Source organism: Phaseolus vulgaris, unplaced genomic scaffold (genome assembly GCF_000499845.2).
Source record: "Phaseolus vulgaris cultivar G19833 unplaced genomic scaffold, P. vulgaris v2.0 scaffold_63, whole genome shotgun sequence".
NCBI lineage: Eukaryota > Viridiplantae > Streptophyta > Magnoliopsida > Fabales > Fabaceae > Phaseolus > Phaseolus vulgaris.
Genome location: NW_027174115.1, coordinates 2066 through 145775, shown reverse-complemented (window position 1 = coordinate 145775; position 143710 = coordinate 2066). Strand labels below are relative to the sequence as shown.

At 49.9% G+C, this 143710-nt stretch overlaps 1 protein-coding gene across 1 annotated transcript; it reads right to left on the bottom strand.

The window, feature by feature from the left end:
* Nucleotides 1-135362: 135362 nt before the first annotated feature.
* On the bottom strand, nt 135363-135740 carry LOC137817440 (uncharacterized). Its single transcript, XM_068620728.1, has one exon. The coding sequence runs from the start codon at nt 135738-135740 to the stop codon at nt 135363-135365; it is 378 nt and encodes a 125-aa protein (XP_068476829.1).
* Nucleotides 135741-143710: the final 7970 nt, after the last annotated feature.

Sequence of the window (143710 nt, the reverse complement as noted above, 5' to 3'; positions counted from 1 at the left end):
CTGGAATCATTGCATCACACCCATAGACCAAGCTGAACGGGGTCTCATGGGTTCCTGACTGTTCGGTGGTGTGGTACGCCCAGACTATACGGGGTACCTCCTCAGCCCAGCTTCCTTTGGCTTTCTCTAGCCTCCTCTTCAAACCTCTCAGCAACACCCGATTAGCTGACTCTACTTGACCATTCGTCTGAGGGTGCTCGACGGATGCAAACACTTGTTGAATTCCCACCCCTTCGCACAGCTTCTTCAACAGGTGACTTGCAAACTGAGTCCCGTTGTCCGACACCAGGCGCTTGGGCACCCCAAACCGGCACACAATGTTCTTCCACACGAAACCTTCGATCTGGGCCACTGGTTCTGCTTCGATCCACTTGGTGAAATACTCAATCGCCACCACCAAGTACTTCATCTGCCTGATCGCCAGCGGGAAAGGTCCCAGGATGTCGATTCCCCATGTATGAAACGGCCAAGGGCTGTAAATCGACTTCAAATCCTCGGGAGGCGCCTTGTGCCAATCGGGTGCTGTTGGCATTGTCTGCAACACTGCGCATACCTCTTGCAATCTCTCTCATCGTTGGCCAGTAGTAACCTGCACGGAGAGTCCTTGCGGCCAGAGCTCTACCCCGACGTGGCTTCCGCATATCCCTTCATGGAGCTCTGCCATAATCCTCGTGCATTTCTCGCCATGCACACATTCCAGGAGTGGGTGAGTGAACCCAAACCTGTACAACTCGCCATCGATCATTGTGTACTTGCTGGAATTTTTCTTTATCTTCCTAGCCTCTGTCGAATCCAGCGGGAGAAGGCCATCTGCCAGGCACCGCTTGTACTGTGTTATCCAGGTGTCTGGCTCATGGGTGCGCAGACTTGCGTCATGTTCACCTTCCTCTCGACATGCTCTAATTCTCGGCGATCGCAACGTTTCTTGCGTCAAAGACCTGTGACTTCTTTCCGCTTTTTCCGTCGACCTGCTTATCTGAAGAACCAAGTGATCTGCTACAAATGCTCTCGGCGTCTTCAGAGTTTCTTGAATCACCGTCCTCTGCCTACCCCCCTTGCCTGAACTGGCGAGCTTAGCCAGCAAGTCATCTCGGGCATTCTGCTATCTGGGCACATTGCACCACTTCAAAGGAGGCAAAGGAACTCTTCAATTCCTGCACATACTCCAGGTAAGCCGCCATTTGTGGATCTTTAGCTTGGAACTCGCCTGTTACTTGCCCCGTGACTAGCAGCGAGTCACTCTTAGCCATCAACACCCTCGCTCCCATCTCTTTTGCCAGCAAGATCCCGGCGATCAGCGCCTCATATTCTGCTTGATTGTTGCTGGCTTTGAAGGCAAACCTCAAAGATTGTTCGTTCAGCACGCCGTTGGGTCCCTCCAAGATGACTCCAGCACCGCTACCCTGCTGGTTCGACAATCCATCCACTGAAAGCACCCAACGGAAACCGTCCCCTTCAACTCGTGTCGCCTCAGATGAGAGCTCGACCACGAAATCTGCGAAGATTTGCCCCTTAATCGGGCCTCGGGGTTCATACTTAATGTCAAACTCTGACAGCTCTACTGCCCACTTCACCATCCTTCCGCAACGTCGGGATTCTTCAAGACCTTCTGGATGGGCAGGTCAGTCATTACCAGTATGTGAAGCTATGGAAATAGTGGCGCAACCTCCTCGCCGAAAATACCACAGCCAGCGCAGCCTTCTCCAGGGCTTGATACCTCGTTTCGGGGCCCTACAACACCTTACTAACAAAATATAGAGGCTTCTGAGCCTGATCTTGGTCCTGGGCGAGCACCGCACTTACCGCCCTTTCAGTTACAGCAAAATACAACCTGAGAGGGGTTCCCACCAGCGGTTTGCACAAAACCGGCGGGCTCGCCAGATACTCCTTCAGCTTGACGAAGGCTTCCTCGCACTCCTTCGTCCAAGCAAACTTGTTATTGCGCCTTAAGCACTGGAAGTAGGGATGTCCCTTCTCTCCGCTAGCTTGCACGAAACGAGACAGGGCGGCCATCCGACCTGTTAGTTGTTGTACTTCCTTCACGGTAGCTGGGCTCCTCATCGCCAAGATGGCGGCACACTTATCCGGGTTGGCTTCTATCCCTCTTTCAGTTAAGAGAAAACCCAAAACTTCCAGCCTCCACGCCAAAAATGCATTTTTCTGGATTCAGCTCAACCTGAACTTGGCGATCGTCGTGAATAATTCCTCCAAGTCTGCAACATGCTTGCTTTTTTCTGGCGAGGTCACGACCATGTCATCTACGTACGCTTGCACATTCCTTCCCAGCATCGGCGCAAGTACTCGATCCATCAACCTTTGGTACGTGGCCCCCACGTTCTTCAGCCCAAACGGCATTACCTTATAGCAGTAGCACGATCTCTCGGTCATGAAGGCAGTCTTCTCTTCGTCCATGGGATGCATCTTGATCTGGTTATACCCCGAGAAGGCATCCAGGAAGCTCAACAACTTACACCCTGCAGCACTATCCACCAGGGCGTCTATGCTTGGTAAAGGATATGAATCCTTTGGCAGGCCTTATTCAGATCAGTGAAATCGACGCACATGCGCCATTTCCCATTACTCTTCTTCACCAGCACGACATTTGCCAGCCATTCAGGGTACTGGACTTCCCTGATGTGGCCTGCAGCGAGGAGTTTCTGTGTTTCGTCCCTAATCGCCTGCCTCCTTTCCTCGTTGAACTTTCTTCTCCTTTGTCGCACTGGTCTCACCAAGTTGTCCATCGCCAGATGATGGCACAAGAAGTCGGGATCGATCCCGGGCATGTCCGAAGCGGACCACGCAAATGCATCCAGATGCCGTTCTATCACCTTGGCGATCTGGTCCTGGAGCTCAACCTCCAGAGATCTTCCCAGCTTGAAGATCTTTCCCCCGATCTCTCTCTCGAGCCACTGCTCGACAGGTTTTGGCCTGGTCTCTCTGGCGATTCCCTGTTCCCTCGCTTCCTCAGGGCGATTCCTTGCCTCTTCTTCCTCTAGACCAGCGTTCCCCTCCCCCAGCTCAGCATCCACCATCTCCACGTCTCTTCCGGCGGTCTCTTCTATTACCGTCGATCTGGGCTTCACACCCGGAGGCGGGGTGGTCGTCACGTAACTCACTGATCTCCTGTTTTTCAGGCTATTCTCATAGCACTTTTTCGCTTCTTTCTGATCGGATTTGATGGTGATCACCACCCCCTCCATAGACGGCAACTTCACCTTCATGTGCCGGGTCGACGGTATAGCGCCTATCTTGTTGAGCGTGGGTCTTCCCAACAGGATGTTGTATGCTGAAGGAGCGTTTCCAACAAGGTATTTGATTTTCTCCGTTCTCGAACCCGCCTCATCTGTAAACGTAGTCCTCAATTCTATGTACCCCCTGACCTCTACCTGGTCACCAGCAAAACCATACAAACACCCTCCATAGGGCCTCAGCTGGTCAAGGGGCAGCTCCAACTGCGTGAAGGTCGGCCAGAACATCACGTCTGCCGAGCTTCCTTGGTCCACCAGAACCCTGAGGACTTTTCTCCCTGCTGTGATCAGCGAGATTACTATGGGGTCGTTGTCATGAGGCACAACGTCCCGAAGATCTTGCTTGGTGAGCGTAATGTCCACATCCGGCGAGTGGTCTTCAAACATATCCACCATCATCACAGACCTCGCGTACCTCTTCCTCTGTGATGCGGTGCATCCACCCCCTGAGAAACCCCCTGCAATGGTATGGATTTCCCCGTGCATAGGCAGCTCGTGCTGCTGAGCCTCAGCACCTGCAGGCTGGGAGCTCGACGCTCCCCCCGTCCTCCTATCCAGCAGATAGTCATTTAGGACCCCGCTCTTAACCAGATCATCGAGCTGGTATCCTAAAGCCAAACACGAATCCACGGTGTGGCCAAAGCCCTGGTGGAACTCACACCAGGCGTCTGGCTTTGGTCCCAGCACCTTGTCGCCTACCTTTCGGGCGCTTTCAACCTAGCTGATATGTTGGGAATGGCGATCAGGTCCGCCAATCCCATGACAAACTTGTGCTTAGGCGGGCGATTGTATTCCCGACGTGCTGGTTGCGGGCGTCCTTGGCCCCTGCCCTTGTTCTTCCTTGGATCATAAGGATGGCGAGTCCTCTGATCCCTCCTGGCCGCCGCTGTCCCCAGAACCCTCTGTGGCTGGATCCTGGTCTGGGCGCGCGGCCTAACGGGAGCCACGCTTCCTCTTTTCTCGGCGACTTCACTCTCGTCGGCGATGTGGGCCACCGCAAGTCGCCTAACCTCAGCGAACGTGGCGGGGTGAGCCCTGATCAATGCCTCGCAGAATGGTCCCGGCAGCACGCCCTTCTTAAATGCGTAGACCAGCATTTCCTCATCTTTGGCCGGCGATCCGACCATCTGCGCCCCAAAGCGATTCAGGTAGTCCCTGAGGGACTCTCCCTGATACTGCCTTATATCAAACAAATCATAAGACACCCTAGGCGGTGCCTTATTCACAATGTACTGCTCGACGAAAATCTTCGAGAACTGTTGGAAGTTGGTAATGTGACTGGTAGGCAGGCTCACAAACCATTCCAGCGCCGTTCCCTGGAGTGTGCTCACGAACATCTTGCAGTACACGGCGTCTGATCCTCCTGACAGCATCATCTACGTATGGAACATGGTAAGATGAGCCTCAGGATCCTCCACGCCTTAACAGGTACCACACTCGCAGGAATAGGCGTGTCAGTAATCGCTTGAGCGAAAGGCATGGGGAAAACACGAGGCGGTGTTGATGGCGCGACCTCTTCAGCAATAGGACACCCTTGCTGCTCCTGAAGAGCTTGACGCAGCTCTTCAGTCACTTTGCTAAGCTCCTCATTCCTGGCCCGAGAGGCGGCCAGGTCCTCGTGCATTCTCGCCTGTTCTATGCGCGAGGCTTCCACAGTTGCCTGCAACGAGCGCATAATCTCTACCATCTGCGCCATGGTCATGGCGGCGGCGCCTTCAGCAGCAACGGGCGCAACTGGACTTGAAGGGGTGGTAATCACGATAAAGTCTGATCAGAAGGAAGCGAAAAAGTGCTATGAGAATAGCCTGAAAAATAAAAGATCAGTGAGTTATGTCACAACCACCCCACCGCCCGGTGTGAAGCCCAGACCGCCGATAATGGAGGAGGCCGCCGGAAGGGACGTAGAGATGGTAGATGCTGAGCTGGGGGAGAGGAATGCTGGCCTGGAGGAAGAAGAGGCGCGGAATCGCCCGGAGGAAGCAAGGGAGCTGGGAATCGCCAAGGCGGTGGCCGCCAGAGAGTCTAGGCCCAAACCCGTCGAGCAGTGGCTCGAGAAGGAGATCGGGGGGAAGGTTTTCAAGCTCGGAAGATCTCTGGAGGTCGATCTCCAGGACCAGATCGCCAAGGTGATTGAACGGCATCTGGACGCGTTTGCCTGGTCCGCTTCGGACATGCCCGGAATCGATCCCGACTTCTTGTGCCATCATCTGGCGATGGACAACATGGTGAGACCGGTGCGGCAAAGAAGGAGGAAATTTAATGAAGAGAGGAGGCAGGCGATCAAGGATGAGACCCAGAAACTCCTCGCTGCAGGCCACATCAGGGAAGTCCAGTACCCTGAGTGGCTGGCAAATGTCGTGCTGGTAAAAAAGAGCAACGGGAAATGGCGCATGTGCGTCGATTTCACCGATCTGAATAAGGCTTGCCCAAAGGATTCGTATCCTTTACCAAGCATTGATGCCCTGGTTGATAGTGCTGCAGGGTGCAAGCTGCTAAGTTTCCTGGATGCCTTCTCGGGCTACAATCAGATCAAGATGCATCCCATGGATGAAGAAAAAACAGCCTTCATGACGGAGAGGTCGTGCTACTGCTATAAGGTGATGCCGTTCGGGCTGAAGAACGCGGGGGCCACGTACCAGAGGCTGATGGATCGAGTACTTGCACCGATGCTGGGAAGGAACGTGCAAGCCTACGTTGATGACATGGTCGTGACCTCGCAGGAGAAGAGCAGGCACGTAGCAGACTTGGAAGAATTGTTCACGACGATCGCCAAATTTAAGTTGAAGCTCAACCCGGAGAAGTGCATTTTCGGCGTGGAGGCTGGGAAGTTCTTGGGTTTTCTTTTAACTGAAAGAGGAATAGAGGCCAACCCGGACAAGTGTGCCGCCATCTTGGTAATGAGAAGCCCGACTACAGTGAAAGAAGTCCAGCAGCTGACGGGTCGGATGGCGGCCCTATCCCGCTTCGTGTCAGCAAGCGGAGAAAAGGGACATCCCTATTTCCAGTGTCTGCAGCGCAATAACAAGTTCGCTTGGACGAAAGAGTGCGAGGAAGCTTTCGTCAAGCTGAAGGAATATTTGGCGAGCCCGCCGGTTCTGTGCAAACCACTGGCGGGAATCCCTCTCAGGTTGTATTTCGCTGTGACTGAGAGGGCGGTGAGTGCGGTGCTCGCCCAGGACCAGGATCAGGCTCAGAAGCCTATTTATTTCGTGAGTAAAGTGTTGCAGAGCCCAGAAACGAGATATCAGGCCCTGGAGAAGGCTGCATTGGCTGTGGTGTTTTCGGCGAGGAGGTTGCGCCACTACTTCCACAGTTTCACGATACTGGTGATGACTGACCTGCCCATCCAGAAGGTCTTGAAGAAACCGGACGTTGCAGGAAGAATGGTGAAGTGGGCAGTCGAATTGTCAGAATTTGACATTAAATATGAGCCCCGAGGCCCGATCAAGGGGCAAGTCTTCGCTGATTTCATAGTTGAGCTCTCTTCAGAGGCGACGCGGGTTGAAGGAGACGATTTCCGTTGGGTGCTCTCGGTGGATGGATCGTCAAACCAGCAGGGTAGCGGTGCTGGAGCCATATTGGAAGGACCCAACGGCGTGCTGATCGAACAATCGTTGAGATTCGCCTTCAAAGCCAGCAACAATCAAGCAGAGTATGAGGCGCTGATCGCCGGGATTCTGCTGGCTAAGGAAATGGGAGCCAGAGTGCTGATGGCTAAGAGTGACTCGCTGCTAGTCACAGGGCAAGTAACAGGCGAGTTCCAGGCTAAAGATCCACAAATGGCGGCTTACTTGGCGTTTGTGGAGGAATTGAAGAGTTCCTTTGCCTCTTTTGAAGTGGTGCATGTGCCCCGAGAACAGAATGCCCGAGCTGACTTGCTTGCTAAGCTCGCCAGCTCAGGCAAGGGGGGTAGGCAGAGGACAGTGATTCAAGAAACTTTGAAGACGCCGACGGCATTTGTAGCAGATCACCTGGTCCTTCAGATAAGCAGGTCGACGGAGAGAGCAGCGAGAAGCCATAAGTCTTTGACGCAAGAAACTCTGAGATCGCCGAGAATTAGAGCATGTCGAGGAGAGAAAGTGGACGTGATGCATGTCTGTGCCACCCACGAGCCAGACACTTGGATAACACAGTACAAGCGGTGCCTGGCGGATGGCCTCCTCCCGCTAGATCCAACAGAAGCTAGGAAGGTAAAGAAAAATTCCAGCAAGTATACATTGATTGATGGCGATCTGTACAGGTTTGGATTCACTCACCCACTCCTGGAATGTATACACGGCGAGAAGTGCACGAGGATTATGGCAGAGCTCCACGAAGGAATATGTGGAAGTCACGTCGGGGGTCGAGCTCTGGCCGCGAGGACTCTCCATGTAGGCTACTATTGGCCATCCATGAGAGAAGATTGCAAGAAGTATGCCCAGTGCTGCAAACAATGCCAGCAGCACGCCGATTGGCACAAGGCACCTCCCGAGGAGTTGAAGTCGATCTATAGCCCTTGGCCGTTTCATACTTGGGGAATCGACATCCTGGGACCTTTTCCACTGCCGATCAGGCAGATGAAGTACTTGGTGGTGGCGATTGAGTATTTCACCAAGTGGATTGAAGCAGAACCAATGGCCCAGATCACCGCGCACAAGATCGAAGGCTTTGTATGGAAGAATATTGTGTGCCGGTTTGGAGTGCCTAAGCGCCTGGTATCAGATAATGGGACTCAGTTTGCGAGCCACCTGTTGAAGAAGCTTTGCGAAGGGGTTGGAATTCAGCAAGTGTTTGCATCCGTCGAGCACCCTCAGACTAATGGCCAGGTGGAATCAGCTAACCGGGTGTTGCTGAGAGGTTTGAAGAGAAGGCTCGAGAAAGCCAAGGGAAGTTGGGCTGAGGAGGTACCCCGTATAGTTTGGGCGTACCACACCACCGAGCAGTCAGGAACCCATGAGACCCCGTTTAGCTTGGTCTATGGGTGTGATGCCATGATTCCAGTCAAGATTCAGGAGAGCTCGCCGAGATTCCAGAACTTTGTAGAGGAAAACTCGAATGAAGAGAGAAGACTGAACCTGGATCTGCTGGACGAAGTCAGGGAGGAGGCAAGGCTGAAGGCTGAGGCGGTGAAGAGAAGGGTCGAGCGAAGGTACAACTCAAAGGTGATGCCAAGGCAGTTTAGAGAAGGCAATCTGGTGATGAGAAAGGCCCACCAGTACGAGATGGAGAATAAGCTATCACCCAAGTGGACTGGACCGTTCAGAATAACCGAGGCACTCGGGAACGGAGCCTATCGCTTGGAGACGTTGGAAGGGGGGGCGATCCCTCGTACCTGGAACGCCACACACCTGAAGTTGTACTATAGCTAAGAGCTTTGTAAGTAAAGACAAACACAAATGTTACATTGCAATGTCTCTGTTAAAACAGTTTCAAGGGGGCACTCTTTTTTCCCTAAGGAGGGTTTTTAATGAGGCCACCCAATAAAAGAAGAGTTTTCGAAGTATAAGGTGTTTTCAGGTTGCATATGTGTTATTTCCAAAAGTTTCGAAGAAAGACCTTGTCATTCGTACATGATTTAAGGCACGAAAAGATATGTCGCGTGTTTTCTAAAGTTTTAAAGTCCTCATCGATTTTCGGCGATTAGAGGCACCAGTTAAGTTGTTAAGTCCTCATCGTTTATCGGCGATCGGAGGCACCAGATGAAAGACCTCCTCGCCGTCGAGCGAGTGCAGGCGAGAAAGAGGAAAGGTCCTCCGTGTTTCTGGGAGCGAGAAGACGTAACTCCCGGGGCAACGTAGAGGCAAGTTAAAGACCTCCTCGCCGTTGTGCGGGCGTAGGCGAGAAAGGTCCTCAGTGCATCCAGGGGGAGGAGATGTACGCCCTGGGCAAGTTGAGGCACCGGATAAAGTCCTTATCGCCGTTGTGCGAACTAAGGCCCATCAAAGACCTCCTCGTCGTCGAGCGAGTGCAGGCGTGAGAAAGAAAAGGTCCTCAGTGCATCCAGGGGGGAGGAGATGTACACCCTGGGCAAGTTGAGGCACCAGACAAAGTCCTTCTCGCCGTCGAGCGAGTTAAGGCCATTTAAAGTCCTTCTCGCCGATGAGCGAGTTCAGGCGAGTAAAAGTCCTTCTCGCCGATGAGCGAGTTCAGGCGAGTTAAAAGACCTTCTCGCTTGTGCGCGAGTATAGGCAAGATAAAATCCTTCTCGTCTTGAACGAGTTCAGGTATGGCGAAGAGGGTGGAAGAAGCTTGAAAGGTGGCTAAGGTAGGTTCGAAGAGAACGCCTAGCCAGCCAGTCTCTAGCTCTGGGGTTCAGGGAGGTAAAGGAAGATCCCAAAGGGCATTTCTGCCTCAGATAAAGAAATGGCTGCCAAAGCCTGAGGCTAAGGAAAGTTGGTGTTACCAAGAGGTCTAGGTGATCGCGAAAAGTTCAAACACGGCGAGAAGGTTGAAAGACTTGTTTGATAAAGCGGGTCGAGTGGGACGTTGTTTGAACCGATGTTTGGATCACAGTTCGTTGCTTGGAACTTTTCTTACGATCAGGTTAGTGCCTCAGGGGTACAAGTTGTTTAAAGCGATTATTGCTTAAGTTTGAATCGGCTCGAAGCAGTTACGCCAAAGGTCATGTTTGCAAAATCGCTAAGTTAAACGCAGCAGAGTTAAACATACAAAGAAAGTAAAGCGCTCAAAAGGAGTCAGAAGAAATATCCAAGTCTCGCCATTGAAATAAGAAGCTGTTCAAAATACGTGTGCAAGAGTTTTTTACAAGGCAAATACAGGTGAATTTATAAAGAAGCAGATGGGGTGGAATTGGTTTAGCCTTCGGCGGGAACGACCTTTCCATCTACTACTTCATTGTTTAATGACACCATGCTGAGGTCGAGATCAGGGAATAGGCATGCGAACTGTTCTCGAGCGGCATCAAACCCGGCAACCAGAATCTGAGCGGAGCTTAGCTTAAGTTCTTCAATTTGCTTTTGAAATCCTTCAACCTGCTGCTTAAGCTCCTTGTTCTGCTGCTCCAGCTCTTCGACCTGTTTTCGGAGTTGTTTGTTGGTCTCTTGAGCTTGAAGAAGGTCGTCAGCCACCTTCTTGGATTCTGTTTGAGCTTGGGCCAACTCGGCAGCCATCTTCACCTTCTCTTTGTTTGCCTCGGAGAGATCAGCCATGGCGTCGTCTCTTGCTTTTTCTACTTGCCCAAGTAGCTTCTCGCGGTCGATCGACCTTTGCTCCAGCTTCTGTACCTTATCGGCGTTGGCTTGAATTTGAGCCTCCAGGTCGCTCGCCTTGGTACGTAGAGGCACGGTTCTGCTTTCAAGTTCGACTTTTTCTTGGGCAAGTTCATGGACTTTGCGGCGAAGGTCAACAGCTTCCTTGCGCGCAAGCCTAAGCTCGGTGTTTAGGGCATCTTCCACTCGAGAATGTTCCATTTCCGCGAGCGTTAGGCTGAATGACACCTTCTCCACCTCGACCTTCATTGTGCTGTTCTCGGTCTTGAGGTTGTAGATATCATCCTGTAGCCGCCTGGTGGAGCTCTCCACAGCTCTCGTTATGATTGATGGGATATCCTCTGCAATGGTTTTGAGTTTAGCAGTCAGAGGTTCCCACATCCTCGTGACCTCGAGGGAAAGATTTGCAGCTTGGAGAGGCGCCAGGGGGGCTTGTTGAGGGTTCTCGTCGCCGCCTTCCTTAACAATATTTTCGGTGGTTGCTTCTTGGCGTGGCGACGCAATCGGGGACTCGGTGATTAGGATTGGAGAGGTATGAGCGACCTCATCCCCGATTGGAACGATTCCTGCAGCTGAAGTGTTGGAAGGAGGGCCCCCTCCTGCTGATATATGTGGTGTAGAGGCGCTCGGGGGGTCCTCTAAGAAGTTTGGCTCTTGGGCCCCAGTTGCAGGTGGCGCAGTGGCCAATGGAACTGCTTGGACTGGTGGTGAAGGGGCTTGTGGTGCTGGTGGTGAAGGAGGAGGAGCGGGTGTTGATGGTGGTGTTGAAGCTGGAAGAGGGGGCGGGGCAGGTGGAGAAGATGGTGCCACCCTCTTCCTTTTCGTGACAAGGCCATCCTCTGTGACCTCGTCGTCCTCTTCCTCATCCTCTTGGACAACTTGGGGGGCCTTCCGCTTTGGCCTCTTAAGGACCAGTTTCTTTCGTTGGGTGGGCGCCTTAGGCGGTGATCGCCCCTGGATGATGGCCTTCTCGACCGCTGAGTTGGGAACCGTCTGGGAGCCGGTTACCAACCCGTGGTTGCGGGCGAGCGCCTTTAAATCGGCGAGCATGTTCTTACCCAACATGGTGTCTACATGAAATGAAAGTGCATAAGTTAGCTCAAAGGAGAAAGGGGTAAGTGTACAAGACAATAAGACAGCAAAAGCAGGCATATGCAGAAAAGATAAAACCAAAGTCTTGTGTGTATCGCACAAGACGCCCAGAAACGATATCAGAAGCAATGTCAAGACAAAGATGTAGCGTCCTAACCTATTTGAAATTCCAACTGGTCCTCAAAGAACTCGAAGGAAATCAGGGTGGGGGTCAAGAATGTTATGTGGGCATCTGCCACCCTCTTCCAGAAGAGACAAAGGTCTTTGTCCAAAGCTCCCATGCTATCAGGACTTCTGGGCCTCCTGAAGCAGCTCTTGGACTCCTTTTTCCCCTTGTCCACCCAGTACAAGGGGAAACCGTCGAGAAGGGAAGGGTCTTTGTCGTTTGCGCGAACTTGGACGAACTTCCCCTTCCAATCCTTGTACGACTGCTGGAAGATGGTGAAAATGGATCTCCCAGCAATGGCGTTCAGGCTGACCCACAGGCGATCTCCTGGGTGCTTGGCCTCAAACAGGAATAAAAACACGTCCACTGACGCGGGAAACCCCAGGTGGGCGCACGTTACCTCAAAAGCTCGGACAAACGCCCAGCTGTTGGGGTGAAGCTGGGCGGCGATGTTGAGCTCGGTTAAGAGTTCCCTCTCAAATCGAGTGAGAGGGAACCTGAGTTTAACCTTCTTGAAGAGAGTGGTGTAGACGAAGCAGAAGGGCCCGTCGGCGCTCACTTTATCATCGGCGCACACTGGCAGAGTGGCTGGGCAAGGCAGCACCATCATTCTCTCATCGTGCTCCTTGTGGAATGATTGGTGGGCCTCGTCCCCATTGGTCAATCGCAGAACCGCTCCCGCGGTGTTCACCGACGACGTTTCCTTTAAGAGGGTTGAGTTAGCCCATGAGTATAACGTCTTGAAGTCTGGCAGTGGGGTGGGGGCTCCTCCAGCGTTTGGTGGAGTCGCCTGGGCCAGAGTGGTTTGAGAAGACGCGGGCCTCACAGCCTGCGAAGAGGGAGCACCACGAACTTGCGTAGAGTCGTGTGCTTGTGAAGGAGGGTTTCGCGCTGACGGAGGGGGGTTCGGGGTGATCTTCGTGCGAGTCATGGTAGCAACTGCAAACGAAGGAGGAAGGAAAAATAATCAGGAGGGTTACAAAGGCTGACTCGATCATGAAAGGAAGGTGAAAGACGAACGAATGTGAGTTCGTTGCGACAATCGGCAAAGCCCTAAGTCACGCAGAAGGAGAAATGGAAAAACAGCCCACAGCGTATGCACCAGACAGTTACAGGATGATGCAAATCGGTGAAAATGCAAGAAAACCCAGCAAATGAAGGAAAGTAGTTACCTTTCGATGATCGGGAGAATGTTAAAGGGAGGTGGTGATCTAGAGCGTCGAGGAACGTCGAGAGCTTTCACAGAAAGAAATGAGAGCGTATGCAAGTGTGAAGAAAGTGATGGAACAGTAGGAGCGTAAGGGGTTTAAGGGTCTTCGAACGGTTTTGGGAAGCGCTAACGGCAGAGGAAGATGGCCGTTGATGAGAGCCACGTGTCGAACGATGCGCGAAGAGTTTGGTGGAGCGTCAGAGCAGCAGAAAGTACTATCGCTTGGAATTCTGCGCCCATGCCACGTAGACCGGTGTTAACAAAGGGTTTTTCAGTCTTTTCGCTAGACAAGTCTTCGCTTAAGACTGGGGGGCTTGTGTACCGCCCTGGTGGTCGGATGCGATGACGTGGCATCCTGTTACAGTATAGGCGTGTTGACAAGGCGCCAGGTTGACAGTTGAGAAGGAAGTCAGGAGGCACGTGTAGTCGCCGATAGTTAAGTTGGCGTGTTCCGATCTCCAGCTTACCAGAATAGGCGATCGCCAGGTTGAGGACGAAGTCGCCAGATGCAGACTCAGGCGACCAGGCAGTCGGAGATCGCCAGAACAAGCACATCGCCGAAGTTAAAGGAGAAGCAGATTATGAAGGCGGCCGGCGAGACCACAGGGAAGGTGTATGAAGGCCCTACCTCGCCAGTTTCAGTAGAGATCGCACTCCTGAGTTAGCTATGCACTGGGCAGCACCATGCATAAGTAACTTAGCCAAAATGAGAGTAGAAGTAGCGCCAAGTCAGGGAGCCTCCAGATGATGGCACGTGTACAGTTGGATACGAGCCACGTGTCCAAGTCTGTAACTGCCAGGGGAGAGAAAACCACCAGGTATATAAGAGTTCCTAACAGATTTTCTAAGGTACGCACGTTCAGTTCATACACTTTACGCTTGCGAGTGACAGAGCTGTTTGAGAGAGAGATTTGCACGGTTCCAGTTCTTAGTATTTGGTGATACCGTCACTGACTTGAGCGTCGGAGTGCGATCGGCCGCAGCGGCGCCGTATCGTTTCTTTGCAGGTTCTTGAGATAGATCCAAAGGAGGAACGGAGGTGGGAAGCGGCGCGCACGTCGATCCTTTGACGAGGCATTCTCCAGCGCTCCGGTCAACAGGCAGGATCAGTTCTTATGCATAGCTTCGTACTAGATGACTGACTAGGCATAGTCTGACTGCTTCGGCCTGTTGTGTAAGAACTTGTTTGGAAAAGCTTCCTCCGACAAGGCACTACGCACTAGCATATCCACCGACAACTCATCAGTCATCGTTCTTCGGTCTTCACCTTGCTTCTCTGTCGCTCTAGCGCTAAGTGCATAGAGGACTTTGACATCGATCGTCAGAGGTGATGCCTTGTTTTGGGGGAAGAAGAGTGTTTCTCGATGGCCCATCTTATCTTCCCCAAGGTCATCAACCTTGAGCGGGTCGGGTCGTTCTTTCCCTTTCTCACTCCTGGGGTGAGAAGGGTTTAAACTAAGGGCTTTACTGGGCCAATATTGGTATATGCCAAGTGGGTAAGGACGTTTGTCGAAATCCTTCCTTTCCCTCTCTTGGTCTTACTAGCACCCCTGGCTTTTCGAACCCTAGTCGCCTGCACTCACGCCTGGGGTGAGGAGGACTTAGATTACTGCCCATATTCGCACCTAGGGCGAATAAGGCCTAACCGATCACCTGCACTCGCGCCTGGGGCGAGGAGGATTTTAACTTGAAAACTCTCGCACACTTGATATGCTGATAATCTTTTCATTTGGTGGCCTCGTTAAAAACCCTCCTTAGGGAAAAGAGTGCCCCCTTATCTGTTCAACTCTTTTCAGTATATACACTGAGTGTGTCTTTAGCGCGAGAACGCAGCTACTTTACAACTTAACTGAAATAAAATTTCAAGTGGGTGGCGTTCCACGTTCTGGGGATTGCTCCTCCCTCCAGTGTTTCCAGCCGATAAGCTCCACTCTCCAATGCCTCAACCACTCTCTATGGACCTGTCCACTTTGGAGACAACTTGTTTTCCATCTCATTCTGATGCGCCTTTCTCCTCACCAGATCACCTTCCTGGAAACGCCTAAGCCTCACCTTGGAGTTGTGCCTCCTTTCTACTCTTCTCTTGACGGTTTCAGCACTAACTCTGGCTTCTTCTCGCACTTCGTCCAGTAGGTCGAGATTCACCTTTCGCTCTTCATTGGATTCTTCGGCAATGAAATTCAAAAACCTGGGGGAGCTCTCCTGTATCTCCACGGGAATCATGGCATCTGTCCCGTAGACAAGGCTAAAGGGTGTCTCATGGGTGCTAGACTGTGGAGTGGTATGTGATCCTGCCTGTTGACCGGAGCGCTGGAGAATGCCTCGTCAAAGGATCGACGTGCGCACCGCTTCTCACCTCCGTTCCTCCTCGGGATCTATCTCAAGAACCTGCAAAGAAACGATACGGCGCCGCTGCGGCCGATCGCACTCCGACGCCCAAGTCAGTGACGGTATCACCAAATACTAAGAACGAGAACCGTGCAAATCCTCTCTCACTCGCAAGCGTAAAGTGTATGAACTGAACGTGCGTACCTCAGAAAGTTTGTTAAGAGCTCTTATATACCTGGTGACTTTCTCTCTCCTGGCAGTTGCAGACTTGGACACGTGGCCCGCATCCAACCGTACACGTGCCATCATCTGGAGGCTCCCTGACATGGCGCTGCTTCTACTCTCATTTTGGCTAAGTTACTTATGCATGGTACTGCCCAGTGCATAGCAAACTCAGGAGTGCGATCTCTACTGGAACTGGCGAGTTAGGGCCTTCATACACCTTCCCTGTGGTCTCGCCGGCCGCCTTCATAATCTGTTTCTCCTTCATCTTCGGCGATGTGCTTGCTCTGGTGATCTCCGACTGCTTGGTCGCCTGAGTCTACATCTGGCGACTTCATCTTCAATCTGGCGATCGCCTATTCTGGTAAACTGGAAATCGGAACACGCCAACTTAACAACTGGCGACTACATGTGCCTCCCGACTTCCTTCCTATCTGCCAACCTGGCGCCTTGTCAACACGCCTACACTGTAGCAGGGTGCCACGTCATCACACCCGACCACCAGGGCGGTAGACAAGCCCCCCAGTCTTAAGCGAAGACTTGTCTAGCGAAAAGACTGAAAGAGCCTTCGTTAACGCCGATCTACGTGGCACTGACGCAGAATTCCAAGCGATTGTACTTTCTGCTGCTCTGACGCTCCACCAAACCCTTCACCCATCGTTCGACATGTGGCTTCATCAACGACTCTCTTCATCTGCCGTTAGCGCTTCCTAACTTATTTCGAAAACCCTTAAACCCATTACGCTCCACTGTTCCATCACCTTCTTCGTGCTTGCAAACGCTCTCACTTCCCTCTGCGAAAACTCTCGACGCTCTTCAACGCCCTAGATCACCACCTTCCTTCACCGTTTTCCTGATCATCGAAAGGTAACTACTTTCCTTCATCTGCTGGGTTTCCTTGCATTTTCACCGATTTGCATCATTCTGTAATTGCCTGGTGCATACGCTGTGGGTTGTTTTTCCATTTCTCCTTCTGCGTAACTTAGGGCTTTGTCGATCGTCGCAACGAACTCACATTCGTTCGTCTTTCACCTTCCTTCTATGATCGAGTCAGCCTTTGTAACCCTCCTGATTATTTTTTTCTTTCTTCTTCCTTTGCAGTTGCTATCATGACTCGCACCAAGATTACCCCGAACCCCCCTCCATCAGCGCGAAACCCTCCTTCACAAGCACACGACTCAACACAAGTTCGTGGTGCTTCCTCTTCGCAGGCTGAGAGGCCTGCATCTTCCCAAACTGCACTGGCTCAGGCGACTCCATCTAACGCTGGAGGAGCCCCCGTCCCTCTGCCAGACTTCAAAACTCTATACCCCTGGGCTAACCCAACCCTTCTAAAGGAGACCTCGTCGGTGAACACTGCGGGAGCAGTTCTGCGGTTGACTAAGGGGGACGAGGCCTATCAATCGTTTCACAAGGAGCACGACGAGAGGATGATGGTGCTGCCTTGCCCCGCCGCTCTGCCAGTGTGTGCCGATGACAAAGTAAGCGCCGACGGGCCCTTTTGCTTTGTCTACACCACTTTCTTCAAGAAGGTCAAACTCAGGTTCCCTCTCACCCGATTCGAGAGGGAACTCTTGACCGAGCTCAACATCGCTGCCGCCCAGCTTCACCCCAACAGCTGGGCGTTTGTTCGAGCCTTTGAAATAACGTGCGCCCACCTGGGGTTGCCCACGTCGGTGGACGTGTTTTTGTTCCTGTTTGAGGCCAAACACCCAGGAGACCGCCTGTGGGCCAGCCTGAATGCCATTGCTGGGAGATCCATTTTTACCATCTTCCAGCAATCGTACAAAGACTGGAAGGGGAAGTTCATCCAAGTACGCGCAAACGATAAAGACACTTCCCTTCTCGACGGCTTCCCCTTGTACTGGGTGGACAAGGGGAAAAAGGAGTCCAAGAGCTGCTTCAGGAGGCCCAGAAGTCCTGATAGCATGGGAGCTTTGGACCGAGACCTCTGTCTATTCTGGAAGAGGGTGGCAGATGCCAACATAACATTCCTGAACCCCACCCTAATCTCCTTCGAATTCTTTGAGGACCAGTTAGAATTCCAAATAGGTTAGGACGCTACACTCTTGTTTTGATATTGCTTCCGAGCGTCTTGTGCGATACGCACAAGACTTTGGTTTTACCTTTTTCTGCATATACCTGTTTTGCTGTTTCATTACCTCATACACTTATCCCTTTCTTCTCTGAGCTAACTCATGCACTTTCGTTTCATGCAGACACCATGTTGGGTAAAAACATGCTCGCCGACTTAAAGGCGCTCGCCTGAAACCACGGGTTAGCGACCGGTTCCTAGATGGTGCCCAACTCGGCGGTCGAGAAGGCTATCGTTCATGGGCGATCACCGCCCAAGGAACCCACCCAGCGCAGGAAACTGGTCCTTAAGAGGCCTAAGCGAAAAGCCCCCCAAATCATCCAAGAGGAGGAAGAAGAGGACGACGAGGTCACAGAGGATGGCCTTGTCACGAAAAGGAAGAGGGTGGCACCACCTTCTCCACCTGCTCAACCCCCTCTTCCAACCTCACCACCACCATCAACGCCTACTCCTCCTCCCTCATCGCCAACACCACAAGCCCCTTCATCACCAGTCCAAGCAGTTCCATTGGCCACTGCGCCACCTGCAGCTGAGGCCCAAGAGCCAAATTTCTTGGAGGACCCCCCGAGCGCCTCTACGCCACATATGTCAGCAGGAGGGGGCCCCCCTTCCAACACTTCAGCTGCAGGAATCGTTCCAATCGGGGATGAGGTCGCTCATACCTCTCCAATCCTAATTACCGAATCCCCGATTGCGTCGCCACGCCAGGAAGCAACCACTTAAAATATTGCTAAGGAAGGTGGCGGCGAGAACCCTCAACAAGCCCCCTGGCGCCTCTCCAAGCCGCAAACCTTTCCCTCGAGGTCACAAGGATGTGGGAACCTCTAACTGCTAAACTGAAAAACATAGCAGAGGATATCCCATCGATCATAACGAGGGCTGTGGAGAGCTCCACCAGGAGGCTTCAAGATGAACTCTTCAACCTCAAGACCGACAATAGCACTATGAGGCTCGAGGTGGAGAAGTTGTCTGCCAATCTGACGCTCGCGGAGATGGAACACTCCCGAGTAGAAGACGCGATGAGCACCGAGCTCAGATTGGCGCGCCAGGAGGCCACTAACCTCCGCCGCAGAATTCATGATCTTGTCCAAGAGAAAGTTGAGCTAGAAAGCAAAATCGTGCCTCTCCGCACCAAGGCGAGCGACCTGGAGGCTCACATTCAAGCTAGTGCCGATAAGGTACAAAAACTGGAGCAAAGGTCAATCGATCGCGAGAAGCTACTTGGGCAAGTAGAAAAAGCGAGGGACGACGCCATGGCTGATCTCGCCGAGGCAAACAAGGAAAAAGGGAAGATGGCTGCCGAGTTGACCCAAGCTCAAACGGAATCCAAGAAGGTTGCTGACGACCTTCTTCATGCTCAAGAGAGCAACGAACAACTCCGAAAACAGGTCGAAGAGCTGGAGCAGCAGAACAAGGAGCTCAAGAAACAGGTTGAAGAACTTCAAGGGCAAATTGAAGAACTTAAGTTAAGCTCTGCTCAGATTCTGGTTGCTGGATTCGAAGCCGCTCGGGAACAATTCGCATGCCTATTCCCTGATCTCGACCTCAGCATGGTGTCGTTAAACAACGAAGTGGTAGATGGAAAGGTCGTTCCCGCCGAAGACTCAACCAATTCCACCTCATCTGCTACTTTATAATTTTGCTTGTATATACCTTGTAACAAAAACTCGTGCATATGTGTTTTGAACGGATACTTATTTCAATCGCAAAACTTGGATATTCTCTCCCCTGACTCCTTTTGAGCGCTTTAGCCTTCTTCGTATGTTTAACTTTGTCGATTTTAACTTAGCGATTTTGCAAACGCGACCTCTTGACTGTAACTGCTTCGAACCACTTCAAATTTAAGCAATAATCGCTTTAAACAACTTGTACTGTCGAGGCACTAACCTGATCATAAGAATAGCTTCCAAGCAACGAACTGTAACTCAATCATTGGCTCAAACAACGTCCCACTCGACCTGCTTTGTAAAACAAGTCTTTCAATCTTCTCGCCGTGTTTGAACTTTTCCCGATCGCCAAGACCTCTTGGCAACACCAGCTTTTCCTAGCCTCATGCTTTGGCAATCGTTTCTTTATCTGGGGTAGAAACGCCCTTTGGGATCTTCCTTTGCCCCCCTGATCTTCAAAGCAAAAGACCGGCTGACTAGGCGTTCTCTTCGAACCTACCTTAGCCACCTTTCAAGCTTCTTCCACCCTCTTCGCCATACCTGAACCCGTTCAAGACGAGAAGGATTTTATCTTGCCTATGCTCGCACATAAGCGAGAAGGTCTTTAACTCGCCTGAACTCGCTCAACGGCGAGAAGGTCTTTTGACTCGCCTGAACTCGCTCAACGGCGAGAAGGACTTTATTTGGTGCCTCAACTTGCCCAGGGTGTACATCTCCTCCCCCCTGGATGCACTGAGGACCTTTTCTTTCTCTCGCCTGCACTCGCTCGACGGCGAGGAGGTCTTTAACTGGCCTTAGCTCGCACAACGGCGATAAGGACTCTATCCGGTGCCTCAACTTGCCCAGGGTGTACATCTCCTCCCCCCTGGATGCACTGAGGACCTTTCTCGCCTGCACCCGCTCGACGGCGAGGAGGTCTTTAACTTGCCTTTACGTTGCCCCAGGAGTTACATCTTCTCGCTCCCATAAACACGGAGGACTTTTTCTCTTTCTCGCCTGCACTCGCTCAACGGCGAGGAGGTCTTTTACTTGCCTCAGGACGCGCGAGGGCGTTGAGGTCTTTCGTCTGGTGCCTCCGATCGCCGAAAGACGATGAGGACTTTAAAACTTAACTGGTGCCTCCAATCGCCGAAAAACGGTGAGGACTTAAAACTTAACTGGTGCCTCTAATCGCCGAAAAACGATGAGGACTTAAAACTTAACTGGTGCCTCTAATCGCCGAAAAACGATGAGGACTTAAAACCTTTTAGAAAGCACGCGACATATCTTTTCTTGCCTTAAATCATGTACAAATGACAAGGTCTTTCGTCAAAACCTTTGAAAATAGCACACATGCAATCTGTAAACACCTTATACTTCGAAAACTCTTCTTTTATTGGGTAGCCTCATTAAAAACCCTCCTTAGGGAAAAAAGAGTGCCCCCTTCAAACTGTTTTAACAGAGACATTGTAATATAACATTGTGTTTGTCTTTACTTACAAAGCTCTTAACTATAGTACAACTTCAGGTGTGTGGCGTTCCAGGTGCGAGGAATCGCCCCTCCTTCCAGCGTCTCTAAGCGGTAGGCCCCGTTCCCGAGCGCCTCGGTTATTCTGAACGGTCCAGTCCACTTGGGTGATAGTTTATTCTCCATCTCGTACTGGTGGGCCTTCCTCATCACCAGATCGCCTTCTCTAAACTGCCTTGGCATCACCTTTGAGTTGTATCTTCGCTCGATCCTCCTTTTCACCGCCTCAGCCTTCAGCCTCGCCTCTTCCCTGACTTCATCCAGCAGATCCAGGTTCAGCCTTCTTTCTTCATTCGAGTCTTCCTCTACAAAGTTCTGGAATCTCGGCGAGCTCTCCTGGATCTCCACCGGAATCATGGCGTCACACCCATAGACCAAGCTAAACGGGGTCTCATGGGTTCCTGACTGCTCGGTGGTGTGGTACGCCCAAACTATACGGGGCACCTCCTCAGCCCAACTTCCCTTGGCTTTCTCAAGCCTTCTCTTCAAACCTCTCAACAACACCCGATTAGCTGATTCCACCTGGCCATTTGTTTGAGGGTGCTCGACGGATGCAAACACTTGTTGAATTCCCACCCCTTCGCAAAGCTTCTTCAACAGGTGGCTTGCAAACTGCGTCCCATTATCTGACACCAGGCGCTTAGGCACTCCAAACCGGCACACGATGTTCTTCCATACAAAACCTTCGATCTTGTGTGCGGTGATCTGGGCCACTGGTTCTGCTTCAATCCACTTGGTGAAGTACTCAATCGCCACCACCAAGTACTTCATTTGCCTGATCGCCAGCGGGAAAGGTCCCAGGATGTCGATTCCCCAAGTATGAAACGGCCAAGGGCTATAGATCGACTTCAACTCCTCGGGAGGTGCCTTATGCCAATCGGCGTGCTGCTGGCATTGTTTGCAGCACTGGGCATACTTCTTGCAATCTTCTCTCATAGATGGCCAGTAGTAGCCTGCACGGAGAGTCCTCGCGGCCAGAGCTCGACCCCCGACGTGGCTTCCACATATACCTTCGTGGAGCTCTGCCATAATTCTCGTGCACTTCTCGCCGTGTATACATTCCAGGAGTGGGTGAGTGAACCCAAACCTGTACAGATCGCCATCAATCAATGTATACTTGCTGGAATTTTTCTTTACCTTCCTAGCTTCTGTTGGATCTAGCGGGAGGAGGCCATCTGCCAAGCACCGCTTGTACTGTGTTATCCAAGTGTCTGGCTCATGGGCGGCGCAGACCTGCATCACGTCCACCTTCTCTCCTCGACATGCTCTAACTCTCGGCGATCTCAGGGTTTCTTGCGTCAAAGACTTATGGCTTCTCGCTGCTCTCTCCGTCGACCTGCTTATTTGAAGGACCAGGTGATCTGCTACAAATGCCCTCGACGTCTTCGGAGTTTCTTGAATCACCGTCCTCTGCCTACCCCCCTTGCCTGAGCTGGCGAGCTTAGCAAGTAAGTCAGCTCGGGCATTCTGCTCTCGGGGCACATGCACTACTTCAAAAGAGGCAAAGGAACTCTTCAATTCCTGCACATACGCCAAGTAAGCCGCCATTTGTGGATCCTTAGCCTGGAACTCGCCTGTTACTTGCCCTGTGACTAGCAGCGAGTCACTCTTAGCCATCAGCACCCTAGCTCCCATTTCCTTGGCCAGCAAAATCCCGGCGATCAGCGCCTCATACTCTGCTTGATTGTTGCTGGCTTTAAAGGCAAACCTCAAGGATTGCTCAATCAGCACGCCGTTGGGCCCTTCCAATATGACTCCAGCACCGCTACCCTGCTGGTTCGACGATCCATCCACCGAGAGTACCCAACGGAAACCGTCTCCTTCCACCCGCGTCGCCTCTGATGAGAGCTCGACCACAAAATCCGCAAAGATTTGCCCCTTGATCGGGCCTCGGGGCTCATATTTAATGTCAAACTCTGACAACTCGACTGCCCACTTCACCATTCTTCCCGCAACGTCAGGTTTCTTGAAGACCTTCTGGATGGGCAGGTCAGTCATCACCAGTATTGTGAAACTGTGGAAGTAGTGGCGCAACCTCCTCGCCGAAAACACCACAGCCAGCGCAGCCTTCTCCAGGGCCTGATATCTCGTTTCTGGGCCCTGCAACACTTTGCTCACAAAATAAATAGGCTTCTGAGCCTGATCTTGATCCTGGGCGAGCACCGCACTCACCGCCCTCTCAGTCACAGCGAAATACAACCTGAGAGGGATTCCCGCCAGCGGTTTGCACAGAACCGGCGGGCTCGCCAGATACTCTTTTAGCTTGACGAAAGCTTCCTCGCATTCTTTCGTCCAAGCGAACTTGTTATTGCGCCGCAGACATTGGAAATAGGGATGCCCCTTTTCTCCGCTAGCTGACACGAAGCGAGATAGGGCTGCCATCCGACCTGTCAGCTGCTGGACTTCTTTCACTGTAGCCGGGCTTCTCATCGCCAAGATGGCGGCGCACTTGTCTGGGTTGGCTTCTATCCCCCTTTCAGTCAAGAGAAAACCCAAGAACTTTCCAGCCTCCACGCCGAAAATGCATTTCTCCGGGTTGAGTTTTAACTTGAACTTGGCGATCGTCGTGAACAATTCTTCCAAGTCTGCAACGTGCTTGCTTTTCTCCCGCGAGGTCACGACCATGTCATCGACGTAGGCTTGCACGTTCCTTCCCAGCATCGGTGCAAGTACTCGATCCATCAACCTCTGGTACGTGGCCCCCGCGTTCTTCAGCCCAAACGGCATCACCTTATAGCAGTAGCACGACCTCTCCGTCATGAAGGCTGTTTTTTCTTCATCCATGGGATGCATCTTGTCTGATTATAGCCCGAGAAGGCATCCAGGAAACTCAGCAGCTTGCACCCTGCAGCACTATCAACCAGGGCATCAATGCTTGGTAAAGGATACGAATCCTTTGGGCAAGCTTTGTTCAGATCGGTGAAGTCGACGCACATGCGCCATTTCCCGTTACTCTTCTTCACCAGTACGACATTTGCCAACCATTCAGGGTACTGGACTTCCCTGATGTGGCCTGCAGCGAGGAGTTTCTGTGTTTCGTCCCTGATCGCCTGCCTCCTCTCCTCATTGAATTTCCTTCTCCTTTGTCGCACCGGTCTCACCATGTTGTCCATCGCCAGATGATGGCACAAGAAATCGGGATCGATCCCGGGCATGTCCGAAGCGGACCAAGCAAACGCGTCCAGATGCCGCTCAATCACCTTGGCGATCTGGTCCTGAAGATCGACCTCCAGAGATCTTCCGAGCTTGAAAACTTTCCCTCCGATCTCCTTCTCGAGCCACTGCTCGACAGGTTTGGGCCTGGATTCTCTGGCGATTCTCTGGCGATCACCGCCCTGGCGATTCCCTGTTCCCTTGCTTCCTCGGGGCGATTCCGCGCCTCTTCCTCTTCCAGGCCAGCATTCCTCTCCCCTAGCCCAGCGTCTATCATCTCTACATCCCTTCCAGCGGCCTCCTCTGTTACCGGCGGTCTGGGCTTCACACCGGGAGGTGGGGTGGTTGTCACATAACTCACTGATCTTTTGTTTTTCAGGCTATTCTCGTAGCACCTTTTCGCTTCTTTCTGATCAGACTTGATCGTGATCACCACCCCTTCCATGGACGGCAACTTCACCTTCATGTGCCGTGTCGACGGAATGGCGCCTATCCTGTTAAGAGTGGGCCTTCCCAACAGGATGTTATATGCTGAAGGGGCGTTTACGATGAGGTACTTGATTTTCTCCGTCCTCGACCCAGCCTCATCTGTAAACGTGGTTCTCAGCTCAATGTACCCCCTGACCTCCACCTGGTCACCAGCGAACCCGTATAAGCACCCTCCATAGGGCCTTAGCTGGTCAAGGGGCAATTCCAGCTGCGTGAAAGTCGGCCAGAACATCACGTCTGCCGAGCTTCCTTGGTCCACCAGAACTCGGTGGACCTTCCTCCCTGCTGTTATCAACGAAATAACTATGGGATCGTTGTCGTGAGGCACAACGTCCCGAAGATCCTGCTTTGTGAACGTAATGTCCACTTCCGGCGAGTGATCTTCAAACATGTCCACTGCCATCACCGATCGCGCATACTTTTTCCTCTGCGATGCGGTGCATCCACCACCTGAGAAACCCCCTGCAATGGTGTGGATCTCCCCGTGGATAGGCATCTCGTGTTGCTGGGCTTCTCCACCTGCTGGCTGGGAACTCGACGCTCCCCCCGTCCTTCTATCCAGCAGATAGTCGTTTAGAAACCCGCTCTTGACCAGATCGTCGAGCTGGTATCCTAAAGACAAACACGAGTCCAGGTTGTGGCCAAAACACTGGTGGAACTCGCACCAGGCGTCCGGCTTTGACCCCAGCACCTTGTCTCCCACCTTCTCGGGCGCCTTCAACCTAGCAGATATGTTAGGGATAGCGATCAGGTCCGCTAGTCCCATGACAAATTTGTGCTTAGGCGAGCGGTTGTATTCCCGGCGTGCTGGTTGTTGGCGTGCTGGTTGTTGGCGCGCTTGGCTTCTTCCCTTATTTCTCCTATCGTAAGGATAGCGAGTCCTTTGGTCTTTCCTGGCCGCCGCCGCGGTTTCCAGCACCCTCTGCGGCTGGATCCTGGTCTGGGCGCGTGGCCTGGCGGGAGCCACGCTGCCTCTCTTCTCGGCGACTTCACTCTCGTCGGCGATGTGGGCCACCGCAAGTCGCCTGACTTCAGCAAACGTCGCTGGATGAGCCCTGATCAAGGCCTCGCAGAATGGCCCTGGCTGCACGCCCTTCTTGAAGGCATAGACCAGCATTTCTTCATCCTTGGCCGGCGATCTGACCATCTGCGCTCCGAAGCGATTGAGGTAGTCTCTGAGGGACTCCCCATGGTACTGCCTTATATCAAACAGATCATAGGACACCCTCGGCGGTGCCTTATTCACAATGTACTGCTCGACAAAGATTTTCGAGAATTGTTGAAAATTGGTTATGTGGCCGTTAGGCAGGCTAACAAACCACTCCATCGCCGTTCCCTGGAGCGTACTCACAAACATCTTGCAGTAGACGGCGTCTGACCCTCCCGACAGCATCATCTGCGTGTGGAACGTGGTCAGATGAGCCTCTGGATCCTCCACACCAGTAAAAACAACTTTAACCGGAACCACGCTCGTGGGAATAGGCGTGTCGGTAATCGCCTGAACAAAAGGCATTGGGAAAACACGAGGTGGCGTCGACGGTGCCACCTCTTCAGCAGAAGAACGTCCCTGCTGCTCCTGAAGAGCTCGACGCAGCTCCTCAGTTACCTTGCTGAGCTCCTCGTTCCTGGCGCGAGAGGCGACCAGGTCCTCATGTATCCTTGCCTGCTCTACGCGCGAGGCTTCCACAGTTGCCTGCAACGAGCGCATCATCTCTGCCATCTGCGCCATGGTCATGGCGGCGTCGCCTTCAGCAGCGACAGGCGCCACGGAACTGGAGCGATTGCTTCTCATTTTTCTCATTAACTTCAGCGAACCACAGAAATACAGCAAACAACACTTCAACCACGATCGAATCAGCGATCAATCGGAGAAAACTCAAGAAACTGCGCAAGAACCCAAGAACACCGCAAACCTTCGAAGAAAACCACAGCTTCACCAAAAACCACCGTTTCCCCGCGAATCAACCAAGCAAACGAAAGAACTCGAATCCACCGATCGAAAAGCCAAACGAACGGTTCAAAACGCAAACTTCACCGAATGAAACTCAAAGAAACTACGAACGGTTGCACCAGCACACAACCACGCCGAAAACCTCGAAAACTTCCACGAACTCACGCTGTGGATGGGAGCAAGCTTTACACGGCCCCACGGTGGGCGCCTGATGATCCTGCCTGTTGACCGGAGCGCTGGAGAATGCCTCGTCAAAGGATCGACGTGCGCACCGCTTCTCACCTCCGTTCCTCCTCGGGATCTATCTCAAGAACCTGCAAAGAAACGATACGGCGCCGCTGCGGCCGATCGCACTCCGACGCCCAAGTCAGTGACGGTATCACCAAATACTAAGAACGAGAACCGTGCAAATCCTCTCTCACTCGCAAGCGTAAAGTGTATGAACTGAACGTGCGTACCTCAGAAAGTATGTTAAGAGCTCTTATATACCTGGTGACTTTCTCTCTCCTGGCAATTGCAGACTTGGACACGTGGCCCGCATCCAACCGTACACGTGCCATCATCTGGAGGCTCCCTGACTTGGCGCTGCTTCTACTCTCATTTTGGCTAAGTTACTTATGCATGGTACTGCCCAGTGCATAGCAAACTTAGGAGTGCGATCTCTACTGGAACTGGCGAGTTAGGGCCTTCATACACCTTCCCTGTGGTCTCGCCGGCCGCCTTCATAATCTGTTTCTCCTTCATCTTCGGCGATGTGCTTGCTCTGGTGATCTCCGACTGCTTGGTCGCCTGAGTCTACATCTGGCGACTTCATCTTCAATCTGGCGATCGCCTATTCTGGTAAACTGGAAATCGGAACACGCCAACTTAACAACTGGCGACTACATGTGCCTCCCGACTTCCTTCCTATCTGCCAACCTGGCGCCTTGTCAACACGCCTACACTGTAGCAGGGTGCCACGTCATCACACCCGACCACCAGGGCGGTACAGTATGGTAGGACCATATGATTCTGGGGACCTCCTCTGCCCATTTTCCTTTAGCTTTCTCTAGTCTTCGCTTCAGCCCCCTGAGTAGTACTCGGTTGGCTGACTCCACCAGCCCATTGGTTTGTGGGTATTCCACCAAGGCGAAAACCTTTTGTATCTTTAACTCCTCGCACATCTTCCTTAGCTGATGACTTGTGAACTGGGTGCTATTGTCGGAGACCAGCCTCTTGGGTACTCCGAAACGACAGACAATGTTCTTCCAGACAAAGTGCTCGACTTTCTGTGCGGTGATGTGCGCGACGCCTTATGTTGACTTTGACCCCGACGTTGACTTTGACCTTGACTTTGTCAACGCCCGGATACGGGAAGGTACATACACCTCTCATCATTAAAGCGCATTGAAAGCGTATAAAAACATTCCTTGGAATATACGAATCTTAACTTACTTAACGCATACCTTGGCAAACTTTCCCTGAAACCTTTAATGAGCACGTGGGCATTGCCACGTGCCCCTCTGACTTGATCGTTATTCTGTTCAAAGGGTCCCACAGCGCCGCCACCCAACTTAGGGTTTTTCCATCGTGTAAGCCCTCTTTTTTGCGAAGTGCTTTTGTCACGTGGGTTGACTTTTTGGGTGCCAACTCCTGCGCCCCAATCACCAGTCACTCGCCATGGGGGTGTATTTACCTTTCTCTCGTATCATGCACGTGGTTCTCCCCTGGTCATGGCCCCCTCATGGGTCGTATCTATCCCAGGGTCTCCTAGTAGTGGCGTGGATACTTCACGAGTCAGGTTTACCCCCTACTGGTACTAGAACTTATGGCCTTGAAGCCACCTTTCTCTTCTCTTTGCTACTGTTCTGAAGTGTCGAGGCCTGATGTCCCTCTTGGGCGATGTCTTTGCTTAGGCGATGTTTTACTTGGGCGATGTCTTTCCTTAGGCGATGTCTTACTTTAGGCGATGTCTTTGCTTGGCGACGTCTTACTTTAAGCATCGCCAGGGTACGACGTTGCCAGAACAAGGCACCGCCAAGAGAAGGCGTCGCTGAGATAGCGATGGCAAGATAAGGTGTCACTAGAACAAAGCGTCGCTAGAAGTAGGCGTTGCCGCCAGATAATCAAGCAGAAGTCAAGTCTAGAGCAAGATAACAGGTATGTCTAGTATAAGTTAAAATCCGGGAGCCTAGTCCTTGATCAAGGGTTAAGGGATTCCTTCGGGACACCCCCTCCTCAAGTAGGAACAGCTAGCCCCAGCGTCTGATATTCAGAACATTCCGCCTTGGTGTTTTAGACACTCCATGGACGATACGGTACTATTGTTTAGACCTCTCCATGGGCGTGGGCACCTGAGTGCGACTTTTGTCCCAAAGTATTTAGACACGCTGAGGACACCCAAGGCAGGTCTCTCCTTGAGTATAGATACCCATCTCAAGTTTTATTACAGTTAAAAGCATTGTAAGTAGCGATTAACTTGAACAGTTTAAAGTAGTTTCAGTTAAGACAATTTTCAAGGGGGCACTCTTTTTTCCCTACGAAGGGTTTTTAACGAGGCCACCCAATAAAGGAAGTTTCGAAGTTTATCAAAGTTTCCAAGTTTATTAAGTTTTTATGCTTATCGTTTTTAAGTTTTTGGAAAGAGACTTTGTCGTCCTTGTGTAATTTAGGGCAAATTCAGATCGCATGCATTCAGTACAAAGTTTTAAAGCATAAAGTTTTAAGTCCTCATCCCCATCTGGCGATCGGAGGCACAAGTATGAAGTTTTTAGTCCTCCTCGCCGTGGGCTAGTGTAGGCGAGAAGAGATTCAAAAGTCCTCCTCGCCGAGAGCGAGTGTAGGCGAGAAGAGATTAAAAAGTCCTCCTCGCCATGAGCGAGTGTAGGCGAGAAGAGAGTAAAAAGTCCTCCTTGCCGTGAGCGAGTGTACGCGAGAAGAGATTAAAAAGTCCTCCTCGCCGTGAGCGAGTGTAAGCGAGAAGAGATTAGAAAGTCCTCCTCGCCGTGAGCGAGTGTAGGCGAGAACAGATTGCAAGTCCTTAGTGCATCCGGGGGAAGAGGAGATGTAACCCCTGGGCAAAGTTGAGGCACCAGAGAATGTCCTCCTCACCCTCGAGTGAGTTCAGGCAAGAACAGATTGCAAGTCCTTAGTGCATCCGGGGGAAGAGGAGATGTAACCCCTGGGCAAAGTTGAGGCACCAGAGAAAGTCCTCCTCACCCTCGAGTGAGTTCAGGCAAGAACAGATTGAAAGTCCTCAGTGCATCCGGGGGAAGAGAAGATGTAACCCCTGGGCAAAGTTGAGGCACCAGAGAAAGTCCTCCTCACCCTCGAGTGAGTTCAGGCAAGAACAAATTGCAAGTCCTCAGTGCATCCGGGGGAAGAGGAGATGTAACCCCTGGGCAAAGTTGAGGCACCAGAGAAAGTCCTCCTCACCCTTGAGTGTGTTCAGGCAAGAACAGATTGGAAATCCTCAGTGCATCCGGGGGAAGAGGAGATGTAACCCCTGGGCAAAGTTGAGGCACCAGAGAAAGTCCTCCTCACCCTCGAGTGAGTTCAGGCTAGAATAGATTGCAAGTCCTCAGTGCATCCGGGGGAAGAGGATATGTAACCCAGGGCAAGTTGAGGCACCAGAGAAAGTCCTCCTCACCCTCGAGTGAGTTCAGGCGAGAACAGATTACAAGACCTCTTTGCGTAAGCAAATCAAGGCGAGATTGCAGGTCCTCAGTGCATCACGGGGAAGAGAAGATGTAACCCCTGGGCAAGTTGAGGCATTAGAGAAAGTCTTTCTCACCCTCGAGTGAGTTCAGGAATGATTAAACTGAAAAGTTAGGTGTGTTAACGATCTTAAGTATGGGAGAGGAAGGTTGATAGAAGACGCCTTTTCCCTTGAGTGAAACATCAATATGGACCCAATAAGACCAGTTAAAAAAGAAGTTAAAGGGTGGCTGGGGAAGGTTCGCAAAGGACACCTCACCACCCAAATCATTGTTCTAAAACTCAAGGAGGAGGAGAAGGATCCGAAAGGCGGCTCTACCCCAGATGAGGGAACAATAATTTAAGCTATCTCAGGTTAAAGACTCAGGGAAGGTAGAGGGAGATCTGAAAGCAAGCTCTCTTTCCAGTCAAGCAAAGATGTTTCAGTTAAAAAGAAAATGGTAACGCCGAAAGCCTAGGGCTTTGAGATCGAAATAGAAAGAAGATTACACGGCGAAAACCAGGTCAGCAAAGTTTTAGGAGATAACCTAGAAATACACATGTCACTTGGCAGATCAGGCAAGCGAGATTTCAGATACTAAGAACAACCCACGCCTACTGCTCAGTAGGTGATTTCATGTCAAATGTTATTGCTATAGACTAACCGTTTGTTCAAGTTAAGTTGATTACCAGAAAATTAAGCATCAGTTGTGCTAAGTTAATTGGGTTGAGTGAAAACCAACAAAGTTATCAGGTGATCGCACAACAGATAAGTTAAAGCCACGTAGGTCGTCGAAAATGCAACCTCTTAGTCTTTTCGCTGAACAAGTCACAGCTTAAGACTGGGGGGCTTGTGTACCGATCAGGTCATCAGGTGTGATGACGTGGACAAGAGAAAGTCGGGTGGTCGAGAAGTCAAAATAGTTGCCGTTTGTAGAAGTGGCGCTCTGCAGTATACATAATCGGTTGTCGCCGAGTTGGTGTCATCGCCGTGTTAGATAACGGAAGATTAGGTGGTATGGCATCGCCGCAAGAAGAACATCGCCGGATTTCCCAGTAAACTCAGTTGAAGCTGTTGGGGGTTCAGGCGAGGAAGTTCAAGCGTGTGGTTCAGTAAAGACAAGAATGGCACGAGGGTAATGGGCGAGGCTTAGTCTTTTCGCTGAAACAAGTATCAGCTCAAGACTAGGGGCCTTGTGTACCGTCCCGTACCCGGGCGTTGACCAGAAGTCAAAGTCAACACATGGTGGGACCCTTCAAGAGACCCAAGGAAGAAAAGTCAACAGGTCGATCGCCCAAGTAAGACGTCGCCCTAAAGTAAGACGTCGCCAAGTAAGACATCACCTAAGGAAAGACATCGCCCAAGTAAGACATCGCCTAAGCTAAGACATCGCCCAAGAGAGACATCGGGCCTCGACAGTTCAGAACAGTAGCAAGGAGAAGAGAAAGGTGGCTTCAAGGCCATAAGTTCTAGTACCAGTAGGGGGTAAACCTAACTCGTGAAGTATCCACGCCACTACTGGGAGACCCTGGGACAGATATGACCCATGAGAGGGCCATGACCAGGGGAGAACCACGTGCATGATACGAGAGAAAGGTAGATACACCCCCAGGGCGAGTGACTAGTAATTGGGGCGCATGAGTTGGCACCTAAAAAGTCAACCCACGTGACAGAAGCACTTCGCAGAAAAGAGGGCTCACACGATGGAAAAACCCTAAGTTGGGTGGCGGCGCTGTGGGACCCTCTGCACAGAATAACGATCAAGTCAGAGGGGCACGTGGCAATGCCCACGTTCTCCTTAAAGGTTTAAGGGAAAGTTTGCCAAGGTACGCGTTAAGTAAGTTAAGATTCGTATATTCCAAGGAATGTTTTTATACACTTTCAATGCGCTTTAATGCGCTTTAATGATGAGAGGTGTATAAAAAGGGACCTTGGGAGCATTTGAAAGAGGAGAGTTTTAACCTAATTCGCATAGAGACACAGAGCACAAACCCTAATTGTTCTTGACGGCGCACCCAGCTGTGAGCACAAGGCAATTAGAGCAACACAGTTCTAGCCCTTCAGAACAGTTTTCGACCACCCTCAGAGCATTCGTTCAAGTGTTCCCATACGGGGGTGTCTCACCTTTGATGTTTCTCACTAGCTGACTTGATCGTCAGAGTGCAAACGGCCGCGAGGGCGCTCCTTTGTTCACTTCTTTTCAGGTACTCACAGACGGAGCAAGACGAAGGTGCCCTAGCTCGCGAGGACAAGCCACGCGTAAAGACGATCCCGGTCAACCGGTCGGAACACTTGGCGACGTCTTACTGTAGGGCGACGTTTTACTTTGGCGACGTCACGAGCAGTCGACCTGTTGACTTTTCTTCCTTGGGTCCCTTAAGGGGTCCCACCATGTGTTGACTTTGACTTCTGGTCAACGCCCGGGTACGGGACGGTACACAAGCCCCCTAGTCTTGAGCTGACACTTGTTTCAGCGAAAAGACTAAGGCCTCGCCCATTACCCACGTGGCATTCTTGTCTTTACTAAACTCACACGCTTGAACTTCCTCGCCTGAACCCCCAACAGCTTCAACTGAGTTTACTGGGAAATCCGGCGATGCCAGACCACCTGATCTTCCGTTATCTAACATGGCGATGACACCAACCCGGCGTCAACCGATTATGTATACTGCAGAACACCACTTCCAGAAACGACGACTATTTGACTTCTTGACCACACGCCTTTCTCTTGTCCATGTCATCACACCCGATGACTTGATTTGTACAACCTCTAAAGCGGACAATACCTCGAATGCGGTGATTGACCCTAGCAATGTTGTCCAACGACTTGAGGTCGGAACACCTTATAATAGTAGCTGCTCGTCTCCGTCATGAACGCCGTTTTGCTCTCATCCCTTGGATGCATCTTGATCTGATTGTATCCTGAGAATGCATCCAAGAAACTCAGCATCTTGCAACCCGAGGCGCTATCCACTAGCGCGTCGATGTTGGGCAGTGGGTACAAATCTTTGGGGCATGCCTTGTTCAGATCTGTGAAGTCAACGAACATCCTACATTTCCCATTCGCCTTCTTCACTAGAACTACGTTGGCCAGCCACTCAGGGTATTGCATCTCCCTGATGTGCCCAGCGCTTAGCAGCTTCTGCGTCTCTTCCTTCACGACGAGGCATCGTTCCTCGTTGAACTTCTTCCTTCTCTGTCGCACAGAGCACCTTGGCGTCCATGCTAAGATGGTGGCATAAAAAATATGGGTCGATGCCTGGCATGTCCACCGCAGTCCACGCGAATGCATCTAAGTGGCGCGAGATCACCGCAGCTACCTCTTCTTGTTCTTCCTGGCTCAAGAACCGTCCTAATTTGAACACCTTACCCCCTATCTGTCTTTCCACCACGTCGTCTACTGGTTGGGGTTGTTTACTCCGCTCATTCTCTGCGCGAGACTTATTCATGGGATCCTCTTCTATAAGGGTCGCCCTATCGGATACATCGGCCATCGCCTCCCCTGACTCTTCTTCCGTGGGCGAGGCCTCTCCGTATACTTCTTCCATCGGCGAGGCGTCACCGTATCTTCCTTATGATCTTGCCTCATCCTCTGGTGCACAGCCTTCAGCAAGTGCACCAGCATCACCTCCACCTGATGCAGCTCCCTATCAGGACTACGCCAGGGTCTACGACTGGGCTCCCCTGGCATTGCTGGCCGAAACTTCCACTCAACTACCTAAAGGCCACCTCAAGACCCTTCTGAGCAACGACCCTGATGAGCCCTCCTGCGCCATCGACAGGGAGAATGATTTCAACGTTCGTATATGCATTCCTCCTCGAGGGATGCCAATCTGTGTGGACGATAGGGCTACCAATGGGGTGCCCTTCACCTTCATATACTCCGCCATCTTCAAAAGGTTGAAGCTGCGCTTGCCCTTCACCTTCTTTGAGAAGGAGCTGATGATGGAGCTGAACGTAGCCCCTTGCCAACTCCGCCCGAATGCCTGGGCTTTCATACGGGCATTCGAGATCCTCTGCAACTACTTTGGGCATAACGCCTCAGTAGACGTCTTCCTACATTTCTTCGAGGCGAAGAACCCTGGGGATAGGTCTTGGGTCAGCCTGAATGGAGTTGCTGGACGAGTGAGCTTGGGCCTGTACCAGCAATCGTTTAAAGATTGGAAGGGCAGGTTCTACATGATCTCTGCTACTCAGCAAAGCCCAACGCTACTCGAGGGGTTTCCCCTTTATTGGGTTCCTGGAGTCGAGTTTAAGAAACCCCGGGGCCTTGAAGCCATGGCCCCCTACGAGCGCGAGCTATGTAGGTTGCTCCTAGGGGCAAAGTATAACTCGGCCCTTCTCATCAAACACGAGTTTGATGTGGTGTCTCTGAAGAAGTACATAGGTAGGCTATTCTTCTTGCACCTCTTAGAATACTTGCACACTCTCATGCATACTTGCATAACATTTTATCCACTTGCATAATTATGCCATCTAACTCTTCTTTTTACCCTTGATGTAGACATGACTTCAGGGAAAGATAGGAGGAGGGCATTACTGGAGCTTGCCCGGACCAGGGGAGCCAAGGGGACTGGTTCTTCCTCCTCTACCACCGAGCCCATCGCAGCTCCCCCTCTCTCGGTCGCGCCAGCTGAAGGCCCCGAGCCTGAGAAGAAAAGAAGAAGGCTAGTAAAGGCCTTTCCCGCAACTGTGGCGGTCGCTGCTGATCCTACCCCCTCAACCGAGGAGGAGAGTTCTGGCTCTCCTCTCATACATCGCAAGAGGAAACACCAAGAGGTTGGGGGGGCTTCGTCTCTTAGGCCTGAGGAAATTGAAGTGGTACAGATCGAGGAGGGTTCACCCCCACCTCCTCCTACTCAACCTGCCTCAGCACCAACTTTCTCTCCCTCCCCTCAGCGCCTACCATCTCCGACGCCTCAACCTCTGTCTTCAGCATCACTTCCACCTCCACCCCCAGCGGGCCAAGCTACTGGTCAACCCACTCCACCTGCTGGGAGTGATTCTACCCACTCGTGGGGTTTCGCAAGACTTCCTGCAACACCACCACCGCCGACCTCTGCTGCTATTGCCGAAGGTGGTGAGGCCAGCTCGCAGCCAAGCAGCTCTGGCGCTAGCAATGAAAATTTCAGTCGGGTCATTGCCTTGGTTCGACACTTCATACGCAGCCGGGAGCTTCTCGAGTGGAGTGGGCAGGAGGTGGACATGCACTTGGCCAAGCAGATAGTGCTTTCCCTACAGTTTTCCACCCAGCACCGCAAGCAACTAGTCCTGGAGAAGAGGATCAAGGAGCTTGAGCACGACAAGGAGTCACTGCAGAGTGACTTTGAGGCTGCCCAAGGGTCCGTAGACCTGATGAGGGATATGGTGGAAAAGTCCAGGAAAGAGTACCTATCGCAGGTCCAAGAGACCATCAAGACTGAGATCTTAATGGGGCAAGCTGTCAACGCTCTGGACAGCGAAGTGGTGGAGCTGAGGAGCAAGGTAATTAACTTGGAGGCTAAGACTTCCTCCCTACGCCAACTGAACTCACAACTAGCGGGGGATCTCAAGTCTACCAAGGAGGAGGCCACTGAAGGGGGGAAGAAACTTGAGAAGGCAGTAGACGAGCTTTCTGCGGTGAAGGTCGAGCTTGCCGAAGCAAAGGGCAAACTGGGAGAAGCTGCCTCTTCCATTGCTTCCATCACCATTGAGAATAACGCCTTGGAGACTTCAAAGCAAAAGCTCGAAGCTGACAACGCCGAACTTATGAACGTGGGTGCTGACGCCCTTGCTGATGGGTTCGAGTTGGCCTTCGAGCAGATTCGTTGCGTTCTTCCTGACGTGGCAAGCTCATTCCTCCTTCTTAAGTTTTCTTCTTGTAATTTCATATTTCTGCACAATTCCTGTACTTGAAACTTGTATAGACCTTGGTGTGAATATATACTTGCTTCAGCTATATGTTTCTTCTCTCGTATCTTCTTAAGCTTCATCTTTCTTTTTGCACACGACTAACTGTTAACTAGCTTAGGTTTAGCGCGATTTGTACTTTTTGATCTTGGCCTCTACCTTGATCACGACTAACAACTCCCTTTGCTTTGTCTTTAACAGTTCTTATGCATAGCTTCGTACTAGATGACTGACTAGGCATAGTCTGACTGCTTCGGCCTGTTGTGTAAGAACTTGTTTGGAAAAGCTTCCTCTGACAAGGCACTACGCACTAGCATATCCACCGACAACTCATCAGTCATCGTTCTTCGGTCTTCACCTTGCTTCTCTGTCGCTCTAGCGCTAAGTGCATAGAGGACTTTGACATCGATCGTCAGAGGTGATACCTTGTTTTGGGGGAAGAATAGTGTTTCTTGATGGCCCCTCTAATCTTCCCCAAGGTCATCAACCTTGAGCGGGTCGGGTCGTTCTTTCCCTTTCTCACTCCTGGGGTGAGAAGGGTTTAAACTAAGTGCTTTACTGGGCCAATATTGGTATATGCCAAGTGGGTAAGGACGTTTGTCGAAATCCTTCCTTTCCCTCTCTTGGTCTTACTAGCACCCCTGGCTTTTCGAACCCTAGTCGCCTGCACTCACGCCTGGGGTGAGGAGGACTTAGATTAGCACCCATATTCGCGCCTAGGGCGAATAAGGCCTAACCGATCACCTGCACTCGCGCCTGGGGCGAGGAGGATTTTAACTTGAAAACTCTCGCACACTTGATATGCTGATAATCTTTTCATTGGGTGGCCTCGTTAAAAACCCTCCTTAAGGAAAAGAGTGCCCCCTTATCTGTTCAACTGTTTTCAGTATATACACTGAGTGTGTCTTTAGCGCGAGAACGCAGCTACTTTACAACTTAACTGAAATAAAATTTCAAGTGGGTGGCGTTCCACGTTCTGGGGATTGCTCCTCCCTCCAGAGTTTCCAGCCGATAAGCTCCATTCTCCAATGCCTCAACCACTCTGTATGGACCTGTCCACTTTGGAGACAACTTGTTTTCCATCTCATTCTGATGCGCCTTTCTCATCACCAGATCACCTTCCTGAAAACGCCTGAGCCTCACCTTGGAGTTGTGCCTCCGTTCTACTCTTCACTTGACGGTTTCAGCACTAACTCTGGCTTCTTCTCGCACTTCGTCCAGTAGGTCGAGATTCACCTTTCGCTCTTCATTGGATTCTTCGGCAATGAAATTCAAAAACCTGGGGGAGCTCTCCTGTATCTCCACGGGAATCATGGCATCTGTCCCGTAGACAAGGCTAAAGGGTGTCTCATGGGTGCTGGACTGTGGAGTGGTATGGTAGGACCATATGATTCTGGGGACCTCCTCTGCCCATTTTCCTTTAGCTTTCTCTAGTCTTCGCTTCAGCCCCCTGAGCAGTACTCGGTTGGCTGACTCCACCAGCCCATTGGTTTGTGGGTATTCCACCGAGGCGAAAACCTGTTGTATCTTTAACTCCTCGCACATCTTCCTTAGCTGATGACTTGTGAACTGGGTGCCATTGTCGGAGACCGGCCTCTTGGGTACTCCGAAACGACAGACAATGTTCTTCCAGACAAAGTGCTCGACTTTCTGTGCGGTGATGTGCGCGACTGGTTCTGCCTCCACCCACTTGGTGAAATACTCGATGGCCACGATGAGGAACTTCATCTGCCTTATCGCCAGGGGAAAAGGTCCCAGGATGTCGATTCCCCATGTGTGAAATGGCCACGGGCTATGGATGGACTTCAACTCCTCGGGAGGTGCCTTATGCCAATCTGCGTGAAGTTGACACTGTTTGCAACGTTGAGCATACCTCACGCAGTCTTCCTTCAGCGTTGGCCAGTAGTACCCTGCGCGGAGGATCCTACTTGCCAAAGCGCGACCACCTACATGACTTCCGCACACCCCCTCGTGTAGCTCTGACATAAGCCTAGTGCATTGCTCGCCATACACGCAGATCTGCACAGGGTGAGAAAACCTAAATCTAAACAGGTTTCCATCAATCAAAGTGAACTTACTCGAGCTTCTCTTTATTCTTTTTGCCTCTGTCGGGTCAAGTGGGAGTACACCATCTTCTAAGTACAACTGGTACGGTGTTATCCACGTGTCGGGCTCCCTAACAGTGCAGACTTCCATCGCCTCATCGGTCTTTGCCGGTCGCGCTCTAACCCTCGGTGCTTTCAACGTCTCTTGAGTCAGCGAACGATGATCGATCGCCAGACGCTCCATCGATTTGTACACTTGAAGTACCTGGTTGTCTGACACGAACGCTCGTGGTACCTTCAAGGTCTCCTGAATGACGGTCCTCTGTTTTCCCCCCTTGCCTGAGCTGGCCAGCTTGGCAAGCAGGTCTGCTCTGGCATTTTGCTCTCTCGGCACATGAACTAGTTCAAACTCGGTGAAGGACGTCTTCAGGAGCTGTACGTAGTCCAGGTAAGCTGCCATCTGGGGATCTTTCGCCTGGAACTCCCCTGTAACTTGCCCGGTGACTAGCAAAGAGTCACTCTTAGCAACCATACTTCTTGCTCCCATTTCTCTTGCTAGCAACATTCCTGCGATCAGGGCTTCATACTCCGCCTGATTGTTGCTGGCCTTGAAGGCAACGCGGAGGGACTGCTCGATCAGCACTCCGTTCGGGCCTTCCAAAATGACCCCAGCGCCGCTACCCTGCTGGTTGGAAGAGCCATCCACTGATAACACCCATCGGAAGTCTGAACCTTCTGAAGGTGTCGCGACCGACGACAGCTCGACCACAAAGTCGGCGAACACCTGCCCCTTTATCGGTCCTCGGGGCTCGTACTGAATGTCGAATTCTGACAATTCCACCGCCCACTTGACCATCCTTCCCGCTACGTCTGGTTTCTTTAGCACCTTTTGGATGGGCAAATCTGTCACTACCACTACTGTGAAGCTGTGGAAATAATGTCTGAGTCTTCTTGCTGAAAATACTACCGTCAGGGCAGCCTTCTCGAGGGCTTGGTACCTTGTTTCAGGGCCTTGCAGTACCTTACTCACAAAGTACACAGGCTTCTGAACTTGATCTTGCTCTTGTACCAGGACTGAACTGACTGCCCTCTCTGTCACAGCAAAGTATAGACGAAGAGGGGTGCCCACTTGTGGTTTACGCAAGACTGGTGGGCTTGCCAGGTACTCCTTTAACTTGATGAAGGCCTCCTCGCACTCCTGTGTCCAAAGGAATCTGCTGTTGCGCTTAAGACACTGGAAGTACGGATGACCTTTCTCCCCTCCAGCGGACATAAACCGGGATAATGCTGCCAAACGACCGGTGAGTTGTTGCACCTCCTTCACCGTCGTTGGACTCCTCATTGCCACGATTGCTGCGCACTTCTCTGGATTAGCTTCGATTCCACACTCTGTCAGGAGGAAACCCAAGAACTTCCCTGCCTCCATGCCAAAAATACATTTCTCAGGGTTGAGTTTCAACCTGTACCTGGCGATGGTGGTGAATAATTCCTCCAAATCGGCCACATGATGCTCCTTCTCTCGGGATGTGACCACCATGTCATCCACGTTTCTTCCAAGCATGGGCGAGAGCACCCTATCCATAAGTCGCTGATAGGTAGCCCCCGCGTTCTTCAGCCCGAACGGCATTACCTTGTAGCAGTAGCAAGACCGTTCAGTCATGAACGCTGTCTTGCATTCATCCCTGGGGTGCATTCTGATCTGGTTGTATCCTGAGAATGCATCCAAGAAACTGAGTAGCTTCCCCCCTGATGCGCTATCCACCAGAGCGTCTATACTGGGTAGAGGGTAGGAATCTTTGGGGCATGCCTTGTTGAGGTCAGTGAAGTCCACGCACATCCTCCACTTGCCGTTTGGCTTCTGAACCAGTACCACGTTCGCTAGCCACTCGGGGTACTGGATCTCCCTGACGTGCCCTGCGGCAAGGAGCGTTTGCGCTTCATCGTAGATCACTTTCCTCTTCTCTTCGTTGAATTTCCTTCGCCTCTAACGCACAGGTCGGACTTTAGGATCCATCGACAGGCGATGGCAAAGGAAGTCAGGGTCGATTCCTGGCATGTCAGATGCTGACCATGCGAACGCGCCCATGTGCTTCTCGATCACCCCGGCAATCAGCCCTCGTTCTTCTTCGCCGAGCGATCCTCCCAACTTGAATTTTTTCCCCCTTATATCTACTTCTACCCACCCCTCAGCTGGGTGGGGTCTTCTCTCGCTGGCGATGACCGCCCTCGTGATCCCTGACTCGCGAGGAGTGATCATGCCCTCCTGCTCCGCTTCCACCTGAGCTACCTGGGAGCCCCCCAGCGTAGCAGCTTCCATCTCTTGATCGCCAAGCGTTCCCCTAACCACCGATCGCTCTTCGAGCACACCTGGTGGTGGTGTTCAGGTGACATGGCATATGCTCCTTTTTTGCCTGAGGCTGTTCACATAACAGCGCCTAGCCTCAGCCTGATCTGACTTGATGGTTATTACGGTCCCCTCCATCGACGGCAGCTTCAGCTTCATGTGCCTCGTCGATGGCACTGCACCCAACCTATTGAGTGTTGGCCTTCCCAGCAAGATGTTGTATGCAGAAGGGGCGTTCACCACCAAGTACCTTATCTTTTCGGTGCGGGCTGTTGTTCCATCGGTGAACGTCGTCCTCAGCTCAATGTACCCCCGCACCTCTACTTGATCCCCTGCAACGCCGTAAAGACACCCGGTATACGGCCTTAGTTGATCGGGGGACAGCTGCAACTTGTTGAACGTCGGCCAGAACATGACGTCTGCCGAGCTCCCTTGGTCTACGAGCACTCTGTGCACTCGCCTTCCTGCTGTGATGAGGGAGATGACCACAGGGTCGTTGTCGTGCGGTACAACGTCCCGTAGATCAGCTTTCTTGAAAGTGATATCTACCTCGGGGAAATGGCCCTCGTCCACTGAGTCCACGGCCATAACCAATCGAGCATACCTTCTTCTTTGTGATGCGGTGCATCCCCCAGCGGAGAAGCCCCCCGCAATCGTTTGCACCTCCCCATGCACAGGGATTTCAAGTTGCTGCTCTCCTGCCTGGGCCCCCGATGCGCGATCACCCTGCGCCTCCCGCAGGTAATCTGCCAGGAACCCAGACTTTACCAACTCCGCCAGCTGGTGTCCCAACGCCAAGCAGGAGTGGAGTGTGTGGCCAAAGGCTTGGTGAAACTCACACCACTCGTTCTTTTTCTTCCCAAGTACCTTATCTGTCTTCTCTGGTACTCGGAGTCTCGCGGCTATGGCAGGACGGGCGATCAGATCCGCCAACCCTACCATGAAATCGTATCTTGGGGGTGCATTATTCTCCCTTGCACGCCCCCTGCCCTGGTCCTTCTTGGGTGCATAAGGACGAGGTTTCCCCTGCACCTTCTTTCCCTCCTTTGCCTCATGCACCCTCGTGTGCTGCTGTTGCTTCCCCTGTCCTCCACGCGGCTTCAGTGGTGCAGCACTTCCTCTTTTCTCAGAAACCTCTGTCTCTGCCACTATGTGCGCCACCGTGCGTCGCCGGATCTCCACAAAGGTGCTGGGATGGCTTCTGATGAGCGACTCACTGAAGGGACCAAGCAACACTCCCTTCTTAAACGCATGCACCAACATATCCTCGTCCTTGCTGGGCAATCTAACCACTTGTGCTCCGAAGCGGTTGAGGTAGTCTTTCAGCGACTCACCTTGATATTGGCGTACATCAAACAGATCGTACGACACCACTGAAGGTGCTCTGTTAACGATGTACTGCTCAGTGAAAAGCTTCGAAAACTGATGGAAGGACGTGACATGACCCTCTGACAGACTCACGAACCATTCCATGGCGATTCCACTCAGTGTACTCATGAACATCTTGCAATACACGACATCTGAGCCCCCAGACAGCATTATCTGAGTGTGGAACACCGTCAGATGCGCTTCTGGATCTTCTACCCCTGTGAATGATGCCTTCACTCCCACTAAGTTGGGAGGTACCACGGTTTGCATGATTTCAGGGGAGAATGGCATAGGGAACGCTCTCGGAGGCGATGGTGGCATCGACATCCTTTCTCCAACTGCGCGTTCCTTCTGCGTCTGTAACGTCCTTCTCAGCTCCTCATTAACGCGATTCAGCTCATCGTTCCTACTCTGCGATGCAGCCAACTCCGCCTGCATCTTCTCTTGTTCAGCTCTCGACGTTGCGACATTGTCCTGCAGCGCACGCATCATCTCCAGGACCTGCGCCATTGTCACAACTCCTTCCTCAGCAGATGGCGCAGGTGATGTTTGTCTTGTTCTCCTCATTTTCTCAGCAAAAACTCAGAAAAACTTTGAGAAACTTCAGAAACTTTGGTGTGGATGGGACCACGATTCACACGGGCCCCACGGTGGGCGCCAAATGATCCTGCCGCCAACTCCAACGTGGAGGAATTGCCTTGTCGCTTCCTTACCCCGCCTAAGGTAACTGTGCTATCTGCAAGAATGCTCTTAGAACCTTCTCCGGGAACTTCAAACGCAACCTGCAAAACACACAGACGGCGCCTCTAGCGGCCGTTTGCACTCCGACGCTCAAGTTAGGTCACAGAACCACCAACAAAAATAATGTATCCCTGAATCTCTCTCTGATTCTCTTTTTATTCTCTCTCTGTGTCTGTGCCTAACAGAATTCTGTTACGCTATTCTCTGCGTGTGTCAGAATTCTGTTATGCTTTTGTGCGAAAACGTACCACAATCAGTAAAGACGTGGGTGTCTGTGTTTTCTGTGTGTACATTTCACGACGCGGAGTGCACCTTTATCTTGGCCGCGCCCCTCTCAGATGGTGACACGTGGAGGCATGCAATTCACATCTAACCGTACACGTACCACTACCTGAAGGGCTCTAGCGCATCTCTTTGTGCGCCTAAGTTATTCCCTTGCGGAGTAACTTAGCGCGTTTCTTCCATCTGGGTTAATCGCACACTCACCAAGCATTGCTCTCTGCATACACGATTTCCCCTACACGATGTCATGCACGTAATGGGTTGAGAGAGTCACCAATCACTGACTGGTTTACTAACTCCCTCAGGCCACTCTCGTGCACCATTCTACCGGCGAGGAACTCCTCTTTCTCTGAGGTATGATCATGCGAGGTCCATGCGTAACGCTCTCGCTGGGAATCTCAGTCCCAGTTTTAACTGCGTGTAACACGAAACCCCGATGACCATGCACCCGATGACTGATCGGTGCTCTATTGCTTCTCGCGTTCTCCCTCCGGGTGTTTATCTTGGAACTGGTCTGTCGGTGTCCACTCGGTTACTGACCACCAATCACCATACCGGGTGATCTCCTCCCTGATTTCTCGGCCACCTGATCCACGTGTCACCCTGCGGGTGGTGCACGTGGTTATCGTCTGCTGACGTCATCGACTACCGATGACCGACCGGATCATTTTTCAAAAGGAAAATACATGTGAGCTTGTTCTTGAAGAACCTTTTACTGGATGAAGGTGCTGGTACTGTCTTGGAGCAAATAGAACAACTGGTTTATGTTCTTGCAACATTGTTTCAGGTGTAATCTTTTCCTTATTCTTTCTTGTATTGGTTTTGAACGTTAGTCACTCTAGATAGGGTTTCTTGGAGTGCAAGGTATGCTGGAATAGTGTTTTTCAGCTTTGATTGTTGAGGTTCTTGAAGGGTTCAAGAACTTCTGTGTGTTTGTAATTAATTGTATCAGTCTTTAGTGGATTACACCTTGGAGTGAGATGAACTGGACGTAGCTCTTGATGAGTGAACCAGTATAAAAATTCTTGTGTGTTTCTTCTCTCATCCCTGTTCTTAATTCTGTAATTGCACATAATCTGTCAAGAAAGGAATCTGTTATTTTGGAACTAAATCTGTTAATTCTGGACCTGGTTAAATCTATTGCTCTAACTTGTTAATCAATCCTCTAATCATAAATCAAGTTGCTGTGTGAATCTGGAATAGGATAAGAAGGGTGAACTGGTTCCTTTAACTAAACTGTGACATTTGGTTCATTACTCTAGATGGATTATGCTAAGTAAAAATTGATTAATCTTGTACCTTAAACTGCAACTTTATAAACTGAGAAAGTTAATCAATTTGGTTCTGGTATTGCTGCTGGTTGATCTAAACTGTGCTGATCTTGGTTTGATTGTGTTAGATTCATCTGTAAAAACAATCTGTTCCATTTAATATCAATCTGTTCTTTTCATCTCTGTTACATAGTAAATTAGATTGTTTTGCAAAAATTTGATAAGCTCAATTCACCCCTCCCCTCTTGATCTTAGACACTGCTTAACTCTAACAATTGGTATCAAGAGCTAGGGCTTGTATTTTGCTCAAGTGTATGCATTATGTTTGAGTTTAAAATGCCTTTTGCTGAAGGTGCGTCTATTAATAGACCTCCTATGTTTGGTGGTGTTAACTATGCTTTCTGGAAAATCAGGATGAAAATCTTTATGGAGTCTATTGACATGGGAATCTGGGATGCAGTGATCAGTGGACCTTTCATACCTATGCAGGTTGTCAAAGATGAAACAATAAAGAAGCCTTGGTCTGAATGGAGTGAAACCAAGAAGAAGAAGGCACAATATGACTCCTTAGCCAAGAATATCGCACTGAATATGGATGAGCTCTTTAGAGTCTCTCAATGCAACTCAGCTAAGGAGATGTGGGAGGTACTAAAGGTAACTCATGAAGGGACTGATGATGTGAAACGGGCAAAGAAGCAGTCATTAATTCAGGAATACGAACTGTTCAGAATACAATCAGAAGAAAGTATTGCAGATTTGCAGAAACGATTTACACATATTGTAAATCACCTCACTGGCCTTGGTAAAGTCTTTGACAAGGAAGAGCTCAACATAAAGGTGCTAAAATGCCTTGATAGGAGCTGGCAGCCTAAGGTAACAGCAATCTCAAAATCCAGAGATTTATCCAAGATGTCCACTGCTGCACTTTTTGGAAAGCTGATAGAGCATGAAATAGAGCTGAAAAGATTGAAAGAACAAGAAACTGTGGAGAAGAAAGCCAAAGGAATTTCCCTGAAAACTACCATGCAACATGATACAAGTGAGGAAGAAGTTGATCCTGAACATGACGAGACTTTGAGTCTGCTCACCAGAAAATTCAGTAGGTTTCTTAGAAAGAAAAACCGTGACAGAACTCAACAAAGAAAGTGGTACTCTAAACCCAATAATTCGAATTCTTCCAATTACACTTGTTTTGGATGTGGTAAACCAGGTCATATAAAGGTTGATTGTCCAAACAATCAAAACAAAGAAAAATCAGCAAGCAAGAAGAGTGAAAGAAGCAAAGGCAAAAGAGCATACATCTCATGGGAAGAAAATGATGTATCCTCATCTAGTAATTCCTCAACCGAAAGTGAGGAAGCAAATCTGTGCTTTATGGTGAATGAGGAAGAATATAACTCTAATTCAGTAAGTGATTTTTCTACTGATTCTGAAAATTATGATCAGCTGTTAATTGCATTTAAGGAAACACATGATGAAGCAAACAGATTAGCTGTAATTTGCAACAGATTGAATAGAGTAAATAGGGTACTTGAACCTAAGGTCAAAGCCCTTGAAGAAGAACTGCACAAAGCTAAAACTGAATTGGTTAGCCTTGAATTAACTTGTTTGCATGCATCAATAAAAACCTTTGATAATTGTAAGATGTTGGAAAAACAGGTTGAATATTTGTTAAAAACACTTTCAAATTTCACCAAAGGGAGAGAAAATCTTGAAACTTTATTAGGTTCACAGAATGTTGTTTTTAACAAAAATGGTCTAGGATATAATTCTGAAATGAAAAGCAATGTGAAAAAGTTGTCCAGTTTTTTTGTTCCTTTCAAAACAGGTTTTTCTTCTTTTAGTTGTTCAAAAACAATACATACTGCAACATGTTTTTACTGTATGAAGTCTGGTCATATATCTAGAACATGTAAAGCCAGAAGGTACCTTGTTCCTAAAGGATTGGCCAAATGGCTTCCTAAGGAAAGGTATTAATCATGCTGGACCCTAGACTAAAAGGGGTACCATATATGCTAAATCTGTTTTTTTTGCAGAAAAACAGCAGGAAAAATCAGTGGTACCTGGACAGTGGCTGCTCAAAGCACATGACTGGTGATGTGACCCAGTTCATAAACCTGAAACTCAAAGTTGAAGGGCATGTCACATATGGGGACAACAATAGAGGAAAAATTCTTGGAGGAGGAGATGTTGGTACTAAAGACTCAACCACTATTGAGAATGTATTATATGTTGAAGAGCTAAAACATAGTCTTTTAAGCATTAGCCAGATGTGTGACAAGGGATACAAGGTTAATTTCGAAGCCAACACCTGTACAATTTCAAATGAAATTTCTGGTAAGGTGTTGTTCACTGGAAAAAGGGTAAACAACATCTATCTCTTAGATATTATAAAGAGATGTTTTGAAAATGAGTGTTTTTTGTCTAAAAGTGATGAGTCATGGCTGTGGCATAGGAGGCTAGCTCATACTCACACAAATCACATGAATAAGCTAAAGTCTAAGGAACTAGTTTCTGGTTTACCAAACATAAAATTTCATAATAACAGATTGTGTGATGCTTGTTGTTCCGTCCGGTTGACTGGGACGTCTTTGTGCGCGATCTCAACCGTCAGCTAGGGACTCCTTCCCACTGGTTACCTGTCGATTCCTGCAAAAAAGAGGACAAAGAGGCGCCCTAGCGGCCGTTTGCACTCCGACGCTCAAGTCAGCCAGCAAGAAACACCAAAACTATTCACCTCCGTCTCTGAGCACCGCGTGTGGCACACTGAAGGTGGTAAAAAGAACTGTGTATTGTGTGTGTGTTCTTCTCCCTCACGCAAAAATCTTTTCCCAGTCCCTTGTTCGTAACCTCAAAGCACGAGCAAGCAACTAGAAAGTTCGAACCCCCTTTCCAACATTCCTAGCGCTATTTAAACTACCCAAGCATTTAAAGCGCCTTAAAGCGCCTTTAATTACAAATGTAACACACTCAATCAGCGCCTCTAATTAGAAAACGTAGCGCATTTAAGACGTTGAAACGCTTGGGAGCCATTATAGTACCTGAACGCTCGAAACGGAAACTGTATTGAATGACTTTAATTACCTGGCACCTGACTAAAGGGTGTTTCTATTCTGACATGGCTGTCGTACACGTGGAGGGCCTCACGACGCCGTGACCCCATCTGGGAGCGTTTCTGCCCATCTGGGGACGTTTCTACGTGTGAGTCCTCCTGCTTGGGAGTGCTACTGCGCTAGGGGTGACTTTTTGGGTGCCAACTCATGCCCCCAATCATCTAGTCACTTACTTTGAGAGCGTATCTGCCCTCCTCTCGTACCCTGCACCCGTCTACCCTGGGCGTGACCTTCCTCTTGGGTCGTATCTGTCCCAAAGGCGTCTCTGGGGCGGCAGGGGTACTTCACGAGTCAGGCTGCCCTATACTGGTGTTGTTACTATGGCCTTGAAGCCACCTTTCTCTCCTCTTTATTACTGTTCCCTGGTTATACAGGGTTTGGGGCCTTCCCACGGCGTCGCCCCCTCCATGGTCTTTCCTACCCATGGGTATCGGGGAGCCGCACAGTGATTGCCTTGACTTAATGATATTTGATCTTTGCGACACCCTGGTTGGGCGACGCCTTCACCTAGGCGACGCCTTGCCTTGGCGACGCTTCCTCTTGGCGATGTTGGCACTTGGCGTCTCTCCACCTAGGTGACGCCCTGCGTTGACTTTGACTCTCCAGGCGTTGACTTTGACCTTGACTTAGTCAACGCCCGGATACGGGACGGTACACTTGTGTAAAGGGAAAATAGATAAGAACTACATTTAAATCTAAAGATGTGGTTTCTACAAATAAAGCCTTGGATGTTTTACATATGGACTTGTTTGGACCATCTAGGACTGCTAGCTTAGTTGAAAATTACTATGCCTTGGTGATTGTTGATGACTTTTCAAGATATACATGGACTTTGTTTCTTGCTTCTAAAAATGATGCATATAAAGCCTATAAGAAACTTGCTAAAGTTCTGCATAATGAAAATGAAAATAGGATAAAACAGATTCGTAGTGATCATGGGGGAGAATTTCAAAATGCAAAATTTGATAGATATTGTGAAAAACATGGGATCACACATAGTCATTCTGGGCCATCTGGTTTACCTAAATATTTTTTGGCAGATGCAGTATACACTGCTTCTCATGTGCTTAACAGAACATTGATTAGACCAATTCTTAAGAAAACTCCCTATGAGTTGTATAAAGGTAGGAAGCCTAGCATTAGTCATCTTAGGGTCTTTGGCTGCAAATGTTTTGTTCTAAATAATGGTAAAGACAATCTGGGGAAATTTGATCCTAAATCAAATGAAGGAATACATATTGGATATGCTATAAATGGTCATGCTTATAGAGTGTATAACAAAAGATTGCTTGCAGTAGAAGAATCTATACATGTTGTATTTGATGAAACAGATTTTTCTGTCTCTGATCCTGCCGGCAACTCGAACGTGGATGAATCGCTTCGTAGCACTCTCTGCCCTGTCTACGCGACTGCGTCCTCTGCAAAATCACCCTCCGAACTTTCTCTCAGATGTCTTCAGATGTGACCTGCAAAACACACAGACGGCGCCTCTAGCGGCCGTTTGCACTCTGACGATCAAGTTAGTCCAACAGAACCACCCGAAACTGGAAACTAGTAATGTGTGTGTGTAAACTCTTGCTCTCTGTTTTTCCTCCCCCCTCACTCTCACCCTGATTCTTTCTTTTATCTCTCTTTCCCTGCTTCTGGGCATAACAGAATTCTGTTATGCTTTTCTGGCATGTGTCAGAACCCTGTTATGCTTTTCAGAGGAAGCGTACCTTCAGAATCAGCAATGGGGAGCGTGAGAGTCTGCGCATGTCTGCGCCTGTCTGTACCTTTAGTGGTACGGAGTGCTCTTTTGTCTGGACCGCACCCCTCTCAGATGATGACACGTGGAGGCCTGCAACTCACATCTAACCACACACGTGTCACTTACTGGAAGGGCTCTAGCGCCTCTCTTTGTGTGCCTAAGTTACGCCCTTGCGGAGTAACTTAGGATGCTTCTCTTATCTGGGTAAGTCGCATACTCTTAGGAGAACGTCGGGTGTGGCTGGTTTAGGCACACTCACCAAACGTTACTCTCTGCGCAGGCGACTCACCCTTCACGATGTCACGCACGTAATGGGTTGAGGGAATCACCAATCACCGACTGGCTTACTAGTTCCCTCAGGCCACTCTCGTGCATGATTCCTTGAGGTGTGCTCATGCGAGGTCCGTGCGTAACGCTCTCGCTGGGAACCTTAGTCCCAGTTTAACTGCGTGTAACACGAGACCCCGATGACAATACACCCGATGACTGATCAGTGTTTATTCGCTTATCGCGCTCTGCCTCCAGGCGCGAGTCTGGGAACTGGTCTGGTGGTGGTCACTTGGCTACTGACCACCGATCACCATTCTGGGTGATCTATCCCCCGACCTCTCTGCCGCCTGATCTGTCGGTGGTAACTTGGTTACTGACCACCGATCACCTCTCTTGGCGATCGTCCCCCCGACCTCTCTGCCACCTGGTCTGTCGGTGGTAACTTGGTTACTGACCACCGATCACCTCTCTTGGCGATCGTCCCCCCGACCTCTCTGCCACCTGGTCCACGTGTCACCCTTCGAGTGGTCCACGTGGTTCTCTGCTGCTGACGTCATCGACTACCGATGACCGATCGGATCAGTCTCCAAATCTGTTCTGGATGAATCTGGTATGGATGATGTAAGAACCATTTTGCAAAAGAATCAATTTAGTGAGCTTGATGCAACTAATCAAAATTCTGTCAAAGAATCTACTGTGAATGCAGGATTGCCTAAGGAATGGAAGACACCCAGGGATCTTACACTAGATAATGTAATTGGTAAAATTGAGAAAGGAGTCTCAACAAGGAATTCACTTAATAATTTCTGCAGAACAGTGGCCTTTGTTTCACAGATTGAGCCTAAAAGTCTGGAAGAGGCATTGCAAGACAACAATTGGATAACAGCAATGCAGGAAGAATTGAACCAGTTTGAATACAATGAAGTGTGGACTTTGGTTCCAAGAAAGCATGAGATGAATATCATAGGAACCAAGTGGGTGTACAGGAACAAGATGGATGAACATGGGACTATCACTAGAAATAAAGCAAGGTTGGTTGCTAAAGGTTATGATGTGATTCCAATAGCCATATAGAGAAAGGTTCTTGACCTTCTTAGGAATCACCTTGAGTTGGACATTGTAGAGGCACTTTTCTTAGAGTTGGATCATTGTTCTAAGACAAGAACTCACCAAAAACTAGTACCAAATCCCAAACTCATTAGGATGCTCCAATTATAGTCAAATTGAACCGATTAAAGTGAAACAAAATGCAATTGCACCGAACATATTACTTAAAGAAAGAATTGAACCGAACAAATGAGCTAGAAAAGCAAAGGAACAAGATGAATGGACAGAAATATAAAACTGCCGAACCAAAATCCTCATAAAAACAGCAAGAACACCAAACCAAACTCAAGAACACAAGCTAACAAAAACAAATGAAAGTGGAGAAAGGAAGGAGAGGAGAATTGCTCATGAAGATGGAAGAATGATGGATGATCTCGCCACTAGAAGTGTGGAATGCTCCTAGATGAGAGTGATGCCGCCACTTGAGGACTCCATTGATCCATCAAGATAAGACTAAAGAAGAAGGCTCAAAAGCTCTCCAAAGTTCACTCAAAATTTGAGTAGAGTTTTCTTAGATTAATTCAAATCTGAAATTTACAAAGAGAGCACCTCTATTTATAGCCTAAGGTGCTGAAATATAAGCTACACAAATTCAAAAACTCCCTCCTAAAAAGCTTCTAGAATTTGCGCCTAAAACAAAGCATGAGGAAGGTGTGACCTCTTCCTTCACTTTGGCACCTCCTTTTCTACTCCTACACCTATCTACTAACACCCCCCCCCCCTAAAGACTCCTAACTAAAGACTAAAAGATGCTTTAACAATAGAGGTTTCTAATGTTTCCCTCTAAGCACCTTCAAACAATATTCTTTATTATTTAAAACTTGGCCTTGTCCTTCATAGGATGAACTTGGGCTTGGGCTTTGGGCTTGGGCCTCTCTTTATTTTATGTCTTCTTTTAATTTTGAGAAGACAAGAAGGAAGAACTTCATGTGTGATGGTGAATTGCCTCTTCCTTCATTAATAAAAAGCTCTTTTACTTAACTCTCATCAGGTTATAACCAAGAAGAGAGAATTGATTTTGGTGAAACCTATGCACCAGTAGCACGTCTTGAAGCTGTCAGATTACTCTTAGCATTTTCCAGCATACAAGGTTTCAAGCTATTTCAAATGGATGTCAATAGTGCATTCTTAAATGGTTACATTAATGAAGAGGTGTTTGTATCTCAGCCTCCAGGGTTCGAAGATCATAAAAATCCAGAGCATGTGTACATGCTTAAGAAGGCGTTATATGGATTGAAGCAGGCACCTAGGCAATGGTATGAGAGGCTAAGTGAATTTCTACTCTCTCAAGGATATAGCCGTGGCAATTCTGATAAAACCCTGTTCATAAAGAAGAAAAGAGAAGACATTATACTTGTGCAAGTCTATGTGGATGATATTATCTTTGGATCCACAAATGAAGAGATGTGTGAAGACTTTGTAAAAACAATGAAGAGTGAGTTTGAGATGTCAATGTTAGGGGAAATGAATTTCTTCCTTGGACTACAAGTGAAACAACTCAAGGATGGAATTTTCATAAGCCAAGAAAAATACTGCAAGGAACTGCGTAAGAGGTTTGATATGGATCAATGCAAAGCAATCAACACTCCTATTTCAACAAGCTGCCAGCTGGATCAAGATTCTGCAGGAAAATCAGTGGACCAATCTAAGTACAGGGGTTTAATTGGTTCTTTTTTATACTTAACTGCTAGCAGGCCTGACATTATGTTTGTTGTGTGCTTATGTGCTAAATATCAATCTAATCCAAAGGAATCACACTACAATGCAGCAAAGAGAATTCTGAAATACTCACAAGGATCTAAGGATGTTGGGTTATGGTATCCTAACAATGTATCTTTAAATTTAACTGGTTTTTCAGACTCTGACTTTGCAGGTTGCAAGGTTGATAGGAAAAGCACAAGTGGGACTTGTCACATGCTTGGATCAAGTCTAATCTCTTGGCATTGCAAGAAATAGGCTTGTGTGGCTCTCTCTACAGCAGAGGCAGAATACATAGCTGCTGGAAGTTGTTGCGCTCAAACCTTATGGCTAAGGCAGCAGCTAAGTGATTTTGGAATTTTATTAAACAAGATACCTATAAATTGTGATAATACTAGTGCTATAAATCTGTCTAAGAATCCCGTCATGCACTCAAGGACTAAACATATTGAAATTAGACATCACTTTCTAAGAGAACATATAGCTAATTGAACTTGTGATATAAAATTCATTGGCACTGAATTTCAATTAGCTGATTTATTCACTAAACCTCTTGCAAAAGACAGGTTTTATTTTCTTCTAAATGAATTGGGTATCATTAGCTTAAATTGTCCTCTGCAGTAAAAATTTCAATCTGTTACTTTATTTTTTAACATGTTTTGTTCCCTGTTTCAAAATCACAGCTGTGACTAGGAAAGAGAAAGATTTGCTTTTCTCTCTCTCTCTCTTTATCTTTGACTGCTTTTACGGTTATTAACCAGCAGGTCTATGCAAATTAGCGTGTGGGTGTCCTAATTGATTGGATATTGTGTAGGTGCAACAAATTTGATTTAACAAAATCTAGTTCCAATATATTCTTACGTAAATCAACACCTGAACCTGCTGCACCACAAGAATAAAATCTGAAGCATATCTGTTTGATTTGATTTTCTTTTAACCCATAATTCTTGAAATCTGATTAAATTGATTTCCTCTAAAATTTGTGATTTTTGAAATTTGAGTTAAAGCTCTATATAAACCTAGCACTAATCAATTGTCTCTCACACCTTCTCATCTCTGCTACGTATTGTCCAGGTTCAAAACAGATTACTGTGCTTAATTTCTATTTTGAAGTGATCATGTGAAATGTTACTAATCCTTCTTCTAGCTGATTTATCTTTAGGTGACTAAGTGCAGATAACAACAGATCAAGCATGGCATCCTCCTCACACAGAAAGAAGAAATCCAAAGAACAACCTAACAGTAGCCAAGGCATCCTGGTAAAATGGTTTGCTGGAGATTCTGAAGCCATGACTAGGTTCATCCATGAGACAAGCAGAAAGCAAGTCAATGCGCCCAAGGTGCTGGAATTTTCATGGTTAAGGGAAGAAAATCTGACTGAAGCAAAAACTCTGCTCAAGCATCAAAAGCTGAAAAACTTCTTAGAAATGACTGGAAATGTCTATCCAGACTTGGTGAAAGTGTTCTACAGCAATCTGGTTCAAGAAGGCAAAAATCTGGTTTCCCATGTGAAAGGTGTGAAGCTGAAAATTACAAGAGAAATATGGAGCAATGTGGGAGGAATCAACTATTCAGGAATGAAGGTTAGCAAAGGGAATACTGTTGGAATTCAAGGGTTTAACAAAATGCAGTTTTATAGGAGTTGTGTTAGAAACCCTGCTGAACCAGTAGCCAAATTTCATGCTGGAAATCTCACAATAATTCCAAGACTCCTTGCCTACATAATTGCTTGGCAGCTTACTCCAAGAGGAAGTAATCATGCTACTCTTCAAGAAGAGGATTTGATTCTGCTGTACTGCATACTGAATCAACTCAAGGTAAATTGGGTGAGTACAATGGTAGAGCATATGCTCAAATCCACAAGGCTTCCAGATTATCGTTTTCCATATCCTATTTTTGTGTCAAAGCTAATTGATTATTTTGAAGTTGACACTGCAAATGAAAGAAATGACACCATTAAGGCAGCAAGTGAAATAGACAACTCCACACTCTTGAAGATGGGATTCCAAAAGGAGGATGACAGCTGGGTATTTAGAAGAAATGCTGCAAATAGAGCTGAGAATGAAGCTGTTGATCCAGCAAATGAAGAAGAAGAAAATGTTGATGGGGTGCAGCACATGGATGAGTCACCAGTGCACTCTTCTGGAAATGAGGATGTTGCTGCTACAAGCCAAAATGCACTGGTTGCATATGAGGAACCTGTGTATAGAGGTGAACCTCTATCCATGTTCGAAAGACAAGTTCTAAGCAGGCTGGACATAATCACATATGACGAAAAGGCACATTATGAAATGGCTCAAGCCAGGTTTCAACACTTGGATGACCAAATTGAAGGAGTTCAAGAGCAGCTAGCTGAGCTCTACTACCACATCAAGTGATCCTATTTCATAGTCTTTATCTTTTATATCTCGTTGAACAATTTGGGTTTAGTCTGTTTGTCTTTATTCTGCACTGGTTTTAGTTGGTTTTATTTTGGGTTGTAATAGAACTCTATACTGGTTGTTTGGTTGAACTGTTATGAATGTTTATGATATTCTTTATCCCATGCCTTATTCTGTTTGATGAATCCAAAGGGGGAGAAGAACAGAGAAACAGCTCACAAAGGTTGAGGTTCTGGTTAAAGTTGCAGGGAGGTAGCACAAAACTCACACACTGCAATATTCTGGTTTTATTTCTAAATGCTGTTGTGCAGGTTTTGGCAGTTAGTACAGTGCAGGTTTTGATCATCAAAGTATGCAAAGCAAAGGGGTTTTTGTCTCCATCAAACAGGGGGAGATTGTTGAAGATGGATGAAGCTCATCTCTACCTAGTCTTAGTGTCTTTGATGTAGATGTTAGCTAGGTTGCTTTGTAGGTTGCTATATGTCTTAGATGATCTCGTCCTTTAGGGTTGTGTGTATTCAAGGTTGCCTTTTGCTGCATGACCCATCCTAGATGCCAAATCAAGGTAGTAAGATCAAGCTCATGATGTGGTTAAACGGTTTTGGAAAAGCTTTTGAAAGTTTTCTTAAATGGTTTGATTCAGTACAAAAATAAATCTGTTTTATTGAGAAGCAATCTGTTTATTTCTTCTCTGTTAAAGGCTTTTCGAAATTCTGTTAGGGCACCAAATGTACAGCTCAGTCTGTTATTTCAGTTAAGCTGAGCTGGCAGCTTTATCATCTTTTAACCTGTTGTTTTTCATAATCAATCTGTTGTTTTGCTAACTACTCTGTAACTGTTTTTTTAAAGTGGTTGGAAACTGTTCTCTATAAAATGAAATGCCCTTCTCACGTAAAGGCATGTTGAACAATCATAGTTTCAACAGAGATACAACATTTTGTGTGTGCGAAAGTGAATTGAAAAGGTTTTTCCAAAGGTTTTTCAAAAGGAAAATACATGTGAGCTTGTTCTTGAAGAACCTTGTGCTGGATGAAGGTACTGTCTTAGAGCAAATAGAACAACTGGTTTATGTTCTTGCAACATTGTTTCAGTTGTAATCTTTTCCTTATTCTTTCTTGTATTGGTTTTGAACGTTAGTCACTCTAGATAGGGTTTCTTGGAGTGCAAGGTATGCTGGAATAGTGTTTTTCAGCTTTGATTGTTGAGGTTCTTGAAGGGTTCAAGAACTGCTATGTGTTTGTAAGGTGTTCTTGAAGGGTTCTTGAAGGGTTCAGTCTTAAGTGGATTACACCTTGGAGTGAGGTGAACTGGACGTAGCTCTTGATGAGTGAACCAGTATAAAAATTCTTGTGTGTTTCTTCTCTCATCCCTGCTCCTAATTCTGTAATTGCACATAATCTGTCAAGAAAGGAATCTGTTATTTTGAAACTAAATCTGTTAATTCTGGACCTAGTTAAATCTGCCGCTCTAACTTGTTAATCAATCCTCTAATCATAAATCAAGTTGTTGTGTGAATCTGTAATAGGATAAGAACGATGAACTGGTTCCTTTAACTAAACTGTGACATTTGGTTCATTACTCTAGATGGATTATGCTAAGTAAAAATTGATTAATCTTGTACCTTAAACTGCAACTTTATAAACTGAGAAAGTTAATCAATTTGGTTTTGGTATTGCTGCAGGTTGATCTAAACTATGTTGATCTTGGTTTGATTGTGCTAGATTCATCTGTAAAAACAATCTGTTCCATTTGATATCAATCTGTTCTTTTCATCTCTGTTACATAGTAAATTAGATGGTTTTGCGAAAATTTGATAAGCTCAATTCACCCCTCCCCTCTTGATCTTAGACACTGCTTAACTCTAACATGTACTTCTCCGTGAGTCGGCATTTCGTGCGCTTGACCTTCCTCTGGTGTCGTCGTGGCTGTGGTTGTTGTAGACCCAGCGAGATAATCTTTTAGGAAACCATTCTTCACAAGCTCATCCAACTGATAGCCCAGCGCTAAGCAGTTGTTAATATGGTGCGCGAATGATTCGTGAAACTCGCACCATGATTCTTTGTGGGGTCCCAGCACCTTGACAGACTTCACCGGTGGCTTCAACCTGTCAGCTATGTTGGGTACAACGATGAGGTCTTTAAGCTCCACCACGAAGTTGTGCCTCAAAGGTTTGTTTCCCTCTCTCCTTCCTTCTGGTCGACCCCTAGGCTGGGTCCTCCTTGCCTCGTAGGTGCGATTCCTGTCTTGGTTCTTTCTCTCTGTGGCGGCTTCCTGGACCCTAGCAGGTTGTGTGCGCATCTGTGCTCTTGGGCGTGTGGGTGCAGCATTCGTGCATTTCTCGTATGCCTCACCCTCAGAGGCAATGTGTTCTACCGCCCGACGCCTTACTTCAGCAAAAGTCTTGGGGCGGCTGCGATTGAGTAACTTGCTGAAAGACCCAGGACACACCCCTTTCCTGAATGCATACACGATCATGGGCTTGTCCGTGGTACCCACCTTCACCACCTGCGCCCCGAAACGGCTTGTACTCTTTTAGGGTCTCACCTTGATACTGCTTCACGTCAAACAGGTCGTATGAAACTGGGGGTGGGGCCCTGTTGGCTAGATACTGCTCTCTGAATAGCCGCGAAAGTTGTGTGAGAGACGTGACGTGAGCGTCTGGGAGGCTGATGAACCAATCCATGGCCATCCTAGTCAAAGTGCTCATGAAGAGCTTGCACCTTACAGCATCAGAACCGCCTACCAGCATCATCTGCGTGTGGAACGCGGTGAGGTGCGCCTCAGGGTCCTTCATCCCTGTGAAGGTTACTTTGGGCCCTGTGAATGTGTTGGGGATTTCTGTCTCTAGGATCGCCTGTGAGAATGGCGTCGAGAATTCTCTTGGTAGGGTGGCAGTCTCGGGCTCGTCTATGTCGCGCCACCCGCGACGTAGTTCCTCGTTGGCGCGGTGGAGCTCATTGTTTCTTGCCTGAAATGCTGTGAGATCCGCCTGCATGCGCTCTTGCTCCGCTTTGGATGCTGCCATTGCTTCTTGAAATCCTTGCATCATGCCCATGAGTTGCTGCATGGTCATCTTTTGACTCCTAGCACGTGCGGGTCTCATTTTCGTGGTTTCAGGAAGCCTTCCTGACTATCGTGCGATTTGAGAACTGGGACTGGGTTGGAAACTGCAACTGGAACTGAAAAACTGTGTGATGAGACTGATGTTTTATATCGGCCCCACGGTGGGCGCCAAATGTTCCCGCCAGTTGAGCAGGGTCATCTTTATGCGTGGCTTGTCCTCACGAGCTAGGATACCTTCTGTACCGTCCCATACCCGGGCGTTGATAAAGTCAAGGTCAAAGTCAACGTCGAGGTCAAAGTCAACATAAGGCGTTGCCTAGGTAAGGCGACGCCCAGTGCAAGCATCGCCAAGGCGGGGCGTCGCCAAGAGGAAGCGTCGCCAAGATAAGACGTCGCCTAGAGTAGGCGTCGCCAAGGTAAAATGTCACAAAAGCAAGGCAACCACAGCGTTGCTCCCCGATACCCATGGGTAGGAAAGACCATGGAGGGAGTGGCGCCGTGGGAAGGCCTCAAACCCCGATAACCCGGGGTAGCAATAAAGAGAAGAGAAAGGTGGCTTCAAGGCCATAGTAATAGCGCCAGGGGAGAGCAATCTGACTCGTGAAGTGCCTATATCGCCTCAGAGAAGCCCTTGGGATAGTCACGACTCGTGAGAAGGGTCACGCCCAGGGGTAGCCAGGTGCAGGGTGCGAGAGGAAGATAGATACGCTCTCAAAGTGAGTGACTAGAGGTTTGGGGGCATGAGTTGGCACCCAAAAAGCCACCCCTTGCGCAGATGCACTCTCAGGCAGGAGGACTCACATGAGGAAATACCCCCAAGTGGGGTCACGGTGCTGTGAGGCCCTCCACGTGTAATAGCAGCCAACTCATAATAGAAACGTCAATTTGTCAGGTACAAGGTAATTAAAGCTATTTAATAAAGTTTACGTTTCGAGCGTTGATCATGCCGGCAACTCGAACGTGGAGGAATCGCTTCGTAGCACTCTCTGCCCTGTCTACGCGACTGCGTCTTCTGCAGAATCACCCTCAGAACCTTCTCTTGCTTCTCCAAACGTGACCTGCAAAACACACAGACGGCGCCTCTAGCGGCCGTTTGCACTCCGACGATCAAGTTAGTCCACAGAACCACCAAAGACTAGAAAACTAGTAGTGTGTGTGTGTAAGAACTCTTGCACTCTGTTTTCGTCTCTCCTCAATCTCTCCCTGATTCCCTCTTTTATGTCTCTCTCTCTGTTTCTGGGCACAACAGAATTCTGTTATGCTTTTCTGGCATGTGTCAGAACCCTGTTATGCTTTTCAGAGACAGTGTACCTACAGAATCAGTAGTGAGAGCGTGAGAGTCTGTGCATGTCTGCGCGTCTCTGCGCTGGGCTGCGCCTGTCTGTACCCTTAATGGTACGGAGTGCACTTTTGTCTGGACCACACCCCTCTCAGATGGTGACACGTGGAGGCCTGCAACTCACATCTAATCGCACACGTGTCATTTACTGGAAGGGCTCTAGCACTTCTCTTTGTGTGCCTAAGTTACGCCCTTGCGGAGTAACTTAGGGTATTTCTCTTATCTGGGTAAATCGCATACTCTTGGGAGAACGTCGGGTGTGGCTGGTCTAGGCACACTCACCAAACGTTGCTCTCTGCGTAGGCGACTTACCCTTCACGATGCCACGCACGTAATGGGTTGAGGGAATCACCAATCACTGACTGGTTTACTAGTTCCCTCAGGCCACTCTCGTGCATGATTCCCTGAGGTGTGCTCATGCGAGATCCATGCGTAACGCTCTCGCTGGGAACCTCAGTCCCAGTTTAACTGCGTGTAACACGAGACCCCGATGACAATACACCCGATGACTGATCAGTGTTTATTTGCTTCTCGCGTTCTGCCTTCAGGCGTTAGTCTGAGAACTGGTCTGTTGGTGGCCACTTGGCTACTGACCACCGATCACCATTCTGGATGATCTGTCCCCCGACCTCTCTGCCGCCTGATCTGTCGGTGGTCACTTGGTTACTGACCACCGATCACCGCTCTTGGCGATCGTCTCCCTGACCTCTCTGCCACCTGGTCCACGTCTCACCCTGCGAGTGGTCCACGTGGTTCTCTGCTGCTGACGTCATCGACTACCGATGACCGATCGGATCAAGCGTTTAAGGTACTATAAATGCTCCTGTACCGTCCCGTATCCGGGCGTTGACTAAGCCAAGGTCAAAGTCAACGGCTGGAGAGTCAAAGTCAACGCAAGGCGTCGCCTAGGTGGAGAGACGCCAAGTGCCAGCATCGCCAAGAGGAAGCGTCGCCAAGGCAAGGCGTCGCCTAGGTGAAGGCGTCGCCCAACCAGGGCGTCGCCAGATCAAACAGTGCTGAAGCAAGGCAATCACGGTGTGGTTCCCCGATACCCATGGGTAGGAGAAACCATGGAGGGAGCGACGCCGTGGGAAGGCCTCAGGTCCCGATAGCCCGGGGCAGCGATAAAGAGAAGGAAAAGGTGGCTTCAAGGCCATAGTAATAGTACAAGTGTAGGGTAGCCTGACTCGTGAAGTACTCCTGCCGCCCTCGAGACGCCTTTGGGACAGATACGACTCAAGAGGAAGGTCACGCCCAGGGTAGCAAGGCGCAGGGTGCGAGAGGAAGGCATATACGCTCTCAAAGTAAGTGACTAGATGATTGGGGGCATGAGTTGGCACCCAAAAAGTCACCCCTAGCGCAGTAGCACTCCCGAGCAGGAGGACTCACGCGTAGAAACGTCCCCAGCTGGGTAGAAACGCCCCCAGATGGGGTCACGGCGTTGTGAGGACCTCCACGTGTACGACAGCCATGCCAGAATAGAAACACCCTTTAGTCAGGTGCCAGGTAATTAAAGTCATTCAATACGGTTTCCGTTTCGAGCGTTCAGGTACTATGATGGCTCCCGAGCGTTTCAATGTCTTAAATGCGCTACGTTTTCTAATTAAACGCTTTAATGAGTGCGTTACGTTTGTGATTAAAAGCGCTTTAAGACGCTTTAAATGCTTGGGTAGTTTAAATAGCGCAGACAATGTTGGAAACGGGGTTGGTTCGAACTTTTGGCAAACTTACCAGAGAATTCTCTAGTTGCTCGTGCTTAAGGTTACGTACAAGGGACTGGGGAAGATTTTTGCCTGAGGGAGAAAAGACACACACATACACACAGTTCTTTTTATCACCTTCAGGGTGCCATACGCGGTGCTCAGAGACGTAGGTGAACAGTTTTGGTGTTTCTTGTTGGCTGACTTGAGCGTCGGAGTGCAAACGGCCGCTAGGGCGCCTCTTTGTCCTCTTTTTTGCAGGAATCCACAGGTAACCAGTGGGAAGGAGTCCCTAGCTGACGGTTGAGGTCGCGCACGAAGACGTCCCGGTCAACCAGACGGAACATTTGGCGCCCACCGTGGGGCCGATATAAAACATCAGTCCCATCACAAGTTCGAGAAAATCTACGAAGTCGCAGTAACGTTGGAGGAGGTTGGAGTGACAATGGCCCCCACCAGACGAAGCACAGCACGCGCAGCCCCAGCAGAACTATCCATGCAACAGGTCCTGGAGATAATGAGGGGGCTGCAGCAGGACATGGCGGATTCGAAAATGGAACAAGAACGCATGCAGGCAGACCTTGACGCCTCGCATGAGCGGAACGAAGAGCTCCACCGTGTGAATGAGGAGTTGCGCCAGGGCCTGAGAAATGATCGGAGGCGGCCTGGACATGACGAGATGGAGAACCATTCCCCACCAAGGGAGTTTTCCACTCCTTTCTCGCAGGAGATCCTAGACGTAGCAATCCCGAACACGTTCACGGGACCCAAGGTGATCTTCACCGGGATGGAGGACCCAGAGACACACCTTGCAGCATTCCACACACAGATGGTCCTGATAGGCGGTTCTGATGCTGCCAAGTGCAAGCTCTTCATGAGCACCCTGACCGGGATGGCTATGGACTGGTTCATTAGCCTCCCAGAGGGTCATATCACATCTTTCCGCCAATTGTCGCGATTGTTCAGGGAACAATACTTAGCAAACAAGGCCCCGCCGCCAGTCTCTTACGACCTGTTCGATGTGAAGCAGTATCAAGGGGAGACCCTGAAGGAGTATATCAATCGCTTCGGGGCCCAGGTCGTGAAGGTTGGTACGATAGAGGAGCCTATGATCGTGTACGCGTTTGTGAAAGGCGTATGCCCCGGTCCTTTTGGAGAATCCATCATCCGCAACCGCCCTAGGACTTTCGCTGAACTCCGGCGTAGGGCGGTAGAACATATTGCTTCTGAAGGAGAGGTGTGTGTGAAGCGCACCAGCGTCGTGCCCTCACGCCCGAGGGGACCGACACGAGCTCAACCCGTCAGGGTAAATGAGACCACGACGGGAAGAAAGAAGCCAGAGGCGAGACGCCCCTATGAGGCCAGAAAGCCCCAGCCCAGGGGTCCGGCAGGAGGCGATCGCCCGGCCAGAGAAAGAGCGAGACCGGCGAGGTACAACTTCGTGGTTGAGTTGAAGGATTTGATCGCCGTGCCTAACATAGCTGAGAGGCTGAGGCGACCGGCGAAGACCGACAAGGTGTTGGGGCCTCGTAAAGACTCTTGGTGTGAATTCCACGAGGCTTTCGGGCACCACATTGACAACTGCCTGTCGTTGGGCTACCAGCTGGATGAGCTGGTGAGAACCGGATTCTTGAAGGACTATGTCGCGGAGCCCGCCACGACCGCCACCTTGCCGCCGCCGGCAGAAGAACCAGCACACGAGATGCCTGTGCTTGGTGAGGTCCACACTATTGCTGGAGGTTTCTCCGGCGGAGGGCCCACCGCCTCCCAGCGGAAGAAATACGCGAGGGGGGTAAATTCAGTCGAAGAGAGGCTCTCGGGGGAGCCATGGGAGTCGGATATCGTGTTCACAAGAAGAGACCTCCGAGATGTGGTACCCCACGACAACGATCCCGTTGTCATCTCAGTCGTCACAGCCGGAAGGAAGGTCCACAGAGTGCTTGTTGACCAAGAAAGTTCGGCAGACGTCATGTTTCTGTCGACCTTTAATAAGTTACGATTGTCCCCCGATCTGCTGAGTCGCTATACGGGATGCTTGTATGGGTTCGGGGATAACCAGGTGGAAGTCCGGGGGTACCTAGAGTTGAGGACTACGTTCACAGACGGAGAGGCCTCCCGTACCGAGAGCATCCGGTACCTTGTCGTGAACGCTAACTCTGCCTACAATATTTTGCTGGGCAGACCGGCTTTAAACCGTCTGAGCGCGGTGTCCTCCACACGTCACATGAAGATGAAGCTGCCGGACCTCAATGGCCAGGTGATAGTCATCGGGTCAGACCAGGAGGAGGCAAGGAAATGCTACGAGAACAACCTGAAAACGAAGAGAGGCGTGTTCATGGTGTATGAACGTCCGCCCAGCGCGGACACGACGATGGTTGAGGCGGCGCCCGCTTGGTCGACGCCTGACGAGGCCCTACCAGCGGAGGCGACGCCCGAAGCTGACGCACCAATGGAGGAAAGCCCTGAGGGCGCGGCGCCCGTAGAAGAGGCGGCGCCCGTCGAGGATGATAGCAGGGAACAGCCAACGGCTAACGCCGTAGAAAGGGAGATTGGCGGCAAGGCTTTCAAGTTAGGAAGTTCGCTGAGCCCAGAAGAACAGGAAGGGGTGGCAGAAGTGATTTCACGCCACCTGGATGCCTTTGCATGGTCCGCCTCGGATATGCCAGGCATTGATCCTGATTTCCTGTGTCACCACCTCAGCATGGACGCCACGGTCCGTCCCGTGCGTCAGAGAAGGAGAAAGTTCAATGCGGAACGATAGCAGGTGGTGAAAGACGAAACGCAAAAGCTGTTGAGTGCTGGCCACATCAGGGAGATTCAATACCCTGAGTGGCTCGCCAATGTCGTCTTGGTGAAAAAGGCGAACGGAAAGTGGAGGATGTGCGTTGACTTCACGGACCTGAACAAGGCATGCCCAAAGGACTCGTATCCGCTGCCCAGCATTGACGCCTTGGTAGACAGTGCGTCCGGCAGCAAGGTGCTGAGTTTCCTGGACGCCTTTTCAGGGTACAACCAAATCAAGATGCACCCTAGAGACGAGAGCAAGACTGCATTCATGACTGAGACCTGCAGTTACTGCTATAAGGTGATGCCTTTTGGGCTGAAAAATGCGGGCGCCACGTACCAAAGGTTAATGGACAAGGTCCTGGTGCCAATGCTCGGGAGAAATGTGTATGCCTATGTGGACGACATGGTGGTGGCGTCGCAGAATAGGGCGCAGCACATGGCGGACCTGGAGGAGTTGTTTGTCACAATATCCAAGTACCACCTCAAGTTAAACCCTGAGAAGTGTGTTTTCGGGGTCGAAGCCGGTAAGTTGTTGGGTTTTTTTCTCACAGAGAGGGGGATAGAGGCGAACCCCGACAAATGCGCAGCGATTATCGCCATGCGGAGCCCGACGTCGGTAAAGGAGGTGCAACAGCTGACAGGGCAGATGGGGGCGCTCTCGAGGTTTGTTTCCGCCGGGGGAGAGAAGGGGCACCCATATTTCTAGTGCCTCAAGAGAAACAGTCGCTTTGCATGGACTGATGAATGCGAAGCGGCTTTCATTAAGCTGAAGGAGTACCTGGCGACGCCACCGGTCCTCTGCAAACCGGTAGCGGGCGTGCCCCTCCGGTTATATTTTACCGTAACGAAGCGGGCCATTAGTTCTGTGTTGGTCCAGGAGCAGGACCAGAGTCAGAAGCCCATCTATTTCGTAAGCAAGGCGTTACAGGGAGCTGAGACGAGGTACCAAGCGCTAGAGAAGGCGGCGCTAGCGGTAGTATTTTCTGCCAGGAGGCTCCGTCATTACTTCCACAGCTTCACGGTGGTGGTGATGACCAACCTCCCTATACAGAAAGTGCTGCAGAAGCCTGATGTGGCGGGAAGAATGGTGCGCTGGGCGGTAGAACTGTCAGAATTCGACATCCAGTATGAGCCTAAAGGATCCATCTGGTACATTGTGAAACTCAAATAAATACAATAGAAAAAATGAAATATAAAAATTTGTATTTCATTTGAATATTCTATTCATATTAATATGATATGAATAGAATATTCAAATGAAATACTATAAATCTACTATAAATCTATTTCTACGTCGTCTAGCTAGCTTCACGATCTCTATATAGATCGCCTCTAGGGTCTCTCATTTTGTTCATGCTGAGAATGGTCTTAAGATTGACGGTTAACATTCGATGTAGGTCAAAGGGCAGGTGTACGCAGATTTTATAGCGGAACTGTCGCCCGGAGGTGAGCAGGAGGTGGAAGTGAGTTCACAGTGGCTGCTCTCGGTTGATGGCTCTTCCAACCAGCAGGGGAGCGGTGCGGGAATAGTCTTGGAGGGACCCGACGACATACTGATTGAGAAGGCCCTGCGCTTCGCCTTCAAGGCAAGTAACAATCAGGAAGAATATGAAGCCCTGATAGCAGGTGATCCTGCCGGCAACTTGAACGTGGGTGAATCGCTTCGTAACACTTTCTGCCCTGCCTTCGCGACTGCGTCTCCTGAAGAATCACCTTCTGAACTCTCTCTCTCTCAGATGTCTTCAAAGTGTGACCTGCAAAATACACAGACGGCGCCTCTAGCGGCCGTTTGCACTCCGACGATCAAGTTAGTTCAACAGAACCACCAGAAACTGGAAACTTAGTAAAAATGTGTGTGTAAAACTTGCGCTCTGTTTTTTTCTTGTCTATCTTTTCTTTCCTTCTCCCCTACTCTCACTCTGATTCTGCCTTTTATCTCTCTTTCCCTGCTTCTGGGCATAACAGAATTCTGTTATGCTTTTCTGGCATGTGTCAGAACCCTGTCGTGCTTTTCAGAGAAAGCGTACCTTCAGAATCAGCAATGGGGAGCGTGAGAGTCTGCGCATGTCTGCGCTTGTCTGTACCTTTAGCGGTACGGAGTGCTCTTTTGTCTGGACCGCACCCCTCTCAGATGGTGACACGTGGAGGCCTGCAACTCACATCTAACCACACACGTGTCACTTACTGGAAGGGCTCTAGCGCCTCTCTTTGTCTGCCTAAGCTACACCCTTGCGGAGTAACTTAGGATGCTTCTCTTATCTGGGCAAATTGCATACTCTTAGGAGAACGTCGGGTGTGGCTGGTCTAGGCGCACTCACCAAACGTTACTCTCTGCGTAGGCGACTTACCCTTCAGGATGACACGCACGTAATGGGTTGAGGGAATCACCAATCAGCGACTGGCTTACTAGTTCCCTCAGGCCACTCTCGTGCATGATTCCTTGAGGTGTGCCCATGCGAGGTCCATGCGTAACGCTCTCGCTGGGAACCTTAGTCCCAGTTTAACTGCGTGTAACACGAGACCCCGATGACAATACACCCGATGACTGATCAGTGTTTATTCGCTACTCGCGCTCTGCCTCCAGGCGCGAGTCTGGGAACTGGTCTGCTGGTGGTCACTTGGCTACTGACCACCGATCACCATTTTGGGTGATCTGTCCCCCGACCTCTCTGCCGCCTGATCTGTCGGTGGTAACTTGGTTACTGACCACCGATCACCTCTCTTGGCGATCGTCCCCCTACCTCTCTGCCACCTGGTCCACGTGTCACCCTGCGAGTGGTCCACGTGGTTCTCTGATGCTGATGTCATCGACTACCGATGACCGATCGGATCACAAGCCCCCCAGTCTCGAGTCGAGAACTCGTTCTCAGCGAAGAGACTAAGTGGTCGTGCCCTCAGTCCACGTGGCAAGTGGGGCCGCCTCACGTGCCACCTCACGTGCTGCTTCTTTAACGTTTGGGCTTCCTTCCTTAATCTCGCGACACGTGGCACCATCAACGGCTAGCGTTGTGCGTCGCTAGCGCTTCTCTTATTCAAAATGGCGCGCCCTTCCACTGTTCCTTCATCTTCTTCATTTGACTCCCAAACTCTCTGCGAACCTTTCTTCTGCGCACCCATCTTTCTTCGAATTCTCTGTGATCCTATACTCCTACGATCGTTCAAAGGTATGGTTTTTCTTTTCCCTGGCCCCTTTTTGGTCATCTTTACCGATTGCATTCACCATTCTAGTTATCATGCATTCACCTTCCCTGTTTTTCTTCTTCTCAACCCGCGCTAGGGTTTTTCTCATGTTTCCGCTTTGGCTTCTGCCTCCCCTTCTTTCTCCTTTACCTGGGCATTTCTTCCTCATTCCCCCTCTCTGTTTTTCACCGAACCATCCATCACTCTCTCCCTTTCTATTTCTGACCCTTCTTTTTTCCTCCATTGCAGCTATCTCTTGATGGCTCGCTTGAAGCAGACCGCTCGCGTCCTTGCCTCTTCTTCTGGTGCACAGCCCTCCGCGAGTGCACCAGCTTCGCCACCGCCTGTTGTCACCTCATTCCATGACAACGCCAAAGTCTATGACTGGGCCCCTCTGGCGTTGCTATCTGAAACGTCCATCTTGCTACCTGAGGACCATCTTAACTCGCTTCTGAGCCACGACCCGGATGAACCCTCGTGTTCCATAGACAGGGAAAACGACTTCCACATCCGAGTCCGCATCCCTCCCCGAGGGATGCCCATTTGCGCTGACGACAGGGCCACCAATGGGGTGCCCTTCGTTTTTGTTTACTCCGCGATCTTCAAAAGGTTGAGGCTGCGACTCCCCTTCACCTTCTTCGAGAAAGAGCTGATGATGGAGTTGAACGTCGCGCCCTGCCAACTCCACCCCAATGCCTGGGCCTTCATCCGGGCGTTTCAGATTCTGTGCAACTACTTTGGGCACAACGCCTCGGTGGAGGTGTTCCTCTACTTCTTTGAGGCGAAGAAACCAGGGGATAGGTTTTGGGTCAGCTTGAACGGGGTTGCTGGACGGGTGCTTCTGGGCCTGTACCAGCAGTCCTTCAAAGACTGGAAGGGCAGATTTTATATGATATCCGCCACCCCACAAAGCCCTCATCTGCTCGAGGGGTACCCCCTCTACTGGGTTCCCCAGGTTCAATTTAAAAAACCCAAGGATCTCGAGACCATGGCCCCCTACGAGCGCGAGCTGTGTGGGCTGCTCCTGGGGGCTAAGTATGACTCCGCTCGCCTCATCAAGGATGAGTTTGATGTGGTTTCCCTGAAGAAATATATAGGTAGTTCTTTCTCTGCCGCCCCTTAGGACATTTATACTTCCTCATGCATGCTCTTATACTTTTCACCTTGCTTGCGTCTCTTAGCTGTCTAATTTCCCTCTTTCTTGCCTATGCAGATTCAATGTCAGGGAAAGATAGGAGGTTGGCGGTGTTGGAGCTCGCTAAACGCCGAGCGGCCAAAGGGACTGGCTCTTCCTCTTCCACCATCGAGCCAATCGAAGCCCCTCCGCTTTCGGTCGCGCCAGCCGAAGGCCCCGAGCAAGGGAAGAAAAGGAAGAGACTGGTGAAGGCTTCTTCGCTGGTACCTGCTGCTGCTGCCGCCTCAGTGGAAGAGGAAAGCTCAGGCTCCCCCCTCATTCACCGCCAGAGGAAGAAAGCAGTGGCTGAGGGGGTCTCGTCTCTCCAGCCTGGAGGGATAGAGGTGGTAGAGGTAGAGGAAGGTTCGCCACCTCCCTCTCCCTCTACCCGACCGGCCCCAGAGCCCGCATGCCCACCTTCTCCTGGCCAAAAATCGCCCCCAACCTCTCAACCACCAACTTCCCCCCCAGCAGGCCAATCACCTGGTCCATCCGCTCACCCTGCTGGGGGTGTTTCTGCTCAAAAAGAGTGTGCCCCGCCTCCAGTGACAATCTCCACCGCCAATGCTGAACATGGTGGGTCTGGCTCGCGCCCAAGCAACACTGGAGCCAACCATGAGAACTTCAGCAGAGTTATCTCCATGGTGCGACAGCACATCAGCAATGGGGAGCTCGTCGACTGGAGCGGGGAGGAGATAGACGCACACCTTGCCAAGCAGGTGGTGCTCTCGCTGGAGTTCTCCACCCAGCATCGCAAGCAGAAAGCCCTGGAGAAAAGGGTGAAGGAACTTGAGCACGACAACGAGTCGCTGCACAGTGACCTTGAACCGCTCAGGGGTCTGTCGAGCTGATGCGAGGCATGGTGGAGAAGGCCAGGAGGGAGTACTTGCTGCAGGTCCAGGAGACCATCAAGATGGAGATCTTGATGGGGCAGGCTGTTGGTCCTCTGGACTGGAAGGTGGCAGAGTTACAGGCCGAGAATTCCTCTTTGCTCGAACGGAGTCAGATGGTGGAGGAGTTAGAGGCTGAGAACTCCTCCCTACGCCAACAGGATTCTCAGCGGGTAGAGATGCTCAAGGCCGCCAAGGAGGCAACTGCTGCTGCCGAAAAGAAGCTTGAGGAGGCAGTGGGCCAGCTGTCTGAGGCTGCCTCCTCCCTTGCTACCCTTACCACGCAGAGGGATGCTGCAGAGGCTTCGAGGCGAAGTCTGGAGGCGGAGAAAGAGGACTTGATGAATGTGGGCGCCGATTCCCTCATTGATGGATTCGAGTTGGCGCTCGAGCAAGTTCGCTGCGTCCTCCCAGACCTAGACCTTGCGCAATTCAGCATTCATCACTCGGTGGTAGATGGGAAACTTAAGCCTCCTACTCCCTGAATCTCTTCCTTCTGTAATTTTGACTTCTTCTGTACAAAGTTTCATTTTGTAACCTTATGTTTCTGCACCATTCAACTCTTTGTAACTGACAATTGTATGAACATCTCTGGTGATATACCTTGGTTTCAATTGCTCAATTTTTCTTTGTATTTTCTTTGGACTCCACTTACCTTTATGTGCGCGACTAACTGTTAGCTAGTTTAGGTTCAGCGCGATCTTGGGCTTTGCCTTTCCTTTCGCACACGACTAAGTGTCAACCAGCTTAGGCTTAGCGCGATCTGCTTCTCTTACTCTTTGCGCGCGACTAAGTGTTAACCAACTCAGGCTTAGCGCGATCTGCTTCTCTTCTCTTTGCGCGCGACTAAGTGTTAACCAACTCAGGCTTAGCGCGATCTGCATGATCTCGACTGGCTGTTCCCTCAGCTTGGTGTTTAACAGTCCTCGTGCGCTGCTTTGTACTACTAGCCAATTACTGACGACTCATCGGTGATCGCTCTTTAGTCCTTACTTAGCTTTCTCTGTCGCTCTAGCGCTAAGTGCATAAAGGACCTTGACATCGATTGCTCAAAGTGAGGCCTCATCTTGGGGAAAAGGAAGTGTTTCTCGCTAACCCCTTTCCCTTTCCCCGAGGTCATCACACTTTGGCGGGTTGAGTCGATCACTCCCTGTCTCACTCCTGGGGTGAGAAAGGTTTTCTGACTGAGAGTTCTACTGGGCCAATATTGGTGCATGCCAAGTGGGTAAGGACGTTTTGTCAAAACCTTTCCTTTCCTTCTCTTGGTCTTACTAGCACCCCTGGCCTTTCAAACCTTTCTGCTTGCGCTCACACCTGGGGTGAGGAAGACTTAGATCGGTGCCAGTACTTGCGCCTAGGGCAAGTAGGGCCTAACCAATCACCTGCACTTGCACCTGGGGCAAGGAGGATTTTAACTTTAATACTTGAGAACACTTTATATGCTGGAAATTTTTCTTTAATTGGGTGGCCTCGTTAAAAACCCTCTTTAGGGAAAAGAGTGCCCCCTTGTCTGTTCAACTGTTTCCACCATAAACAGAGCATGTGGCTTTTAGCGTGAGAACGCCATTACCGTACAATTTTAACTGAAATAAAATTTTAAATGGGTGGCGTTCCACGTTCTGGGGATTGTTCCTCCCTCCAAAGTCTCTAGGCGATAGGCTCCGTTCTCTAATGTCTCCACCACTCTGTACGGGCCTGTCCACTTCGGGGATAACTTATTCTGCATGTCATTCTGATGCGCCTTTCTCATCACCAGATCACCTTCCTGGAAGCGCCTGGGCCTCACTTTAGAGTTGTGCCTCCGCTCTACTCTTCTCTTCACAGCTTCAGCACTGACTCTGGCCTCTTCTCGCACTTCGTCTAGCAGGTCCAAATTCACCTTACGCTCTTCATTGGACTCTTCAGCAACGAAGTTCAAGAATCTGGGGGAGCTCTCCTGTATCTCCACAGGAATCATGGCGTCTGTCCCATAGACAAGGCTGAAGGGTGTCTCATGGGTGCTGGACTGTGGGGTGGTGTGGTAAGACCACACAATTCTGGGGACCTCCTCTGCCCAGCCTCCTTTGGCCTTGTCTAGCCTCCGCTTCAGCCCCCTGAGCAGCACTCGATTTGCTGACTCCACCTGCCCATTTGTTTGTGGGTGCTCCACAGATGCGAAAACCTGTTGTATCTTTAGCTCTTCACACATCTTCCTCAACTGATGACTGGTGAACTGGGTGCCATTGTCGGAAACCAGCCTCTTGGGTATTCCGAAGCGGCAGACAATGTTCTTCCAGACGAAGTGTTCGACTTTCTGTGCGGTGATGTGGGCAACTGGCTCTGCCTCCACCCACTTAGTGAAATATTCAATGGCCACAATGAGGAACTTCATCTGCCTTGTCGCCAGGGGAAAAGGTCCTAGGATGTCAATCCCCCATGTATGGAATGGCCACGGGCTATGGATGGACCTCAACTCCTCAGGGGGTGCCTTGTGCCAATCTGCATGCAGCTGACATTGTTTGCATCGCTGAGCAAACCTTATGCAATCTTCCTTCAGCTTTGGCCAGTAGTACCCCGCGCGGAGTACTCTACTTGCCAAAGCGCGACCACCTACGTGGCTTCCGCACACCCCCTCGTCCAGCTCAGACATGAGTCTGGTGCATTGTTCGCCGTGTACACAGATCTGCACAGGGTGAGAAAATCCAAATCTAAATAGGCTTCCATCTATGAGAGTAAACTTACTTGAACTCCTCTTTATTCTTTTTGCCTCTGCCAGATCGAGCGGCAGTACACCATCTTCTAAGTATAGCCGGTATGGCGTCATCCAGGTGTGGGGTTCCTTCTCCGCGTGGACCTCCATCGACTCACCGATCTTTGAGGGTCGCGATCTCACCCTCGGCGCTCTCAGCGTCTCTTGAGTCAACGACCGATGACCGATCGTTAGACGCTCCATTGACTTGTATACATGAAGTACCTGGTTGTCTGATACAAACGCGCGTGGCACCTTCAGGGTCTCCTGAATGACAGTCCTCTGCTTCCCCCCTTTGCCTGAGCTGGCCAGCTTGGCAAGCAGGTCTGCTCGGGCGTTCTGCTCTCTTGGTACATGCACTAACTCAAACTCGGCGAAAGACGTCTTCAGGAGCTGCACATACTCCAGGTAGGCTGCCATCTGGGGGTCCTTTGCTTGGAACTCCCCGGTAACCTGCCCGGTGACCAGTAACGAATCGCTCTTGGCCAGCAGATTTCTTGCTCCCATTTCCCTTGCTAGCAACATTCCCGCGATCAGGGCCTCGTACTCCGCCTGATTGTTGCTAGCTTTGAAGGCGAAACGGAGGGACAGCTCGATCAGTACTCCGTTTGGCCCTTCCAGGATGACCCCGGCGCCGCTTCCCTGCTGATTAGAGGAGCCATCCACCGATAACACCCATCGAAAATCTAGCCCTTCTGTAGGTGTCGCGATGGATGATAGCTCGACTACGAAGTCCGCGAACACCTGCCCCTTGATCGGTCCTCGGGGCTCGTACTGAATATCGAATTCCGACAATTCTACTGCCCACTTGACCATCCTTCCTGCCACATCAGGTTTCTTCAATACATTCTGGATAGGCAGATCAGTCATCACCACCACTGTGAAGCTGTGGAAATAATGCCTGAGTCTTCTGGCTGAGAATACCACCGCTAGAGCAGCCTTCTCGAGGGCCTGGTACCTGGTTTCAGGGCCTTGCAGCACCTTGCTGACGAAATAAACAGGCCTCTGGGCCAGGTCCAGCTCTTGCACCAGGACTGAACTGACTGCCCTCTCCGTAACAGCAAAGTATAGACGGAGAGGGATGCCTACCTGGGGCTTTCGCAAGACTGGTGGGCTTGCCAGATATCCCTTCAACTTAATGAAGGCCTCCTCGCACTCCTGCGTCCAGAGAAATCTGCTGTTGCGCTTGAGGCACTGGAAGTATGGGTGACCTTTCTCCCCACCAGCAGACATAAACCGGGACAGTGCTGCTAAGCGGCCGGTGAGCTGCTGCACCTCCTTCACCGTCGTTGGGCTCCTCATCGCCACGATCGCCGCACACTTCTCCGGGTTAGCTTCGATCCCTCGCTCTGTTAAGAGGAAGCCCAAAAACTTCCCAGCCTCTACACCGAATATGCATTTCTCAGGGTTGAGCTTCAGCCTATACTTGGCAATGGTGGTGAATAGCTCTTCCAGATCAACTGCATGATGCTTCTTCTCTTGGGACGTAACCACCATGTCATCTACATAGGCGTGTACGTTTCTTCCCAGCATGGGCGAGAGCACCCTATCCATGAGCCACTGGTAGGTAGCCCCCGCATTCTTCAACCCAAATGGCATGACCTTGTAGCAATAGCAAGACCGTTCCGTCATAAACGCGGTCTTGCATTCGTCCATTGGGTGCATCCTGATCTGATTATACCCTGAGAAAGCGTCCAAGAAGCTGAGTAGCTTTCCCCCCGAGGCGCTATCGACTAGAGCATCTATACTGGGTAAGGGGTAAGAATCCTTGGGGCACGCCTTATTGAGGTCAGTGAAGTCCACGCACATTCTCCACTTGCCGCTTGCCTTCCGCACCAGTACCACATTCGCTAACCACTCGGGGTACTGGATTTCTCTGATATGCCCTGCGACAAGGAGCTTCTGCGCTTCGTCGTGGATCACCTTCCTCTTCTCCTCGTTGAATTTCCTTCTTCTCTGTCGCACCGGTCGAACCATGGGGTCCATTGATAGACGATGGCAGAGGAAATCGGGGTCGATTCCTGGCATGTCGGATGATGACCATGCAAAGGCATTCATGTGCTTCTCAATTACACTCATGATCAGCCTTCGCTCTTCTTCAATGAGGGATCCCCCCAACTTGAATTTTCTTCCCCTGATGTCCACCTCGACCCATCCTTCAGCTGGGTGGGGCCTCCTCTCTGATGAGAATCAAATAAAGGAGGCTTTTATTAATGGAGGAAAAGGACATCCACCCTCACATTTGAAGTTCTTCCTTCTAGTCTTCTCAAAATTAAAAGAAGACATAAAATAAAGATGAGGCCCAAGCCCAAAGCCCAAGCCCAAGCCCAAGAAGGCCAAAGCCCAAAGAGCCCAAGTCCATCCCATGAGGGGCAAGGCCAAGCTTTGAAATACTCTTGTATAGTTTTAGGAGGTGTGGTTATTAAATAAAGGTGTGTGAAAATGTAAAATAAAGTCACATTGTCCATGTGACTTAGGAGAGTGGTGTAGGTGTAGTTTTTGGGAGGTGTCATAGTAGAAAAAGGTCACACCTCCCATGTGACTTGTTTTTGGTGGGAATTTCAAATGAGTTTATTTGAAATTTCCCACTTATTTTTCAGCACCTTAGGCTATAAATAGAGGTGCTTCCTTTGTAAAATTCAGATTTGAATTTTATCTAAAGAAACTATACTCAAAATTGGAGTGAGCATTTGGAGAGCTTTGAGCTTCTTCTCTAGTCTTATCTTGAAGGACCATGGTTTCCTCAAGTGGCGGCTTCCACACTCATCTAGGAGCATCCATTCTTCTAGTGGCGTGATCATCCAACCATTCCTCCATCTTCATGAGCATTCTCTTCTCCTTCCTTTCTTCTTCTTCAATTGTTCATGTTACCTTGTGTTTTTGAGTTGTCTAGCTTTCGGTTTTTTCTATTTTCAGCACCTATATTCTGTTTTGTTTTTAAATTCTGTTCGGTTCTTTTGTTTAGTAGCTTAATTCTGTTCGGTTGATCTAGTTACTATTTCTTTGTTGATTCAATTTGATAATATTTGGTTCATCCAAATGAGTTTGGGATTTGGTACTTGTTATTGGTGAGTTCTTGATCTTAGAACCATGATCCAACTTCTAAGAAAGTGCCTCTACATTTTCCAGCTCAAGGTGATTCCTCAAAGTGTCAAGAATCTTGTTCTATGTGGCTATTGGAATCACATCATGTGGTATCATGAGTCTTAGGTTCATTCTTGTTTAATTGTTGAGTTGTGTGCACTTTATTTCAAGAGCTCTTTTAATTTCTTGCAATTTAAGTTTCTGTTTTAGAATTTTAATTGAGTATTCTTGCTGTTTTTTTTCTTTTGCTCCAAGTGTTTGTGGAAAGGTTTATGGCACTCATAATTCTTATGAGTATGGTTGCTCTTTTGGAATGGCATTATCCTTCCTAGAGTTTACCTTAAGCTTCCTTTCACTTGTTACAATTTGTGTTGTGTCTTTTAATTTTTGAATCATGTCAAGTTGTGTCTTAGTCATGTTATTCCATATATGTCATTACTTCTAGTAGTACTTTTATTGTTTTGATTGTTTCTTGCTTTGGTGTCATATAATTTTCTGAATTGATGTTGATCCTTTGTGCATTTTCTTTTTAGAATTGAGTTCATACTTGTATTCTAGACCTATACAAGTTCCACTACATCATTTTCTATTATGTCTTTGCTAGTTCATCATCCTGTTTTTTATTCCTATTAGGATTCCTCTGTTTCTGAAAAAAGTGCTTACTGTTTTTCCTTATTGCAACTGATTTACGTACTGTAAAATTCTGAAATTCTGGATTTGAGATATTCAAAGTGTTAGAAAAGAATAGAAAAAAGAATCATTCAAAAATATGAAGTACACAAAAAATGATAAATAAAATAAAAAAAGTGTACATTTCTGCCGAAAAAAATACGGTAATCTGGCAGCGATTTTGAAAAATTTATTTCTCTCAATTGGCTTACTGTTTTTAATTGATTCCAGTGCCATTTTTGAGTTAACATCTTGAAGTTTCTGTGGTATAAATTTCATAATCCAGTTCGCTCTATAACGTTCCAGTTAAATCAGTGAATATCAAACACAGTTTGCATTAAAAAAAAATTCCAGTAGCTAAATTTTTTTGTTTTCTTCATCTACTCTAGTGCTTTTCCTTAGGTATTCTTTTGTGTGCCTACTTTTCTCATTGAGTTCTTTATTTTCTTGATTGTCTTTCATTCTTACTCTTTGAGTTTGTCTTACATATAGTATTCCTTTTGCAATTACCTTTTCCTTGCTTATACCTTTTCTTGTTTGTCTTTATTGTTTCTTTGGTTTTGTGGTGGTTTGCTCTTAAGATTGGTGTGCTTGCTTTGACATATTTCATTTGAGGATTCCAAGGCCTCAAGATCAGATTGGAGCAAGAACATTATTTCTTTGAGAGTGATATCTTTTTCAGCCTTAGTTCACTTCGGCAGTTTCATTACAGCTCACTGTTTTTGCTAATTTTTAACTTGTTTGCTGTTTTTGTGTGTTTGCTGTTTTTTATTTGCAAAATGGCTGGCTATTCAAGTGGTGCATCTTACAAACAGCATTCTCCTTCCAAAGCTTCAGTCCTTGGTGAAGAAGAACATAGAAGAAGGAGGCATCACCATCATTCTCATGAAGAGAGCTATAATCGTGACCAAAGATATCACCAAGTGTTCAACATTGCTTGTAAAAAAGTCCCTAGTTTTAATGGTGATAGTGATCCTAATGTGTATTTAGAATGGGAGACTAAGGTTGACCATTATTTTCATGTGTATAAGGTCCAAGATGACCAAAAACTTAGATTAGTTTCTTTATCCTTTTTGGGCTATGCCAAAGAATGGTGGCATAAAATTGTAATGGACATTATATATCGCAAGAAACCTCCCGTGGTTTCTTGGAATGCTTTGAAAGAGTGTATGCGCGCGAGGTTTGTTCCTCCTTCTAGGAAGGAACACTTGTTGAAGTTCCAAAGGCTTCCTCAAGGACATAGGATGGTAGATGAATACTTTAAAGATTTTGAAACAACTTTGACTAAAATGAATATGCATGCTAATGAAGAGTCAAAGATTAAATGGTTTGTACGTGGTTTGAAAAGAGATATTAGAGATTTTGTAGAATTAAAAGAATATTCTTCTTTAAAGAGCGTGTTTCGCAAAGCCATCAAGGTAGAATCATATCTTTTGAACAAAACTTTCAAAAATACTCATGATGATGATTTCTACAACTCTTCTAGGAAGGATGCAAACAAAATTTCTCCTTCCAATTTTTCCAAACAAACCATGTTTCCAAACAAAGTTTCTACTACAAATCTTTCTACTCCTAAGTCACCTACCAAAACTTCAAATATCAAATGTTTTAAATGTTTAGGTTTTGGGCACATAGCTCTTCATTGTCCACAAAAGCAAATCTTAAAGATCAACAAGGTAAAACAAGACCTAACTCACCCACCTACCACAAGTAAACAAGAAAAAGACAAAGAAGGCCAAGTTGACATGGGTCTTATCCTTTCACCTCCAAGGTGTTTTCCTTCCTTATCTTTTTCATTACCCAAGGTTCCTATTTCACCACCATCTTGGTTACAAAATGTTAGGGATGATTTGTTCATACCTCCTAATGGTTGTCACCATTTAAGATGTCTTTTTCCAAAACATCACATCATTCCCAAACAAATTTTTCCAACTTGGTCGATTTATAGAACCTCCTTTTTTGAAATCCCATTATTTACAAATGCTAAGTCATGTTTACATTTTTCTTCCACTTTTAATTGTAAAACTAAACTGACTTTGTTATATGCAGGGATTCAGAATTCGTGGACGAATTCTCTCCAACTCGAGGAGTATGATGAGAATCAAATAAAGGAGGCTTTTATTAATGGAGGAAAAGGACATCCACCCTCACATTTGAAGTTCTTCCTTCTAGTCTTCTCAAAATTAAAAGAAGACATAAAATAAAGATGAGGCCCAAGCCCAAAGCCCAAGCCCAAGCCCAAGAAGGCCAAAGCCCAAAGAGCCCAAGTCCATCCCATGAGGGGCAAGGCCAAGCTTTGAAATACTCTTGTATAGTTTTAGGAGGTGTGGTTATTAAATAAAGGTGTGTGAAAATGTAAAATAAAGTCACATTGTCCATGTGACTTAGGAGAGTGGTGTAGGTGTAGTTTTTGGGAGGTGTCATAGTAGAAAAAGGTCACACCTCCCATGTGACTTGTTTTTGGTGGGAATTTCAAATGAGTTTATTTGAAATTTCCCACTTATTTTTCAGCACCTTAGGCTATAAATAGAGGTGCTTCCTTTGTAAAATTCAGATTTGAATTTTATCTAAAGAAACTATACTCAAAATTGGAGTGAGCATTTGGAGAGCTTTGAGCTTCTTCTCTAGTCTTATCTTGAAGGACCATGGTTTCCTCAAGTGGCGGCTTCCACACTCATCTAGGAGCATCCATTCTTCTAGTGGCGTGATCATCCAACCATTCCTCCATCTTCATGAGCATTCTCTTCTCCTTCCTTTCTTCTTCTTCAATTGTTCATGTTACCTTGTGTTTTTGAGTTGTCTAGCTTTCGGTTTTTTCTATTTTCAGCACCTATATTCTGTTTTGTTTTTAAATTCTGTTCGGTTCTTTTGTTTAGTAGCTTAATTCTGTTCGGTTGATCTAGTTACTATTTCTTTGTTGATTCAATTTGATAATATTTGGTTCATCCAAATGAGTTTGGGATTTGGTACTTGTTATTGGTGAGTTCTTGATCTTAGAACCATGATCCAACTTCTAAGAAAGTGCCTCTACATTTTCCAGCTCAAGGTGATTCCTCAAAGTGTCAAGAATCTTGTTCTATGTGGCTATTGGAATCACATCATGTGGTATCATGAGTCTTAGGTTCATTCTTGTTTAATTGTTGAGTTGTGTGCACTTTATTTCAAGAGCTCTTTTTAATTTCTTGCAATTTAAGTTTCTGTTTTAGAATTTTAATTGAGTATTCTTGCTGTTTTTTTTCTTTTGCTCCAAGTGTTTGTGGAAAGGTTTATGGCACTCATAATTCTTATGAGTATGGTTGCTCTTTTGGAATGGCATTATCCTTCCTAGAGTTTACCTTAAGCTTCCTTTCACTTGTTACAATTTGTGTTGTGTCTTTTAATTTTTGAATCATGTCAAGTTGTGTCTTAGTCATGTTATTCCATATATGTCATTACTTCTAGTAGTACTTTTATTGTTTTGATTGTTTCTTGCTTTGGTGTCATATAATTTTCTGAATTGATGTTGATCCTTTGTGCATTTTCTTTTTAGAATTGAGTTCATACTTGTATTCTAGACCTATACAAGTTCCACTACATCATTTTCTATTATGTCTTTGCTAGTTCATCATCCTGTTTTTTATTCCTATTAGGATTCTCTGTTTCTGAAAAAAGTGCTTACTGTTTTTCCTTATTGCAACTGATTTACGTACTGTAAAATTCTGAAATTCTGGATTTGAGATATTCAAAGTGTTAGAAAAGAATAGAAAAAAGAATCATTCAAAAATATGAAGTACACAAAAAATGATAAATAAAATAAAAAAAGTGTACATTTCTGCCGAAAAAAATACGGTAATCTGGCAGCGATTTTGAAAAATTTATTTCTCTCAATTGGCTTACTGTTTTTAATTGATTCCAGTGCCATTTTTGAGTTAACATCTTGAAGTTTCTGTGGTATAAATTTCATAATCCAGTTCGCTCTATAACGTTCCAGTTAAATCAGTGAATATCAAACACAGTTTGCATTAAAAAAAAATTTCCAGTAGCTAAATTTTTTTGTTTTCTTCATCTACTCTAGTGCTTTTCCTTAGGTATTCTTTTGTGTGCCTACTTTTCTCATTGAGTTCTTTATTTTCTTGATTGTCTTTCATTCTTACTCTTTGAGTTTGTCTTACATATAGTATTCCTTTTGCAATTACCTTTTCCTTGCTTATACCTTTTCTTGTTTGTCTTTATTGTTTCTTTGGTTTTGTGGTGGTTTGCTCTTAAGATTGGTGTGCTTGCTTTGACATATTTCATTTGAGGATTCCAAGGCCTCAAGATCAGATTGGAGCAAGAACATTATTTCTTTGAGAGTGATATCTTTTTCAGCCTTAGTTCACTTCGGCAGTTTCATTACAGCTCACTGTTTTTGCTAATTTTTAACTTGTTTGCTGTTTTTGTGTGTTTGCTGTTTTTTATTTGCAAAATGGCTGGCTATTCAAGTGGTGCATCTTACAAACAGCATTCTCCTTCCAAAGCTTCAGTCCTTGGTGAAGAAGAACATAGAAGAAGGAGGCATCACCATCATTCTCATGAAGAGAGCTATAATCGTGACCAAAGATATCACCAAGTGTTCAACATTGCTTGTAAAAAAGTCCCTAGTTTTAATGGTGATAGTGATCCTAATGTGTATTTAGAATGGGAGACTAAGGTTGACCATTATTTTCATGTGTATAAGGTCCAAGATGACCAAAAACTTAGATTAGTTTCTTTATCCTTTTTGGGCTATGCCAAAGAATGGTGGCATAAAATTGTAATGGACATTATATATCGCAAGAAACCTCCCGTGGTTTCTTGGAATGCTTTGAAAGAGTGTATGCGCGCGAGGTTTGTTCCTCCTTCTAGGAAGGAACACTTGTTGAAGTTCCAAAGGCTTCCTCAAGGACATAGGATGGTAGATGAATACTTTAAAGATTTTGAAACAACTTTGACTAAAATGAATATGCATGCTAATGAAGAGTCAAAGATTAAATGGTTTGTACGTGGTTTGAAAAGAGATATTAGAGATTTTGTAGAATTAAAAGAATATTCTTCTTTAAAGAGCGTGTTTCACAAAGCCATCAAGGTAGAATCATATCTTTTGAACAAAACTTTCAAAAATACTCATGATGATGATTTCTACAACTCTTCTAGGAAGGATGCAAACAAAATTTCTCCTTCCAATTTTTCCAAACAAACCATGTTTCCAAACAAAGTTTCTACTACAAATCTTTCTACTCCTAAGTCACCTACCAAAACTTCAAATATCAAATGTTTTAAATGTTTAGGTTTTGGGCACATAGCTCTTCATTGTCCACAAAAGCAAATCTTAAAGATCAACAAGGTAAAACAAGACCTAACTCACCCACCTACCACAAGTAAACAAGAAAAAGACAAAGAAGGCCAAGTTGACATGGGTCTTATCCTTTCACCTCCAAGGTGTTTTCCTTCCTTATCTTTTTCATTACCCAAGGTTCCTATTTCACCACCATCTTGGTTACAAAATGTTAGGGATGATTTGTTCATACCTCCTAATGGTTGTCACCATTTAAGATGTCTTTTTCCAAAACATCACATCATTCCCAAACAAATTTTTTCCAACTTGGTCGATTTATAGAACCTCCTTTTTTGAAATCCCATTATTTACAAATGCTAAGTCATGTTTACATTTTTCTTCCACTTTTAATTGTAAAACTAAACTGACTTTGTTATATGCAGGGATTCAGAATTCGTGGACGAATTCTCTCCAACTCGAGGAGTATGATGAGAATCAAATAAAGGAGGCTTTTATTAATGGAGGAAAAGGACATCCACCCTCACATTTGAAGTTCTTCCTTCTAGTCTTCTCAAAATTAAAAGAAGACATAAAATAAAGATGAGGCCCAAGCCCAAAGCCCAAGCCCAAGCCCAAGAAGGCCAAAGCCCAAAGAGCCCAAGTCCATCCCATGAGGGGCAAGGCCAAGCTTTGAAATACTCTTGTATAGTTTTAGGAGGTGTGGTTATTAAATAAAGGTGTGTGAAAATGTAAAATAAAGTCACATTGTCCATGTGACTTAGGAGAGTGGTGTAGGTGTAGTTTTTGGGAGGTGTCATAGTAGAAAAAGGTCACACCTCCCATGTGACTTGTTTTTGGTGGGAATTTCAAATGAGTTTATTTGAAATTTCCCACTTATTTTTCAGCACCTTAGGCTATAAATAGAGGTGCTTCCTTTGTAAAATTCAGATTTGAATTTTATCTAAAGAAACTATACTCAAAATTGGAGTGAGCATTTGGAGAGCTTTGAGCTTCTTCTCTAGTCTTATCTTGAAGGACCATGGTTTCCTCAAGTGGCGGCTTCCACACTCATCTAGGAGCATCCATTCTTCTAGTGGCGTGATCATCCAACCATTCCTCCATCTTCATGAGCATTCTCTTCTCCTTCCTTTCTTCTTCTTCAATTGTTCATGTTACCTTGTGTTTTTGAGTTGTCTAGCTTTCGGTTTTTTCTATTTTCAGCACCTATATTCTGTTTTGTTTTTAAATTCTGTTCGGTTCTTTTGTTTAGTAGCTTAATTCTGTTCGGTTGATCTAGTTACTATTTCTTTGTTGATTCAATTTGATAATATTTGGTTCATCCAAATGAGTTTGGGATTTGGTACTTGTTATTGGTGAGTTCTTGATCTTAGAACCATGATCCAACTTCTAAGAAAGTGCCTCTACATTTTCCAGCTCAAGGTGATTCCTCAAAGTGTCAAGAATCTTGTTCTATGTGGCTATTGGAATCACATCAAAACGTAATTAACAAGGTAATTAACAATAAACCAAGTTGCAAAGGAAATAAGAGAACTCCCTTTGTTGATCCTCTTTTGGTTAGTGCACTTCCTTGTTGTCTTTGCTTGTTGATCTTCCAAGTGTTTGTAGTGTTTTCTCAAGAATGCTTGTTTCGGCTTTGGCCTTGTCTTCTCCTTAGAATGATGGCCTTTAATCCTCCAATTTCCAGCACCTAGCAAAGGGCTAAACCTTAACCAAATCAAGTTCCATGCACATAAGCACCAAGGGAGAAAATAAATTCCAGCACCCAAAAAGAGAGGTCAAGGAACAAAAGCAAGAAACAAATTTAATTGAAAGAAAACAGTACCACCAAAAGGATTTATAATATGACAACTTAGAAAGAGATTCAAGAAATTAAAGCAAACAATTAAAGGTACTCAATAAAAGTTGGCACACAAAAAGAATTCCTAAAGAAAAGCACTAGATTAGATGACCAAATAAAAAAAACAGCACCACTGGAAAATGTTGTGGGCCAGAAAACGTGTTTGTTCCCCGATTTATGCTGAGCTGTAATTGTAAAATTTGTTTCTGAAATTTGGATGCAAGAAAATTCAGGATCTTATCTAAATTTTGGCTTTGGAATCACCTAAAACGCATGCACCATTTTTTTTTAATAATTTTTGCAAATTTGGTGTGCAGTTAGGCCAGCTGGAGCGCTCAAGATTTGCACTCTGATTTTGTAAGATTTATCATTTTTTTTCTGTTGCTTCTTTTGTCCTCATTCTTTTTTTATCTTTTCTATAACACTTTAAACTTGCATTTTCCAGAAAATCAGAATTTTCCTATGGGTGGAAATATTTTTTTAAAACAAAACAGCCCAGAACAGAGAGATGAGACAGGGGAATTCTGGAAAACTGGAAGAAAACAGCAAGATAACCAAAATTAACACAATGGAAATGTAAGAATGGAAATTGTGTAAGAACTAAGACACAATTATGAACTCAAACTAAAAATAAAAAGCACCAAAGGATCAAAATAACAGCAGATTAAAGCAATATAAAGAGACCCAAAAACAAGAAACAATCAAGCCAAAAAAATAGGACTACTAAGAATTGATGACAAATATGGATTCACATGACTTGACACAACATTTATAGATTCAGAAAATAAAGACTCAAAGCATAAAATGAAGCAATGATAAGAAAGCAATAAGGACTCAATTTCCTAAAAGAAAAACAGCCACACAAAGGTGTAAGGAATCCTATCACAAGCTGCACAGAATTTGTTCAAGATCAATTGAACAATTGTGCTTTGGTTGGATCTTCCATAAGCACACCAAGAACAACTTAAAATATAAAAACAGCAAGACAAGTAAGGAATTGAAATGACAAAGATGAAATAAAGAAGAACTGAAATTAAAAGACCAAGCTACTCATCTTGAAGAACCAAAAGCTCATGATACCAAATGATGGCATTTCATGTGTTCTTCTTGAATCAAAGTAGTAAAAAGTGATGCGGAAGCAATGGGTGAGTGAAACAAAGCCCTCCTAGGAGTTGTGTTGGCGTTGAAGGTGCATGAGGAGTGTGGTGTTTGAGTGGTTCGGCCAGCTCAAGGGAGAAGGTGAAAGGATTGAAGTTTAGAGCCTAGATTTCTAGGAGAAGTAAAGCTTGTGCACAAAAATGGCAGCATAACCTTACTCAATTAAACTTGAAAATACAAGGTGTAGGCTCCTCCTTTTATAGGCTAAGGAGGACCATAATGCAACCCTAATGCTAGCCAAATGAAATGTAAATGTGAAGCACATGGGTGCACATGGCACATAGGTGCACAAATGAGCACATGGGGAGGGGTGTGTCTAGTTTTTATGCTCACCCCCCTCCATGGTCTTTCTAGAATGTTCACACAAATATGCTCTCTACACTACTCTAATTACTAAGCACCCCTAATGGGCCTTTATGTAACAATTACAAAGGTCTTCTCTTCCCAAAACCGTAGCTTTAACCCATGTGTATGTGAAGCTAGACGGTCTAGAAGGAATCCTCATCATGGCCTAGACGCTCCTTATGTAGCCGCTCCTCATCATGGCCTAGACGCTCCTCTTCATGGGCTAGACGCTCCTTTTTGAGTCTAGACGCTCCTCATCATAGGCTAGACCGTCTAGTCTTGGAGGCTTGGCTTTCATCGTGTGGTGAGCTTGGGCCCTCCTCCATCACTCCTCGCGAGTTAGGGATCACGAGGGCAGTCATCGCCAATGAGAGAAGGCCCCACCCAGCTGAAGGATGGGTTGAAGTGGACATCGGGGGGAGAAAGTTCAAGTTAGGGGGATCCCTCGTTGAAGAAGAGCGAAGGCTGATCATGGGTGTGATTGAGAAGCACACGAATGCCTTTGCATGGTCAGCATCCGACATGCCAGGAATCGACCTCGATTTCCTCTGCCATCGTCTGTCGATGGACCCTATGGTTCGACCTGTGCGACAGAGGCGAAGGAAATTCAACGAGGAGAAGAGGAAGGTGATCCACGACGAAGCGCAGGAGCTCCTTGCCGCAGGGCACATCAGAGAAATCCAGTACCCCGAGTGGCTAGCGAACGTGGTACTGGTTCAGAAGGCAAGCGGCAAGTGGAGAATGTGCGTGGATTTCACTGACCTCAACAAGGCGTGCCCCAAGGATTCTTACCCCTTACCCAGTATAGATGCTCTGGTTGATAGCGCATCGGGGGGAAAGCTACTCAGCTTCTTGGACGCTTTCTCGGGGTACAACCAGATCAGGATGCACCCCATGGATGAGTGCAAGACTGCGTTTATGACGGAACGGTCTTGCTATTGCTACAAGGTCATGCCATTCGGGTTAAAGAATGCGGGGGCTACCTACCAGCGGCTCATGGATAGGGTGCTCTCGCCCATGCTGGGAAGGAACGTACACGCCTATGTAGATGACATGGTGGTTACGTCCCAAGAGAAGAAGCATCATGCAGCTGATCTGGAAGAGCTATTCACCACCATTGCCAAGTACAGGCTGAAGCTCAACCCTGAGAAATGCATTTTTGGTGTGGAGGCCGGGAAGTTCTTGGGCTTCCTCTTAACAGAGCGGGGAATCGAAGCTAACCCAGAGAAGTGTGCGGCAATCGTGGCAATGAGGAGCCCAACGACGGTGAAGGAGGTGCAGCAGCTCACCGGTCGCTTGGCGGCTTTGTCCCGGTATATGTCCGCTGGAGGGGAGAAAGGTCACCCATACTTCCAGTGTCTCAAACGCAACAGCAGATTTCTCTGGACACAGGAGTGCGAGGGGCCTTCATCAAGTTAAAGGGGTATCTGGCGAGCCCACCAGTCTTGCGAAAACCTCAGGTAGGCATCCCTCTTCGTCTATACTTTGCTGTGACGGAGAGAGCAGTCAGCTCAGTCCTGGTGCAAGAGCAAGACCAGACCCAGAGGCTTGTTTACTTCGTGAGTAAGGTGCTGCAAGGCCCTGAAACAAGGTACCAGGCCCTCGAGAAGGCTGCTCTGGCGGTGGTGTTTTCAGCCAGAAGACTCAGGCATTACTTCCACAGCTTCACAGTGGTGGTGATGACTGATCTGCCTATCCAGAACGTATTGAAGAAACCTGATGTAGCAGGAAGGATGGTCAAATGGGCGGTGGAATTGTCAGAATTTGACATCCAGTACGAGCCCCGAGGACTGATCAAGGGGCAGGTGTTCGCGGACTTTGTCGTCGAGCTGTCGTCGATCGCGACACCTGCGGAAGGATTAGACTTCCGATGGGTATTATCGGTGGATGGCTCCTCTAATCAGCAGGGGAGCGGCGCGGGAGTCATCCTGGAGGGACCGAACGGGGTACTGATCGAGTAGTCCCTTCGCTTTGCCTTCAAGGCTAGCAACAATCAGGCGGAGTATGAAGCCCTGATCGCAGGAATGTTGCTAGCAAGAGAAATGGGAGCAAGAAATCTGCTGGCCAAAAGCGACTCTTTGCTGGTCACCGGGCAGGTTACAGGGGAGTTCCAAGCAAAAGATCCCCAGATGGCAGCCTACCTAGATTATGTGCGGCTCCTGAAGACGTCCTTCGCCGAGTTTGAATTAGTGCACGTGCCAAGAGAGCAAAATGCCAGAGCAGACCTGCTTGCCAAGCTGGCCAGCTCAGGCAAAGGGGGGAAGCAGAGGACCGTCATTCAGGAGACCCTGAAGGTGCCACGCGCGTTCGTGTCAGACAACCAGGTACTTCATGTATACAAGTCGATGGAGCGTCTAACGATCAGTCATCGGTCGTTGACCCAAGAAACGCTGAGAGCACCAAGGGTGAGATCGGGACCGTCAAAGACCGATGAGTCGATGGAGGTCCATGTGGGGAAGGAACCCGACACCTGGATAACGCCATACCAGCTATACTTAGAAGATGGTGTACTCCCGCTCGATGGGGCAGAGGCCAAAAGGATAAAGAGGAGTTCAAGTAAGTTCACTCTTATAGATGGAAACCTCTTTAGATTTGGATTTTCTCACCCTGTGCAGATCTGTGTGCACGACGAGCAATGCACCAGACTCATGTCTGAGCTGCACGAGGGGGTGTGCGGAAGCCACGTAGGTGATCGCGCTTTGGCAAGTAGAGTACTCCGCGCGGGGTACTACTGGCCAAAGCTGAAGGAAGACTGCATAAGGTTTGCTCAGCGTTGCAAACAGTGTCAACTGCATGCAGACTGGCACAAGGCACCCCTTGAGGAGTTGAGGTCCATCCATAGCCCGTGGCCATTCCATACATGGGGGATTGACATCCTAGGACCCTTTCCCCTGGCGGTGAGGCAGATGAAGTTCCTCATCGTGGCCATCGAGTATTTCACCAAGTGGGTGGAGGCAGAGCCAGTCGCACACATCACCGCACAGAAAGTCGAGCACTTCGTCTGGAAGAACATTGTCTGCCGCTTCGGAATACCCAAGAGGCTGGTTTCCGACAATGGCACCCAGTTCACAAGTTGATCCTGCCTGTTGACCGGAGTGCTGGAGAATGCCTCGTCAAAGGATCGACGTGCGCACCGCTTCTCACCTCCGTTCCTCCTCGGGATCTATCTCAAGAACCTGCGAAGAAACGATACGGCGCCGCTGCGGCCGATCGCACTCCGACGCTCAAGTCAGTGACGGTATCACCAAATACTAAGAATGAGAACCGTGCAAATCCTCTCTCACTCGCAAGCGTAAAGTGTAAGAACTGAACGTGCGTACCTCAGAAAGTCTGTTAAGAGCTCTTATATACCTGGTGGTTTTCTCTCTCCTGGCAGTTACAGACTTGGACACGTGGCTCGTATCCAACTATACACGTGCCATCATCTGGAGGCTCCCTGACTTGGCGCTGCTTCTACTCTTTTTTTGGCTAAGTTACTTATGCATGGTACTGCCCAGTGCATAGCTAACTTAGGAGTGCGATCTCTACTAAAACTGGCGAGTTAGGGCCTTCATACACCTTCCCTGTGGTCTCGCCGGCCGCCTTCATAATCTGCTTCTCCTTCGTCTTCGGCGATGTGCTTATTCTGGCGATCTCCGACTGCTTGGTCGCCTGAGTCTACATCTGGCGACTTCATCTTCAACCTGGCGATCGCCTATTCTGGTAAACTGGAAATCGGAACACGCCAACTTAACAATCGGCGACCACACGTGCCTCCCGACTTCCTTCCTATCTGCCAACCTGGCGCCTTGTCAACATGCCTACACTGTAGCAGGATGCCACGTCATCACACCCGTCCACCAGGGCGGTACACAAGCCCCCCAGTCTTAAGCGAAGACTTGTCTAGCGAAAAGACTGAAAGAGCCCTCGTCAACACCGATCTACGTGGCACTGACGCAGAATTCCAAGCGATTGTACTTTCTGCTGCTCTGACGCTCCACCAAACCCTTCACCCATCACTCGACACGTGGCTTCATCAACGGCTCTCTTCATCTGCCGTTAGCGCTTCCAAAACTTATTTCGAAAACCCTTAAACCCCTTACGCTCCTACTGTTCCATCACTTTCTTCACACTTGTATACGCTCTCACTTCCGTCTGCGAAAGCTCTCGACGTTCCTCGACGCTCTAGATCACCATCTCCCTTCAACGTTCTCCTGATCATCGAAAGGTAACTACTTTCCTTCATCTGCTGGGTTTCCTTGCATTTTCACCGATTTGCATCATCCTATAATTGCCTGGTGCATACGCTGTGGGTTGCTTTTCCATTTCTCCTTCTGCGTAGCTTAGGGCTTTGTCGATCGTTGCGACGAACATACATTCGTTCGTTTTTCACCTTCCGTCTGTGATCGAGTCAGCCTCTGTAATCCCCTGATCGTTTTTTCTTTCTTCTTCCTTTGCAGTTGCTATCATGACTCGCACCAAGATCACCCCGAACCCCCCTCCTTCAGCACGAAACCTTTCTTCTCAAGCACACGACCCAGCACAAGTTCGTGGTGCTTCCTCTTCGCAGGCCGTGAGGCCTGCGTCTTCCCAAACTGCCCTGGCTCAGGCGACTCCATCTAACGCTGGAGGAGCCCCCATCCCTCTGCCAGACTTCAAGACTCTATACCCATGGGCTAACCCAACCCTTCTAAAGGAAACCTCGTCGGTGAACACTGCGGGAGCGGTTCTGCGGTTGACTAATGGGGACGAGGCCTACCAGTCATTTCATAAGGAGCACGACGAAAGGATGATGGTGCTGCCTTGCCCCGCCACTCTGCCGGTGTGTGCCGATGACAAAGTGAGCGCCGACGGGCCCTTCTGCTTTGTCTACACCACCTTCTTCAAGAAGGTCAAACTCAGGTTCCCTCTCACCCGATTCGAGAGGGAACTCTTGACCGAGCTCAACATTGCTGCCGCCCAACTTCACCCCAACAGCTGGGCGTTTGTTCGAGCCTTCGAAATAACGTGCGCCCACCTGGGGTTGCCCGCGTCGGTGGACGTGTTTTTGTTCCTGTTTGAGGCCAAGCACCCGGGAGACCGCCTGTGGGTCAGCCTGAATGCCATTGCTGGGAGATCCATTTTCACCATCTTCCAGCAGTCGTACAAAGATTGGAAGGGGAAGTTCATCCAAATACGCGCAAATGATAAAGACACTTCCCTTCTCGATGGCTTCCCCTTGTACTGGGTGGACAAGGGGAAAAAGGAGTCCAAGAGCTGCTTCAGGAGGCCCAGAAGTCCTGATAGCATGGGAGCTTTGGACCGAGACCTCTGTCTATTCTGGAAGAGGGTGGCAGATGCCAACATAACATTCCTGACCCCCACCCTGATCTCGTTCGAGTTCTTTGAGGACCAGTTGGAATTCCAAATAGGTTAGAACGATACACTCTTGTCTTGATATTGCTTCTGATACTGTTTCTGGGCGTCTTGTGCGATACGCACAAGACTTTGGTTTTATCTTTTTTGCATATGCCTGTTTTGCTGTTTCATTGCCTCAGACACTTATCCTTTTCTTCTTTGAGATAACTCATGCACTTTCGTTTTATGCAGACACCATGTTGGGTAAGAACATGCTCGCCGACTTAAAGGCGCTCGCCCGAAACCACGGGTTGGCGACCGGTTCCCAGACGGTGCCCAACTCGGCGGTCGAGAAGGCCATCATTCATGGGCGATCACCGCCCAAGGAGCCCACCCAACGCAAGAAGCTGGTCCTTAAGAGGCCTAAGCGGAAAGCCCCCCAAGTCGTCCAAGAGGAAGAAGAGAACGACGAGGTCACAGAGGATGGCCTTGTCACGAAAAGGAAAAGGGTGGCACCATCTTCTCCACCTGCTCAACCCCCTCTTCCAACCTCAACACCACCATCAACGCCTGCTCCTCCTCCCTCATCGCCAACACCACAAGCCCCTTCATCACCAGTCCAAGCAGTTCCATTGGCCACTGCGCCACCTGCAACTGAGGCCCAAGAGCCAAATTTCTTGGAGGACCCCCCGAGCGCCTCTACGCCGCATAGGTCAGCAGGAGGGGGCCCTCCTTCGAACGCTTCAGCTGCAGGAATCGTTCCAATCGGGGATGAGGTCGCTCACACCTCTCCAATCCTAATCACCGAATCCCCGATTGCGTCGCCACGCCAGGAAGCAACCACTGAAAATATTGCTAAGGAAGGTGGCGACGAGAACCCTCAACAAGCCCCCCTGGCGCCTCTCCAAGCCGCGAACCTTTCCCTCGAGGTCACAAGGATGTGGGAACCTCTGACTGCTAAACTGAAAAACATAGCAGAGGATATCCCATCGATCATAACGAGGGCTGTGGAGAGCTCCACCAGGAGGCTTCAAGATGAACTCTTCAACCTCAGGACTGACAACAGCACCATGAGGCTCGAGGTGGAGAAATTGTCTGCCAATCTGACGCTCGCGGAGATGGAACATTCCCGAGTAGAAGATGCGATGAGCACCGAGCTCAGATTGGCGCGTCAAGAGGCCACTGACCTTCGCCGCAAAATTCATGATCTTGCCCAAGAGAAAGTTGAGCTAGAAAGCAAAATCGTGCCTCTGCGCACCAAGGCGAGCGACCTGGAGGCTCACATTCAAGCTAGTGCCGATAAGGTACAAAAACTGGAGCAAAGGTCGATCGACCGCGAAAAACTACTTGGGCAAGTAGAAAAAGCAAGGGACGACGCCATGGCTGGTCTCACCGAGGCGAACAAGGAAAAAGGAAAGATGGCTGTCGAGTTGACCCAAGCTCAAGCGGAATCCAAGAAGGTTGCTGACGACCTTCTTCATGCTCAAGAGACCAACGAACAACTCCGAAAACAGGTCGAAGAGCTGGAGCAGCAGAACAAGGAGCTCAAGAAATAGGTTGAAGAACTTCAAAGGCAAATTGAAGAACTTAAGCTAAGCTCTGCTCAGATTCTGGTTGCTGGATTCGAAGCCGCTCAGGAACAATTCGCATGCCTATTCCCCGATCTCGACCTCAGCATGGTGTCGATAAACAACGAAGTAGTAGATGGAAAGGTCGTTCCCGCCGAAGACTCAACCAACTCCACCTCATCTGCTACTTTATAACTTTGCTTGCATATACCTTGTAAAAAAACTCGTGCATATGTGTTTTGAACAGTTACTTATTTCAATCGCAAACTTGGATATTCTTTCTTCCGACTTCTTTAAGCGCTTTCACCTTCTTTGTATGTTTAACTTTGTCGAGTTTAACTTAACAATTTCGCAAACACAACCTCTCGACTGTAACTGCTTCGACCCACTTCAAAATTAAGCAATAACCGCTTTAAACAACTGGTACTCTTGAGGCACTAACCTGATCATAAGAATACCTTCCAAGCAACGAACTGTAACTCAATCATTGGCTCAAACAACGTCCCACTTGACCTGCTTTGTAAAACAAGTCTTTCAATCTTCTCGCCGTGTTTGAACTTTTCCTGATCGCCAAGACCTCTTGGCAACACCAGCTTTTCCTAGCCTCGTGCTTTGGCAATCGTTTCTCTATCTGGGGTAGAAGCGCCCTTTGGGATCTTCCTTCGCCCCCTTGAACTTCAGAGCAAAAGACCGGCTGACTAGGCGTTCTCTTCGAACCTACCTTAGCCACCTTTCAAACTTCTTCCACCCTCTTCGCCACACCTGAACTCGTTCAAGACGAGAAGGATTTTATCTTGCCTACGCTCGCATGTAAGCGAGAAGGTCTTTGACTCGCCTGAACTCGCTCATCGGCGAGAAGGTCTTTAAATGGCCTTAACTCGCTCAACGGCGAGAAGGACTTTATCTGGTGCCTCAACTTGCCCAGGGTGTACATCTCCTCCCCCCTGGATGCACTGAGGACCTTTCTCGCCTGCACTCGCTCGACGGCGAGGAGGTCTTTAACTGGCCTTAGCTCGCACAACGGCGATAAGGACTTTATCCGGTGCCTCAACTTGCCCAGGGTGTACATCTCCTCCCCCCTGGATGCACTGAGGACCTTTCTCGCCTGCACTCGCTCAACGGCGAGGAGGTCTTTTACTTGCCTCAGGACGCGCGGGGGCGTTGAGGTCTTTCATCTGGTGCCTCCGATCGCCGAAAGACGATGAGGACTTTAAAACTTAACTGGTGCCTCCAATCGCCGAAAAACGATGAGGACTTAAAACTTTTTAGAAAGCACGCGACATATCTCTTCTTGCCTTAAATCATGTAGAAATGACAAGGTCTTTCTTCGAAACTTTTAAAAATAGCACACATGCAATCTGTAAACACCTTATACTTCGCAAACTCTTCTTTTATTGGGTGGCCTCATTAAAAACCCTCCTTAGGGAAAAAAGAGCGCCCCCTTCAAACTGTTTTAACAGAGACATTGTAATATAACATTGTGTTTGTCTTTACTTACAAAGCTCTTAACTATAGTACAACTTCAGGTGTGTGGCGTTCCAGGTGCGAGGAATCGCCCCTCCTTCTAGCGTCTCTAAGCGGTAGGCCCCGTTCCCGAGCGCCTCGGTTATTCTGAACGGTCCAGTCCACTTGGGTGATAGTTTATTCTCCATCTCATACTGGTGGGCCTACCTCATCACCAGATCGCCTTCTCTAAACTGCCTTGGCACCACCTTTGAGTTGTATCTTCGCTCGATCCTCCTCTTCACCGCCTCAGCCTTCAGCCTCGTTTCTTCCCTGGCTTCATCCAGCAGATCCAGGTTCAGCCTTCTCTCTTCATTCGAGTCTTCCTCTACAAAGTTCTGGAATCTCGGCGAGCTCTCCTGGATCTCCACTGGAATCATGGCGTCACACCCGTAGACCAAGCTAAACGGGGTCTCGTGGGTTCCTGACTGCTCGGTGGTGTGGTACGCCCAGACTATACGGGGCACCTCCTCAGCCCAACTTCCCTTGGCTTTCTCAAGCCTTCTCTTCAAACCTCTCAACAACACCCGATTAGCTGATTCCACCTGGCCGTTTGTTTGAGGGTGCTCGATGGATGCAAACACTTGTTGAATTCCTACCCCTTCGCAAAGCTTCTTCAACAGGTGGCTTGCAAACTGCGTCCCATTATCTGACACCAGGCGCTTAGGCACTCCAAACCGGCACACGATGTTCTTCCATACAAAACCTTCGATCTTGTGTGCGGTGATCTGGGCCACTGGTTCTGCTTCAATCCACTTGGTGAAGTACTCAATCGCCACCACCAAGTACTTCATTTGCCTGATCGCCAGCGGGAAAGGTCCCAGGATGTCGATTCCCCAAGTATGAAACGGCCAAGGGCTATAGATCGACTTCAACTCCTCGGGAGGTGCCTTGTGCCAATCGGCGTGCTGCTGGCATTGTTTGCAGCACTAGGCATACTTCTTGCAATCTTCTCTCATAGATGGCCAATAGTAGCCTGCACGGAGAGTCCTCGCGGCCAGAGCTCGACCCCCGACGTGGCTTCCACATATACCTTCGTGGAGCTCTGCCATAATTCTCGTGCACTTCTCGCCGTGTATACATTCCAGGAGTGGGTGAGTGAACCCAAACCTGTACAGATCGCCATCAATCAATGTATACTTGCTGGAATTTTTCTTTACCTTCCTAGCTTCTGTTGGATCTAGCGGGAGGAGGCCATCAGCCAAGCACCGCTTGTACTGTGTTATCCAAGTGTCTGGCTCATGGGTGGCGCAGACCTGCATCACGTCCACCTTCTCTCCTCGACATGCTCTAACTCTCGGCGATCTCAGGGTTTCTTGCGTCAAAGACTTATGGCTACTCGCTGCTCTCTCCGTCGACTTGTTTATCTGAAGGACCAGGTGATCTGCTACAAATGCCCTCGGCGTCTTCAGAGTTTCTTGAATCACCGTCCTCTGCCTACCCCCCTTGCCTGAGCTGGCGAGCTTAGCAAGCAAGTCAGCTCGGGCATTCTGCTCTCGGGGCACATGCACTACTTCAAAAGAGGCAAAGGAACTCTTCAATTCCTGCACATACGCCAAGTAAGCCGCCATTTGTGGATCTTTAGCCTGGAACTCGCCTGTTACTTGCCCGGTGACTAGCAGCGAGTCACTCTTAGCCATCAGCACCCTAGCTCCCATTTCCTTGGCCAGCAAAATCCCGGCGATCAGCGCCTCATATTCTGCTTGATTGTTGCTGGCTTTGAAGGCAAACCTCAAGGATTGCTCAATCAGCACGCCGTTGGGCCCTTCCAATATGACTCCAGCACCGCTACCCTGCTGGTTCGACGATCCATCCACCGAGAGTACCCAACGGAAACCGTCTCCTTCAACCCGCGTCGCCTCTGATGAGAGCTCGACCACAAAATCTGCGAAGATTTGCCCCTTGATCGGGCCTCGAGGTTCATATTTAATGTCAAACTCTGACAACTCCACTGCCCACTTCACCATTCTTCCCGCAACGTCCGGTTTCTTCAAGACCTTCTGGATGGGCAGGTCAGTCATCACCAGTATTGTGAAACTGTGGAAGTAGTGGCGCAACCTCCTCGCCGAAAACACCACAGTCAGCGCAGCCTTCTCCAGGGCCTGATATCTCGTTTCTGGCCCCTGCAACACCTTGCTCACAAAATAAATAGGCTTCTGAGCCTGATCTTGATCCTGGGCGAGCACCGCACTCACCGCCCTCTCAGTCATAGCGAAATAGAACATGAGAGGGATACCCGCCAGCGGTTTGCACAGAACCGGCGGGCTCCCCAGATACTCTTTTAGCTTGACAAAAGCTTCCTCACATTCTTTCGTCCAAGCGAACTTGTTATTGCGCCGCAGACATTGGAAATAGGGATGTCCCTTTTCTCCGCTCGCTGACACGAAGCGAGATAGGGCTGCCATCCGACCTGTCAGCTGCTGGACTTCTTTCACTGTAGCCGGGCTTCTCATCGCCAAGATGGCGGCACACTTGTCCGGGTTAGCTTCTATCCCCCTTTCAGTTAAAAGAAAGCCCAAGAACTTTCCAGCCTCCACGCCGAAAATGCATTTCTCCGGGTTGAGCTTTAACTTGAACTTGGCGATCGTCGTGAACAATTCTTCCAAGTCTGCAACGTGCTTGCTTTTCTCCTGCGAGGTCACGACCATGTCATCGACGTAGGCTTGCACGTTCCTTCCCAGCATTGGTGCAAGCACTCGATCCATCAACCTCTGGTACGTGGCCCCCGCGTTCTTCAGCCCAAACGGCATCACCTTATAGCAGTAGCATGACCTCTCCGTCATGAAGGCTGTTTTTTCTTCATCCATGGGATGCATCTTGATCTGATTATAGCCCGAGAAGGCATCCAGGAAACTCAGCAGCTTGCACCCTGCAGCACTATCAACCAGGGCATCAATGCTCGGTAAAGGATACGAATCCTTTGGGCAAGCTTTGTTCAGATCGGTGAAATCGACGCACATGCGCCATTTCCCGTTACTCTTCTTCACCAGTACGACATTTGCCAACCATTCAGGGTACTGGACTTCCCTGATGTGGCCTGCAGCGAGGAGTTTTTGTGTTTCGTCCCTAATCGCCTGCCTCCTCTCCTCATTGAATTTTCTTCTTCTTTGTCGCACCGGTCTCACCATGTTGTCCATCGCCAGATGATGGCACAAGAAGTCGGGATCGATCCCGGGCATGTCCGAAGCGGACCAAGCAAACGCGTCCTGATGCCGCTCAATCACCTTGGCGATCTGGGCCTGGAGATCGACCTCTAGAGATCTTCCGAGCTTGAAAACTTTCCCTCCGATCTCCTTCTCGAGCCACTGCTCGACAGGCTTGGGCCTGGATTCTCTGGCGATCACCGCCTTGGCGATTCCCAGCTCTCTTGCTTCCTCGGGGCGATTCCGCGCCTCTTCCTCCTCCAGGTCAGCATTTCTCTCCCCTAGCTCAGCGTCTATCATCTCGACATCCCTTCCGGCGGCCTCCTCTGGTAGCGGCGGTCTGGGCTTCACGCCGGGAGGTGGGGTGGTTGTTACATAGCTCACGGACCTTTTGTTTTTCAGGCTGTTCTCATAGCACCTTTTTGCTTCTTTCTGATCCGACTTGATCATGATCACCACCCCTTCCATGGACGGCAGCTTCACCTTCATGTGCCGAGTCGATGGAATGGCGCCTATCCTGTTAAGAGTGGGCCTTCCCAACAGGACGTTATATGCTGAGGGGGCGTTTACGATGAGGTACTTGATTTTCTCCGTCCTCGACCCAGCCTCATCTGTAAACGTGGTTCTCAGCTCAATGTACCCCCTGACCTCCACCTGGTCGCCAGCGAACCCATACAAGCATCCTCCATAGGGCCTTACCTGGTCAAGGGGCAATTCCAGCTGCGTGAAAGTCGGCCAGAACATCACGTCTGCCGAGCTTCCTTGGTCCACCAGAACTCTGTGGACCTTCCTTCCCGACGTGATCAACGAAATAACAATGGGATCGTTGTCATGAGGCACAACGTCCCGAAGATCCTGCTCTGTGAACGTGATGTCCACTTCCGGCGAGTGATCTTCAAACATGTCCACTGCCATCACCGATCGCGCATACTTTTTCCTCTGCGATGCGGTGCATCCACCACCTGAAAAACCCCCTGCAATGGTGTGGATCTCCCCATGGATAGGCATCTCGTGTTGCTGGGCTTCTCCACCTGCTGGCTGGGAACTCGACGCTCCCCCCGTCCTTCTATCCAACAGATAGTCGTTTAGGAACCCGCTCTTAACCAGATCGTCGAGCTGGTATCCTAAAGACAAACACGAGTCCAGGTTGTGGCCAAAACACTGGTGGAACTCGCACCAGGCGTCCGGCTTTGACCCCAGCACCTTGTCCCCCACCTTCTCGGGCGCCTTCAACCTAGCAGATATGTTAGGGATAGCGATCAGGTCCGCTAGTCCCATGACGAATTTGTGCTTAGGCGGGCGATTGTATTCCCGGCGTGCCGGTTGTTGGCGTGCTGGTTGTTGGCGCGCTTGGCTTCTTCCCTTATTTCTCCTATCGTAAGGGTAGCGAGTCCTTTGGTCTTTCCTGGCCGCCGCCGCCGTTTCCAGCACCCTCTGCGGCTGGATCCTGGTCTGGGCGCGTGGTCTGGCGGGAGCCACGCTGCCTCTCTTCTCGGCGACTTCACTCTCGTCGGCGATGTGGGCCACCGCAAGTCGCCTGACTTCAGCAAACTTCGCTGGATGAGCCCTGATCAAGGCCTCGCAGAATGGCCCTGGCTGCACGCCCTTCTTGAAGGCATAGACCAGCATTTCTTCATCCTTGGCCGGCGATTTGACCATCTGCGCGCCGAAGCGATTGAGGTAGTCTCTGAGGGACTCCCCATGGTACTGCCTTATATCAAACAGATCATGGGACACCCTCGGCGGTGCCTTATTCACAATGTACTGTTCGACAAAGATTTTCGAGAATTGTTGAAAATTGGTTATGTGGCCATTAGGCAGGCTCACAAACCACTCCATCGCCGTTCCCTGGAGCGTACTCACGAACATCTTGCAGTAGACGGCGTCCGACCCTCCCGACAGCATCATCTGCGTGTGGAACGTGGTCAGATGAGCCTCTGGATCCTCCACGCCGGTAAAAACAGCTTTAACCGGAACCACGCTCGTGGGAATAGGCGTGTCGGTAATCGCCTGAACAAAAGGCATCGGGAAAACACGAGGCGGCGTCGACGGTGCCACCTCTTCAGCAGAAGAACGTCCCTGCTGCTCCTGAAGAGCTCGACGCAGCTCCTCAGTTACCTTGCTGAGCTCCTCGTTCCTGGCGCGAGAGGCGACCAGGTCCTCATGTATCCTTGCCTGCTCGACGCGCGAGGCTTCCACAGTTGCCTGCAACGAGCGCATCATCTCTGCCATCTGCGCCATGGTCATGGCGACGTCGCCTTCAGCTGCGACAGGCGCCACGGGACTGGAACGATTGCTTCTCATTTTTCTCATTAACTTCAGCGAACCACAGAAATACAGCAAACAACACTTCAACCACGATCGAATCAGCGATCAATCGGAGAAAACTCAAGAAACTGCGCAAGAACCCAAGAACACCGCAAACCTTCGAAGAAAACCACAGCTTCACCAAAAACCACCGTTTCCCCGCGAATCAACCAAGCAAACGAAAGAACTCGAATACACCGATCGAAAAGCCAAACGAACGGTTCAAAACGCAAACTTCACCGAACGAAACTCAAAGAAACTACGACCGACGGTTGCACCAGCACACAACCACGCCGAAAACCTCGAAAACTTCCACGAACTCACGCTGTGGATGGGAGCAAGCTTTACACGGCCCCACGGTGGGCGCCTGATGATCCTGCCTGTTGACCGGAGCGCTGGAGAATGCCTTGTCAAAGGATCGACGTGCGCACCGCTTCTCACCTCCGTTCCTCCTCGGGATCTATCTCAAGAACCTGCGAAGAAACGATACGGCGCCGCTGCGACCGATCGCACTCCGACGCTCAAGTCAGTGACGGTATCACCAAATACTAAGAATGAGAACCGTGCAAATCCTCTCTCACTCGCAAGCGTAAAGTGTAAGAACTGAACGTGCGTACCTCAGAAAGTCTGTTAAGAGCTCTTATATACCTGGTGGTTTTCTCTCTCCTGGCAGTTACAGACTTGGACACGTGGCTCGTATCCAACTGTACACGTGCCATCATCTGGAGGCTCCCTGACTTGGCGCTGCTTCTACTCTTTTTTTGGCTAAGTTACTTATGCATGGTACTGCCCAGTGCATAGCTAACTTAGGAGTGCGATCTCTACTAAAACTGGCGAGTTAGGGCCTTCATACACCTTCCCTGTGGTCTCGCCGGCCGCCTTCATAATCTGCTTCTCCTTCGTCTTCGGCGATGTGCTTATTCTGGCGATCTCCGACTGCTTGGTCGCCTGAGTCTACATCTGGCGACTTCATCTTCAACCTGGCGATCGCCTATTCTGGTAAACTGGAAATCGGAACACGCCAACTTAACAATCGGCGACCACACGTGCCTCCCGACTTCCTTCCTATCTGCCAACCTGGCGCCTTGTCAACATGCCTACACTGTAGCAGGATGCCACGTCATCACACCCGTCCACCAGGGCGGTACACAAGTCATCAGCTGAGGAAGATGTGTGAAGAGTTAAAGATACAACAGGTTTTCGCTTCAGTGGAACACCCACAAACCAATGGGCAGGTGGAGTCAGCAAATCGAGTACTGCTCAGGGGGCAGAAGCGAAGACTAGACAAGGCCAAAGGAGGCTAGGCAGAGGAGGTCCCCAGAATTGTATGGTCTTATCACACCACCCCACAGTCCAGCACCCATGAGACACCCTTCAGCCTTGTCTATGGGACAGACGCCATGATTCCTGTGGAGATACAGGAGAGCTCCCCCAGATTCTTGAACTTCGGTGCTGAAGAGTCCAATGAAGAGCGTAAGGTGAATCTGGACCTGCTAGACGAAGTGCGAGAAGAGGCCAGAGTCAGTGCTGAAGCTGTGAAGAGAAGAGTAGAGCGGAGGCACAACTCTAAAGTGAGGCCCAGGCGCTTCCAGGAAGGTGATCTGGTGATGAGAAAGGCGCATCAGAACGACATGCAGAACAAGTTGTCCCCAAAGTGGACAGGCCCGTACAGAGTGGTGGAGACATTGGAGAACGGAGCCTATTGCCTAGAGACTTTGGAGGGAGGAGCAATCCCCAGAACGTGGAACGCCACCCATTTAAAATTTTATTTCAGTTAAAATTGTACAGTAATGGCGTTCTCGCGCTAAAAGATACATGCTTTGTATGTGGTGGAAACAGTTGAACAGACAAGGGGGCACTCTTTTCCTTAAGGAGGGTTTTTAACGAGGCCACCCAATTAAAGAAAAATTTCCAGCATATCAAGTGTGCTCAAGTATTAAAGTTAAAGTCCTCCTTGCCCCAGGTGCAAGTGCAGGTGATTGGTTAGGCCCTACTTGCCCTAGGCGCAAGTACTGGCACCGATCCAAGTCTTCCTCACCCCAGGTGTGAGCGCAAGCAGTTAAAGGTTTGAAAAGCCAGGGGTGCTAGTAAGACCAAGGGAGGGAAAGGAAAGGTTTTGACAAAATGTCCTTACCCGCTTGGCATGCACCAATATTGGCCCAGTAAAGCTCTTAGTCCGAAACCCTTCTCACCCCAGGAGTGAGGCAGGGAATGAACGACTGAACGCCCCGAAGGGTGATGACCTTGGGGAAAGTAAGAGGGGTTAGCGAGAAACACTTTCACTTCCCCAAAGTAAGGCATCACCTCGAGCGATCGATGCCAAGGTTCTCTATGCACTTAGCGCTAGAGCGACAGAGAAGCTAGGTGAAGATCGAGGAACGATCACTGATGAGTCGTCAGTGATTGGTTAGTGGCGTAAAGCAGCGCACGAGGACTGTCAAACACCAAGCTAAGGGAATAGCCAGTCGTGATCAAGTAGAAGTGAAAGAATAAGAGAAGCAGATCGCGCTAAGCCTAAGCTGGTTAACACTTAGTCGTGCGCAAAGTGAAAGACAAAGCTCAAGATCGCGCTAAGCCTAAGCTGGTTAACACTTAGTCGTGCGCGAAAGGAAAGACAAAGCTCAAGATCGCGCTAAGCCTAAGCTGGTTAACACTTAGTCGTGTGCGAAAGGAAAGATAAAGCCCAAGATCGCGCTGAACCTAAGCTAGCTAACAGTTAGTCGCGCGCATAAAGATAAGTGAAGCTCAAAGAAAATACAAGGGAAGAAACTTATGCAAGAGAAGAAGCATTGAGAGTTTGTATTCACAGTCAAGTCTTATACAAATTTTGGAGTAATAAGAAAAATTGTGCAGAAGTTAAATTTACAGAGAAGAGAAAAGATTAAGGGGCAGGAGGGATGAGCTTTCCATCTACCACTTCATGATAGATGTTGAACTGCGAGAGGTCCAGGTCTGGGAGAACGCATCTGATTTGCTCGAGTGCTAGCTCGAATCCATCAGTGAGGGCATCAGCACCCACGTTCATCAAGTCAGCCTTCTCCGCCTCCAGTTTTTGCTTTGAGGCCTCCGCAGCATCTCTCTCAGTGGTAACGGCAGCAAGGGAGGAGGCAGCTTCAGACAGTTTGCCCACCACCTCCTCAAGTCTCTTCTCCCGAGCAGCAGTTGCTTCTTTGGTGGACTCGAGCTCCCCCACTAATTGAGAATTCAGTTGGCGTAGGGAGGAGGCCTCGGCCCGCATCTCCACCACCGTGCAGTCCAAAGAGCTAACAGCTTGCCCCATCAAGATCTCCGTCTTGATGGTCTCTTGGACCTGCGCTAGGTACTCCCTCCTAGCTTTCTCCACCATGCCCCGCATCAACTCTACAGATTCTTGGGCAGCTTCGAAGTCACTTCGCAGTGACTCCTTGTCGTGCTCAAGATCCTTCACCCTCTTCTCCAGGGCTAGTTGCTTGCGATGCTGGGTGGAAAATTCCAGAGAGAGCACTACCTGCTTGGCCAGGTGCATATCCACCTCATCACCATTCCATTCGACAAGCTCCCGGTTGCTTTTGAGCTGTCGAACCAGGGTGATGACCCTGCTGAAGTTTTCGTGGTTGGCCCCAGAAGTGCTTGGGCGCGAGCTGGACCCCCACCTTCAGCAGTGGCGGTGGGGATTGGCAGTGGTGGTGGTGGACCCCTAGCAGGATGAGCAGGTGGACCAGGTGATTGGCCTGCTGGGGGGAAGATGGCAGTTGAGAAGTTGGAGGCAACTGCTGGCCTGGAGAAGGAAGACTGGTGGGCTCTGAGGCAGGTTGAGCACAGGGAGGTGGGGGAGACCCTTCCTCTACTTCCACCACCTCGATCTCTCCAGGCTGGAGAGGCGAAGCCCCCTCAACTGCTGGCTTCTTCCTCTGACGGTGTATAAGAGGAGAGCCAGAGCTCTCCTCTTCAGTTGAGGCAGCAGCAACAAGTGAAGTGGAAGCCTTCACTAGCCTCTTCCTTTTCTTTCCTTGCTCGGGGCCTTCAGCTGGCGCGACCGAGAGCGGAGGGGCTGCAATAGGCTCAGTTGTAGAAGAGGAGGAGCCAGTGCCTTTGGTTCCCCGACGCTTGGCAAGCTCTAGCAAGGCCAGCCTCCTGTCTTTTCCTGACATTGAGTCTGCATAGACGAGAAAAGGAAGGGTCAGTTGGCCAAGTTATGCAAGTAAGTTAAAAAACACATAAAAGCATGCATGAAAGGGTGCAGGTATCCTAAGAAGGGGAAGAAGAGCTACCTATATACTTTTTCAGGGCCACCACATCGAACTCATCTTTGATGAGCCGAGCAGAACTGTACTTGGCCCCCAGGAGCAGCCCACACAGCTCGCGCTCGTAGGGGGCCATAATTTCGAGGTCCCTGGATTTCTTGAATTCAACTCCAGGAACCCAGTAGAGGGGGTACCCCTCGAGCAGATTTGGACTTTGAGGGGTAGCAGATATCATGTAGAATCTGCCCTTCCAGTATTTGAAGGGTTGCTGGTATAGGCCCAGGAGCACCCGTCCAGCAACCCCATTCAGGCTAACCCAGGACCTGTCCCCAGGGTTCTTCGCTTCGAAGAAGTAGAGGAACACGTCCACGGAGGCGTTATGCCCGAAATAACTGCAGAGGATCTGAAATGCCCGGATGAAGGCCCAGGCATTTGGATGGAGTTGGCAAGGCGCGACGTTTAACTCCATCATCAGCTCCTTTTCGAAAAAGGTGAAAGGGAGGCGCAGCTTCAACCGCTTGAAGATAGCGGAGTAGACGAAGACGAAGGGCACCCCATTGGTGGCCCTGTCATCCGCGCAGATAGGCATTCCTCGAGGAGGAATGCGGATTTGGATGTCGAAATCATTCTCCCTGTCGATGGAGCAGGAAGGCTCATCGGGATTGTGGCTTAGCAGGGACGTGAGATGACCCTTGGGCAGCAGGGTGGAGGTTTCAGCGAGCAATGCCAGGGGAGCCCAGTCGTAGACCCTGGCATTGTCGTGGTAGGAGGCAGCCACAGGCGGAGGTGGAGCTGGCGCACTCGCGGAAGGCTGTGCACCAGAGGATGGGGCAATGATGCGCGCAGTTTGTTTCAAGCGAGCCATCGCGAGATAGCTGCAAATGGAGGAAAAACGAAAAAGTCAGAATGAATGGGAGAAGAGGGAATGATGAATGTTTCGGTGAAAACAGAAAGGGGAAAGGAGAAGGAGATGCCCAGGTGAAAAAAGGAAGAAGAAGAAGTAGAAGCCAGAGTGAGAGCGTGAAAAAACCCTAGCGCGGGTTCGAGAGAGGGAAATAGAGAAGATGAATGCATGATAACTAGAATGATAAATGCAATCGGTAAAGATGACCAAAAAGGGGCCAGGGAGAAGAAAAACCATACCTTTGGATGATCGCAAGAGATTTGGCAGCAGAGAATTTGAGGAAAGAAAGGTGCGCAGAGGAAAAGTTCGCAGAGAGTCTGGGAGTCGAATGAAGAAGATGAAGGAACAATAAAGGAGCGCGCCAATTTGAATAAGAGAAGCGCTAGCGACGCACAACGCTGGCCGTCGATGGGGCCACATGTCGCGAGATTAAGAGAGGAAGTCCAAACGTTAAAGAAGCAGCACGTGAGGCGGCCCCACTTGCCACGTGGACTGAGGGCACGACCACTTAGTCTCTTCGCCGAGAACGAGTTCACGACTCGAGACTGGGGGGCTTGTGATCCGATCGGTCATCGGTAGTCGATGACGTCAGCAGCAGAGAACCGCGTGGACCACTCGCAGGGTGACACGTGGACCAGGTGGCAGAGACGTCAGGGAGACGATCGCCAAGAGCGGTGATCGGTGGTCAGTAGCCAAGTGACCACCGACAGATCAGGCGGCAGAGAGGTCGGGGGACAGATCATCCAGAATGGTGATCGGTGGTCAGTAGCCAAGTGGCCACCAACAGACCAGTTCTCAGACTAACGCCTGAGGGCAGAACGCGAGAAGCAAATAAACACTGATCAGTCATCGGGGTCTCGTGTTACACGCAGTTAAACTGGGACTGAGGTTCCCAGCGAGAGCGTTACGCATGGATCTCGCATGAGCACACCTCAGGGAATCATGCACGAGAGTGGCCTGAGGGAACTAGTAAACCAGTCAGTGATTGGTGATTCCCTCAACCCATTACGTGCGTGGCATCGTGAAGGGTAAGCTGTATACGCAGAGAGCAACGTTTGATGAGTGTGCCTAGACCAGCCACACCCGACGTTCTCCTAAGAGTATGCGACTTACCCAGATGAGAGAAATATCCTAAGTTACTCTGCAAGGGTGTAACTTAGGCACACAAAGAGAAGCGCTAGAGCCCTTCCAGTAAGTGACACGTGTGTGGTTAGATGTGAGTTGCAGGCCTCCACGTGTCATCATCTGAGAGGGGTGCGGTCCAGACAAAAGTGCACTCCGTACCACTAAGGGTACAGACAGGCGCAGCCAAGCGCAGAGACGCGCAGACATGCACAGACTCTCACGCTCTCACTACTGATTCTGCAGGTACACTGTCTCTGAAAAGCGTAACAGGGTTCTGACACATGCCAGAAAAGCATAACAGAATTCTGTTATGCCCAGAAACAGAGAGAGAGACATAAAGAGAGAATCAGGGAGAGATTGAGAGAGACGAAAAACAGAGAGCAAGAGTTTTTCACACACACTACTAGTTTTCTCATTTGGTGGTTCTGTGGACTAACTTGATCGTCGGAGTGCAAACGGCCGCTAGAGGCGCCGTCTGTGTGTTTTGCAGGTCACGTTTGGAGATCCAAGAGAAGGTTCTGAGGGTGATTCTGTAGAAAACGCAGTCGCGTAGACGGGACAGAGTGTGCTACAGAGCGATTCCTCCACGTTCGAGTTGCCGGCAGGATCACTTCCTTTATTGGGTGGCCTCGTTAAAAACCCTCCGTAGGGAGAAAAGAGTGCCCCCTTGAAAACTGTCTTAACTGAAACTACTTTAAACTGTTCAAGTTAATCGCTACTTACAATGCTTTTAACTGTAATAAAACTTGAGATGGGTATCTATACTCAAGGAGAGACCTGCTCTGGATGTCCTCAGCGTGTCTAAATACTTTGGGACAAAAGTCGCACTCAGGTGCCCACGCCCATGGAGAGGTCTAAAACACCAAGGCGGAATGTTCTGAATATCAGACGCTGGGGCTAGCTGTTCCTACTTGAGGAGGGGGTGTCCCGAAGGAATCCCTTAACCCTTTGTACCGCCCTGGTAGTCGGAAGTGATGACGTGGCACCAAGCTACAGTGTAGGCGTGTTGACAAGGCGCCAGATTCGCAGAAGGAAAGGAAGTCGGGGGGCTCGTGTAGTCGCCAGTTATTAAGTTGGCGTGCTCCGATCTCCAGCATACCAGGCGATCGCCCAGTTGAAGATGAAGTCGCCAGATGATAAACTCAGGCGACCAAGTGATTGGAGATCGCCAGAACAAGCACATCGCCGAAGATGAAGGTGGTGCAGATTATGAAGGCGGCCGGCGAGACCACAGGGAAGGTGTACGAGAGCACCCTAACTCGCCAATTCCAGTAGTGATCGCGCTCCCAAGTTAGCTATGCACTGGGCATTACCATGCATAAGTAACTTAGCCAAAAGAGAGTCAGAAGCAGCGCCCAAGTCAAGGAGGCCCCAGATGATGGCACATGTACGACTGGATGCAAGACACGTGTCCAGGTCTGTAACTGCCAGGAGAGAGAAAGTGACCAGGTATATAAGAGTTCTCAACGAACTTTCGAGGTACGCACGTTCAGATTATACTCTTTACGCTTGCGAGTTCTAGAGCTGACTGTGAGAGAGAACATTGCACGGTTCCTTGAGTGTTCTTGCTCTTAGTATTTGGTGGTTTGGTCATTGACTTGGGCGTTGGAGTGCGATCGGCCGCAGCGGCGCCGCTCTGTTCTTTTGCAGGTTCTCGAGGTGGATCTTGGAAGAAGGACAGAGGTTTGAAGCGGTGCACACGTCGATCCTTTGACAAGGCAGGTTCCAACGTTCCGGTCAACAGGCAGGATCATCAGGCGCCCACCGTGGGGCCGTGTAAAACCTGTTCCCATCCACAGCGTGAGTTCTTGGAGGTTTTCGTAGTTTTCTGCGTGGTTGTGTGCTGGTGCAACCATCGTTCGCTGTTCGTTCGAGATTTGTTCGGTGATTTCGCGTTTTCCACCGTTCGTTTGGATTTTTGTTCGGTGAAGTGAGGTTTTCTGCTGTTTACGCGTGATTTGTTCGGTGGAGTTTGAGTTCTTTTGCTTGTTTGGTTATCCGTGGGAGAAGCGGTGGTTTCTGGTGGAGTTGCAGGTTTCTTTGGAGGTTCGCGGTGTTCTTGAGTTTTCTTGCGGAGTTTCGCGCAGTTTTTTTCGATTGATCGCTGAGTTGATCGTAGCTGAAGTAAGTGTTGTTCGCTGCATTCTGTGATTCGCCAAGTTTCATGAGAAAAATGAGAAGCAATCGTTCAAGTCCAGTTGCGCCTGTCGCTCCTGAAGGCGCAGATGGTGGAGATTATGCGCTCGTTGCAGGCAACTGTGGAAGCCTCGCGCATAGAACAGGCGAGAATGCATGAGGACCTGGCCGCCTCTCGGACCAGGAATGATGAGCTTAGCAAGGTGACTGAGGAGCTGCGTCAAGCTCTTCAGGAGCAGCAAGGGCGTTCTATTGCTGAAGAGGTCGCGCCGTCAACGCCGCCTCGCGTTTTTCCTATGCCTTTCGTTCAGGCGATTACTGACACGCCCATTCCTGCGAGTGTGGTTCCTGTTAAGGCTGTTTTCACCGGCGTGGAGGATCCTGAAGCTCATCTCACCACGTTCCATACGCAGATGATGCTGTCAGGGGGATCAGACGCCGTGTATTGCAAGATGTTCATGAGCACACTCCAGGCAACGGCATTGGAGTGGTTTGTGAGCTTGCCTAACGGTCACATTACCAATTTCCAGCAGTTCTCGAAGATTTTCGTCGAGCAGTACATCGTGAATAAGGCACCGCCCAGGGTGTCTTACGATTTGTTTGATATAAGGCAGTATCAGGGAGAGTCCCTCAGGGACTACCTAAATCGCTTTGGGGCGCAGATGGTCAGATCGCCGGCCAAAGATGAAGAAATGCTCGTCTATGCATTTAAGAAGGGCGTGCTGCCGGGACCATTCTGCGAGGCGTTGATCAGGGCACACCCCGCCACGTTCGCTGAGGTTAGGCGACTTGCGGTGGCCCACATCGCCGACGAGAGCGAAGTCGCCGAGAAGAGAGGAAGCGTGGCCCCCACTAGGCCACGCGCCCAGACCAGAATCCAGCCACAGAGGGTGCTGGAGACAGCGGCGGCCAGAAGGGATCAGAGGACTCGCCATCCTTATGATCCAAGGAAGAACAAGGGCAGGGGCCAAGGACGCCAGCAACCAGCACGCCGGGAATACAATCGCCCGCCTAAGCACAAGTTTGTTATGGGATTGGCGGACCTGATCGCCATTCCCAATATATCTGCTAGGTTGAAAGCGCCAGAAAAGGTGGGCGACAAGGTGCTGGGACCAAAGCCAGACGCCTGGTGTGAGTTTCACCAGGGCTTTCGCCATACAGTTGATTCGTGATTAGCTTTAGGATACCAGCTCGACGATCTGGTTAAGAGCGGGTTCCTAAATGACTATCTGCTGGATAGGAGGACGGGGGGAGCGTCGAGCTCCCAGCCTGCAGGTGCTGAGGCTCAGTAGCACGAGATGCCTACGCACGGGGAAATTCACACCATTGCAGGGGGTTTCTCAGGAGGTGGATGCACCGCATCACAGAGGAAGAGGTACGCGAGGTCTGTGATGACGGTGGATATGTTTGAAGACCACTCACCGAAAGTGGATATTACATTCACCAAGCAAGATCTCCGGGATGTTGTGCCTCATGACAACGATCCCATAGTAATTTCGCTGATAACAGCAGGAAGAAAGGTCCACAGGGTGCTGGTGGACCAAGGAAGCTCGGCAGACGTGATGTTTTGGCCGACTTTCACACAGTTGGAGCTGCCCCTTGACCAGCTGAGGCCCTATGGAGGGTGTTTGTATGGTTCTGCTGGTGACCAGGTGGAGGTCAGGGGGTACATAGAATTGAGGACAACGTTTACAGACGTGGGGGGTTCGAGAACGGAGAAAATCAAATACCTCGTTGTAAACGCTCCTTCAGCATACAACATCCTGTTGGGAAGACCCACGCTCAACAGGATAGGTGCCATACCGTCGACCCGACACATGAAGGTGAAGTTGCCGTCTATGGAGGGGGTGGTGATCACCATCAAATCCGATCAGAAAGAAGCGAAGAAGTGCTATGAGAATAGCTTGAAAAACAAGAGATCGATGAGTTACGTAACAACCACCCCGCCTCCTGGGGTGAAGCCCAGATCGACGGTAGCGGAAGAGACCGCCGGAAGGGACGTGGAGATGGTGGACACTGAGCTGGGGGAGGGGAACGCTGGTCTGGAGGAGGAAGAGGCAAGGAATCGCCCTGAGGAAGCGAGAGAACTGGGAATCGCCAGGGCGGTGATCGCCAGAGAAACCAGACCAAAACCCGTCGAGCAGTGGCTCGAGAGAGAAATCGGGGGAAAGATCTTCAAGCTGGGAAGATCCCTGGAGGTTGAGCTCCAGGACCAGATCGCCAAGGTGATTGAACGGCATCTGGATGCGTTTGCATGGTCCGCTTCGGACATGCCCGGGATCGATCCCGACTTCTTGTGCCATCATCTGGCGATGGACAACTTGGTGAGACCAGTGCGACAAAGAAGAAGAAAGTTCAACGAGGAGAGGAGGCAGGCGATCAAGGACGAAACACAGAAACTCCTCGCCGCAGGCCATATCAGGGAAGTCCAGTACCCTGAATGGCTGGCAAATGTCGTGCTGGTGAAGAAGAGTAATGGGAAATGGCGCATGTGCGTCGATTTCACTGATCTGAAGAAGGCTTGCCCAAAGGATTCATATCCTTTACCAAGCATAGACGCCCTGGTGGATAGTGCTGCAGGGTGTAAGTTGTTGAGCTTCCTGGATGCCTTCTCGGGGTATAATCAGATCAAGATGCATCCCATGGACGAAGAGAAGACAGCCTTCATGACGGAGAGATCGTGCTACTGCTACAAGGTAATGCCGTTTGGGCTGAAGAACGCAGGGGCCACGTACCAGAGGTTGATGGATCGGGTACTTGCACCGATGCTGGGAAGGAACGTGCAAGCGTACGTCGATGACATGGTCGTGACCTCGCCAGAAAAAAGCAAGCACGTTGCAGACTTGGAAGAATTGTTCACGACGATCGCCAAGTTCAGACTGAAGCTTAATCCAGAGAAATGCATTTTCGACGTGGAGGCTGGAAAGTTTTTGGGTTTCCTCTTGACTGAAAGAGGCATAGAGGCCAACCCTGATAAGTGTGCCGCCATCTTGGCGATGAGGAGCCCAGCTACGGTGAAAGAAGTCCAGCAGCTAACAGGTCGGATGGCAGCCCTGTCTCGCTTCGTGTCAGCTAGCGGAGAAAAGGGCCATCCCTATTTTCAGTGTTTGAGGCGCAATAACAAGTTTGCTTGGACAAAGGAGTGCGAGGAAGCCTTCGTCAAGCTGAAGGAGTATCTGGCGAGCCCGCCGGTTTTGTGTAAGCCGCTGGTGGGAACCCCTCTCAGGTTGTATTTTGCTGTAACTGAGAGGGCGGTGAGTGCGGTGCTCGCCCAGGATCAAGATCAGGCTCAGAAGCCTATTTATTTTGTTAGTAAGGTGCTGCAGGGCCCCGAAACGAGATATCAGGCCCTGGAAAAGGCTGCGCTGGCTGTGGTATTTTCGGCGAGGAGGTTGCGCCACTATTTCCATAGCTTCACCATACTGGTGATGACTGACCTGCCCATCCAGAAAGTTTTGAAAAAGCCCGACGTTGCGGGAAGGATGGTGAAGTGGGCAGTGGAGCTGTCAGAGTTTGACATTAAGTATGAGCCCCGAGGCCCGATCAAGGGGCAAATCTTTGCAGATTTCGTGGTCGAGCTCTCATCTGAGGCGACACAAGTAGAAGGGGACGACTTCCGTTGGGTACTCTCGGTGGATGGATCGTTGAACCAGCAGGGTAGCGGTGTTGGGGTCATTTTGGAAGGACCCAACGGCGTGCTGATCGAACAATCTTTGAGATTTGCCTTCGAAGCCAGTAACAATCAAGCAGAATATGAGGCGCTGATCGCCGGGATTTTGCTGGCCAAAGAAATGGGAGCCAGGGTGTTAATGGCTAAGAGTGACTCGCTGCTAGTCACAGGGCAAGTAACAGGCGAGTTCCAGGCTAAAGATCCACAAATGGCGGCTTACCTGGAGTATGTGCAGGAATTGAAGAGTTCCTTTGCCTCCTTTGAAGTGGTGCATGTGCCCAGAGAGCAGAATGCCCGAGCTGACTTGCTAGCTAAGCTCGCCAGCTCAGGCAAGGGGGGTAGGCAGAGGACAGTTATTCAAGAAACTCTGAAGACGCCGAGAGCATTTGTAGCAGATCACCTGGTTCTTCAGATAAGCAAGTCGACGGAGAAAGCAGCGAGAAGTCATAAGTCCCTGACACAAGAAACTTTGAGATCGCCGAGAATTAGAGCATGTCGAGGAGAGAAGGTGAACTTGACGCAGGTCTGCGCTATCCATGAGCCAGACACCTGGATAACACAATACAAGCGGTGCCTGGCAGATGGCCTTCTCCCACTGGATCCGACAGAAGCTAGGAAGGTAAAGAAAAATTCTAGCAAGTACACATTGATTGATGGCGATCTGTACAGGTTTGGGTTCACTCACCCACTCCTGGAATGCGTACATGGCGAGAAGTGCACGAGAATCATGGCAGAGCTCCACGAAGGGATATGCGGAAGCCACGTCGGGGGTCGAGCTCTGGCCGCGAGGACTCTCCGTGCAGGTTACTACTGGCCAACGATGAGAGAAGACTGCAAGAAGTATGCGCAGTGTTGCAAACAATGCCAGCAGCACGCCGATTGGCACAAGGCGCCTCCCGAGGAGTTGAAGTCGATCTACAGCCCTTGGCCGTTTCATACTTGGGGAATCGACATCCTGGGACCCTTCCCGTTGGCGATCAGGCAGATGAAGTACTTGGTGGTGGCGATTGAGTATTTCACCAAGTGGATCGAAGCAGAACCAGTGGCCCAGATCACCGCACACAAGATCGAAGGTTTCGTGTGGAAGAACATTGTGTGCCGGTTTGGTGTGCCCAAGCGCCTGGTGTCGGACAACGGGACTCAGTTTGCAAGTCATCTGTTGAAGAAGCTGTGCGAAGGGGTGGGAATTCAACAAGTGTTTGCATCCGTGGAGCACCCTCAGACAAATGGCCAAGTAGAGTCAGCTAATCGGGTGTTGCTGAGAGGATTGAAGAGAAGGCTCGAGAAAGCCAAGGGAAGCTGGGCTGAGGAGGTACCCCGTATAGTCTGGGCGTACCACACCACCGAACAGTCAGGAACCCATGAGACCCCGTTCAGCTTGGTCTATGGGTGTGATGCAATGATTCCAGTAGAGATCCAGGAGAGCTCGCCGAGATTCCAGAACTTCGTAGAGGAAGACTCGAATGAAGAGAGAAGGCTGAACCTGGATCTACTGGATGAGGTCAGGGAAGAGGCGAGATTGAAGGCTGAAGCGGTGAAGAGAAGGATTGAACGAAGATATAACTCGAAGGTGATGCCGAGACAGTTTAGAGAAGGCGACCTGGTGATGAGAAAAGCCCACCAGTACGAGATGGAGAATAAACTGTCGCCCAAGTGGACAGGGCCGTTTAGAATAACCGAGGCGCTCGGGAACGGCGCCTACCGCTTAGAGACATTGGAAGGAGGGGCGATTCCTCGCACTTGGAACGCCACGCACCTGAAGTTGTATTACAGTTAAGAGCTTTGTAAGTAAAAACGAACACGAAGGTATATTACAATGTCTCTGTTAAAACAGTTTGAAGGGGGCACTCTTTTTTCCCTAAGGAGGGTTTTTGATGAGGCCACCCAATAAAAGAAGAGTTTTCAGAGTTCAAAGTTGTTTTAGATTGCGCGCCTGTTGTTTTCAGAAAGTGTTGAAGAAAGACCTTGTCACTTATATGTGATTTAAGGCAAGAAAAGATATATTGCATGCTTTCTAAAAAGTTTTGAAGTCCTCATCGTTTTTCGGCGATCGGAGGCATCAGTTAAAGTTTTAAAGTCCTCATCGTTTTTCGGCGATCGGAGGCATCAGTTAAAGTTTTAAAGTCCTCATCGTTTTTCGGCGATCGGAGGCATCAGTTAAGGTTAAAGTCCTCATCGTCTTTCGGCGATCGGAGGCACCAGTTAAAAGACCTCAACGCCCTCGCGCGTCCTGAGGCGAGTTAAAGACCTCCTCGCCGTCGAGCGACTGCAGGCGAGGAAGAGTGAAAAGTCCTCAGTGTTTATGGGGTGCGAGAAGATGTAACCCCTGGGGCAATGTAGAGGCACCAGTGAAAAGTCCTCAGTGTTTCTGGGGGCGAGAAGATGTAACCCCTGGGGCAATGTAGAGGCACCAGTGAAAAGTCCTCAGTGTTTCTGGGGGGGAGGAGATGTAACCCCTGGGGCAATGTAGAGGCACGATTTAAAGACCTTCTCGCCTATGAGCGAGTTCAGGCGAGTTAAAGACCTTCTCGCCTATGAGCGAGTTCAGGCGAGATAAAACCCTTCTCGTCTCGAACGAGTTCAGGTATGGTGTAAAGGGTGGAAGAAGTTTGGAAGGTGGCTAAGGTAGGTTCGAAGAGAGCGCCTAGCCACCCGGCCTTTTGTTCTGAAGCTCAGGAAGGTAGAGAAGGATCTGAAAGGCGCCTCTACCCCCAGATAAAAAGAACAATGGCCAAAGTGAAGTCGGAAAGAAGGTGATATCGCCAAGAGTCTTTGGCGACCAGGAAAAGTTCAAATAGTGGCGAGAAAGTTAAAGACCCGTTTTGATGAAGCAGATCGGGTAAAGCAATGTTTTAAGCCAGTAGTTGAGTTAAAGCTCGTTGCTTGAAGAGTAATTTTACGCTAAGGTTAATTGCCTTAAGATTACGAGTTGTTAAATTGATTATTATTTCAAGTCCAAGTGGTTCGAAGCAGTTAAGTATATGCTCGCGCTTACAAAATCACTAAGTTAATTTCTCGAAGAAAATTGTGCAAGGAAAGTTAAAACAGTTAAAGAAGTCATAAGAGGAAATACACAGACTTTGCCATTTGAAATAAGTATCAGTTCAAAAACACATGTACAAGAAAATATGAAGTTTGCTACAAGTTATATACAAAGAGAAAGCACGAAGGCAGCGGATGGAGGGAATTGATCAGTCTTCAGCGGGAACCACTTTCCCATCCACCACCTCGTTGTCAAGGGACACCATGCTGAGGTCCAGATCGGGGAACAAGCAGGCGAACTGTTCCCGTGCAGCTTCGAATCCAACAGCTAGAATTTGGGCAGAACTCAGATTAAGCTCTTCAATTTGTTTCTTGAGTTCTTCTGTTTGTTCCTTCAGCCCCTTGTTCTGCTGCTCCAGCTCTTCAACTTGCTTCTTGAGTTTTTCGTTGGTTTCTTGAGCCTGGAGAAGGTCTTCAGTAACCTTCTTGGATTCTGCTTGCACTTGGCCCAATTCAGCAGTGATCTTCCCCTTCTCATTGTTGGCTTCAGCGAGTTCAACCATGGCGTCGTCCCTCGCCTTTTCCACCTTGCCAAGGAAGATCTCCCGGTCGGCTGACCTTTGCTCCAGTTTCTTCACCTTGGCGGCGTCAGTTTTTATGAGAGCCTCCAGGTCAGCCACCTTGACGCGATAAGGCACAATCTTGCTCTCCAGTTCGATCTTTTCTTGAGCCAGTTGCTGCACCTTATGGCGGAGATCAGTGGCCTCCTTGCGCGCCAACCGGAGCTCGGTGCTCATCGCATCTTCTACTCGGGAGTGTTCAATCTCCGCGAGTGTCAGATTGAAGGACAACTTCTCCACCTCAACCCTCATGGTGCTATTCTCAGTTCTAAGGTTGAAGAGGTCATCCTGAAGCTTCCTGGTGGAGCTCTCCACAGCTCTAGTTATAATGGTGGGGAAGTCTTCTGCCATCATCTTCAGCTTGGCAGAGAAAGGCTCCCACATCCTTGTGACCTAAAGAGGGAGGTTTGCTGCTTGTAGAGGCACCGGGTGGGCCTGTTGTTGGCTTTCGTCGCCACCTTCTTTAGTTGGTTCTTCAGTAGGCGCTTCTAGGCGTGGTGGCGACGTCGGGGATTCGGTAATTAGAATTGGAGAGGTATGAGCAACCTCATCCCCGATTGGAGCAACGTCTGCGGCTGAGGCATTTGAAGGAGGACCCCCTCCAGCTGATACATACGGCGTGGAGGCGCTCGGGGGGTCCTCCATGAAGTTTGGCTCGGGGGCCTCAACCGCAGGTGGTGCAGTTGCCAATGGAATGGCTTGGACTGGTGAAGCAGGAGCTGCGGAGGGTGGCGATGATGGAGGAGGAGCAGGTGTAGACGGCGGCGTTGATGTTGGAAGAGGGGGTGGTGCAGATGGTGAAGAAGGTGCCACCCTCTTCCTCTTTGTGACAAGGCCATCTTCTGTTGCCTCGTCATCTTCCTCTTCCTCCTCATGGACTACCTGGGGGGCTTTCCTCTTGGGTTTCCTGAGGACAAGCTTCTTCCTTTGGTTGGCGGGTTGGACATCGGAGGGAGCTGCACCCTTGGGTGGCGATCTGCCTTGAGCAGCGGCGATCTCCACCACAGAATTTGGCACTGTTTGAGAGCCCGTTGCCAATCCGTGGGTTCGGGCGAGCGCCCTCAATTCAGCAAGCTTTCCCCGCCCCAACATGTTATCTGCATAGAGCAAAAACGCATGGGATAGCTCAGAAAGGAAATAGATGCATAAGACATATGCAACAGCAAAGCAGATAAAGGGTGCAGAAAAATAAAACCAAAGTCTTGTGCACAACGCACAAGACGCCCAGAAACAGTTAACAGAGAAACAAGAACTTAGGCGTTCTAACCTATACGAATTTCGAGTTGGTCCTCGAAGAACTCGAAGCTGATGAGCGTGGTGGTGAGGAAGGTGATGTTGGCATCTGCCACGCTCTTCCAAAAGAAGCAAAGATCTCTGTCCAAGGCACCCATGCTGTCAGGACTTCTTGGCCTCCTGAAGCTGCTCTTGGACTCTTTGTTCCCCTTGTTTACCCAGTACAAGGGGAAACCGTCGAGTAGGGAAGCGTCCTTGTCGTTGGGGCGCACTTGGACGAACTTTCCCTTCCAGTCTTTATAGGATTGCTGGAAGATGGAGAGGATCGACCTCCCAGCAATCCCATTCAAGCTTACCCATAGGCGGTCTCCTGGGTGTTGGCTTCGAAGAGAAATAAGAAAACATCTACGGATGTTGGCAACCCCAGATGGTCGCACATAACTTGGAACGCTCGCACAAACGCCCAGCTGTTGGGATGGAGCTGGGCGGCGGCGATGTTGAGCTCGGTGAGAAGCTCCCTCTCGAAACGAGTAAAGGGAAACTTGAGCTTCACCTTCTTGAATAGAGTTGTGTAAACGAAGCAGAAGGGCCCGTCATTGTTCGCCTTGTCGTCGGCGCAAACTGGCAGCTCGGGGGGCAGGGCAGCACTGTCATCTTCTCGTCGTGCTCCTTGTGAAATGTTTGGTGAGGTTCGTCCCCCTTCGTCAACCGCAAAACTGCCCCAGCAGTGTTCACAGAAGATGTTTCCCTCAAGAGGGTCGAGTTGGCCCAGGGATACAGGTTTTTGAAGTCTGGTTGGGGAACGGAGGCTCCTCCGGTGGCAGGCGGAGCAGCCCGGGCCAGGTTGGGGCGGGAAGGTGCAGGCCTCTCAGCCTGAGAAGATGAAGCGCCGCGTGCTCGCGGTGGGTCGTGTGCTTGTGAGGAAGGGTTTCGTGATGAAGGAGGAGGATTTGGGGTGATCTTTGAGCGAGTCATTGTTGAAGCTGCAAAGGAAGAAGAAAAGGAAAAATGATCAGGGTTCACAGAGGTTGACTCGATCATGAAGGAAGGGTGAAAAACGAACGAACGTATGTTCGTTGTGAACGTTGACGAAGCCCTAAGTTACGAAGAAGGAGAAATAGCAAAAAACAACCCACAACGTATGCACCAGACAATTAAAGGATGATGCGAATCGGTTAAAATGCAGGAAAAACCAACAGAAGAAGGAAAGGAAATACCTTTTTATGATCAGGAAGGCGATGAGAGATGTTGGTGATTCAGGAAGTTGAAGAACGTCGAGAGCTTTTTTGCAGAAGAAGGTTGGAGCGTTTGAGAATACGAAGAAAAGTGATGGAACAGTGGAGCGAAAATGGGTTTAAGGGTTTTTTCGAAATGGGTTTGGGAAGCGCAAACGTTAACTGAAGGTAATCGTTGATGAAGCCACGTGTCGTGCGATGGGGAGGGGTTTGGTGGAGCGTCAGAGAAGCAGAAAGTACAACCGCTTGAAATTCTGCGCCAGTGCCACGTAGATCGGTATTGGCGTGACTCTTTTAGTCTTTTCGCTGGACAAGTCTTCGCTTAAGACTGGGGGGCTTGTGTACCGCCCTGGTAGTCGGAAGTGATGACGTGGCACCAAGCTACAGTGTAGGCGTGTTGACAAGGCGCCAGATTCGCAGAAGGAAAGGAAGTCGGGGGGCTCGTGTAGTCGTCAGTTATTAATTTGGCGTGCTCCGATCTCCAGCATACCAGGCGATCGCCCAGTTGAAGATGAAGTCGCCAGATGATAAACTCAGGCGACCAAGTGATTGGAGATCGCCAGAACAAGCACATCGCCGAAGATGAAGGTGGTGCAGATCATGAAGGCGGCCGGCGAGACCACGGGGAAGGTGTACGAGAGCACCCTAACTCGCCAATTCCAGTAGTGATCACGCTCCCAAGTTAGCTATGCACTGGGCAGTACCATGCATAAGTAACTTAGCCAAAAGAGAGTCAGAAGCAGCGCCCAAGTCAAGGAGGCCCCAGATGATGGCACGTGTACGACTGGATGCAAGACACGTGTCCAGGTCTGTAACTGCCAGGAGAGAGAAAGTGACCAGGTATATAAGAGTTCTCAACGAACTTTCGAGGTACGCACGTTCAGATTATACTCTTTACGCTTGCGAGTTCTAGAGCTGACTGTGAGAGAGAACATTGCACGGTTCCTTGAGAGTTCTTGAGTGTTCTTGCTCTTAGTATTTGGTGGTTCGGTCACTGACTTGGGCGTTGGAGTGCGATCGGCCGCAGCGGCGCCGCTCTGTTCTTTTGCAGGTTCTCGAGGTGGATCTTGGAAGAAGGACGGAGGTTTGAAGCGGCGCACACGTCGATCCTTTGACGAGGCAGGTTCCAACGTTCTGGTCAACAGGCAGGATCACCCTTGATCAAGGACTAGGCTCCCGGATTTTAACTTATACTAGACATACCTGTTATCTTGCTCTAGACTTGACTACTGCTTGATTATCTGGCGGCAACGCCTACTTCTGGCGACGCTTTGTTCTAGTGACACCTTATCTTGCCATCGCTATCTCGGCGACGCCTTCTCTTGGCGATGCCTTGTTCTGGCAACTTCGTACCCTGGCGACGCTTAAAGTAAGACGTCGCCAAGCAAAGACATCGCCAAGCAAAGACATCGCCTAAAGTAAGACATCGCCTAAGGAAAGACATCGCCCAAGTAAGACATCGCCTAAGCAAAGACATCGCCCAAGCGGGACATCGGGCCTCGACACTTTAGAACAGTAGCAAGGAGAAGAGAAAGGTGGCTTCAAGGCCATAAGTTCTAGTACCAGTAGGGGGTAAACCTGACTCGGGAAGTATCCACGCCACTACTGGGAGACCCTGGGATAGATACGACCCATGAGGGGGCCATGACCAGGGGAGAACCACGTGCATGATACGAGAGAAAGGTAAATAAACCCCCAGGGCGAGTGACTAGTGATTGGGGCGCAGGAGTTGGCACCCAAAAAGTCAACCCACGTGACAAAAGCACTTTGCAAAAAAGAGGGCTTACACGATGGAAAAACCCTAAGTTGGGTGGCGGCGCTGTGGGACCCTCTGCACAGAATAACGATCAAGTCAGAGGGGCACGTGGCAATGCCCACGTGCTCATTAAAGGTTTCAGGGAAAGTTTGCCAAGGTATGCGTTAAGTAAGTTAAGATTCGTATATTCCAAGGAATGTTTTTATACGCTTTCAATGCGCTTTAATGATGAGAGGTGTATGTACCTTCCCGTATCCGGGGCGTTGACAAAGTCAAGGTCAAAGTCAACGTCGGGGTCAAAGTCAACATAAGGCGTCGCCTAGGTGAGGCGACGCCAAGTGCATGCATCGCCGAGGCGGGGCGTCGCCGAGAGGAAGCTTCGCTAAGGTAAGGCGTCGCCCAGCTAGGGCGTCGCCAAGGTCAAATGTCACAAAAGCAAGGCAATCACAGTGTTGCTCCCCGATACCCATGGGTAGGAAAGACCATGGAGGGAGCGACGCCGTGGGAAGGCCTCAAACCCCGATAACCCGGGGTAGCAATAAAGAGAAGAGAAAGGTGGCTTCAAGGCCATAGTAATAGCGCCAGTGGAGAGCAACCTGACTCGTGAAGTGCCCATGCCGCCCCAGAGACGCCCTTGGGGTAGGTACGACCCATGAGAAGGGTCACGCCCGGGGGCAGCCAGGTGCAGGGCACGAGAGGAAGGTAGATACGCTCTCAAAGTGAGTGACTAGATGTTTGGGGGCATGAGTTGGCACCCAAAAAGTCACCCCTTGCGCAGATGCACTCCCAGGTAGGAGGACTCACACGAGGAAATACCCCCAGACGAGGTCACGGTGCTGTGAGGCTCTCCACGTGTAACAGCAGTCAAGTCAGAATAGAAACGTCAATTTGTCAGGTACAAGGTAATTAAAGCTATTTAATAAAGTTTACGTTTCGAGCGTTTAAGGTACTATAAATGCTCCCAAGCAGTTTAAATGTCTTAAAGGCGCTGAACGTTTTAATTTTAAATGCGCTTTAAGGCGCTTTAAATGCGGGAGTAGTTTAAATAGCGCCTTGAATGTTGGAAACGGGGTTCGAACTTTTGGCATATTTTCCCGGAGTATACTCTAGTTGCTTGCGCGAGTTTTGGCACGAGGCACAAGGGACTAGAGAGGGGTTGTTTGCCAGAGGGAGAAAAGACACACAGTACACAGTTTTCTTTTGACCACCTTCAGAGTGCCATTCACGGTGCTCCGATACGGAGGTGTAGAGTTTTGGTGTTTCTTGCTAGCTGACTTGAGCGTCGGAGTTCAAACGGCCGCTAGGGTGCCCTTTTGTCCTTCTTTGCAGGAATCCGCAGGTAACCAATGGGAAGGAGTCCCTAGCTGACGGGTGAGGTTTTGCACAAAGATGTCCCAGGTGAACCGGCCGGAACATTTGGCGCCCACCGTAGGGCCGATTTAAAACATCAGTCCCATCACAAGCAACGAAGATCTATCAGAGCCACCATAACGTTGGCAGAAGTTGGAGGAAACAGTGAAGAATGAGGGCCACCACTAGACAAGGTACCGCTCGCGCGGCGAGTGAGGAAATGTCCATCCAGCAGGTCCTGGAAATGATGCGGGCGCTGCAGGATGAGATGGCGGAGTCGAGGATGGAACAAGAACGCATCCAGGCAGATCTCGCAGACTCGCGCGCGAGAAACGAAGAGCTCCATCGTGTGAATGAAGAGTTGCGCCGGGGTTAGAACAATAACCAAGGGCAACGTGAACAAGATGAGATCGAGCTTCTCACCCCACCAAGGGAGTTTTCCACACCCTTCTTACAGGAGATTCTGGATGCAGTGATCCCCAACACGTTCGCGGGGCCCAAGGTGATCTTTACCGGGATGGAGGACCCCGAGGCGCATCTCACTACATTCCACACGCATATGGTGTTGGTAGGCGGCTCCGATGCCGCGAGATGCAAGCTCTTTATGAGCACGTTGACGGGGATGGCAATGGATTGGTTCATCAGCCTTCCAAACGGCCATATCACCTCCTTTCGGTAGTTGTCGCAGCTGTTTAGGGAGCAATACTTGGCGAACAAGGCCCCACTGCCAGTTTCCTACGACCTGTTTGACGTAAAACAATATCAAGGGGAGACCTTAAAGGAATACATCAACCGCTTCGGGGCCCAAGTAATAAAGGTTGGTACTTCGGAGGAGCCCATGATCGAGTACGCATTCAGAAAAGGCGTATGCCCCGGCCCTTTTTGCGAGTCCATTATTCGGAACCGCCCCAGGACTTTAGCTGAAATACGGCGTTGGGCGGTGGAGCATATCGCCTCTGAAGGAGAGGTGTGTGAGAAGCGCACCAGCGTCGTACCCTCACGCCCGAGAGCGCAGACGCGGGCTCAACCCGTCAGGGTCAACGAGACCACAACGGGGAGAAAGAAGCCAGAGGGGAGACGTCCCTATGAGACCAGAAAACCCCAGCCCCGGGGTCCAGTAGGAGGGGATCGCCCGGCCAGAGAGAGGGCAAGGCCGGCGAGGTACAACTTTGTGGTGCAGTTGGAGGACCTGATCGCCGTGCCTAATATAGCCGAGAGGTTGAGGCGACCGGCGAAGACTAAAAAGGTGTTAGGGCCTCGAAAAGACTCTTGGTGCGAGTTCCACGAGGCTTTCGGTCATCACATCGATAACTTCTTGTCGCTGGGTTACCAGCTAGATGAGTTGGTGAGAAGCGGGTTTCTGAAGGATTATGTCGCAGAACCCACTACGACCGCCGCCCTGCCGGTGCCAGCGGAAGAGCAAGCGCACGAGATGCCTGTTCTCGGCGAGGTTCATACCATTGCTGGAGGCTTTTCCGGCGGAGGACCCACCGCCTCCCAGCGAAAGAAATACGCGAGGGGGGTCAACTCAATGGAGGAAAGAATCTCAGGTGATCCGTGGGAGTCGGACCTCGTGTTCACGAGGGCGGATCTGCGGGATGTCGTGCCGCACGACAATGACCCCGTGGTCATTTCAGTTGTCACGGCGGGCCGAAAGGTGCACAGGGTTCTAGTCGACCAAGGAAGTTCTGCAGATGTCATGTTCTGGTCGACATTCAACAAGTTGCGGTTGTCTCCCAACCTTTTGAGGCCCTACACAGGGTGCCTATATGGGTTTGCAAATAACCAGGTGGAAGTCCGAGGCTACTTGGAGCAGAGGACAACGTTCACAGATGGAGAGGCCTCGCGTATCGAAAGCATCCGGTACTTGGTCGTAAACGCCAACTCCGCCTACAACATCTTGTTGGGCAGACCGGCGTTGAATAGGATGAATGCAGTAGCCTCCACGTGCCATATGAAGATGAAGCTGCCAGATCTCAGCGGCAAGGTAATTGTCATCAAGTCGGATCAGGAGGAAGCGCGAAAATGTTATGAGAATAGCCTGAAAACGAAGAGAGGCGTATTCATGGTGTTTGAGCGTCCGCCAAGTGCAGACACGACGATGATTGAGGCGACGCCAGCTGGGTCAACGCCTAACGAGGCCACACCCGTGAGGGCGACGCCCGAGGTAGATACGCTCATGGATGAGGGCCCTGACGACACATCGCCCGTAGAAGAGGCGACGCCCGTTAAGGAAAATAGCAGGGATCATCAGGCGACTAACGTGGTGGAGAGGGAGATTGGCGGCAAAACGTTTAAGCTGGGGCGTTTGCTGAGCGAAGAGGAGCAGGATGAGGTGGCAGAGGTGATTTCACGCCATTTAGATGCTTTCGCATGGTCTGCCTCGGATATGCCCGGCATCGACCCTGATTTCCTATGTCACCACCTTAGCATGGACGCCACGGTCCGCCCCGTGCGCCAAAGAAGGAGAAAGTTTAATGAAGAGAGGCAGCTGGTGGTAAGGGAAGAGACGCAGAAGCTGCTGAGTGCTGGTCACATCAGGGAGATTCAATACCCTGAATGGCTGGCCAACGTCGTCCTGGTGAAGAAGGCGAATGGGAAGTGGAGGATGTGCGTGGACTTCACAGACTTGAATAAAGCGTGCCAGAAGGACTCGTACCCACTGCCCAGCATCGACGCGTTGGTGGACAGCGCCTCCGGTTGCAATATACTTAGCTTTTTGGATCCATTCTCGGGATACAACCAGATCAAAATGCACCCGAGAGATGAGAGTAAAACTGCGTTCATGACGGAGACCAACAGTTACTGTTACAAGGTGATGCCTTTTGGGCTGAAAAGCGCAGGCGCCACCTACCAAAGGCTGATGGACAAGGTCCTAGCGCCCATGTTAGGGAGGAATGTGTACGCCTACGTGGATGATATGGTAGTAGCGTCGAAGGATAAGACGTAGCACGTGGCGGACCTAGAGGAGTTGTTTGTCACTATATCCAAGTACCGCCTCAAGCTAAACCCCGAGAAGTGTGTCTTCGGGGTGGAGGCCGGTAAGTTCCAAGGTTTCATGCTCACGGAGAGGGGAATAGAGGCGAACCCCGATAAATGCGCAGCAATTATCGCCATGCAAAGCCCGACATCAGTGAAGGAAGTGCAGCAGCTGACGGGGCGTATGGCGGCACTATTAAGGTTTGTTTCTGCTGGAGGAGAGAAGGGGCACCCGTATTTCCAGTGTCTTCAAAGAAATAGTCGCTTTGCATGCACTGACGAATGCGAAGTGGCCTTCATGAAGTTTAAAGAGTATTTGGCGACGCCAGCGGTCCTTTGCAAACCAGTAGCGGGCGTGCCCCTCCGGCTATACTTCGCGGTAACAGAGCGAGCTATCAGTTCTGTGCTGGTCCAGGAGCAGGACCAGATTCAAAAGCCCATCTATTTTGTGAGCAAGGCTTTACAAGGCGCGGAGACGAGATACCAGGCGCTGGAGAAGGCAGTGTTGGTCGTGGTATTTTCGGCCAGGAGGCTCCGCCATTACTTCCACAGCTTTACAGTGGTGGTGATGACGAACCTCCCTATACAAAAAGTATTGCAGAAACCTGATGTAGCGGGAAGGATGGTGCGCTGGGTGGTGGAGTTGTCAGAGTTTGATATCCAGTATGAGCCCAAAGGATCCATTAAAGGGCAGGTATATGCAGAGTTTGTGGCAGAACTCTCGCTCGGGGGCGAACAAGAGGTGGAAGCGGGCTCGTAGTGGTTGCTCTCGGTCGATGGCTCTTCCAACCAGCAAGGAAGTGGTGCGGGGATAGTCTTGGAGGGACCCAATGGCGTGCTGATTGAGCAAGCTCTGCGCTTCGCCTTTAAGGCAAGTAATAATCAGGCTGAGTACGAAGCTCTGGTTGCAGGGATGCTCCTGGCTAAGGAGATGGGCACGCAGAACCTCTTGGTGAAAAGCGATTCCCAACTGATTACGGGACAAGTATCAGGCGAGTTCCAAGCAAAAGACCCGCAGATGGCGGCGTATTTGAAATACGTCCAATTGCTGAAGGGAGCGTTTAGCGCTCTTGAGCTAGTACATGTCCCACGAGAACAGAATGCCAGAGCTGACCTACTGGCCAAGCTGGCCAGCTCAGGCAAGGGGGGCAGGCAGAGGACAGTAATCCAAGAGACGCTCAAAGCTCCGAGAAAATTCTTGGAGGACAACAGGGTGAATGTCCTCCATATTAGTACAGCGAGAGGGAGGCCAAGAAGTCATCGTTCTTTAACTCAAGATACGGTGAAGACACCCCATATTAGCACATACGCGGACACGCCCGAAGGAGGAAGGCACGCGCAAATATGTGCTTTAGCCGTGGGAGACACCTGGATGACGCAATACAGACGGTATCTGGCGGATGGGGCTCTCCCAGCGGAACCTGAAGAGGGTTAAGAGGAATGCCGCAAGATACACTCTGGTGGACAGAGTATTGTTCAGGCACGGGTTCACCCACCCTATCTTAACGTGCGTAAGCGGCGACGAGTGTACCAGAATAATGGCGGAGCTCCACGAAGGCATTTATGGGAGTCACGTAGGGGGAAGGTCCTTAGCCTCTAAGGTGGTACGCGCAGGTTTCTACTGGCCAACAGTAAAGCAGGATTGCGTGCGGCACGCCCAGCGTTGAAAGCAATGTCAAAAACACGCTGACTGGCACAAGGCGCCGCCAGAAGAGCTGCGATCCATATACAGCCCGTGGACTTTCCATACGTGGGGAATCGACATCCTAGGCCCATTCCCATTGGCGATAAGGCAGATGAAGTATTTGATTGTTGCCATTGAATACTTCACCAAGTGGATAGAGGCAGAGCCCGTGGCCTAGATTACTGCGCACAAGGTGCAACACTTTGTTTGGAAGAACATTGTGTGCCGCTTTGGCGTACCTAGGCGGCTAGTATCCGACAATGGAACCCAGTTCGCCAGCCAGCAGTTGAGAAACCTGTGTGCAGAGGTAGGCATCAAGCAAGTATTTGCATCAGTCGAACACCCCCAGACTAACGGGCAGGTAGAGTCAGCGAATAGAGTTTTGCTGAGAGGGCTAAAGAGAAGGCTAGAAAAGGCTAAAGGAGCGTGGGCGGAGGAAGTGCCAAGGATCGTATGGGCATACCACAACACGCCCCAATCTTCCACCATGGAGACGCCTTTCAGCTTAGTGTATGGGTCGGATGCGATGATCCCGGTCGAGATTCATGAAAGCTCGCCACGCTTCCAAAATTTCGTGGTTGAGGAATCCAACAAAGAAAGGCGGGTGAACCTGGACCTACTTGACGAAGCCAGGGAGGAAGCCAGAATAAAGGCCGAAGCAAGAAAGAGAAGAGTAGAGCGACAATATAGCTCTAAGGTGAAGCCACGGCAGTTTCAGATTGGCGACCTAGTTATGAGGAAGGCTCACCCATACGAGCTGGAAAATAAATTGTCTCCCAAGTGGACCGAACCCTTCAGAATCACCGAAGCCAAGGGGAACGGTTCATACAACCTAGAGACTTTGGAAGGGGGCCCCATTCCACGCAGCTGGAATGCGGCCAATTTGAAGTTTTATTTTAGTTGAACTATGTAAGTAAAAAGCCATGTAACAATTTTATTAGAGGGGACACTCTTTTTCCCTTTCGGGGGTTTTTTAATGAGGTCACCCAAATAAAAGAAAGAGAAGTTCAAGAAAAGATTTGCCTCAGTTTTCATCTTCTTTCGACTCGAAGCGCAAGGCCAAGGGCTAAAAAGATGAAAGACAGAGATTCGAAATAGGCGACAGGCGTCGCCAAGCATACACGTCGCCAAGAGCAGGCGTCGCCAAGAGGAAGCGTCGCCTGATGCAGGCGTCGCCAAGAGGAAGCGTCGCCAAGGCGAAGGTGTGCAAAAATGAAGCGGCGTTACAGAAAGCAAAAAACATGACACCAGAGAGTTAATATTACAAATAGAGTTCGAGATAAAGGTCAATGAGATAAATGAGGCGAACAGGTACATGCCCTATGCTCAAAAAAAAAGTACAAACAAATTACTTTTTTGTGGCCTCCGGAGTCGGGATGGGAGGAGGACGAAGCTCCGCTCTCGGCCCTCAGTGCCCGGGTAAGCTGTGATCTTCGTTGCTGGTTTATCTTCGAACCTGCACCAAGGGAAACAAACATGGTAAAGACACCACGAGGCAAAACATGCAAAGATTTAGAAAGGATCGAGAGCGGAAGTTTCTAAGGCAGTCACTCGTACATATATACTTCTCTAAGGTTTCGGCGTTGAACTCCAAACTAATCAGAGTGGCGGAGTCAAAACCCCCCGCCTCAGCCAGGACCCGGCAAACCACCTGGTCGTTCGGGTTTAGTTTCTTGAAGGCTTTAGACTTCAGGGCTCTCGTCCCCCTCACCCGGTACAGTGGAAAACCATCTAGGGCGGAAGGCACGAGATCATAGCAACAGACTTTGAAAAACCTACCCTTCCACCCAGTGAAGGAGTTTTGGAAAGGAGTCAGGAGAACCCTGCCGGGAACGTTACTGAAAGTCACCCAGAGGTTGTTCCTTTGCCTCTTCACCTCAAAGAAATGAAGAAAGATATCAACCGAGGGTGCACACCCCAGAAAGCCAAAGAGTATGTCAAAGGCCTTGACGAAAGCCCAGCTATTAGGATAGAGCTGGGCCAGAGCGGCATTAATCTCCGTCAGAAGTTCCCTCTTAAACCTGGAGAAGGGCAGGCGCACGCCGATGCTCTTAAATACCACCTGGTAGAAGTAGAAGAAGGGGACCGTTCGTCCCCGCACACCGGCTCCCCCAAGGTGCAAGGGAGTACGGCAATGTCGTCGTCATGCCTCCTAGCGATGGCACGATGATCGTAGGAACACGAATCCCCTTTGTGTTCCCTTATGGCCCTGGTAGAAAGCAAGCATGAGCACTCGTCAAGGAGCTCGCGCGAGGCCCATGCATACAGGTCCTTGGGGTTATCCCTAGGGGGAGGAACATGGGAAGACATGTCGCTACGAGAGGTGAGCAAAGAGCTGGGAGTTCAAAGAAGAATGGCGCGTTGGGAATACGGGAGGTAAAGCGCCAACTAGGAGGAATGCAGAAGGAACTCTGTGTGTAGCGGTGCAAAGAGGGATGATGAACGCAGGTAGAAGATTCTGAAGATCTAAATATTACAGTTAGAGCACCAAGCGACGAAAATGGGGGCACTGTGCGATCGAGCCACGTGTCAGACGATGGGAGGATGATCCTGGCGCCTCTGGTTAATATTCAGAGAACGTCGCATTGACAGAATGCCCAAGGGTACGATGCGCCGTCGAGAATGAGAGCATCTTGTCAGAAGCTCAGAAAATGTCAGGATCAAGTCAAGTGAGGGAACGTCCCATCAGCCATACGGGAGAGGCCATGTGGATGGCGCGGGCGAGACCCTGAGCTCTCCGCTACCCCCAGGCGTTGACCAAAATCGAAGTCAAAGCCGACGCCAAGGTCGAAGTCAACAGGTCGATCGCACAAGGCGTCGCCAGTGTAAGAAACCGATGGCGTCGCCAGCATGAGACGCCGATGGCGTCGCCAGTATAAGACGCTGAGGGCGTCGCCAATATAAGACGCTGAGGGCGTCGCCAGCATGAGACGCCGAGGGCGTCGCCAGTATAAGTCATCAGCGGCGTCGCCTCCCCGATACCCACAGGTAGGAAAGACTGTGGAGGGAGACGAAATCGAAGAAGTCAAAACTGGTCACCAACGGCGTCGCCTCCCCGATACCCACAGGTAGGAATGACTGTGGAGGGAGACGAGATCGCCAGATGGCGAGTGAACCACTGGCAAGGTTGCTCTCCGATACCCATGGGAAGGAAAGACCATAGAGGGAACGACCCCCTGGGGGGCTTCGAGCCTTCCCAGAGTTTGGCGTTTCTAGACACCCTGAGGACGATACGGCGCTGCTGTAGCAGGCCTCTCCTTAGGCGTGGGCGCCAGGCACCAAGAATCAAGGGACAGATCGCCTTGGTGCTTAAGACACCCCAGGGACGATACGGCGCTGACAGATAGGTCTCTCCATGGGCGTGGGCACCGAAGCGCGACCTTGTCCCAAGTGTTTAAGACCCAGAGTAGGTCTCAGCTTTTGCGTTGCAGCAATGGCGGAACTGCCATCGCCTTCACGGGGCAGAGGCCTCATAGATACGAAGGCGGAACAGGTTCTGAGGTACACGTTAGAAGTGAGGCGCCAGATGTACAGGGTCGCCCAACACAGCGAAAGAAACGGGTAAAAGTACAGGCAAAGTAATTGAAGTACGTAAAGGTGAAGAACGAAGGTAAAAATATCATACGGACAGAACTCGATACCTCAGAAGTACAAAATTGTCATGCAAAACCCATAGTTTTGACAAAGGTGCAAATAGTTCAAAGGATTTACAAGTTTATCAAAGATTGGCAGAAACAAATATAAAGCACGAAAGGTAAAGGTGGCAGGTGAGAGTCGGCGATTCAGTCATCCAAGTCGAGAGGCACAACCTTCCCGTCGACGACATGGTGTGTGGAATCGCAGTTTTAAACGTTGATGCCAGGGTTCTCGCAAGACGCCTGAGTCAGAGCCTCTTGGAAGCCCTCGTCAAACGCGCCCGCCATCTCCCCAGTCAGTTCTTGGACCTCCCCCTCTAGCTCAGCAATCCTAGAGTCCTTGGACATCAACTGTTTCTCCAAGAACTCCTTCTCCACCCGGAGCTTATTGGCCTCGGCTTGGAGAAGGCCCAAGGCTTCAACCTTCACCGCCAAGGCGTCCTCTCTCTCACCTAACTTCTGCCTCCAAGCAGCGTCCAGTTCTTCGAGTTTTTTCCGCTGCATTTCGAAGGCAAGAGACGCCTCTTGGAGGCCAATGCTTTGGATTTGGTAGGAAGTGAGCTGGGCTAGCTGGTCGACATGCGCCTGTTCAAGTTCGCGCGCGTACGCCTCGGCCCCCTCCCTACCCTCGTGGGCCAGTTTCAGCGAAGCTTGGGAAGCTTCCTCCTTAAGCCCCCAGTTTTTCTTCTCCTCCTTCAGCGCTCCTACCTCTTGCCTCAGTTTACGGAAAGCCTCCCTCCCCTTGACAGCGCTTCGGGCCTGGGTGCGCCACTTAAGTGCCACCGCCAGGAACGCCCCCATATAATAAGGCATGCCTCCCCCCTTGTGAGGATCCGTTGGCGACATTCCTTCAGTAAAACCCTGCGTCAACTCCCGGTGGATGGGGTGGGGAATCCGTGGCCTGCAGGAAGTCGAAGCAGGAACTGATGCAGGAGGGGCAGAGCCCGAGGCCTCAGACGCTTCATGAAGCGGTAGCGGCGGGGGAACCGAATCAGCCCCCTCCTCCTGTTCCTCTTGGACTGTTTGAGGCGGAGGTGATGTGGCGCTTGGAGGATCGTCCCTGAGAGAACTCCTGCCACCGGGAGACGCGGCAGGAACGCCTGCGGCCCTCCTCTTATTGGAAACCAAGGCGGCGCCCGAGTCTTCACTGTCGGAATCTATCACCAGCACCCTTTTTCCTTTATTGGGGCGTGCTGGGGCAGGAGTCGATGCCATGGCCAATGGAACCGCGGCAATGGGAGGAGGAGAGACAGACGGTGGAGGAGTCGGTAGGGAAGCGACAGTTGGCACGTCGGGAGCGACGACCTTTCCGCCTCCTTTGGCGGATTTTGCCTTCTTCAAGAATTTGGCAAGCGCGAGTCGCCTCAAAGAAGTCATTACTGAACCTGTACCAGTGAGAATAACAGAGCAAAGACCAATTCAGATAAAGCAGAATGGGAGTACTTATAGCCAAACACACGCAGATATTCATAGGGGTTCAAGCGATGCAAGTGAGTTCATATAACCACGACAGCCCATACAGTACAAACAATCGAGAACAGGTACCAGAGTAAGTGGAGAGTCCATGGGCGTTGAATTCGTTGGCAATGAGCTTGGCGGTATCAAAGACCACCCCGAGCTCAGCCAAAGCTTTACACACGTCCCGATCAGCAGGGGCGAGTTGATCCAAAGCCAGGGCCTTGATCGTTATGGGTTTGTCCGTCCAGCACAGGGGAAAGCCTTCCAGTGCAGTAGGATCGTATTTGGTCGCACGCACTTTGAAGAACTTCCCTTTCCAGCCTTTGAATGAATTTTGGAAGAGCGTGAGGATGATGCGCCCGGCGACGCCAGAAAAACTCATCCACAGGCTTTTACCTTGTTTCTTCACCTCAAAAAAATGAAGAAAGACATCCACGGAGGAGGAAATGCCCAAATACCCGCAAAGAATTTGAAAACCCCTCACGAAGGCCCAGTCATACTCCTCTTTATAGTGAGACCTAGGGAGCGGAGGAGGCGCGGTGGTCTTGGTTTTCGCCATTGACGCAAGAGCTGAAGAGTAAAGAGAAAAGAAAGGGTTCAGTGAAAAGGGGTTTGAAGAAGGAAAGGGGGGAACAAGGAGAAACCCTAGGCAAGCCCTACCCACGAGAGAGAAAGAGGAACGAGAGAAACAAAGAAGCACAAGAACGACATCAAAAGACAAGCAGATGGACAATCCCAGGCAGTTCATCCATACATCATAGTCATGCAGTAAAGAGAGTCAACAAGGGTAGGAAAAATCGTACCTTTAAGAGTCGAAGGGTGTAGCGGAAGCACGAAAAAGCAGAGATTGCGAGAGAGAAAATTCGAAGAAGATGAACAGTGCGAGAAGGCAGAGAAAGTGGATGAAATAGTGGTTTCGAGCGCGGAGTTTGGGTAACTTAAACGTTACGAGGAGCGCGAGAGGCAACAAATGGTGACCGTGCGATGATGCCACGTGTCGCAGGATTAGGCGCTCACTGGGAGCGCAAGAGACTCTTAGGGCTGACCGCGTGATGAACCACGTGGCAAGCGATCAAGCGTGGCCATAAAAGGTGTTGCTTTCCCCGTTTCAGAGGATGTCCAATCAGCCATTAAGAGCACCCCAATGGTTTAGAGAATGTCACGTCAATAGTTCAAGGAGTGTCACGTCAGCAAAGAATGACACATCACCAGGGTGCCACGTGGATGGCGGGGGCGAGACCTTAGTCTTTTCCCTGAAGACAAGTCATCAGCTTAAGACTGGGGGGCTTGTGTACCGTCCCGTATCCGGGCGTTGACAAAGTCAAGGTCAAAGTCAACGTCGGGGTCAAAGTCAACATAAGGCGTTGCCTAGGTGAGGCGACGCCAAGTGCAAGCATCGCCGAGGCGGGGCGTCGCCGAGAGGAAGCGTCGCTAAGGTAAGGCGTCGCCTAGTAGGCGTCACCCAGCTAGGGCGTCGCCAAGGTCAAATTTCACAAAAGCAAGGCAATCACAGTGTTGCTCCCCAATACCCATGGGTAGGAAAGACCATGGAGGGAGTGACGCCGTGGGAAGGCCTCAAACCCCGATAACCCGGGGTAGCAATAAAGAGAAGAGAAAGGTGGCTTCAAGGCCATAGTAATAGCGCCAGTGGAGAGCAACCTGACTCGTGAAGTGCCCATGCCGCCCCAGAGACGCCCTTGGGGTAGGTACGACCCATGAGAAGGGTCACGCCCGGGGGCAGCCAGGTGCAGGGCACGAGAGGAAGGTAGATACGCTCTCAAAGTGAGTGACTAGATGTTTGGGGGCATGAGTTGGCACCCAAAAAGTCACCCCTTGCGCAGATGCACTCCCAGGTAGGAGGACTCACACGAGGAAATACCCCCAGACGGGGTCACGGTGCTGTGAGGCCCTCCACGTGTAACAGCAGCCAAGTCAGAATAGAAACGTCAATTTGTCAGGTACAAGGTAATTAAAGCTATTTAATAAAGTTTACGTTTCGAGCGTTTAAGGTACTATAAATGCTCCCAAGCGGTTTGAACGTCTTAAAGGCGCTGAACGTTTTATAATTAAATGTGCTTAAGGCGCTTTAAATGCGGGAGTAGTTTAAATAGCGCCTTGAATGTTGGAAACGGGGTTTGAACTTTTGGCATATTTTCCCGGAGTATACTCTAGTTGCTTGCGCGAGTTTTGGCACGAGGCACAAGGGACTAGAGAGGTGTTGTTTGCCAGAGGGAGAAAAGACACATAGTACACAGTTTTCTTTTGACCACCTTCTGAGTGCCATTCACGGTGCTCCGATACGGAGGTGTAGAGTTTTGGTGTTTCTTGCTAGCTGACTTGAGCGTCGGAGTGCAAACGGCCGCTAGGGCGCCCTTTTGTCCTTCTTTGTAGGAATCCACAGGTAACCAGTGGGAAGGAGTCCCTAGCTGACGGGTGAGGTTGTGCACAAAGACGTCCCAGGTCAACCGGCCGGAGCAGTGTATAAAAAGGGACCTTGGGAGCATTTCAAAGAGGAGAGTTTTAACCTAATTTGCATAGACACACAGAGCACAAACCCTAATTGTTCTTGACGGCGCACCCAGCTGTGAGCACAAGGCAATTAGGGCAACACAGTTCGAGCCCTTCAGTACAGTTTTTTCAACCACCCTCAGAGCATTCGTTCAAGTGTTCCGATACGGGGGTGCGTCACCTTTGATGTTTCTCGCTAGCTGACTTGATCGTCGGAGTGTAAACGTCCGCGAGGGCGCCCCCTTTGTTCACTTCTTTTCAGGTACTCACAGACGGAGCAAAACGAAGGTGCCCTAGCTCGCGAGGACAAGCCACGCGCAAAGACGATCCCAGTGAACTGGCCGGAACATCTGGCGTCCACCGTGGGGCCGATATAAAATCAGTCCCACCACACAAGTTTCTCAGTTCCAGTTCTCAAAACCCAGATAAGTTAAGAGGATTTCCAGAAAGGAGGGGGCTGAAGCATACGCGCATGAGGTTGAACAAGCGTATGCAGACCTGCTAGCCCACCTCACCTCCCACCAAATCCAGAATATTGGTCTCCATGAGGTGGCTCGTGCCTCCGAAGTGCAGCAGAGAAAACTTGAAGAACTGTACGCTGTTGGGAGGCAAAAGCTGGCTGAGACTGAGGGCGCCCTGGCGGCGAAGGTTGACGCCTTTGACCTTCTCCAAGCTGAAGCCAACAAGCTCCAGGTGGGGAAGGAATTCTTGGACAAACAGCTGGCGTCTAAGGATTCCAGGATCAACGAGCTAGAGAGGGAAGTCCAGTAGCTCATCGGCGATATGGCGGGCGTGTTCGACGAGGGCTCCAGGAGGCTCTGGTTCAAGCATCTTGCGAGAACCCAAGGATCAATGTCTCGAACTGCGACCCTACCCACCACGTCGTCGATGGGAATGTTGTGCCTCTTGAACTGGGCGATTCAACTGCAAACCCTCAGCCTCCGTCTTTTTCTCTTTACGTTTTTCCTGCACTTGATAACTTCGTAAATACTTTGAACTATTTGTATTTTGTTGGAATAGTGGGTATTAATTGCATTATCCTTGTCCTTAATCTTCAGTTTAACACTTGCATGTTTATGAGGAATTAAGTGTTGTTTGACTGCTATCTTTACCTTTGTTCTTCATTCTTATATGCTCCAACTACTTTGCTTGTACTTCTATCTGTTTCTTTCGCTATACTGGGCGAACTTGTACCTATGGCCCTTAGGTAGCACGTAACCTTCTTTTCTCTCTCTTTTACCCATCACTTATAACTTTCACCTCGAAACCTGTTCCGCCTTCGTATCTACAAGGGCTCTGCCTTGTGAAGGCGCTGGTTGCTCCGCCATTGCTCAAATGAAAAAGTTGAACTTGATCTCTTCCGACTTCGTCATCGCTCGAGGGTGTGGAGGCTCATCTGTCTTCTGTACTGAGTGTCCACGCTCGAGAAGAGACCTGCTCTGGGCCTAAACACTTGGGACAAAGTCGCGCTTCAGTGCCCACGCCCATGGAGAGGCTTGTCTAACAGCGTCGTATTGTCCATGGAGTGTCTCAAACACTAAGGCAATCTGTCCCTTAACTCTTGGTGGTTGGCGCCCACACCTGAGGAGAGGCCTATTACAGCAGCGCCGTATCGTCCTCAGGGTGTCTAGAAACGCCAAGCACTAGGCAGGCTTGAAGCCCGCCATGGGGTCGCTCGCTCCATGGTCTTTCCTTCCCATGGGTATCGGGGAGCAACGCCGCTGATGACTTGCTTTGCTTCTGGCGGTTTCGCCCCCCTCCACAGTCTTTCCTCCCTGTAGGTATCGGGGGGCGACGCCATCATTGCCTTATTCCGGCGACGCCTTCAGCGTCTTATACTGGCGACGCCCTACCTTGGCGAGGCCATGTCTTGGCGATGCCCTGTGCAGTCAATTTGTTGACTTTGGCCTTGACGTTGACTTTGACTTTGATTCCGGTCAACGCCCGAGGGCGGGACGTTTGCCTTAGCAAAAGGACCAAGGTCTCGACCACGCCATCTACGTGGCATTTTCCGTATTACTGAGGGGATGTTCCCCTGCTCGATTTGATCTTTGACATTTTCTGATTTTCTGATCTTTTGATAAAATGCTCTCTTCTTCGCCGGCGCGTCGTACCCTCGGGAACGTTGTCGACACGACTTTCTCTGAGCGAGAAAAGGTGACGCTAAGAGTCGTCCTCCCATCTCCTGACGCGTGGCTCAATTGCACGGTGCCCCTTTTCACGTCCTTTGGCGCCTTAACTGTAATGTTTGGGTCTTTGAAATCCCGTACTTGCACTCATCATTTCTGTGTTTTTGCATATTCTTCGCACCGTTCCTCTTCCTTCCAAAGCGTTCGTTTCTGCATTCTTTTCTCGTTGACATTTCCTTTCTGCACTCCTACCGCCTCTTTCTCCTTTGATCTTTTGGTTCTTTCGCCAACAGCTGGTGCCAGCATGTCTACCAATCCTCCTTCCCCTAGAACCAAACCTCAAGATCTTTACGCGTGGGCCTCGTGCAAGCTCCTCGATGAGTGCTCTAGCCTACTTTCTTCCAGGGCCTTGAGGGAACATGTGGGGGACCCGTGTTCCTATGATCATCGTGCCTTCGCGAAGAGGCATGATGACGACATCGTCGTGCTCCCTTGCACCTTAGGGGAGCCGGTGTGTGGGGATGAGCGGGCCAACAATGGAGTCCCCTTCTTCTACTTTTACCAGGTGGTCTTTAAAAGCATCGGCGTGCGCCTGCCCTTCTCCAAGTTCGAGAGGGAACTGCTGACGGAGATTAATGCTGCCCCGGCCCAGCTGTACCCTAACAGTTGGGCTTTCGTCAAAGCCTTCGACATACTATTTGGTTTCCTGGGGTGTGCACCCTCTGTGGACATCTTCCTTCACTTATTTGAGGTGAAGAGGCAAAGGAACAACCTTTGGGTGACCCTCAGCAATGTTCCCGGCAGGGTCCTCCTGACCCCATTCCAGCACTCCTTCACATGGTGGAAGGGTAAGTTCTTCAAGGTTTGCTGTTCTGATCTCGTGCCTTCCGCCCTGGACGGCTTTCCACTGTACTGGGTGAGGGAGACAAGAGCCTTGAAGTCCAGGCCTCTTAAGAGGCTACCTTTGAACGACCAGGTGGCTTGTAAGATCTTGGCCGGGGCGGGGGGCTTTGACACTGCCGCCTTCATAAGTCTGGAGTACAACGCTGAGGCCTTGGAGAAATATATATGTACGAGAGATTACCTTAAAACCTCCCATCCTTCGCCTTTACTGGCTTTTTGCATGCCTAACCTTGTGGTGTCTTCACCATGTTTGTCTCCTTTGACGCAGGTTCGAAGATAGACCGACGACAGAGGTCGCAGTTTGCCCAAGCGTTGGGGGCCGAGAACGGGGCTGCGTCATCCTCCCGCTCAGACTCCGGAGGCCACTGAGATGTGGCCTGATATTGCTTTTCATATGAACATAGGGTGTGTACATGATTGCCCCATTTGTCCAATTTGCCATTATCACGAACTTTATTTGTAACTCTAACTCTTGATCTACACTTTAGCTTCGTTTAAGCGCTGCCCATTTTATTTTTGTGTATTTGCGTCTACTTCTGCTTCTTCTGCTATGCTGCGCTTGTTACCTCCGACAGTCCCCTCCATTATTTTTAGGACGGTTTATTTTACCTGTACTGAGGGTCCACGCTTAAGGGGAGGCCTGCTCTGGGTGCCCTTAGCGTGTCTAACACTAGGGACAAAGTCGCGCTTTGGTGCCCACGTGCATGGAGAGGCCGATATAACCACGTCGTATCGTGCATATGGTGTCTCAAACACCAAGGCGACTGGTCCCTTATCTCTTTGGCGTTTGGTGCCCACGCCTGAGGAGAGGCCTATTACAACAGCGCCGTATCGTCCTCAGGGTGTCTAAAAACACCAAGGCGAAAGCTTCTGTCCGACATCGGGGCTAGTTATTCATACTTGAGGAGGGGGCGTCCCGGAGGAGTCCCTCAACCTCTGCTCAAGGACTAAGACTCCCGGATTTTACCTTATCGAACATCTGATACCGGGGCTAGCTATTCATACCTAAGGAGGGGGCGTCCCGAAGGAATCCCTTAACCCCTACTCAAGGACTAAACTCCCGGATCTTGCCTCGTGTTGGACATACCTGTTATCTTGACCTTTAGGCGCATGCATGCGCTCTTACCACTTGCATTGAATTCCGATGTCATCTCCCCATTTGGTGATGCCTACATTCTGGCGACACCCCACCTTGGTGGCGTTTCCTTTGGGGACATGTCATTTGGCGACGCTTGATCTTGCCGGCGCCTCGTCTTGGCGATGCCTTATCTTGGCAACGCCTGACGCTGCTTTGAGTCTTTGTATTTTATCTTCTTAACCTTTGGTCTTATACTTCGAACGAGAAGAGGAAAACTGAGACAAAGTTTTCTCGAACTTCTCTTTTTTTTTACTTGGGTGACCTCATTAAAAAACACTCGAGAGGGAAAAAGAGTGTCCCCTTTACAAATCGTATTACATTACTCTCCACTAACATAAGTCAACTGAAATAAAATTTCAAATTGGCCGCATTCCAACTGCGCGGAATGGGACCCCCTTCCAAAGTCTCTAGGTTGTATGAACCATTCCCCTTGGCTTCGGTGATTCTGAAGGGTCCGGTCCATTTGGGAGACAATTTGTTCTCTAGCTCATACAGGTGAGCTTTCCTCATGACTAAGTCACCAACCTGGAATTGTCGGGGCTTCACCTTGGAGCTATACTGTCGCTCCACTCTTCTCTTCACTGCCTCAGCCTTTATTCTTGCTTCTTCCCTGGCTTCGTCCAATAAGTCTAGATTCACTCGCCTCTCTTCGTTGGATTCTTCAGCCACAAAATTTTGGTAACGTGGCGAGCTCTCGTGAATCTCGACTGGGATCATCGCGTCTGACCCATATACTAGACTGAAAGGCGTCTCCATGGTGGAAGATTGGGGCGTGGTGTGGTATGCCCATACCATCCTTGGCACTTCTTCTGCCCACGCCCCTTTAGCTTTCTCCAGTCTTCTCTTCAGCCCTCTCAGCAAAACTCTATTCGCTGACTCTACTTGCCCATTTGTCTGGGGGTGTTCGACTGATGCGAACACCTGCTTGATACCTACCTCTGCGCACAGGTTTCTCAGCTGTTGGCTTGCGACCTGGGTGCCGTTATCGGATACCAGCCGCCTAGGCACGCCGAAGCGACACACGATGTTCTTCCAAACAAAGTGTTGCACCTTGTGCGTGGTGATCTGGGCCACGGGCTCCGCCTCTATCCACTTAGTGAAGTATTCAATAGCGACGATCAGGTACTTCATCTGCCTTATCACCAGGGGGAACGGGCCTAGGATGTTGATTCCCCACGTATGAAAAGGCCATGGACTATATATGGATCTCAGCTCCTCTGGCGGCGCCTTGTGCCAATCAGCGTGCCTCTGACACTGCTTGCAACGCTGGGCGTGCCGCACGCAATCCTCTCTCACTGTTGGCCAGTAGAAACCTGCGCGTACCACTTTAGAAGCTAAAGACCTTCGTCCCACGTGGCTCCCACAGATACCTTCGTGGAGTTCCGCCATTATCCTGGTGCACTCGTCGCCGCTTACGCACGTCAGGATAGGGTGTTTAAACCCGTGTCTGAACAATACCCCGTCTACCAGGGTATATCTTGCGGCGTTCCTCTTAATCTTCTTGCCCTCCTCTGGTTCTACTGGGAGAATCCCATCCGCCAGGTATCGTCTGTATGGCGTCATCCAAGTGTCTCCTTCGGCTAAAGCATATATCTGCGTATGCTTTCCTTCCTTAGTTGCGTCCGCGTACATGCTAATGCGGGGCGTCTTCATTGTATCTTCAGTCAAGGAACGATGACTCCTTGGTCTTCCTCTCGCTGTACAAATATGGAGGACGTCCACCCTGTTATCTTCCACGAACTTTCGCAGAGCTTTGAGTGTCTCTTGGATTACTGTCCTCTGTCTGCCCCCCTTGCCTGAGCTGACCAGCTTGGCAAGCAGGTCGGCTCTGGCATTCTGCTCTCTTGGGACATGTACTAACTCGAGCACTAAATGCTCCCTTCAGTAGCTGGACGTACCTTAAATATGCCGCCATTTGTGGGTCCTTGGCTTGAAATTCTCCTGAGACTTGCCCTGTGATCAGCTGTGAATCACTCTTCACTAGGAGGTTCTGCGCACCCATCTCCTTGGCCAGGAGCATCCCTGCGATCAGTGCTTCGTACTCAGCTTGGTTGTTGCTTGCTTTAAAAGTGAAACGCAAAGCTTGCTCGATCAGCACACCATTAGGTCCCTCCAAGACTATCCTTGCTCCACTTCATTGCTGATTGGAGGAGCCATCGACCGAGAGCAACCACTGCGATCCCGACTCCACCTCTTGTTCGCCTCCGGGTGAGAGCTCTGCAACAAAATCCGCATATACCGGTCCTTTGATAGATCCTCTGGGCTCGTATTAGATGTCAAACTCTGACAGCTCCACCGCCCAGCGAACCATCCTTCCAGCTACGTCAGGTTTCTGCAATACCTTTTGTATGGGGAGGTTCGTCATCACCACTACTGTAAAACTGTGGAAGTAGTGGCGGAGCCTCCTGGCCGAAAACACCACGGCCAATGCTGCCTTTTCCAGCGACTGATACCTCGTCTCTGGGCCTTGTAAGGCCTTACTCACGAAATAGATGGGCTTCTGTACTTGGTCCTGCTCCTGGACTAGCACAGAGCTTATGGCCCGTTTTGTTACCGCAAAGTATAGTCGGAGGGGGACGCCTGCCACTGGTTTGCAAAGGACGGGTGGCGTCGCCAAGTATTCTTTCAACTTGATGAAAGCTGCTTCACACTCGTCGGTCCACGCAAAGCGACTATTTGTTTTGAGGCCCTGGAAATAGGGGTGTCCCTTCTCCCCTCCTGCAGAAACGAACCTTGATAACGCTGCCATTCGCCCTGTTAGTTGTTGCACTTCCTTCACCGATGTTGGGCTTCTCATAGCGATGATGGTTGCGCACTTATCAGGGTTTGCCTCAATTCCTCTTTCTGTAAGCATGAAGCCCAAAAACTTTCCTGCCTCAACCCCAAAGACACACTTCTCAGGGTTCAGCTTGAGGCGATATTGTGAGATGGTGGCGAACAACTCCTCCAGGTCTGTTGTATGTCGCCTTCTATCGCGCGAAGTTACCACCATGTCGTCAACATAGGCTTGCACGTTCGTTCCCAACATGGGCGCCAGGACCTTGTCCATTAACCTCTGATAGGTGGCGCCCGCGTTCTTCAAGCCAAACGACATTACTTTATAGCAGTAGATACACGTCTCTGTCATGAACGCCGTTTTACCCTCGTCCCTCGGGTGCATCTTGATCTGATTGTAGCCTGAAAAGGCGTCCAAGAAGCTCAGCATCTCGCAACCTGAGGCACTATCCACCAAGGCGTCAATGCTGGGTAGTGGATATGAATCCTTGGGGCACGCCTTGTTCAAGTCTGTGAAGTCTACACACATCCTCCACTTCCCATTCGCTTTCTTCACTAGAACGACGTTGGCCAGCCACTCGGGGTATTGTATTTCCCGGATGTGTCCAACACTTAACAACTTCTGTGTCTCTTCCTTCACCACGAGGCGCCTTTCCTCGTTAAATTTTCTCCTCCTCTGCCGCACGGGGCGAACCGTGGCATCCATGCTAAGATGATGGCATAGAAAATTAGGGTCGATGCCTGGCATGTCTGAGGCGGACCATGCAAAAGCATCTAAGTGGCGTGAAATCACCTCTGCCACCTCGTCCCGTTCTTCTTGGCTCAACAAACGCCCCAGTTTGAACGTCTTGCCGCCGATCTGTATCTCCACCATATTAGCCGCCGGTTGGTCTCTGCTATCCTCCTTTGTGGGTGTCGCCTTACAGTGCTCTCTAGGCGACGCCCCTTCTACGGGCGAAGCGTCGTCATGCCTCTCTTCTATGCGCGTGTCTGCTCTAGGCGTCTCCCCTGCGGGAGCGGCCTCGCCAGGCGTTGACTCCGTAGGTGGGCGTTCGAACACCGTGAACACACCTCTCTTTGTTTTCAAGCTATTTTCATAGCATTTTCGCGCTTCTTCTTGATCTGACTGGATGACGATCACCTTGCCATTGAGATCCGGCAGCTTCATCTTCATGTGGCGCGTGGAGGCTACTGCGTTCAACCTATTCAACGCCGGTCGGCTCAACAGGATGTTGTAAGCTGAGTTGGCGTTTACAACTAAGTACCTAATGCTTTCGGTACGTGAGGTCGTTCCATCTTTGAATGTCGTCCTCAATTTCAGCTAGCCACGTACTTCCACATGGTTGTCAGCAAACCCATATAAGCACCTGGTGTAGGGTCTCAAAAGGTCAAGAGACAACCGTAGCTTGTTGAATGTCGACCAGAACATAACATCTGCAGAACTTCCCTTGTCGACTAGAACCCTGTGCACCTTTCTCCCAGCCGTGACAACCGAAATGACCATGGGGTCATTGTCGTGTGGCACAACATCTTGTAGGTCCGCCCTCGTGAACACGAGGTCTAACTCCCACGGGTCACCTGAGATTATTTCTTCAATTGAATTGACTCCCCTCGCATATTTCCTCTGTTGGGAGGTAGTGGGTCCTCCTTCAGAAAAACCACCAGCAATGGTGTGGACTTCGCCAAGGACGGGCATCTCATGCACTTGTTCTTCCACTGGTGCTGGCAGGGCCGCGGTCGTGGCGGGCTCAGAGATATAATCCTTCAAGAACCCGCTTCTTACCAACTCGTCTAGCTGGTATCCCAGCGATAGGAAGTTGTTGATGTGGTGACCGAAAGCTTCGTGGAACTCACACCAAGAGTCCTTGCGAGGCCCTAGCACCTTGTCAGTCTTCGCCGGTCGCCTCAACCTTTCAGCTATACTGGGCACGACGATTAGGTCCTTCAACTCCACCACAAAGTCGTACCTCGCTGGTCTGGCCCTTTCCTCCTGCTTGACCCCTGGGCTGGGGTTTTCTTGCCTCACAGTGGCGTCTCCCCTCTGGCTTCTTCCTTCTCGTCGTGGTCTCGTTGACCCTGACGGGTTGAGCCCGTGTCTGTGCCCTCGGGCGTGAGGGTGCGACGCTCGTGCGCTTCTCACACACCTCTCCCTCAGAGGCAATATGCTCCACCGCGCGACGCCTTATTTCAGCGAAGGTCTTGGGACGATTGCGAATGATGGATTCGCAAAAGGGGCCGGGACACACGCCTTTTCTGAACGCGTACACGATCATGGGCTCTTCCGTAGTACCAACCTTTACTACTTGGGCCCCGAAACGGTTTATGTACTCCTTCAAGGTCTCACCTTGATACTGTTTTACATCAAACAGGTCATACGAAACGAGCGGCGGGGCCCTGTTCGCTAAGTATTGCTCCCTAAACAATCGCGACAGCTGCGGGAAGGAAGTGATATGGCCGTTTGGAAGGTTGATGAACCAATGCATAGCCATTCCTGTCAAGGTGCTCATAAAGAGCTTGCACCTCACGGCATCGGAGCCGCCTACTATCTCCATCTGCGTGTGGAATGCAGTGAGATGCGCCTCAGGATCCTCCATCCCGGTGAAGATCACCTTGGGCCCTGCGAACGTGTTGGGGATCACTGCTTCCAGAATCTCCTGCGAGAAGGGCGTGGAAAACTCCCTTGGTGGGGTGAGACTTTCTGTCTAATCTTGGTCACGTTGCCCTTGGTTATTGCCCAAACCACGACGCAACTCTTCATTGATACGATGGAGCTCCTCGTTTCTCACGTGGGAAGCCGCGAGATCCGCCTGCATATGTTCTTACTCCGCCCTTGATTCTGCCATTTCCTCCTGCAGTCCTTGCATAATGTCCATGACCTGCTGCATGGACATTTCCTCACTTGCTGCGCGTGTGGAACCTTCTCTCGTGGCCCTCATCCTTCAACGTTTTCCTCTGAATTCCTCCTGTTGTTATGGTAGCTCTGATAAACTCCCTGAAACTTGTGATGGGACTGACGTTTTAAATCGGCCCCACGGTGGGTGCCAAATGTTCCGGCCGGTTGACCTGGGTACGTCTTTCTGTGCGACCTTACCCGTCAGCTAGGGACATCTTCCTTCTGGTAACCTGTGAGCACCTGCAAAGAAGTGGACAAATGGGCGCCCTAGCGGTCGTTTGCACTCCGACGCTCAAGTCAGCTAGCAAGGAACACCAAAACTCTACACCTTCGTGTCGGAGTGCCGTGGATGGCACTCTAAAGGTGGTAAAATGAACTGTGTATTGTGTGCTGTTTCTGGTTCTGGCAAACGATCCTTCTCTAGTCCCTTGTGCGTAACCTCAAGGTTCGAGCAAACAACTAGAGTGCGTTCTGGGGAAAATTTGCCAAAAGTTCGATCCTTGCTTCGAACGCTCAAAAACCCTTTTAACGCCACCCTGCATTAAACACACCTTAAAGCGCATTTAAGGCGCTTTAAGGCGTATTTAACACGTTTCCTTAAAACTTAATTGGGGCATTTAAAGCGCTTTAAAGCATTTAAAGCTTTAACTGAAAAACATACCTGATGACGAAACATTTAACGTTTCCTCATTTACTTTCTCTGTTAACTTCTCGTTGACTTACGATCTTTCTCTGACATGATTACTATCACGCGTGGAGGGACCTCGTGGTGCCGTATCCCAATCTTAGGGACATTCCGTCGCGCGAGTTCCCTTCTTCTCGAAGTGCCGCTAGCGCAGGGGGTGACATTCTGGGTGCCAACTCATGCTCCCCAGGTTTCAGTCACTTACCCTGGTTCGTCCCTGGGCATGACCTTCTCTTGGGTCGTATCTATCCCAGGGGGCACCCTGAGGTGGCGTGGGCTTCACGAGTCGGGTTGCTCCCTACTGGCGCTAGTACCATGGCCTTGAAGCCACCTTTCTCTTCACTTTATTACCGTTTCTGAGCTAGGCGGGCCCGAAGCCCCGTGGCGTCACTCCCTCCATGGTCTTTCCTACCCATGGGTGTCGGGGAGTAACACTGCTGGTGGCTTGCTTGGCGACGCCTTATCTTGGCGACGCCTTGTTTAGGCGACGCCCTTCCTTGGCGACGCCTTGCCTTGGCAACGCCTTATGTAGTCACTCTGTTGACTTCCTTTCCTTGGGGCCCTTCGTGTGGTCCCAGCATATGTTGACCTTGGCCCCGACGTTGACTTTGACTTTGGTCAACGCCCGGGGACGGGACGGTACAGTTCAAAAAGGCCTTCCTCGCCTCGAGCGAGTGTAGGCGAGAAGAGTTTCAAAAGACCTTCCTCGCCTCGAGCGAGTGTAGGCGAGAAGAGTTTCAAAAGACCTTCCTCGCCTCAAGCGAGTGTAGGCGAGAAGAGATTAAGATACATTTGCCTTAGTTTTTCCCTTTCTTGTAAAATCAGAGATCAAAGAAGAGGACAAAGATGGTGTCGCCAAGGTAAGGCGTCGTGAGAACAAGGCACCACTAGCCCCGGTACCAGATATCAGTATAAGTTAAAATCAGGGGTTAAGGGATTCCTTCGGGACGCCCCCTCCTCAAGTAGGAACAACTAGCCCCGGTACCAGATATCAGTATAAGTTAAAATCCTGGAGCCTAGTCCTTGATCAAGGGTTAAGGGATTCCTTCGAGACGCCCCCTCCTCAAGTTTTATTACAGTTAAATCTTTGTAAGTAGCGATTAACTTGAACAGTTTAAAGTAGTTTCAGTTAAAACAGTTTTTCAAGGGGGCACTCTTCCTTCCCTAAGGAGGGTTTTTAACGAGGCCACCCAATAAAGGAAGTTTCGAAGTTTATCAAAGTTTCCAAGTTTATTAAGTCTGCATGTTTATCGTTTTTAAGTTTTCGAAGAAAAGACTTTGTCTTCCTTGTGTAATTTAGGGCAAATTCAGATCACATGCATTCAGTACAAAGTTTTAAAGCATAAAGTTTTAAGTCCTCATCGCCATCTGGCGATCGGAGGCGCAAGTATGAAGTTTTCAGTTCTCGTCGCCGTGATCGAATGTAGTCGAGAAGAGATTAAAAAGTCCTCCTCGCCGTGAGCGAGTGTAGGCGAGAAGAGATTAAAAAGTCCTCCTCGTCGTGAGCGAGTGTAGGCGAGAAGAGATTAGAAAGTCCTCCTCACCCTCTAGTGAGTTCAGGCAAGAACAGATTGCAAGTCCTCAGTGCATCCGGGGGAAGAGGATATGTAACCCCTGGGCAAGTTGAGGCACCAGAAAAAGTCCTCCTCACCCTCGAGTGAGTTCAGGCAAGAACAGATTGCATGTCCTCAGTGCATCCGGGGCAAGAACAGATTGCAAGTCCTCAGTGCATCCGGGGGACGAGGAGATGTAACCCCTGGGCAAGTTGAGCCAGCAGAGAAAGTCCTCCTCACCCTCGAGTGAGTTCAGGCAAGAACAGATTGCAAGTCCTCAGTGCATCCGGGGGAAGAGGAGATGTAACCCCTGGGCAAGTTGAGGCACCAGAGAAATTCCTCCTCACCCTCGAGTGTGTTCAGGCAAGAACAGATTGCAAGTCCTCAGTGCATCCGGGGAAAGAGGAGATGTAACCCCTGGGCAAGTTGAGGCACCAGAGAAAGTCCTCCTTACCCTCGAGTGAGTTCAGGCGAGAACAGATTACAAGACCTCTTTGCGTAAGCAAATCAAGGCGAGATTGCAAGTCCTCAGTGCATCCGGGGGAAGAGGAGATGTAACCCCTAGGCAAGTTGAGGCACCAGAGAAAGTCCTCCTCACCCTCGAGTGAGTTCAGGCGAGAACAGATTACAAGACCTCTTTGCTTAAGCAAATTGAGGAAAGTTCTAAAGTCCTCAGTGCAGAACCAGGCCAGCAAAGAATTAGGCGGTAACCTAGAAATACTGTTCCGTCCGGTTGACCGGGACGTCTTCGTGCGCGGCCTCAATTAAGGACTCCTTCCCA

Bases quoted from the DNA above. Each gene is read 5' to 3' on its own strand.
- LOC137817440 (XM_068620728.1), bottom strand. From the start codon at position 135,740: ATGATCCCAGTCGAGATTCACGAGAGCTCGCCACGTTACCAAAATTTT.